Here is a 144,179-nt window from a genome sequence, read left to right as displayed (position 1 = left end):
CACTGCCCATAGACTCAGCACTGCACATAGACTCAACACTCCCTATAGACTCAACACTGCCCATAGACTCAAAACTGCCTATAGACTCAACACTGCCTATAGACTCAACAATGCCCATAGACTCAGCACTGCCCATAGACTCAACACTGCCCATAGACTCAGCACTGCCCATAGACTCAACACTGCCCATAGACTCAGCACTGCCCATAGGCTCAGCACTGCCCCATAGACTCAGCACTGCCCATAGACTCAACACTGCACATAGACTCAACACTGCCCCATAGACTCAACACTGCCCCATAGACTCAGCACTGCCCATAGACTCAGCACTGCCCATAGACTCAGCACTGCCATAGACTCAGCACTGCCCATGGACTCAATACTGACCATAGACTCAACACTGCCCATGGACTCAACACTGACCATAGACTCAACACTGCCAATAGACTCAGCACTGCCCATAGACTCAACACTGCCTATAGACTCAAAACTGCCCATAGACTCAACACTGCTTATAGACTCAACACTGCCCATAGACTCAGCACTGCCCATAGACTCAACACTGCCCATAAACTCAGCACTGCCCATAGACTCAACACTGCCCATAGTCTCAGCACTGCCCATAGACTCAACACTGCCCATAGACTCAGCACTGCCCATAGACTCAACACTGCCCATAGACTCAGCACTGCCCATGGACTCAATACTGACCATAGACTCAACACTGCCCATAGACTCAACACTGCCGATAGACTCAACACTGCACATAGACTCAACACTGCCCCATAGACTCAGCACTGCCCCATAGACTCAACACTGCCCCATAGACACAGCACTGCCCATAGACTCAACACTGCCCATAGACTCAGCACTGCCCATAGACTCAGCACTGCACATAGACTCAGCACGGCCCATAGACTCAACACTGCCTATAGACTCAAAACTGCCCATAGACTCAACACTGCTTATAGACTCAACACTGCCCATAGACTCAGCACTGCCCATAGACTCTACACTGCCCATAGACTCAGCACTGCCCATAGACTCAACACTGCCCATAGACTCAGCACTGCCCATAGACTCAACACTGCCCATAGACTCAGCACTGCCCATAGACTCAACACTGCCCATAGACTCAGCACTGCCCATGGATTCAATACTGAACATAGACTCAACACTACCCATAGACTCAGCACTGCCCATTGACTCAACACTGACCATAGAATCAACATTGCCCCATAGATTCAGCACTGCCCATAGACTCAACACTACCTATAGACTCAGCACTGCCCATAGACTCTGCACTGCCCATAGACTCAACACTGCCCATAGACTCAGCACTGCCCATAGACTCAACACTGCCGTTAGACTCAACACTGCACATAGACTCAACACTGCCCCATAGACTCAGCACTGCCCATAGACTCAACACTGCCCATAGACTCAGCACTGCCCATAGACTCAGCACTGCAAATAGACTCAGCACTGCCCATAGACTCAACACTGCCTACAGACTCAAAACTGTCCATAGACTCAACACTGCCTATAGACTCAACACTGCCCATAGACTCAGCACTGCCCATAGACTCAACACTGCCCATAGACTCAGCACTGCCCATAGACTCAACACTGCCGATAGACTCAGCACTGCCCATAGACTCAACACTGCCCATAGACTCAGCACTGCCCATAGACTCAACACTGCCCATAGACTCAATACTGCCCATAGACTCAACACTGCCCATAGACTCAACACTGCCGATAGACTCAACACTGCACATAGACTCAACACTGCCCATAGACTCAGCACTGCCCATAGACTCAGCACTGCCCACAGACTCAACACTGCCCATAGACTCAGCACTGCCCAAAGACCCAGCACTGCCCATAGACTCAACACTGCCTATAGACTCAGCACTGCCCATAGACTCAACACTGCCCATAGACTCAACACTGCCCATAGACTCAACACTGCCCATAGACTCAACACTGCCCATAGACTCAACACCGCCCATAGACTCAACACTGCCCCTGCAGCTCCCCTCCTTCACCTCCTTCCGTTCCTCTCTTCAAGCCTCACCGCCTCTTCGCCCATTCCCCTTCCCTTCCCTCGCCCCTCCACCCTTTCCCGTCCCTCCCCTGCTGCCCTTCCATGACCCCTTCGTTGCCCTCCGTCACGGCCACTCATTCCTCTGCAAGCCCTTGCCATCTAAATCACTCCGTTCTCGTTACCGCTGCCAAACTCCGTAAAGCTGCCTTGCTCCAAGGCTCTCTATGAACCATTGAAATGTGATTTCGTGGCCCGGCACAGAGCGTGCTGGGCTGAACGCGACGCGACCGCCCGCATCCGCCTCGACTCTCCGCACCTCGAATCTTCATCGTCGAGTTCCCGCGGAATAATTTATTTATTAATTAGCCATGGCCCGCTCACGTTGTGTATTTAATGTGGGGGTGGTGTGACGGGGTGGGGGTGTGTACAGGACGTCTACATAACGTTTTGTCCTCGCGTTGACTGCTGTTAGTTCTGTGCTGTCAAGCGACGGCGTTGCGTGTTAACAAAAATAACAATCGTGAAACTACGAGTTGGGAAACTCATTATGTGCCTTTTGCCGGAGAATCGCGGCTAACAGAATGAAAACAAAGTTGAAAAATAAACAAGCCAACAAATGTTTGGTTTGGTCAATTAATGCGATGGCAGCTATACAAAAATAACAAGAGATCCCACCAACAGCCTCGTCATACAAACCAACAAAATCATTTCTGATTCAACTGCATTAATTGATCAAACCAAACAGTTATCGTTGAAACCTTCTGCTGCCAGGCCACCAAAATTATACGGCTTACCAAAAATACATAAAGTAGATACACCCCTTCGTCCCATCGTCTCTACTATCAACTCCCCCACCTACAAACTGACTCGTTTTCTGCCTGAAATCCTGCGGACTTTCACTGGAAAAACCACCTCTGCGGTACAAAATTCTACTCACCTCGTATCGACAATCACGGGAATTTCCCTATCCCCAGACGACCTGTTTGTCAGTTTTGATGTAGTTTCCTTATTCACCAAAGTTCCTGTACCTGACACCATTGCAATCATTGAAGACTTGGTTCATCAAGGACTAAACACTGAGGTACCCCCCCCTGGTGAGACACTGCTTAACCAACACATACTTCACTTGGAATGGAACTTTCTACAAACAAACTGAGGGCACCCCAATGGGCACCCCCCTATCTCCGGTTGTAGCCAACATTTTCATGGAGAAATTTGAGACTGACGCCATCCAGACTGCCACTCTGCGCCCAACCTTATGGAAGAGGTACGTGGATGACACTTTTGTCATCTGGCCACATGGCCGGCCTGCTCTAGACCAATTCTTCGACCACATCAATTCCATACACCCAGCCATCAGATTTACTATGAAAGTCGAAAAAGATGGCAAGCTACCTTTTTTGGATGTCCTAATAAAAAAGATACCTGATGGTTCATTGAGCCACTCTGTCTACAGGAAAGCTACCCATACGGATGCTTACCTGAAACCGGATTCCCACCACCATCCATCCCAGAAGAATTCCCTCATCAAGACTCTGCACCATAGAGCCCAATGCATATCCGACCAGGAACACATAGCCAGTGAACTCAAGCACGTACACCAAGCTCTTAAGGCTAATGGTTACTCCAACTACACAATCCGCAAAGCTATCACTCCAACCATGAAGAAGGACCCTCTTGAGGAGCCTTTCAAAACCATCACTTTACCCTGTATTGCGGGGATCACAAAAAAGATCTCCAAAATCTTGAATAAACACAAATCCAGGTCCAATTCAACACATTACATAAAATCCGTGTTCTGGTTCCGTCTGTAAAATATGTGATTCCGGACATACAGTACCCTGGCGTCTACAAACTAAGTTGCGTCTGTGGTAGTAGTTACATTGGAGAAACCAAACGACATGTCTCGGACCGCATTCGTGAACACAAAGCAGACCTTAAACACGGTAGGACCAACACCTCGGCCGTGGCAGATCACTGTTATAATTCAGTAGGCTCACGTGACATTGACTTCTCCAAGTCAGAGGTTCTTTACAAGCCATCTGGCTACCATGAGAGATTCGTTCATGAGGCTATCCACAAATACAAACACAGAGACAATTTCAACCGAGAAGATGGATTCTGGCTTAGCAATCATTGGAAGGATTTGATAAACTATTTCGGGTCTTAATTGAATGTTCACGCTTACGGTGGCTTTCAGACCACATCCATTATTTTCGTCTTCCCCTTCCTCTTTTCCGAACATAGATGGACTCGTCCATCTGAATAACTGCCAAATCGCTCTCCGTGGTGCTAACGTTAAAAAAACCGCCACTTTTTTCAAATTTTGTTGCTGTGGTTTTCACACCTGATGATGATTGCTTGTGTTGCAGTCGAAAAATCGTGAGAATTTTATTGTTTTATATTGTTATTATTTTATTATTTTATTGTTTCCCTTCTACGTGATTTTACCGAAAGAACCAAGAATATGAATCCCTGCAGTCACGAAAGCTTTAAATCAAAATTAATGAATGGGTCGTTAAAACCTGCCACCACCCGACACAGCCAATCAGCAAGGGTTTATCACGTAAAACAACACGTGACAATCAGCAAGGGTTTATCACGTAAGACAACACGTGACAATCAGCAAGGGTTTGTCACGTAAAACAACACATGACATTCAGCAAGGGTTTGTCACGTGAGACAACACGTGACAATCAGCAAGGGTTGGCCACGTAAAACAACACGTGACATTCAGCAAGGGTTTGTCACGTGAGACAACACGTGACAATCAGCAAGGGTGTATCACGTAAAACAACACGTGACATTCAGCAAGGGTTTGTCACGTGAGACAACACGTGACAATCAGCAAGGGTTTGTCACGTGAGACAACACGTGACAATCAGAAAGGGTGTATCACGTGAAACAACACGTGACAATCAGCAAGGGTTTGTCACGTAAGACAACACGTGACATTCAGCAAGGGTTTATCACGTGAAACAACACGTGACAATCAGAAAGGGTCTGTCACGTGAAACAACACGTGACAATCAGCAAGGGTGTATCACGTGAAACAACACGTGACATTCAGCAAGGGTTTGTCACGTAAAACAACACGTGACAATCAGCAAGGGTTTGTCACGTGAGACAACACGTGACAATCAGCAAGGGTTTGTCACATAAATCAACACGTGACAATCAGCGAGGGTTTGTCACCTAAAACAACACGTGACAATCAGCAAGGGTCTGTCACGTGAGACAACACGTGACAATCAGCAAGGGTGAATCACGTAAGACAACACGTGACAATCAGCAAGGGTTTGTCACGTCAAACAACACGTGACAATCAACAAGGGTGTATCACGTGAGACAACACGTGACAATCAGCAAGGGTTTGTCACGCGAGACAACACGTGACAATCAGCAAGGGTCTGTCACGTGAGGCAACACGTGACAATCAGCAAGGGTTGGCCACGTAAAACAACACGTGACATTCAGCAAGGGTTTCTCACGTGACAATCAGCAAGGGCTTGTCACGTGAGACAACACGTGACAATCAGCAAGCGTTTGTCACGTGAGACAACACGTGACAATCAGCAAGGGTCTGTCACGTGAGACAACACGTGACAGGGGTCGTCGGTTCGTTCCCATCTCCCGGAGCGGCAGTTGTAGCAACGTGCACAAGTGGGGTCACGGCCACGAGTTCGAGTTGGTGGGGTAATGTGTGGGTACCCCCTCATCTTCCAAGGTGATGTATGGTGGCCGATGTGGAAGAGGAGGCCAAATACCGTCAATTAAACGATTTTTTTATCCCCGTACTATTTTGTTTTGTTATTTTAGCAGGTAACGCCTCGCTGAGCTGTACGGCTCCGTTTTTTTTTTCAGAAGCGACCTGGCTGTCACAGATAATAGCGCAACGAAAGTGGCTTGCCACGTGCAAATGTACAGCGGTCAAATATTCTCAAGCGCAGCGATTCTAAATGGGGAGGGAAAAAAAAAACCGGGCAACCCGATGGAAGAAAAAAAATCCACGGGGAGAGAGACACGCAGACTCCAAATATCGAGCAGGCGTCAACAGGGTCGGAACCCAATCCAACGACCCCCTGTAATACCAGGCGAGGTAGTTAACATCTCCTAGCCACCGTGATGATGATGATGTTGAGAGAGACACGCAAACTCCAAATATACAGCAGCAGCAGCAGGCGTCAGGGTCGGGATCGAACCCACGACCTCCTGTATACCAGGCGAGGTAGTTAACATCTCCTAGCCACCGTGATGATGATGTTGAGAGAGAGAGAGACACGCAAACTCCAAATATACAGCAGCAGCAGGCGTCAGGGTCGGGATCGAACCCACGACTTCCTGTATACCAGGCGAGGTAGTCAATATCTCCTAGCCACCGTGATGATGATGATGAGAGAGAGAGACACGCAAACTCCAAATATACAGCAGCAGCAGCAGGCGTCAGGGTCGGGATCGAACCCACGACCTCCTGTACACCAGGCGAGGTAGTTAACATCTCCTAGCCACCGTGATGATGATGTTGAGAGAGAGAGAGAGTCACGAAAACTCCAAATGTACAGCAGCAGCAGGCGTCAGGGTCGGAACCCAATCCAACGACCCCCTGTAATACGAGGCGAGGTAGTTAACATCTCCTAGCCACCGTGATGATGATGTTGAGAGAGAGAGACACGCAAACTCCAAATATACAGCAGCAGCAGGCGTCAGGGTCGGGATCGAACCCACGACCTCCTGTACACCAGGCGAGGTAGTTAACATCTCCTAGCCACCGTGATGATGATGTTGAGAGAGAGATACACGCAAACTCTAAACATACACCAGTCGTCAGGGTCGGGATCGAACCCACGACCTCCTGCATACCAGGCGAGGTAGTTAACATCTCATAGCCACCGTGGCGTCCATCTCTCCTCCTTCATCTCCACTGGCTACCTGCTCACGACGCTGATGTCTTCTTAAGGGTGGGGGAAGGAGGAGAGATGAGGGAGGGAGGGAGGGAGGGATGGGGGGGGGGTGTTTGAAATTGAGGGAGGCCTGGGAAAATTATTCCATGAGAAATGATTCCCAGTTTGTGTGCGTATTCAACAGTTTAGGGGTTTTCACTCGTGGCCTGCGAATCTTGCCTCGGAGTTGTCCGATGTCACGTGCTTAAAGCTGCGTTCGTTCGAGCAAGAACGATTGTGTTTTTTTTTATTTAAAGCTTTCGTGACTGCAGTGATTCATATTCTTGGTCCTTTCGGTAAAGTCACGTTGAAGGGAAACAATACAATAATAAAATATATTATTGTTTCCCTTCAACGTGACTTTACCGAAATGAAATAAAATAATAAAATATATTATTATTTTATTGTTTCCCTTCAACGTGACTTTACCGAAATAAAGTAAAATAATAAAATATATTTTATTATTTTATTGTTTCCCTTCAACGTGACTTCACCGAAATAAAGTAAAGTAATAAAATATATTTTATTATTTTATTGTTTCCCTTCAACGTGACTTTACCGAAATGAAAAAAATATATATTTTATTATTTTATTGTTTCCCTTCAACGTGACTTTACCGAAGTAAAATAAAATAATAAAATACATATTTTATTACTTTATTGTTTCTCTTCAACGCGATTTTACCGAAAGAACAAATAATATGATTGTTTTTTTAGTTTTTTCCCCCGCACACGCCCGAAACATTTGAAAGGACGCCTTCGGAAACGATCATGCGAGCGGGCCACGGCTAACATCAGTGGCGAGCGGTGCGAGTGTTTTCATTTCATTTAGCTTCAGTTTCATTTATTTTGGTATAGCCCTGTGAGCCATTCGTCTCTTGAATCGGCTGCAACCACAACAAACAAAAAACACAAAAACACGAACACGAAAAACATCTTCAAGTGACTATGTGACTGTGCAAACAGAAAATCCAGGAAAAAAAACAGCAAAATATTCCAGAAAAAAAGCACCGTACACCAACGCTGTGTGCAAAAAATCCCAGTGGGATGCAAGTCAAACAACAACAACAACAACCACAAGACAACTTAGATTAAGGCCGTACTACAACAAACAAACATGGCCAAACCAAAAAAGCGTTTTCGAAATCACCAAAATGAAGCCATCAAAAGCAATGTAACAGTGATCACAGGGACTGTGACCGAATTTTCACAATAAACAAACATAAACAACATGTACCACCAAACCCTGGAGCCACAGCTGGCTGCATGATTCACTCCACAACAGCAGGAGTGTCAGTCGGAGTATCAAATTTTGCAATGCACCTTTAAGATCAGCACGCTAAATCAGTGTGTGAGCGTGTTTGTTTAACGTCTGCTTTAAAACGTAGGTCAGAAAAGGCGCATGGGCTGATTAACCAAAACATATAAAATTGATATATATAATTACAGATATATTATGTTTTTGTATCGCAATGGAGAGATGTTAACTAAGTTGTCTGGTGTACAGGAGGTCGTGGGTTCTATCCTGACCCTGATGCCTGCTGTATATCTGGAGTCTGCGTGTCTCTCTCTCATCATCATCGCGGTGGCTATGAGATGTTGACTACCTCGCCTGGTATACAGGAGGTCGTGGGTTCCAATCTGACCCTGATGCCTGCTGTATATCTGGAGTTTGCGTGTCTCTCTCTCATCATCATCGCGGTGGCTATGAGATGTTAACAACCTCGCCTGGTATACAGGAGGTCGTGGGTTCTACCCTGACCCTGACGCCTGCTGCTGTACATCTGGAGTCTGCGTATCTCTGTCTCTCTCTCATCATCATCGCGGTGGCTATGAGATGTTAACTACCTCGCCTGGTATACAGGAGGTCGTGGGTTCGATCCCGACCCTGACGATGTCTACTGTATATTTGGAGTTTGTGTGTCTCTCTCTCTCATCATCACGGTGGCTAGGAGATGTTAACTACCTCGCCTGGTATACAGGAGGTCGTGGGTTCGATCCCGACCCTGACGATGCCTGCCGTATATTTGGAGTTTGTGTCTCTCTCTCTCATCATCATCGCGGTGGCTATGAGATGTTAACTACCTCCCCTGGTATGCTGGAGGTCGTGGGTTCGATCTCTACCCTGTTGACGCCTGCTGCTGTATATTTGAAGTTTGTGTGCCTCTCTCTCTCCGTGGTCGCGTGGATTTTTCTCTGGGGTGCTTCGGTTTTTCCCTCCAAGTTTAGAAACAACGTCTCTGCTATGAATTTCCACGTGATGATAATAAGCCACTTCGTTGGGCTATCTTTTTTTGGCCAGGTCGCTTCTGAAAAAGAGCTATATTGCTCAGAAGGCCTTGGTTTGGTGAAATAAAAAAAATTGTGAATGCAATTAGTTGGTTAATTTTTTTTATCTGGAAAGATTAGCCGGTGAAATTTATTTACGCATTTTACGCGTGCCAAAGCAGTCTCTCTTGAAGGTTATTTTGCAGACGTCAGGACTTTAAGATTAGCGTTTAGCCGACGCAAAGGCACAATCATTATTGCTGGTTAATGCTTCAGCCTAGGTCACATTGCTCATTAACTGTTTCTGGGGTTCAACATTCGCTGATGGGTACGCACAGGGCGATCCATTAATAGATGCCCGACTAATGCCTCATGCCCCTCTTAACGGGGTAATGAGAATAGTGTGCAGGCAATGGCCTCAATATCTTACGCAGTAGGCTTCCAGAAGATGCAGTGGAGTTCTACTTGAGATCGCCGGGGGAGATGTTTACAAGCTTCGAAATAAAATCTTTGTTTTCCGCTGTTATTTATCATCGCTGTGCTAGCGACGGAGCGAATGCGCAATGGCAGGCCAACGCGGGGCCTACGTTGGTCCAACGTTCCGTGTTTACTAGGGGTCACGTGTTTACTACTTGGGGTCACGTGTTTACTAGGGGTCACGAAGCAACCACGGTTCAACATGCGAGGTTCGGTCAACACCGCTGGACGTGGGGACAGTGTGTCCGCGTTTGCTGGGAATGTTCCCTATGAATTTGGATCGATCGGAATAAATCGAGCCTGGAATATGGATACTTTTTTTTTAGTGATCTGCGAAGGTGGATTTTGCCATTTGACGCTGATCCGAAACCCATGACGTCACAACGATTGGCAACACTTTAATGACGCAATTGCCGTGCCATCCACCCGTCAAAGGTGTTGTTGGCAACGTGGAATCTTGTGACATCACAATTGTTGACAGGAATGCGTGTTCAATTAGCAGGGGAAAAAAAGGAATTGTCCTTAACATTTCGAAAAGCTCAAATCCACGTTTATTTTTGTCAGTCATTTCGCCGTGACATTTTAGTGGTGGTATCTATAAATGGATCGCACCAGCACATTCAAAAACATCACACACACACACAGAGCGTTCTCAACACACACACACACACAAAAAACACATTTCGGCGAGGCATTGAATTGGAAAAAGAGGGAAAGCATTTATTGCTTTTAAATTGCTGGCTTTCCAAGTCAGAATTGATGTGTCTCCCAATTCTTTCTGACTGCAATGTCTTATTTGGAATTTTCCTGTCAAACGAGTTTTGACAAAGTGGTTTAAATGAAAATGCAATTCAAGGTAGAAACTAACCCCCACCCCCCAGAATACAGTCACTCTTGCAGCAGCACACCTCAGAGACCACGGCGAGTTCTGTTCTGTTTGAACACACGTGTGACAAGCCATCCCAAGATAAAGAAGCAACCCTGCAAATGGCTTTGCTTGAGCCACTGCTGGCAGAACAAGCCTCACATTGAGGGAGGTGTGGGTGGGTGGGGGCATTTTGTCCTCTGTTTACACAGTGGGCCGAACTGTTTTAACTAAGCAATTAGTATTTTTATTTTAACAGGTAAGGCCCGTCCCCCCCGCCCCCCCCACCCCCTCCTCCTTAGTTTTTGTTCTTCAGAAGCGACCTGGCTATCACAAACGATAGCTCAGCGGAAGTGGCTTATCAACATCATCGTGTGGACAAGTATAGCAGCCGGATATCCTAAACGCGTGGCGTTGATCTTAAATGTTGTGGTGGTGGTGGGGGAGGGGGGGGGGGGGCGACTGGAAGAATCAAAGAATAATCCACGCGACCACGGGGAGAAAATGCAAACTCCAAATATACAGCAGCAGCAGGCGTCAGGGTCGGGATCGAAACCACGACCTCCTGTATACCAGGCGAGGTAGTTAACATCTCCTAGCCACCGTGATGATGATGAGAGAGAGACACGCAAACTCCAAATATACAGCAGCAGCAGGCGTCAGGGTCGGGATCGAAACCACGACCTCCTGTATACCAGGCGAGGTAGTTAACATCTCCTAGCCACCTGTTGTTGTAAGAGGTGGAGAGGACCCACAACTTACTCCACCTATTTATACTCCTGGGTGGACCGAGTTTTGGACAGCATTTGAGAAACTTGCAGCATCGTTTAAACCGCATGACCTCTGGCTTGCAAGTCAATTGCGTTGATCCGTTACACCGCGGTGACATCCCAAGCATTAATTAATGATGAGAGAGAGAGAGAAAAAAACACACACACTTAACATTGTTCTTTGCAACATCAATAAAACACTCCGGCAATGTCGCTACATTAGAATATTTATTGATACCGGAGGAATCCGATGAGCTACAAAGCTCTTATTTTTTTTCCGCAGACGTCCAGCATGGGCAGGTCAGAACGGTACAGCAACAAACAACACAAAAATAAAACAGGAGCGCCAAGTGCAGTCAAGCTAAACAAATCACTTAAACAGTATACAACTAAATTTCGATTTAAAGCTTTCGTGACTGCAAGGATTCATCTTCTTTGGTTCTTTCGGTAAAGTCACCACCACGTAGAATGAGAATAAAATAATAAATTAATGAAATAAAAAAAACGCAATTAAATTCTCAGAAGGCCGCTTGTGTTGTGGCCGAAACGTCGTGAGAATTTTATTGTTATTGTTATTTTATTAATTCATTATTTTATTCTCATTCTACGTGACTTTGCCTAACCAGGTAAGGCCCGACTGAGCTGGGAGCTTCCGTTCCAGAAACGACCTGGCCGCAAGTGACGTCTCAGCGGAGCGGCTCGTCGTCATCGTCGTCGTCACGTGGACATTTACATCAGCAAGAGAAGACGTCTTGGCCCCGCGTGAACGAGTAGGCCGAGAATATCCTCGAAAGTGGCCTCTCTCTCTCTCGAGCTGCCTCCCGTGCGGCGGTTCTTCACCTGGGGGGGGCGAATCTCGCTACCCCCTGGGGGTTAGGAGATGCGCTTTCTGGTGGGGTCCGCGACACACGGCGAGGTTTGGTTTTTTTTCTTCAAGGTAAATCATCGAAAACACACAAATTAAGCACGGTGCACGTAGGCCGCTACTCGCTCTGCTTCAGACGAACCCCCCTATGTAGGTGTGGCGACGTGGAACGAGTCGCTGTAGCGCGACGCCGCTGCGGGATTGTTAGGCGATGGGATTGAGGGGGTGGCAGCGCGTTCTACCATTTGGACATGTGGGCAAGGCGCGGAGCCACCTGGGGGATCCAGAGCGGGTGGGTGGGGGGGGGGGGGGCCGAGGGCGGAGCCTGGCCACTGCTGGGCAGGCTCAACGGTCGAGCTCCGACTCACAGTCAGGGCCGCTGAGATCTGGAGTGGAACCCTCTTCAATCTGAGGGTCTGGCAGCGTGTTGGCTGTCCTGACCCGGTGCGCGGTTATCCCCTAAAGGCCGTGAAGGCCGCAATAAAAGAGAGAGAGAGAGTACCATCTACTACTGTCTGTGAATGAGCACACTACATATGTATTGATATTATAGGTTTTTTGTTTGTTTGTTATGATTGAGGACCAAATGGGTGCAAGGCTGCGGTAGAGATTGAGAACCACTGGTCTGGTGACAGGTCCTTACGCTGGCAGTTGGTGTGAGCAGGACTGGATGGAGGTTCATTGTAGACACTAGGCAGCGATAACTCGCGAGCAGTGCTGGAGTAAGCTAGTGCGGGGACTGTGGCAAATGTTATAAAGGGGCCCTAATTTTTTTTTAAAAACACGTAATTTTAGTTTGTTTTACTTGCATAGTTAATTGTATATTTTTTTAAATTTTCTATAGATCCAGATAGTACGACAAATCGCGAATCTTAAGCACCCGGTCGTTCATAAAAGTTTGAAGGCAGTATAGTACTACAGTAATAGAGCAAGTGCAGACTCACTGAACCGGAATTGAAAAGCTTGAAAGCGTTTAGCGTGGGGCCTTTGAAAGTGCGGGGCCCGTAGCTACGTAGCGGGGCCCGTAGCTACTTAGCTACATATGTAGCTACTACGTATGTTGTAGCTACATATGTAGTAGCTACTACATATGTAGCAGCTACTTTTGCTACTTAGGATAATCCGGCACTGCTCTATCATTGGCACTCCTGCTGCTGCTGTTGTTGCTTCGTGTTACTGCTACCGCCGCTGTCACTTGCTCAAGCTGTTAAAAAAAATAACCTGCCTCCGATCTACCATAGGAGAACAACGCCGCCTTGTCTTCCATTGCACTGCTCCCGATTTGAGAATGAGACTGTGCGAAAAACACCATTTGAAGATGTTTATTTTGCTAATTTTTGCGATGACAGAATATGTAGAAAAGATCGTCTGCAGTGGTAATTTCTATCAACTTATGAAAACAAAATCTATTGACATTAACATGACTGCATCTTTGTATATACAATGTGCCTATCCTTGCTATATATGCATCTACATATTTAAAAAGATATCTTGGTAAAATTGTTGTTATATGAAGAACAAAAAAACACGGTGAACATTTATTTGTCGGAGGCCATTTAGTTTTCGTTAGACCCTAGGCAGTGCCCACAGTGGCATATTTGATGATACGGCCCTGGTAGGGGAGCGAGTTAATGGGTGGCTGGGTGAGTGGGTGAGTGAATGAGTGGTTAGTGGGTGAGTGAGTGAGTGGGTGAGTGAATGAGTGGTGAGTGGGTGAGTGAGTGAGTGGGCGAGTGGGTGAGTGAGTGAGCTGGTGAGTGGGTGAGTGAGTGAGCTGGTGAGTGAGTGGGTGAGTGGGCGAGTGAGTGCGTGGTGAGTGGGTGAGTGAGTGGGTGAGTGAGTGAGCTGGTGAGTGGGTGAGTGAGTGAGTGGGTGAGTGAGTTAATGGGTGGCTGGGTGAGTGGGTGAGTGAATGAGTGGTGAGTGGGTGAGTGGGTGAGCTGGTGAGTAGGTGAGTGAGCTGGTGAGTAGGTGAGTGAGTGAGCTGGTGAGTGGGTGAGTGAGTGAGTGAGTGGGTGAGTGAGTGAGTGAGCTTGTGAGTGGTGAGTGAGTGAGCTGGTGAGTGAGTGAGCTGGTGAGTGGGTGAGTGAGTGGGTGAGTGAGTGTGCTGGTGAGTGGTGAGTGGGTCAGTGAGTGAGTGAGCTGGTGAGTGGGTGAGTGAGTGGGTGAGTGAGTGAGCTGGTGAGTGGGTGAGTGAGTGGGTGAGTGAGTGGGTGAGTGAGTGAGTGGGTGAGTGAGTGGGTGGTGAGTGGGTGAGTGGGTGAGTGAGTGAGTGGGTGAGTGAGTGGGCGAGTGAGTGGGTGAGTGAGTGAGTGAGCTGGTGAGTGGGTGAGTGAGTGAGTGAGTGGGTGAGTGAGTTAATGGGTGGCTGGGTGAGTGGGTGAATGAATGAGTGGTGAGTGGGTGAGTGAGTGAGTGGGTGAGTGAATGAGTGGTGAGTGGGTGAGTGAGTGAGTGAGTGGGTGAGCTGGTGAGTGGGTGAGTGAGCTGGTGAATGGGTGAGCGAGTGAGCTGGTGAGTGGGTGAGTGAGTGAGTGGGTGAGTGAGTGAGTGAGCTTGTGAGTGGTGAGTGGATGAGTGAGTGAGCTGGTGAGTGAGTGAGCTGGTGAGTGGGTGAGTGAGTGGGTGAGTGAGTGTGCTGGTGAGTGGGTGAGTGTGTGAGTGAGCTGGTGAGTGGGTGAGTGGGTGAGTGAGTGGGTGAGTGGGTGAGTGGGTGAGTGAGTGAGTGGGTGAGTGAGTGACTGAGTGGGTGAGTGAGTGGGTGGTGAGTGGGTGAGTGAGTGAATGAGTGAGTGGGTGGTGAGTGGGCCCTAGGGACAGTGCATACTGTGGCCTATTGGATAATACGGCCCTGTGTGAGCCAGCAGTTGCGCGGCGCTTTGACCTCTACCGCACTAAGATTGACGTACATAATGTGGGTTCATTCATTTAGTTTAGGGCCGCAAGGTGGTGCAGTGGTAAAGTGCGTGCCTCAGCAAGAAGAGCTTGGGTTGGATTGCAGAATGCGGCACATTTCTGAGTTTTAATGAATTCCCCTTGTTCTGCAGAGCGAGTGGAGTTTGTATGTTTTCCCCCCGGTTCTGTAGAGTGAGAGTGAGTGAATGGAGTTTGTGTGATCTCCCCCTGTCCAGCAGAGTGAGAGTGAGTGAGTGGAGTTTGTATGATCTCACCCTGTCCAGCAGAGTGAGTGGAGTTTGTATGATCTCCCCCTGTTCTGCAGAGTGAGTGGAGTTTGTATGATCCCCCCCTGTTCTGCAGTGAGAGTGAGAGGAGTTTGTATGATCTCCCCCTGTTCTGCAGAGTGAGAGTGAGTGGAGTTTGTATGATCTTCCCCTGTTCTGCAGAGTGAGAGTAAGTGGAGTTTGTATGATTTCCCCCTGTTCTGCAGGGTGAGAGTGAGTGAGTGGAGTTTGTATGATCTCCCCCTGTTCTGCAGAGTGAGTGAGTGGAGTTTGTATGATCTCCCCCTGTTCTGCAGAGTGAGAGTGAATCGAGTTTATATGATCTCCCCGTGTTCTGCAGAGTAAGAATGAGCGAGTGGAGTTTGTATGTTCTACCGCTGTTCTGTAGAGTGAGTGTGTGGAGGGTGTATGTACTTGCCCTGTTCTGCAGTGTGAGAGTGAGTATGAGTGAGTGGAGTTTGTATGTACTCCTGCATGGGTTTCATTTTCGCTCTCCTATACCCCCCCCCCCCCCCCATAGCTTAACATTTATAAATGAAATAAAAACCCGACAATGTAACTGGATATTGATCCAAACAAAAATTCCCATGCTGAAACATCGCACTGCGAATTACTCAATTGATTGTTTTACGCACGGCGGCAACATCGTGATAACCTCGGCAGGAATATCCTTAAAAGGATTCTCGAGCCTGCTCCTAGGCTAAGGACAGGGTGGACGGCCGCAGATAATTCTAAATCGCGGATTACCAAACAACGTCACCATTTTCCTCTGAATACAAACGATCAGCCGATCGACGATTCGCGTGCTCAGCGATAACACTTTCCTGCTCACACCCAGAAGACTCGGCCCACTGAGCGGATGATAGCGGAGCCACGCCAATCAACATCAATTAAACTCCGCCCCCCCCGCCGCCCCCTCCCGTTGTAAAGAGATGGCAACTACTGTACTGTAGTGGCGTTGGATTTCCGATAAGACGGAGCAACATATCTGTTCGGTTTGAGCACGTGACTTGTAATAAACATTTCCAAGAATAACGATGCATAACTGTTCTTTTAAGATGATGAATTTGGGCCTAAATGGCAAAATCCACGAGTTATTCATTCATGTCAAAATCTCAGGTGCGTGGTTAATCCGTAAAATCTGGTAAACTGCACGCGGATAATTGAGAGTCTCCCGTGCAGGCAATCCTCGATTTTACGCGGTCTTGTCGTACCCCATTTTGGAATGCCGCGCGCTTTGTATTTAGACCTTTTATTGACATACGCAAGGCCAGAAAACACTCCGGCAATGTCACTACATCGGAATCAGAATATTTATTCATACTGGAGGAATCCGATGAGGTACAAAGCTCTTTTTTCGCAGGTGTCCAGTCAGGGCTGGATTCAGGCGTGGGGGCTTTAGGGGCTGTGGCCCACCAGCTGGAAGGCCTCCAAGACATTTAAGTTACAAGTTATTTCATTTGTGAATGCTGAAATTGCATTTGTTGTTAGCCTTGTAAAAAAAAAATATTTTTCCTTAACTTTGTTTTCCTTTTTGAAAATATTACTGTGGACCTCGCAGTACGTGTAGCCCAGGGGCTTACAAAATCTTAATCCGGCTCTGTGTCCGTTATGCGCAGCTCTGAACGTTACAACTACAAACAATACAGAAACAGGAGCGCGAAGTATAGGAAATCTAAACAAATCGCTTAAAAATATACAAATGCAACTAACCAATTTTCTTTTTTGGTTGAACACGTAGGCTTTCTCGACCAATATCATCCATAATAAGAGGTTTTTTTTATTTTATTTTAATACACACAATGGACAGGAAGGACAAGATCAAAGGGCCCGCATAATGCGCATCCATAACGTGCGTTGAGCGAGAGCACAAACGTGTGGTCACCACATCTACGCCTCTATATAAGGAATGAAACAGAAAGACTTCTCTACAAATCTGGCTGTCGCCTGATGGAGCTAGTTGTGATTACTGGCGAAACGTCGTACTCAGATTGTAAATGTTGCGGTTTGGCTCTCCAACACACCGGTGTGCTGTACTATTATACTACACTACACACTACACTATACACTACACTATACACTACTATACACTACACTATACACTACACAACTATACACTCCACTACTATACACTACAGTACTATACACTACACTACTATACACTACACAACTATACACTCCACTACTATACACTACACTATACACTACTATACACTATACACTACACAACTATACACTCCACTACTATACACTATACATGACACTATATACTACACTATACACTACTATACACTACACCACTATACACTATACACTACATTATACACTACACTACTATACACTACACTATACACTACACTCTACACTACACTATACACTACACTATACACTACACGATACACTATTGCTGTACTAGTGACGAATTGGCCACGTTTTGTTTACGTGACAACCCTTACTAGTTGGCTGTGTCGGGTTGGTGGCGGGTTTAACGTCGCAACATTTATACATTTACGCGATCTAACCCCGAAAAAAAAACCCTCTACTCTTTGGTTCTATTGGGGTAAAGTCACGTAGGTGAAAATAAAATAACAAAAAATCACGACGTTTCGGCCACAACACAAGCGGCCTTCATCAGGTGAAGGGACGAGACTGTCTGGAGGACAGCGCTGGAGTGAAAAAGCCACGCTTAGATCGCGACCTTTAAGCTGTGTGAGAAGAAACAAAGCGCCTTGACAAAGGAATTAGCATATAATTTAGCATTGAAATGGCTCATTGAAATAGCTAAGTTAAAGTATACACATCCGCAGAGGCACCCCTTGACAAAGGAATTAGCATCGAATTTAGCATTGAAATAGCTGAGTGATTAGCTTGTAGCTGGTCACAGAAATAGCTATGTTAAAGTCAGAGCATATACATTGACTGAGGCACCTAGTACTAATCAAACAGGAGAATTTAGCGAAACACAACCACCAAGCGAAACACAACCACGCTCTATTATGTACTTAAAAACTAAATGCTGTGTATCTTACCGTGAAATGCCCCGCTGAGCTAAAAGAGATTCTCCTTCAGAAGCGTCATCCGCGACCAAGTGACGCTGCCGTCCCTCTGCCTCTTCTTCCTCCTCCTCTCATCGTCCTCATCCATCCTGTCCCCACGACGAAACTCCGGCGGAGTTACGGGTAAGACAAGTGAAGCGATGCTGTATTTTTTCGCGTTTTCATTTTTGTTTTCGTATTACGAGTTTACGTGATTTTCTTTTTTTTTCATTTAAAGTATTTATATATATTTTATGTGTATATATATATAAAAAAAACAATGTATATGGGCAAGGATAACATAGGCGATTATGTCTGCGAGATTGAAGTGAAATCCCCTAACCCCCCTCCTGCGCCATTATTTCCTATGAGGCCATCGCTTTCGATATACGCGATTTTGAGACAGGCGCGCGCTATTCCGGCAACTCCGTTCGCTACGTTCGCGAATTGCCTAATCTCCGAGCGGTTATTAACAGCCGTGACCGCTACGCGGTGTCTTCCTCGAAAGAAGTTTAAAAAAATAAAAAAAATTCTCCCCCGCCGATGTTATTTCTTACGTAAGCCGCCGAGAGCGCGTTTACACAAAGACACCACCAACCAGCACCAGCAGCACCACCAGCAGCACACAGAAACAGACAGACAGAGAGCCCAGAGGGCCCGGTGTTACCCACCGCTTGTGTAGCTCGAAGCTTAACTTTGTGGTCACGCGGCGAAGATGTCCTTCTGTACGTTCGACGGCGGGGAGAAGTACAAAGATCACTTTAAAGTTGGTGAGTCATTGTCACCAACAACAACAACCACCATCACCACCGCGCGCGATGCTTTTAAACGGCGAATGGCGACTTTATTACAAAACGCCGCACTTGGCGAACACACGCGCGCGCGCGCAGATACCTTATTTCTCGACGGGTTCATCGTTTCGTTTTAATTCTTAAGGAGGCGTGAGTTTAATAGCGGCGCTTTGTTTCGAACGCGTGAACGCTCGCGATCCGCGCCGTGCTGCGGAACGTTTAACAAACCGAACGCTCTTTAATCGCTGCGGGCTTTAGGCCTCGTGGCCTGTGGATTTACCCCGAAAGGCTTCCCGCAGGCGAGTCCAGGCGAGCTGCGTCGCAACGGCCTGACAAAGCACTGTAATAATTTAACAACAACAACAAAAACAACCCAAAACAAAACCCCGGTGTGTTATAATTATAATAATAATCGATGCGCGATATAAGATCGCGTTACGTGTATTGTTAAGCGGCGTTAGTCGCGCCGCTCTTTGTGTTGATGGGCTTCACCGTAGAGGCCTACGGCTGAGGCTTTATTGCAATAACTCGAAAGTCAACAACATCAAACAAACACCTTTAAAAAGGCCACAAACAAACATGTGTTTTAAGTTGTAACTAAAGCACTGGTACAACAGTGGTGCTAAATTTCGATTTAAAGCTTTCGTGACTGCAGGGATTAATATGCTTGGTTCTTTCGGTAAAGTCACCACGTAGAAGGGAAATTGTTTTATATTTTTATTATTTTATTGTTTCCCTTCTACGTGACTTTACCGAAAGAACCAAGATTATAACAGTGGTGTAAAGTCACGTAGAAGGGAAATTGTTTTATATTTTTATTATTTTATTGTTTCCCTTCTACGTGGTGACTTTACCGAAAGAACCAAGAATATAACAGTGGTGTAAAGTCACGTAGAAGGGAAATTGTTTTATATTTTTATTATTTTATTGTTTCCCTTCTACGTGGTGACTTTACCGAAAGAACCAAGAATATAACAGTGGTGTAAAGTCACATAGAAGGGAAATTGTTTTATATTTTTATTATTTTATTGTTTCCCTTCTACGTGGTGACTTTACCGAAAGAACCAAGAATATAACAGTGGTGTAAAGTCACGTAGAAGGGAAATTGTTTTATATTTTTATTATTTTATTGTTTCCCTTCTACGTGACTTTACCGAAAGAACCAAGAATATAACAGCGGTGTAAAGTCACGTGGAATGGAAATTGTTTTATATTTTTATTATTTTATTGTTTCCCTTCTACGTGGTGACTTTACCGAAAGAACCAAGAATATAACAGTGGTGTAAAGTCACGTAGAAGGGAAATTGTTTTATATTTTTTTTATTTTATTGTTTCCATTCTACCTGACTTTACCGAAAGAACCAAGAATATAACAGTGGTGTAAAGTCATGTAGAAGGAAATTGTTTTATATGTTTTATTATTTATTGTTTCCCTTCTACGTGACTTTACCGAAAGAACCAAGAATATAACAGTGGTGCTGTCTGTCTCTGTGTGAGTGATCGTACGAATGATCTGAAACCGTGTCCTGGGCCTCCCCTAGGTCGACTCAGCCGCAAGTGAGTACCTGGTGTAGCGGTGTGTAGTAGTTAAACATCGCTAAGCACTGGGGGAGACAAAGGCGGCCGGGCGTGGTGCTGGCCACCCACCACCCTCGTGTGCCGTGCACGGCCTTCATAGGCGCTGCTCGTTAACAGCACTTGCCCCCAGCAGTCTGTTGAGGCTACACGGGGGACTTTTGTCTTTGTAAGTGATGTAGAAATTGACGCAAAGCATCTGTAAATAATTTAGTTTCACGGCATACTGTATAGTAGTGTATCGTTGTAGTATTGTAGTGTATAGTGTGGTAGTGTAGTTTTTTTGTAGTAGTGTAAAGTAGTGCAGTATATATTAGTGTAGTAGGGTAGTGTATAGTGTAGTGTATAGTTTATTTTGTAGTAGTGTGTAGTGTAGTGTATAGTGTAGTGTATAGTGTAGTGTAAACTGTAGTAGGGTAGTGCGTAGTGTATTTTGTAGCAGTGTATAGTAATGTATATATTAGTGTATAGTGTAGTATATATTAGTGTATAGTGTAGTGTATAGTGTAGTAGGGTAGTGTATAGTGTAGTAGGGTAGTGTATAGTTTTTTTTGTAGTAGTGTATATTAGTGTAGTATATACTGCATTAGTGTATAGTAGTGTAGTATATATTAGTGTAGTAGGGTAATGTATAGTGTAGTGTAGTAGGGTAGTGTAGTGTAATAGGGTAGTGTATAGTGTAGTATATAGTTTGTATGCATGTGGAATTTCCTTCGTACCGTACGTAGCCAACCGTGCTAATCGGAGGTGCTGGGGGTGGGAACTAAACACAACAACAACAACCAGCAGTGCTAAATAAATTAGTTTTCATTCTAGATTATTTAAAAGGGCATAGCTCCAGTGACTTGCTAATACCGGTGTAGTGAATAGTAGTGTAGTATATATAGTAGTGTCTAGTATAGTAGTGTAATGTATAGTGGAGCGTATAGTGTATTGTGTAGGAGTGTAGTGTCTAGTGTATAGTAGTATGTATGTTTAATTTCTTTCGCACCGTACGTAGCCAACCGTGCTAATTGGAGGTGTGGGGGGGGGAAGGACAACAAACTAAACACAACAACAACACGCAGTGCTAAATAAATTAGTTTTCAAAATCTCGATGATTTAAAAGTGCATAGCTCCAGTGGCTTCCGAATATTGGAAGAGCGTTCCAGACGGCCGCAGAATTGCATCAATCAATTTAAGGTTTGAAACCTTCAAAGGAGTTTGCTTGTTCAAGCTAATCATATTTTTCCCGTGCAATACGATTTGCTCACATTGCCTGTGCAATGTAATCTGCCTGGCGCAACATGCTTGAGTACCTCCGATTAACACGGTTGGCTACGTACGGTGCGAACAAAGTCCAAACTAAAGTAAAACCTTGGATTGCGAGTAACTTGGTCTGCGAGTGTTTTGCTAGACGAGCAAACATTTGTAACTAAATATTAATTTGATAAACGAGCGAGGTCTTCTTGCGATACGAGTAGTAGTAGTACGTGTGCACGCTTTGTACTGCCGAGCGTGACGTGATCACAACTGATGCACGAGCACTTTGATATGCGAGTGCTTTGGATTACAAAACACGTTTCCGGAACGAATTACGCTCGCAATCCAAGGTCTTGCTGTACATCTGAAAGCTTTTGCGATGCGGTGACCGAATTTTTTTTTTCCCGATGGCTCGCCAAAAGCCGCCGCCGCCGCTGCTCCGAAGATGACCGGAAGTTCGTGTGATGATGTTCGCGTGATGATGTTCGCGTGATGATGTTCGCGTGATGACGTTCCCGTGATGATGTTCGAGTGATGATGTTCGCGTGATGACGTTCGAGTGATGACGTTCCCGTGATGATGCGTTTACGCTCCTTGAATCTTAAAATCTCCTGCGTGTCCCCCTTTTTTGCGGCCCACCCGCCCTCCCCGTCTCCTGTGTGTGTGTACGACGCAGGCGTCTACGTGTGCTCCCAGTGTGGCTACGAGCTGTTCTCCAGCAAGGCCAAATACGAGCACTCGTCACCCTGGCCGGCATTCACCGAGACCATGCACCCGGACAGCCTGAGCAAATGCGAGGAGCGGCCTCGGGCACTCAAGGTGGCCTTGCCGCGCTCTTTGGATGGCGCGCACACACGCGCACACAGCGATAACCGCACGTAATAGAGACGCGCACAGAGGTCCCCCGTATAGCCTGTTGTAACAGGCTGTTGGGGCATGCGCTGTGAGCGATCGGCAGCACTCTATGAAGGCCGGCAGGGCGCACGAAGTGGGTGGGTGGCCACCAACGCCCGGCCGTCTTGGCACCAGGTACTCATTCGAGGCTGAGTCGATCTACGGGAGGCCCGGGACTGGTTCAGGTAATCGCCACTGGCGTTGGCCGCGAGTGGGAATCGGAACCGGGTCGTCGGATTCCTTGGCGCAACCCCGATCACCGCTACGCTACCGACGCTGCCACTCTTGAAAGGACACCACCAACGACGGCAACAGCCGCTAAGTGGTCCAACACCAATGGAGACTAGGCTCTAAGAAAAGCTGTCTCGGGTGTGGACCAATCAAATTCAAGGACAGTGCCAATATTATTATCAGAGTTGTATTTTTTGTTTGCATTTTGACTGCTTGTGTTGTGGTTATTAACAAACATGATGCCTTGAATAAAGGTGTCAGTTTTTGTGCCAGTTAAAAGGCTAGGTTCACCTCGAGGCTGTCACGTGAAGTGTGGAAGTGTGGAAGGCTCTCTCTCGCTGCTGACAGGAGGAGGTCACAGGACATACACAGGTGCCATGGGTTGACTGACTGAGATGACTGGCATATGTACACCCCGTGCTTCCGACTGCGCCAATTTGCTGAGTTTTAGCCGCACGGCGCTCCGCTCGTTCCTGTGAGCGTCGCTCCTCCGCCCTCCGTTGTTGCAGGAGGGCGACTCCCTCCAACTGCCCAGTAGCGTCCTTCACGAGCCTCCTCTATAGAGGCCGACCTTGACACCGCTGGTACCATTCTTCGGCAAGTCCACTCAGCTCCACGTCCTCCTGTACCATCTCTTCTCCAGCCTGTGTTGTGCCAATTTAGCCCCCTCCATCCGGCCAAACAGAAGCTGTTTGGGCGGTTGGGCATGCAAGCTACATGGCCCCTTGCCAGCGCAGCGTTGCCCGCCCGGAGGTGCTCACTGACGGGAATGCGTCCAGATTTGAAAATGCATACTCGCACACGCAGGCATACTATCACAGACAGCACACACGTGCAATGAACCCCCGTGGAGCAAAGATAGACTCTTGATGGGCTCTTGCTGCAAGTGCTCGTAACGAGGGCCCACGAAAGCCGACACTGCACACCTTGGGGACGGTGTGATGTGCACCGTGCCTTGCCACCTTTGTCTCCCCAGTGCCGGGGCGCCACGGCGGCGAGATGTTGACTACCTCGCCTGGTATGCAGGAGGTCGTGGGTTCGATCACGACCCTGACGCCTGCTGCTGTATATTTCGAATTGATGGTGCAGTGTTGAGTATACATACAGTATTGAGTCTATGGTGCGGTGTTGAGTCTATGGGCAGTGTTGAGTCTATGGGCAGTGCTGAGTTTATGGTGCAGTGTTGAGTCTATGGGCAGTGTTGAGTCTATGGTGCAGTGTTGAGTCTATGGGCAGTGTTGAGTCTGTGGGCAGTGCTGAGTCTATGGGCAGTGTTGAGTCTGTGGGCAGTGCTGAGTCTATGGTGCAGTGTTGAGTCTATGGGTAGTGCTAAGTCTGTGGGCAGTGTTGAGTCTATGGGCAGTGTTGAGTCTATGGTGCAGTGCTGAGTCTATGGGCAGTGCTGAGTCTATGGGCAGTGCTGAGTCTATGGGGCAGTGCTGAGTCTGTGAGCAGTGCTGAGTCTATGGACAGTGTTGAGTCTATGGGCAGTGTTGAGTCTATGGTGCAGTGTTGAGTATATGGGCAGTGTTAAGTCTATGGGCAGTGCTGAGTCTATGGGCAGTGTTGAGTCTATGGGCAGTGTTGAGTCTATGGTGCAGTGTTGAGTCTATGGTGCGGTGTTGAGTCTATGGTGCAGTGTTGAGTCTATGGTGCGGTGTTGAGTCTATGGTGCGGTGTTGAGTCTATGGTGCGGTGTTGAGTCTATGGTGCGGTGTTGAGTCTATGGTGCGGTGTTGAGTCTATGGTGCAGTGTTGAGTCTATGGGCAGTGTTGAGTCTATGGGCAGTGCTGAGTCTATGTGCAGTGCTGCATCTATGGGCAGTGCTGAGTCTATGGGCAGTGTTGAGTCTATGGTGCAGTGTTGAGTATATGGGCAGTGTTAAGTCTATGGGCAGTGCTGAGTCTATGGGCAGTGTTGAGTCTATGGGCAGTGTTGAGTCTATGGTGCAGTGTTGAGTCTATGGTGCGGTGTTGAGTCTATGGTGCAGTGTTGAGTCTATGGTGCGGTGTTGAGTCTATGGTGCGGTGTTGAGTCTATGGTGCGGTGTTGAGTCTATGGTGCGGTGTTGAGTCTATGGTGCGGTGTTGAGTCTATGGTGCAGTGTTGAGTCTATGGGCAGTGTTGAGTCTATGGGCAGTGCTGAGTCTATGTGCAGTGCTGCATCTATGGGCAGTGCTGAGTCTATGGGCAGTGCTGAGTCTATGGGCATGTACTCCCCGTGATCGCATGAATTATTCCCTGGGGCCTACGATTCCCCCTCCCCCCCCCCCCCCCCGCACATTTAGTGTCAACGTTACGCGTTTTCAGTATATGGCTGCCAAAAATGTCCACGTGATGATCATGATGATATGATGATGATGACGAGCCACTTCGTTGAGCGATCCCTTTGCGATATCCAGGCGGTCGCTTCTAAAAACGAGCTCCGTAGCTCAGTGGGGCCCAACCACCCCCCCCCCCCGGGTAAAATATCGACGGCAGAGCACATTGCGCCCGGTGCTCGTTTCAAAAGTCCGAGCCGACCGAGACGTCTTAACACGCGCTCCTGCCCGAATGTCGTCTTAGCTGCAGGGTGCAGGCACTGCACCGCGCTCCACCGCCTCCCTACCGGCCTGTGCCGCTGGCACCCAACCCAGCCGGCCGCCCCCTCGCCACGACTCGTAAACGCCGTGCCCTTTAACAGCGTCTGTGAGACGCCTCGCCCCCCCCCCCCCACCATCGTAAAACCACCCCGAGGACACAAAGGCCCCCTTCAGACGGCGCTCGCGGGGTTCGCTTTCGCCGCCGCCACGTTTATTTATCGCGGCCGGAAGGAAGGGCCGCGGGTCAAGAAGTTTGGGGGGGCGTGCTGGGGGGTGGTGGTGGTGGATGTGTCGGCTATTGTGCCGTCTCTCTTAACGCCTCCCCGCCCCGGTGCCCGGAACTGCGCCAAAAGGGTTTCCCGTTGCGGTTTAGCGACAAGCGGAAAATAGATTTTCGCGCCTGCGCCTGGCTGTTGCCGTGATGCAGACATCGTTTTTGGGTTGGATCGCGTTTATTTAGAAATGTGTCGTAACCCTTCCACCACCCGACACGGCCAATCGGCAAAACAAAAAAAAGTGTCACGTTGACAAAAGGCAAATGATTCGCCACTTTAGCCCACCGCCGCGAAAGCCTACATGTTAAACTGAGTTTAGGCCCCCCGTTGATCTGTGTCGCTCTTTTTCAGCAGCGACCAACCCTCCCCCCCCCCGGCCGGCCGGCCAGATGGCCGGCCATCGCAAATGTTAGCCGGACGAGGTGGCTGCTGACTGTCGTCGTGTGGATATCCGTTGCGGCCGGATACTCCGAGCGCACGTCGATTCTGAAACGCGGAGGGAGGGGAACAACCGGAGGACCGCGGATTAAAAAAATCCACGCGGCCACAAGGAGGAGGGAGAACACGCGAACTCCAAATATACAGTACTAGCTGTACTAGCCGGCTTTGCACGGGACTTGGATTCACCACGCCCGGCCGCCTTTGTCTCCCCAGTGGCGATGTTCACACACAACATGCCAGTTACTCGTTTGAGGCTGAGTCGACCTAGGGGAGGCCCAGGAGCGGTTGAAATTAATCGTCACCGGTGGTGGCCGTGAGCGGGATTTGAACTCGGGTCGCCGGGTTCGTAGCGCGGCGAAGCGCTAACCGCTACACTACTATGCGTTCCGCTTCCACACACACACAGACACACACACAGACACACACACAGACACACACACAGACACACACACAGACACACACACAGACAGACACACATACACACACAGACACACACATACACACACAGACACACACACATACACACACAGACACACACACACACATACACACAGACACACACACAGACACACACACAGACAGACACACACACACACAGACACACACAGACACACACAGACACACACAGACAACGCTAACCGCTACACTACAATGCGTTACGCTTCCACGTGCGCGGGTCACGTGACAGATTTGACGTCAGCTCACTTGCCGTGCAAAAAATAAATGCATTATTGAGCTCCCTCCCTCCCCCACCCCCCCCCCCCCCCCCAAAAAAAAGTGTATTTTTATAATTTTTGCATGGTGTACAGTCTGGAAAGTACCCACGTGGCAAATTTCCCGTGTGTTGCATGTCGGGAAGTACGCTAAACATTTTGAACAGACACAACACGAATTCACAACTTTCCCTTTTATATATATGGAGATGAAAAATAAGAATAGGTTTTACGCTTTCTGGCAATGAAAAAGGAGTCGTGTTAAGACGTTCAAACGCCAAATGGCGTGAACCTTCTTGCAAGGAATCAAGTCGCTGTGCGTCGACCGCTCACGGCGCTCGTGGTGAACATGCAAACACAAACGCGTGGCTCTGATGATCCTGTATGGCGTTGCTTTTGTAACTGATTGGCCTACAGCAGAAGCAGCAGGGTTCTTCATGGCCTAGTCTCACGACCAGTGTCAGGCCAGAGAACAGCGCCAATAGACCAGCAGTCGCAACGCAATCTGTGATTTGAAGCTTTCGTGACTGCAGGAAATCCATGCTCTTTGGTTCAATTCGGTAAAGTCACCACGTAGAATGGAAAGAATAAAGTAATAAAAATATAAAACAATTTCCCTTCCACGTGACTTTACACCGCTGTTATATATTCTTTGGTTCTTTCGGTAAAGTCACGTAGAAGGGAAACAATACAATAATAAAAATAAAAAAAACAATTTCCCTTCTATGTGACTTTACACCACTGTAACCTTCTTTGGTTCCTTCAGTAAAGTCACGTAGAAGGAAAACAATAAAATAATAAAAATATGAAACAATTTCCCTTCTACGTGACTTTACATCACGGTTATATTCTTGGTTCTTTCGGTAAAGTCAAGTAGAAGGGAAACAATAAAATAAAAAATATATAAAACAATAAAATTCTCACGACCACAAGCAATCATCACTATTGTTTTATATATTTTTTATTATTTTATTGTTTCCCCTTCTACGTGGTGACTTTACCGAAAGAACCAAGAATATGAATCCCTGTAGTCACGAAAGCTTTAAATAAAAATAAAATCATAAAAAATAATAGTCACAGTGATGTATTATTTTGAGTTTTATTTTCATGTTTTTATAGCTCCGCGATTTTACCCAAAGAACCAAAGAGTATAGTACAAGCACAAACCACCTTACAGTAAAACCTTGGATTGCGAGCATAATTCGTTCCGGAAACGTGTTTTTAAACCAAAGCACTCGTATATCAAGGCACTAGTATATCATCATTAGACCTCCTTTGCCAGTACCAAAATATAATAATAGGTTTTTCGGCAACAAAACTGAAACCTTTTTACGAGGATTAATGTCTGCATTAACCACAATACTTGCAATCAAAATGCAAACAAAAAACATACTTTGATAATATGATGCATTGTCCTTGAAACTGATTGGTCCACACCAAGGGACGGCTTTCTTTTGAGCCTCGACCCAATTGGTGCTCGACCAGATGACGCCTTTTGGCGTCAGTTGTGATCACGTCACGCTCGGCAGTACAAAGCGTGTACACGTACACTACTCGTATTGCAAGAAGACCTCGCTCGTTTACAAATTAATATTTATTTAAAATGTTTGCTCGTCTTGCAAAACACTCGCAGACCAAGTTACTCGCAATCCAAGGTTTTACTTTAGTTTGGACTTCGTTCGCACCGTACGTAGCCAACCGTGTTAATCGGAGGTACTAAAGCATGTTGCGCCAGGCAGATTACATTGCACAAGCAATGTGAGCAAATCATATTGCACGATAAATATGATTTGCTTGAACAAGCAAACTCTTTTGAAGGTTTCAAACCTTAAATTGCTAGATGCAATTCTGCGGCCATCTGGAACGCTCTTCCAATATTCGGAAGCCACTGGAGCTATGCACTTTTAAATCATCGAGATTTTTTAAAACTAATTTATTTAGCACTGCGTGTTGTTGTTTACTGTATGATAGTTGGGTAGTAGCAGCCCTTTAGCGTCCATATACTAAATGCCTCTGTTGATATGTAAGCTTTGACTTTAACATAGCTATTTCCATGACCAGTCACATGCTAATCCCTCAGCTATTTCAATGCTACATTATCCTGTTTGATATGTAAACCCCTTTGTCAAGGCGCCTCACTTCTCTCAACCAGCTTAAAAGTCGCTGCGAATCTTAGCGGCGTTCATTGAAGCACTGTCGTCCCGACAGTTCTGTTCCTTCACCTGAAGAAGGCTACTTGTGTTGTGGCCGAAACGTCGTGAGAATTTTATTTTATTATGTTTTATTTGTATTACTTTGTTTCCATTCTACGTGACTTTACCGAAAGAACCAAGATGTTGTTGTTGTGTTTAGTTTGTTGTCCTTCCCCCCCCCCCCGCACCTCCAATTAACCCGTGGTGACCAGCCGTCTCATGTGATACCTTCTTGCCAAATGTACAGCAGGCCGTCAGGGTCTGGATCGAACCCACGGCCTCCTCTATACCATAGCTGAGCTCTGGTATCGATTTAAAGCTTTCGTGACTGCAAGGATTAATCTTCTTTGCTTCTTTCGGTAAAGTCACGTAGAATGAGAATAAAATAATAAAATAAGACAATAAAATTATCACGACGTTTCGGCCACAACACAAGTAGCCTTCATCAGGTGAAGGAACAGGACTGTCGGGACGACAGTGGAGCACCGTCGTCCCGACAGTTCTGTTCTTGAGAATTTTATTGTCTTATTTTATTTTATTATTTTATTCTCATTCTACGTGACTTTACCGAAAGAACCAAAGAAGATGAGCTCTGGTATACAGGACAAGCAAACTCCTTTGAAGGTTTCAATTTTAAATTAATAATTGCGCTTCTGCGGCCGTCTGGAACCGTCTCTTCCGATAATAGGAAGCACTGGAGCTATGCAATTTAAAATCATCTAGATTTGAAAAGTGATTTATTTAGAATTGCTTGTTGTTGTGTTTACTTTGTTGGCCTTTCCTCCGCACCTCCGACGAGCACGGTTGGCTACGTACGGTGTGAAAGAAGTTCAACATGCACACAATCTACCACACACTCCACTATTATACACTACACTACTACACAATACACTATTATACACTACACTACTACACAATACACTATTATACACTACACTACTACACAATACACTATTATACACTACACTACTACACTACACTATTATACACTACACTACTACACACTCCACTATTATACACTACACTACTACACACTCCACTATTATACACTACACTACTACACAATACACTATTATACACTACACTACTACACAATACACTACATTACAAGACTACAAAATGCGCTCCTACACTGTGGTGACAGCATTCCCGCTCAGATTTTGTTCCCGCATGCTCGCACGTGTGTGCGTGTGTGTGTGTGTGTGCGCGTGCGTGTGCGTGTGTGTGTGTGTGTGCCGGACGGGCAACTCTGTCGTGGACAGCGCTGTGGGGGGAGATCCAATTTTGATTGGCTCCTCCCCTCATGGCATATGTATCCACCACAGGGGCTAAACGGGGGCTCTGGACGGGTGCGAGGGGCTGGTAACCCCTCCACCTTCAATTAATTACCACGAAACTACGAATTAAACTTAAATATGTAACAACTAAGCTTGTGCCGGAGGCCCCGGGGGGCCAGGCGTCTATGACGTCTCCTGGCCAAACCCCAATTGGCGGAGCCAGGAGATTGAATACCTACCCTCGGGGCTACTCCAGAAACAACGAAAAGCCACTACGGTTGGCCACGTGGAATGTTCGAACGCTCACTGCAGAGGAGAGGCTGCCACTCCTCTGTCGGGAGCTGGACCGGTACCGCCTGGATCTATGCGGCATTCAGGAGGTCCGGTGGACCGGCTCTGGCTCCTGCCACCATGAGGGGTGGACAGTCCTCTACTCGGGGCAGCAGACTGCCAAACAACAGGGTGTGGGTCTTCTTTTGAACAAAAGAATGAAGGGGGCGTGGGAGCGTGGCGGTGAGGTGTGGGAAGCTGTAAGCCCCAGGCTACTTTGGGCTCGCCTTCCCATCAACAGGAGACGAGGAATGGTGGTCGTGGTTACTTATGCCCCCACCGAAGATGAACATCCGTGGAGGGATGCAGGCAAAGCCGATGAGTCAGATGCCTTCTATGACCTCCTGTCACAGGTGCTGGCTAAAGTGGCCCCTCGGGATAGAGTCATCATGTTGGGTGACTTCAATGCCCGAGTTGGTCATGATACTGGCACCTGGCCTGGAGTGATTGGAGGGCATGGGCCAGATCAGCTCAATAACAACGGTAGGAGGCTGCTAGATTTTTGTGCAGCCCATGGGCTTGTAATTACCAACACGCTGTTCCGGCATCGGCGCATCCACACAACATCATGGATGCATGCCGGGTCCAAGCAAGAACATCTGCTGGACTACATAGTGACGGACCAGCGAATGCGAGCCCATGTCCTTGACACCAGGACCTACCGTGGAGCTGATCTGCCCTCTGACCATCGACTAGTCATCTGTAAGATGCGCCTGCCATTCTTCCACTCCGGTGGTGGGTGTACACCCAGGACCCCATTCCAACCTAAAGTGGCCTGGTCTCAGTTATCTGATGAAAGTTGCAAGCGAGAATTTCATCATCGCTTGCGGCTGGGATTGGCATCGTCCCCGACTCCTCCTGATGTCGAGGGTAAATGGGCGAGGTTTAGGACTGTGACTCATGCAGCTGCAATGGCTGCTTTGGGTACGCGGTCCAGACCTCCCCAGACATCCTGGATGACAGAGGAGTTGTTCACGATGGTTGAGAAAAAGCGACAGGCCCACTGTCATCGGCTACAGAGTCCCACGTCAGAGAATGAGGAGGCTTACCGCAGCCTTCGCTCGGAGGTTCGGAGAGCCGTGAGGCGCTGCAAGGATGGGTGGTGGTCGCGGGTTGCTGAGGAGATGGAGTCTGCCTCAGTGGCCCGTGATCACAAATCTCTATTTAACTCCATCAAAAAAGTAACCTGCAGCGCCACACCTATTACCATCATTAGGGGAAAAAACGGCGATCCAATTTCCGACCCCCAGGAACAGGTTCGCAGATTTGCTGAGCATTTCTGTGAGGTCCTGGGGGAGGGAAAATCCCTCAGCCAGGAAAACATCGTGGCACAAAGTGAGGATGACCCTGCTGAGGCTGCGGTGCCTCAAATATTGGATGAAGTCACCCCCTGTGAGTGGCTGGCTGAGGTGCCATCTGCTGAGGAAGTATTGAAGGCGATTCGGAGTCTGAGACCAGGAAAGGCAGCGGGCAGAGATGATCTTCCAAGCGAAATGCTGAGGGAGGGTGGCGTTTGTGCACAGACTGCCCTATATGACATCATAACAACAGTCTGGACCACTGGACGGGTTCCGCAGGATTGGAAGGATGCCCTGGTGGTCCCCCTTTTTAAGAAGGGGGACCGCACAGACTGTAACAACTACAGGGGCATCTCACTCCTCAGTGTGCCGGGAAAGGTCCTGGCAAGGATTATTCAGCATCGCCTTGCCAGGCACGCTGAGGAGAGGCTTGCGGAGCCCCAATGCGGTTTCAGGAAAGGGCGGTCCTGCACAGATGCCATATTTTCTGTCCGTCTGCTACAGCAGAGGTGTAGGGAATTCCAACAAGACCTACATCTCTGCTTTATTGACCTGGTCAAGGCCTATGATACCATCAGTAGGCCTGGGCTCTGGGTCGTTCTTCGTGCTTTTGGAGTACCTGACCCTCTGCTCACGATCATTAAGGACCTTCATGATGGTGAGCGGGCCCGGGTAAAACTACGTGGCCGGGAGTCAGAGCCATTCCCTGTACACCTTGGGGTGCGACAGGGATGTCCTCTGGCTCCCACATTATTTAACATCTATTTTGACCACGTAGTTCGTGAAGCCTTCAATAGCTGTACCGGGGGAATCTCCATATGGTACAGATATAATGGGAGGCTAATCGATGCCCGGGTGCGGTCAAGGGATGGCTCCCTATTGCTCAACCACGTTATGTATGCTGATGACTTGGTAATAGCTGCTCAGTCAGAGGAGGAGTTGGAGACGCTGCTGCTGAGACTGGAGCGTGCCACTAAGAGGTGGGGCCTTACCATCAGCCCCACCAAAACCAAGCACCTGCCTGGGTATTTTGTACCATCGGACACTCCACCCCCACAACTCCCAATCGGTGATGGGGCAGTTGTGGAGAGAGTGGAGAGTTTCCCATACCTGGGCAGTGTGCTTATGACTGGCACCAGTTTAACAGCAGAGGTCTCACTCCGAATCAGTCGAGCGGCAATATCTTTTCATCGGTTGCGTAACGCTGTGTGGAAGCTACCTGGTCTGTCGCTCCGCACTAAGCTTCAGGTCTTCTCGGCCACGGTCATTCCCTCCCTTCTCTACGCTTGCGAAACGTGGACCCCCCTAATGGAACATCTTCGCCGGTTAGAAACATTTAGGCTGGCCTGCCTACGATCCATCCTGGGTTTAACCAGACTGGATTGTGTGAGGAGCTCACAAATCCTTGAAAGATCTGGGCAGGGTCCCATCGGTGAGCTCCTCCGGCAGGCAAGGCTGCGATGGCTGGGTCATGTAGCCCGCATGCCCAGCCACCGCATGCCGAAACAGCTTTTGTTTGGCCGGATTGAGGGGGCTAAGCGGGCGCGGCACGGGCTAGAGAAGAGATGGAGTGATGTGGTACAGGAGGACGTGGAGCTGAGTGGACTTGCCGATGACTGGTACCAGCGGTGTCAAGATCGGCCTCTGTGGAGGAGGCTCGTGAAGGATGCTACTGGGCAGTTGGAGGCAGTCGCCCTCCAACAACAACGGAGGGCGGAGGAGCGACGCTCACAACAGCGAGCGGAGCGCCGGGTGGCTAAAGCACAGCAGGTTGGCACAGTAGGGGGCACAGGTGGTGCATCAGCCAGTCATCTCAGTCAGTCGACCCGTGGCACCTGGGTCTGCCCCGTGACCTCCTGCCAGCGGGCGTTCGACACTTCACGTGGCCTCAGGGTGCACATAGCCTGGCACAAGCGTCGTGGTGACGTCACCGCCACTTAGTGGCGAATGGCGGTTGTTGTTGTTGTGTGTGGACGTGTGTGCGTGCTTGTACCTTCTTGTGTACATTATTGCTTGTATGTAAGTGTGTGTGCGTGTGTGCATGTGTGCGTGCGTACGTGTGTACGTGTGTGCGTGTGTACATGTGTGCGTGCCTGTGTGTGTGCGTGTGTGCGTGCGTGCGCGTGTGTGTGTGTACGTGTGTGCGTGCCTGTGTATGTGCCTCCTGCCCGCGGGCGTTCGACACTTCACGTGGCCTCAAGGTGCACATGGCCTGGCACAAGCGTCGTGGTGACGTCACCGCCACTTAGTGGCGAATGGCGGTTGTTGTGTATGTGCGTGCATGACTGTGTGCGTGTGTGTGTGTACGTGTGTGCGTGCATGACTGTGTGCGTGTGTACGTGTGTGCGCGTGCGTGTGTATGTGTATGCTTGTATGTACGTGTGTGTGCGCGTGTGTGCGTGCGTACGTGTGTGCGTACGTGTGTGCGTGCATGTGTGCGTGTGTGTGTGCGTGTGTACGTGTGTGTACGTGTGTGTGTACGTGTGTGCGCGTGTGTGTGTGTGTGGACGTGTGTGCGTGCGTGTGTGTGTGTACGTGTGTGTGTACGTGTGTGTGTGTGTGGACGTGTGTGCGTGCGTGTGTGTGTGTACGTGTGTGCGTGCGTATGTGTCTGCGTGCCTGTGTATGTGCGTGTATAACTGTGTGTGCGTGTGTGTACGTGCGTACGTACGTGCGTGTGTGCGTACCCACAGGTGTCGTGCGGCAAGTGTGGCAACGGCCTGGGCCACGAGTTCCTGAATGATGGTCCCAGCGCCAGGCAGAGCCGCTTCTGAATATTCAGCCACTCCCTCAAGTTCGTCGCCAACGGTAAATTGGGCTTTTGAAAAAGAAAAAAACACTCAAAAACGTTTTCTCTATCGGCGAGTAAAGACGGCGTCGCGAGCCGGTACGCTCTGACGAGGAAGACGTCGCGGGCATCTTTGAACGACCACTTGCCGAGCGGAGCGGGTTGGGTGTTAAGTCAATAATAAGTAATGTTTACATTAACTTTTTGAAAAAAAAAAAAACACCACGCGCTTTAATGAAATGTACGAGTGATGGAAGAACTCCACGACTCCAGGAAGTGGCCCCCCGAAGTTTCCCACAACGTAAGGGCGGACCGTGGGCCGATTACGGCCAACGTCAGTTTAGCGTGGACAGTTAGACCCAAGCCGAAACGTAACGTATAAAAAATAATGTTTACAAATATATATTTTTTTATTTTTTAACGATAGAGTATAGCATTGTCATCGGAATGACATAAGCATACCGAGTTTGCAGTCGATACCACATTGGGAAGTGAGTTTTCAAGATTTGAGGATACAGCAGCAACAATAACAACAACAGACGGGAGCGAGTTAAACGAAAGCGTGTAAAAAATACGGTTCGTTTTGCTCCACCGCAGTATTAACCGGGTCGGCCCGCTGGGATCGAACCGCGAGACCCCTATACCAACTGGCGCTGAGCTGCATAGTTCTTTCGGTGAAGTCTCCGTGGTGCTAACGTTTAAAAAAAAAAAAACCCGCCACTTTTTTAAAATTTTCTTTGCTGTGGTTTTCACACCTGACGATGATGATGATGATTGCCGCTCGTGCTGCGGTCGAAACGTCGTTAGAAATTTCATTTGTTTTAGATTTTTCATTATTTTGTTGTTTCCCCTTCTACGTGGCGGCGACTTTACCGAAAGAACCAAGACTGTGAATCGCTGGAGTCGCGAAAGCTTTACACCGAAACGTAAAGCTCTTGTTCAGAAGCGACCTGGCCATCGCAAAGAGACAGCTGTCCAACGACATGGGGGGGCCTGCTCATCACGCGGACGTTCATAGCGGCGGCCAAATAGCTCGGAATGCGCGGCGTCGATTCCAAACGCGGAGCGCAGGGCAAAAATCCGGAGGACCCGGAGAAGAATAATAATAATTAAAAAAAACCACTCGACCACGGGGAAAGAAGACACTCCAAATATACGGGCTGAATCAACCGCGGAGATGTTTGTCACCTTCTTTGGTTCTTTCGGTAAAGTCACGTGGAATGAGAATAAAATAATGAATTGATAAAATAAAATAACACAATAAAGTTCTCACGACGTTTCGGCCACAACACAAGCGGCCTTCATCTGGTGACTTTACCGAAAGAACCAAAGAAGATGAATCCTTGCAGTCACGAAAGCTTCACCTGATGAAGGCCGCTTGTGTTGTGGCCGAAACGTCGTGAGAATTTCATCGTGTTATTTTATTTTATCAATTTATTATTTTATTCTCATTCTACGTGGTGGTGACTTTACCGAAAGAACCAAAGAAGATGAATCCTTGCAGTCGCGAAAGCTTTAAATCGAAATGTTTGTCACCATTGTTGGCCGTGAGCGGGAATCGAACTTGGGCCGCACGCACAGCTCCGTCACTGATGCAGAGGGAGAACGCACACGGAAAAGGGCACCCGGGGTGGGGATCGAACCCAGGCCCCCGTTTTGCTGCGAGGCACGAGTGGTACCCACTACCCCCGCCGCTGCCGCCCCTGCCACCCACAACGACAGCACAAATTGGAATGCAATTGTGGGGATGGGTGCAAAGGTAACAAAAACATACATATATTCTTGGTTCTTTCGCTAAAGTCACGTCGAAGGGAAACAATAAAATAATAAAAGAACCAAGAATGTGAATCCCTGCAGTCACGAAAGCTTTAAATGAAAATATATAGTTAAAAGTAGACAGTTGAAACGTTTTCTCGGAGTTCCAGTTCTCCTCCCTCCGATGCAAAACTATTTCGGCAACCGCAAATGGTTGCTTTAGGAAGTGGGCTCTGAAAGAGAGAGAGAGAAAACGAAAAAAAAACCCTCCCCTTCTCTGTCATCACTGGCAATCACTGCAATAACCCCTCTTCACAGGAGAGAGAGAGAGAGAGATTGACAAAGTGGAAGCTTGTTACCTTCAAGCCACATCGCGAAATCAAGTTTCAAGCCGTGAGTCCCGAATGTGTTTCCAGCCGGAACACTCTTGGTGGTGGTGGTGGTGGGTTGGGGGGTGGCGGACCGTTGGGGCTCAACGGTTCATATCGGAAAATGCTAATTGGGCGGCGAGAGGCGGTGTCTGTGAACGGGGGACGTAGCTCGCTTGGAAGGGTGGCGCTGATGGTGGCGCAGTGGCCATGACTTCGCTTGCGTGCCTCGACCTCGTAAGCGAGAGAAGGGCCCTCGGTTCGATTCCCGGTTCGGGTGGTTTTCTGCGTTGTCGAGTTTTTTGTATGTTCTCCCATCCCGCGCCCCCCACCGTTCTGTAGAGTGAGTGGAGTTTGTGTGATCTCCCCCTGTTCTGTAGAGTGAGTGGAGTTTGTGTGATCTCCCCCTGTTCTGTAGAGTGAGAGTGAGTGAGTGGAGTTTGTGTGATCTCCCCCTGTTCTGTAGAGTGAGTGGAGTTTGTGTGATCTCCCCCTGTTCTGTAGAGTGAGTGGAGTTTGTGTGATCTCCCCCTGTTCTGCAGAGTGAGAGTGAGTGAGCGGAGTTTGTGTGATCTCCCCCTGTTCTGTAGAGTGAGTGGAGTTTGTGTGATCTCCCCCTGTTCTGTAGAGTGAGTGGAGTTTGTGTGATCTCCCCTTGTTCTGAAGAGTGTGAGTGAGTGGAGTTTGTGTGATCTCCCCATGTTCTGCAGAGTGAGAGTGAGTGAGTGGAGTTTGTGTGATCTCCCCCTGTTCTGTAGAGTGAGAGTGAGTGAGTGGAGCTTGTGTGATCTCCCCCTGTTCTGTAGAGTGAGAGTGAGTGAGTGGAGTTTGTGTGATCTCCCCCTGTTTTGTAGAGTGTGAGTGAGTGGAGTTTGTATGATCTCCCCCTGTTCTGTAGAGTGAGTGGAGTTTGTGTGATCTCCCCCTGTCCTACAGAGTGAGTGGAGTTTGTGTGATCTTCCCCTGTTCTGTAGAGTGAGAGTGGGTGGAGTTTGTGTGATCTCCCCCTGTTCTGCAGAGTGAGAGTGAGTGAGTGGAGTTTGTATGATCTCCCCATGTTCTGAAGAGTGTGAGAGAGTGGAGTTTGTGTGATCTCCCCATGTTCTGAAGAGTGTGAGTGAGTGGAGTTTGTGTGATCTCCCCTTGTTCTGAAGAGTGAGAGTGAGTGGAGTTTGTGTGATCTCCCCCTGTTCTGCAGAGTGAGAGTGAGTGGAGTTTGTGTGATCTCCCCCTGTTCTGAAGAGTGACAGTGAGTGGAGTTTGTGTGATCTCCCCCTGTTCTGTAGCGTGTGAGTGAGTGAGTGGAGTTTGTATGATCTCCCCCTGTTCTGTAGAGTGAGTGGAGTTTGTGTGATCTCCCCCTGTTCTGAAGAGTGAGAGTGAGTGAGTGGAGTTTGTGTGATCTCCCCCTTTTCTGTAGAGTGAGAGTGAGTGGAGTTTGTATGATCTCCCCTTGTTCTGTAGAGTTAGAGCGAGTGAGTGGAGTTTGTATGATCTCCCCATGTTCTGTAGAGTGAGTGGAGTTTGTGTGATCTCCCCTTGTTCTGAAGAGTGTGAGTGAGTGGAGTTTGTGTGATCTCCCCCTGTTCTGAAGAGTGTGAGTGAGTGGAGTTTCTATGATCTCCCCCTGTTCTGTAAGAGTGTGAGTGAGTGGAGTTTGTATGATATCCCCCTGTTCTGTAGAGTGACAGTGAGTGGAGTTTGTATGATCTCCCCCTGTTCTGCAGAGTGAGTGGAGTTTGTGTGATCTCCCCCTGTTCTGTAGCGTGTGAGTGAGTGGAGTTTGTGTGATCTCCCCCTGTTCTGTAGCATGTGAGTGAGTGGAGTTTGTGTGATCTCCCCCTGTTCTGTAGAGTGAGAGTGAGTGGAGTTTGTATGATCTCCCCCTGTTCTGTAGAGTGAGTGGAGTTTGTATGATCTCCCCCTGTTCTGCAGAGTGAGTGGAGTTTGTGTGATCTCCCCATGTTCTGAAGAGTGTGAGTGAGTGGAGTTTGTATGATCTCCCCCTGTTTTACAGAGTGAGTGAGTGAGTGGAGTTTGTATGATCTCCCCCTGTTCTGCAGAGTGAGTGGAGTTTGTATGATCTCCCCTTGTTCTGAAGAGTGTGAGTGAGTGAGTGGAGTTTGTATGATCTCCCCCTGTTTTACAGAGTGAGTGAGTGAGTGGAGTTTGTATGATCTCCCCCTGTTCTGCAGAGTGAGTGGAGTTTGTATGATCTTCCCCATGTTCTGAAGAGTGTGAGTGAGTGGAGTTTGTATGATCTCCCCCTGTTTTACAGAGTGAGAGTGAGTGAGTGGAGTTTGTGTGATCTCCCCCTGTTCTGCAGAGTGAGTGGAGTTTGTATGATCTCCCCATGTTCTGAAGAGTGTGAGTGAGTGGAGTTTGTATGATCTCCCCCTGTTTTACAGAGTGAGTGAGTGAGTGGAGTTTGTATGATCTCCCCCTGTTCTGCAGAGTGAGTGGAGTTTGTGTGATCTCCCCATGTTCTGAAGAGTGTGAGTGAGTGGAGTTTGTATGATCTCCCCATGTTCTGAAGAGTATGAGTGAGTAGAGTTTGTGTGATCTCCCCCTGTTCTGAAGAGTGTGAGTGAGTGAGTGGCGTTTGTATAATCTCCCCCTGTTTTGAAGAGTGAGTGGAGTTTGTGATCTCCCCCTGTTCTGCAGAGTGAGTGAGTGGAGTTTGTATGATCTCCCCCTGTTCTGTAGAGTGTGAGTGAGTGTAGTTTGTATGATCTCTCTCTGTTCTGCAGAGAGAGTGAGTGAGTGAGTGGAGTTTGTATGATCTCCCCCTGTTCTGTAGAGTGAGAGTGAGTGGAGTTTGTATGATCTCTCTCTGTTCTGCAGAGAGAGTGAGTGAGTGGAGTTTGTATGATCTCCCCCTGTTCTGCAGAGAGTGAGTGAGTGGCGTTTGTATGATCTCCCCCTGTTCTGTAGAGAGTGAGTGAGTGGAGTTTGTGTGATCTCCCCCACGTTCTAGACCAGCGTAACAGCATTCGTAATATTCAATCAGAGGATCGCGATAACGACCTTTTAAAAACCAATGTAGGACTTAACGTCGCACCGTATCTCGCGATTGCAGACAAAGCTGAAGGGACCCGTGGCAAGTAAGGCGGCGGCGACGGCGGCGACTGCGGCGGCGGTACACGATGGCCAGGGAGGTCACCTCGTTCCGCAAGCGCCACCGACGGACGGCTCGCAACAAAGAGGGTGGTGGTGCAACGAGTCTCAATCTTCTTAACCTCGGCGGCGGCAGCGGCAGCAGTAGCGGCAGCGGTAGCAGCAGCAAGAGCGGCAGCAGCAAGAGCGGCAGCAGCAGCGGCGGCAGCAGCGGCAGCAGTAGCAGCAGCGGCAGCAGCAAAAGAACGCCAAGGCTCCCAACGCGGCGAATCCCTGAGCGGCAGGCCCGGGCTGGGGGGTGGACTTCTACGGCACCGTGCGTAGTCGACCGTGATAATCGGACGTGCGTAGCGTGCTCCCCACCAGAGCATTAAACTGCTCCCCCCCCCCCCCTCATTTTTTTAATTCTCCCTCTTCCCTCCTTCTCTACAAAGCCGTCGCTAATTTAGATCGTGGGGGGGGGGGGGTTATCGGAGCCGCATGTGGCTCCTTCAGGACTCGCTTCACGGCTCTTGCGAAATGCAGGGCGCTTTCACCTTTTTTGCCGAATTCGGACACGGATTTGCTCCTCTTGTTATTTCGCTTTGCATAACCCCTGGCCACGGGGGTTCCAGTTCACCGTGGGAGTCCAGCTCACCATGGCGAGGAGTTGGCAGCCTCCGGCTCCTACGTCATCTATCAAGGGACCGGCAACGTGTCGTTGGCTTCCCGTTGCGTTGTTGCGGCTCTTGAAAATATTTGCGGTTTTTTTTTTTGTTTTACCGACGCCCTTGGGGTTCACGGCGAGACTTGCAGAGAACTGTTGGGAGGGGCGGGCGGAGGCGGAGTCGGGTCACTCTTCAATTGTGGCCTAGTCTCACCCCCCCCCCCCGTTGTTAAAAGGAGAGAAACGTGTGACCCCCCAGCCACCCCCCCCCCCACCTCCGTCTTTAGCACCTCTCCCGTGACTCCCCCCCTCCACCTCTCCACCTCTCTTCTACCTCGGGAGGTTGTGGGCCCGGTGCCAATGGAGGTGACGAGGGCTGGGTTCGATTCCCGACTCGGGGCACCTCTCTCTCTCTCCCTCTCGCTCTCTCTTCCGCGCCCACCCCCCCTTCCCCGTGCCACCTTCCATCCCCGTGGCGCGTGGGGTTTCCGCCTCGCACGGATGAAACCAGTTTAATTTAAAAAAAAACAAACAACAATCCCCATACATGCGACCGGTATTGATTGACTTATACGTAGCGTTGCTGACAAATGACGTGCTAATTCCTCGTGCTCAATTGGGATTACACGGAGCGACGTCGCCCCCGCCCCCGGGTAAACGAGCGAAACAACAAGGATACAAAAAAATATATAATTCCTAATCGGGGTTCTCGCAGCAGCCGCCGCAAGGTCCGCTTCGGGGAGCTTGGAAGGCTTCGTAACCGAAGGAGCGGTGGGTTGGGGGGGGGGGGCCCGCCGCCGCCCCCCCCGCCGCCGCCGCCGCTCTTCTTCCACGGCCGTGTGGTCACGGCGAGACGTCACTCCGTGATGCGCCCCTTGGGCAAACCCTGACGCCATCAGGGCCCCGCGGGCACGGAGGTCGTGTGACGCTCGCCCGTCGCCATCGCCGCCGTCTCTCCCGGCTGCCGTTGTCCGTCGTGAAGACGACGACGTGAGACCGCCCGCCCCCCCCCGCCCCCCCCCCCCCCCTCGAAAAAGGAAATGTTTTTTTTATTTTAAATGTATAAAATGGCTCAACGCTTTAGAAACGATGTAGGTCGCCTGTCTGGTGTTTCGGAGGGTCACGGCACGGGCCCTGGGCATTGCAGGCTTAGCAAAACGAACGCAACGCGCGGGGTCTGGTGCGCGCCAAAGTCGTTCCCGGTACGTGCCCGGGAGTGACCTGACGGGCAAACGGCGATCCGCGCGTAAGGACGCGGCCTTCCTTTTTTCAGTGACCTGACATTTCTGCCGGGCCGCACTTTGAGCGGCCTTTCCTCTGGGGAAAATAAAAAAAATAAAAAATATATATATATCCCGAGAAGAAACGACAAAGTTAGTGCTGGTTTCCCCTCGCGGTTTGTGCGATTTCGCGCTGCACGTGTGGGCCACCCAAGATTCGCTCTGCTTAAGCGGTTTGAATTCACTCGGCGTGCGGCCGGACGTGGGACGTCATGGTGTATTGCGTGTGCCGGTAGCACGCGCGGATACACACACACACGCAGATACACACACACGCAGATACGCACGCGCGGATACACACGCACGCAGATACACACGCACGCAGATACACACGCACGCAGATACACACGCACGCAGATACACACGCACGCAGATACACACGCAGATACACACACACACGCAGATACGCGTGTGTGTGTGTGTACTGCGCACGCTACTCTGCAAGCAGCGGTCTCACACCATGAATAGACGCCCAGTCACACACACAGGGATACACACACAGAGATACACACACAGAGATACACACAGAGAGATACACACACAGAGATACACACACACAGAGATACACACACAGAGATACACACACAGAGATACACACACAGAGATACACACACAGAGATACACACACAGAGATACACACACACAGATACACACACACAGATACACACACACAGATACACACAGATACAAAGACAAAGTTCCCCCATATAGCCTGTAACAGACTGTAGGGGCAAGTGCTGTTAGCGAGCACCTATGAAGGCCGGAACGGTACACGAGGGGGTGGGTGGCCAGCACCACGCCCGACCGCCTTTGTCTCCCTAGTGGCGATGTTTACACACCGCACCAGGTACTAATTTGAGGCTGAGTCGACCTAGGGGAGGTCCGGGACCGGTTCAGATAATCGTCACTGGTGTTGGCCGCGAGCGCGAATCGAACCCGGGTCGCCAGGTTCATAGCGCAGCGTAGCGCTAACCGCTGCACTATCGCTCCCCAGATAGACACAGATACACACAGATGCAGAGATAAGTGTGTGTACTGTGGACGCTACTCTGTAAACAGCGGTCTCACACCATGAATACATACCCAGTTACACACGCAGAGATACACACAGAGATACACACAGATACACAGATGCAGAGATACGTGTGTGTACTGTGCACGCGACTCAGCAGGCAGCTGTCTCACACCAGAGATCCAAACACAAGGTGACAACAACAACAACCGCCATTCGCCACTAAGTGGCGGTTGACGTCACGCTTGTGCCAGGCTAGGTGCACGTTGAGGCCACGTCAAGTGTCGAACGCCCGCTGGCAGGAGGTCACGGGGCAGACCCAGCAGGTGCCACAGGTCGACTGACTGAGACGACACAGACACACACACACGGGGATAGATACTGAGATACACACAGGTACACACAGATACACACAGATACACAGGTACACACAGATACATACAGATACACACACGGGGATAGATACTGAGATACACACACAGATACACACAGATACATACAGATACACACACGGGGATAGATACTGAGATACACACAGATACACACAGATACAGACAGATACACACAGATACACACAGATACAGACAGATACACACAGATACACACAGATACACACAGATACACACAGATACACACACAGATACACACAGGTACACACAGATACACACAGATACACAGATACACACAGATACACACAGATACACAGATACACACAGATACACACAGATACACACAGATACACACACAGATACACAGGTACACACAGATACACACAGATACACACAGATATACACAGATACACACAGATACACAGATATACACAGATACACACACGGGGATGCATACAGAGATGCACACAGATACAGCGGTGTCTTCTTGGTTCTTTCGGTAAAGTCACGTAGAAGGGAAATAATAAATAATAATAAAAACATAATAAAATAAAAATTCTCACGACGTTTCTGCCGCAACGCATGCAGCCGTCCTCAGGTGAAGAACAGAGCTGTCGAAAAGACAGCGTCCTATTATTATTTTATTATTATTTCCCTTCTACGTGACTTTATCGAAAGAACCAAGACTATGAATCCCTGCAGTCACGAAAGCTGTAAATCGAAATGTAGGTACAGCAGTGTGTATGTATGTATACTGCGTGCACGTACTGTGGGCTACTCGCTGTGCGGTCCATGATGCATTGCGGTTTTGCTTTTCGCACCACTACTACAACCGCGTAGGGCGAGGGAAAACTGTACCGTATTAACGCTGCCACGCTGAAATGCAATAACAGGTAGTTGGTAGTTATCAATTACCGGGGGTGACGGGAACACAGGTGCCTCCCGGTAAAATTAAAAAAAATGGGTACACAATTGTGATTTTTAGGAAATGGAAAATGTCGTCCGTCTACGAGGAATTTGCAAGGGCGAAGAATGTTCACGTTCGCTTCTTGACGTGACGGGGTCGACCCGCCGACGCGACTGCGGTCACCCGGACCGCCGACCCGTCGGCCTAGCTAATGATGACACCAGCACACATGGCGGGGGTGGGTGGGAGGAAGGACGTTGTGTCGTGAAGGTTTTACTTTCGTCGCAAGTGTTATGATTCGTAATTGTTATTCGACGTGCCGGCTGGTGAGCTGAACGATAGTACAGGGGCACCTCTGCTCACGAACATTCGGCTTGCGAACTTTCAGAGATAAGAACAAACCTGGGTCCGTGTGTCCAGTTGCCTGTTCGGACCGAGGGTCGTAAGTTCAACCGCCGCGCTACAGATGACGGTGGTGGCATCTGCATCTGCAGAACGTGAAGAACCAGTGGCATCCACATCTGTAGAACGTGAAGAACCAGTGGCATCCACATCTGTAGAACGTGAAGAACCAGTGGCATCAACAGTGAGGGAAAAAAGTATTTGATCCCCTGCTGATTTTGTACGTTTGCCCACTGACAAAGAAATGATCAGTCTATAATTTTAATGGTAGGTTTATTTGAACAGTGAGAGACAGAATAACAACAACGAAATCCAGAAAAACGCACGTCAAAAATGTTATAAATTGATTTGCATTTTAATGAGGGAAATAAGTATTTGACCCCTCTGCAAAACATGACTTAGTACTTGGTGGCAAAACCCTTGTTGGCAATCACAGAGGTCAGACGTTTCTTGTAGTTGGCCACCAGGTTTGCACACATCTGAGGAGGGATTTTGTCCCACTCCTCTTTGCAGATCTTCTCCAAGTCATTAAGGTTTCCAGGCTGACGTTTGGCAACTCGAACCTTCAGCTCCCTCCACAGATTTTCTATGGGATTAAGGTCTGGAGACTGGCTAGGCCACTCCAGGACCTTAATGTGCTTCTTCTTAAGCCACTACTTTGTTGCCTTGGCCGTGTGTTTTGGGTCATTGTCATGCTGGAATACCCATCCACGACCCATTTTCAATGCCCTGGCTGAGGGAAGGAGCTTCTCACTCAAGATTTGACGGTACATGCCCCCGTCCATCGTCCCTTTGATGCGGTGAAGTTGTCTTGTCCCCTTACCAGAAAAACACCCCCAAAGCATAATGTTTGCACCTCCACGTTTGACGGTGGGGATGGTGTTCTTGGAGTCATAGGCAGCATTCCTCCTCCAAACACGGCGAGTTGAGTTGATGCCAAAGAGCTCCATTTTGGTCTCATCTGACCACAACACTTTCACCCAGTTGTCCTCTGAATCATTCAGATGTTTATTAGCATACTTCTGACGGGTATGTATATGTGCTTTCTTGAGCAAGGGGACCTTGCGGGTGCTGCAGGATTTCAGTCCTTCACGGTGTAGTGTGTTACCAATTGTTTTCTTGGTGACTATGGCCCCAGCTGCCTTGAGATCATTGACAAGATCCTCCCGTGTAGTTCTGGGCTGATTCCTCACCGTTCTCATGATCATTGCAACTCCACGAGGTGAGATCTTGCATGGAGCCCCAGGCCGAGGGAAATTAACAGTTCTTTTGTGTTTCTTCCGTTGGCGAATAATCGCACCAACTGTTGTCACCTTCTCACCAAGGTGCTTGGCAATGGTCTTGTAGCCCATTCCAGCCTTGTGTAGGTCTACAATCTTGTATCTGACATCCTTGGAGAGCTCTTTGGTCTTGGCCATGGTGGAGAGTTTGGAATCTGATTGATTGCTTCTGTGGACAGGTGTCTTTTATACAGGTAACAAGCTGAGATTAGGAGCACTCCCTTTAAGAGTGTGCTCCTAATCTCAGCTCGTTACCTGTATAAAAGACACCTGGGAGCCAGAAATCTTTCTGATTGAGAGGGGGTCAAATACTTATTTCCCTCATTAAAATGCAAATCAATTTATAACATTTGTGACATGCGTTTTTCTGGATTTTTTTGTTATTCTGTCTCTCGCTGTTCAAATAAGTCTTCCATTAAAATGATAGACTGATCATTTGTCAGTGGGCAAACGTACAAAATCAGCAGGGGATCAAATACTTTTTTCCCTCGCTGTACATCTGCAGAACGTGAAGAACCAGTGGCATCTACATCTGCAGAACGTGAAGAACCAGTGGCATCTACATCTGCAGGAGATTATACAACTTTTAAAGCCATTCCCCGTGTTTAGTGTACACGCCGTACGACACCGTTTGGAATCGACAGGATTAAAGTTGAACAAATCGACTTACGAACAGACCTCTGGAACCTGACTCGTTCGTAAGTGGAGGAGTCCCTGTAATTATAATCGCGGTGTTTTGCCGCGTCATTGAAACGCCCCGTACACCACTTGACAATGCGATTTGTCTGGCTGCGTCGTGTGGTGGCGGTGGAGGGGGTTGTGTGTGATGACACAAATCTGGCCAGATCCGTACGTGGGCCGACCCCGAAAAATGAATTGCGAATCGTAAACATGTTTCTTTATTCGTATATTTTTTTTCGCAAGCACGGTTAACCGTGACAATCCAGCCACGCATTGTCGAGAATTCACCCTGTAGTAATAGTAATAATAATCTCAAAAAATCCTTCACCGAGTTATTGGGAACAGGTTGGGGCATTATTTATTATAACGTCGTGAACGTAAACGTAGAAATAGTTAATGTTAAACCCTAAACGGACTGTATGCGTGTTGGTTGTACACCATTGGCCTTAAACGTCCAATGCTCAGGTGGTTTAAACGTAATTGGCACGTACGGAATCTGCATATTTCAAAAAGCTGCCAGAGTTCTTGTAGAGGCGCAGCTAGAGCACACGGCAGATGTGGTAGCAGGCCCCTCCCAACCTTCTCGTCAGCCCCGCCCCATTCTTACACAGCCACGCCCACCAGCACCGCCCACCACTGAGATAGTTCAGTGGTGGGCGGTGCCACGGTGGCTAGGAGATGTTAACTACCTCGCCTGGTATACAGGATGGTCGTGGGTTCGATCCCGACCCTTGATGGCTGTATATTTGGAGTTTGCGTGTTGTCTCCGTGGCAGGTCGCTTCTGCAAAAAGAGAGCTACGTAGCTCAGTGGGCCTTACCTGGTAAGATAAAAAAAATAATAGGTTCGTATAGTTTAAACAAGCTCCACCCACCACTCTCGGGTAGCTCCGCCCACCAATGTAGCTCCGCCCACTACATAGGTCGCCCCGCACTGCCCGCACCATGAGTCAAGCGTGATGCAGGGAAGTTTCATATAGTTGAAACAAGCTCCACCCACCACTCGGGTAGCTCCGCCTACCAAGCAGGTAGCTCCGCCCCACCACCCAAGTAGCTCCGCCCACTTGTCAGGTAACTCTGCTCACCACCCAGGTAGCTCCGCCCACCACTCGGGTAGCTCCGCCCACTACATAGGTAGCCACACCCACTGCCCGCACCACGAGGCAGGTAATGGATGGATTTTTTTCTTCAATATTTTTTTTAGTTAAAAGCATTTAGCAACTTAATTTCCTCTTTATGTTGCCAGCAAAGACAACAAACACAAATATAACGCAATACTCTTTGATTATCTCGGTAAAGTCACAACTGTGATGACGATTGCTTGTGTTGCCATTGAAATGTCGTGACCTGTTATTTTTTCCTACCTACGTGACTTTACCGAAAGAACCAAAGATTATGGTTCCCTGCGGTCACGAAAGCTTCAAATCAAGACACAAATCAACGTTTGTCATTAAAGATTACAAACTGACTCAAGTAAAACGTAAATCGTGCAATGATTTATCCGTGGATTTACAGTAAAGCATCGAAATAAAATAACAAAAAAAACAATCCACCATACTTAAAATAATTCACGCAATTATACCGGGCCATCGATTCATAGACGCCCCATTAAAATTGTGAGAAATGATGGAGAAAGCAACGTCTCCGACCGTCTCGATACACTTGTTAGATGAATTTTTAACAATCTCCCTCGCCAAAATTGCGGAGCCATCGCTCGCACGAAATTCAATCGCCTGTCAATGAGTGAATTTTTTTTATGTAAGTGGCAACTTCAAATCCAGATCAATTATCAACACCGCGGCTATACAGGGGGAGGGGGGTCGATGATCGTGCGCGGCCAGGGGTTTCAAGTGTACGCACGCACGCGGAAGAGTAGGCCAAAACGCCCTCGAGAGAGAGAGAGGCTCTCCCTAAAGGAACTGGAGTTAGGAGGTCGTTCCGCCCAGCAGTCCCACGGCAGGGCAATCACGTGGCTTCTCCTTTATTGCCCGGCAGCATCACGCTTTCGCGCGGAGAGCGATGCCAGTTTTGACCTAGAAGCTTCCGTGACTGCGGGGAATTCACAATCCTTGGTTCTTTCGGTAAAGTCGCGTAAGATGGAAGGTGAAATGAAAAATAATAAAGTTAAATAAAATACACATTTTTTTTTAAAATAATAAAAAAAAATCTTTATTTTATTTGAATCTCTTTATTTTATTTTCCATCTACGTGACTTTACCGAAAGAACCAAGAACGATGTGAATGTTCACCAAATCGCAATCCCCCCCCCCCCGACGCTCGGAATTCAGTTTATTTTGTGTTTCTCCTGTGACGCGATAAAAAAAACCCCCCAAAGTAACCGTGACTTGTTTGGATATGTCTAAAAAGAAAAAAAATGTAACAAATTAAAATAAATTGTCGGGTGTGAGAGAGGAGAGGAAAAAAACGTAATCTGGAAGCTTCTGCGCGACACTTTTTCATCCTCGTGGATCCGGTGCTAAATTTAAATTAGACTCGTCATATTAAAGCGCGATATGGCACGCTTAGAGACGCGGGTAAGAAGCACATTCCTGCAAATTGGTTTAATGCGAGCCCTGTAGCAAGAGGCAGCTTATGAGAATAAATTACTCGGCGGCGGCGGCGGCGGTGGTGGGTGCACAAATTAGATTTCTTAAAAATATATATATCTGCGACGTGATGTATAGTTTCGCTAGCTGTGGCTCCGCTACAATTTCATCGTCGTGTCTAGCCGAGCCCCTGGCCGAGGGGAGAGCTGTTGCCGGATTCTTCTCGCCAATGCCGCTGCCAATGCAGCGGCGGGTTGTGGAGTGGTCGGCGACCGCGTTAACCGGACTCGCGGTCCCATTATGTCGCGGGTTCCATTACGCCTTCCCCCGGTCCGGCGGTTGAAACATTGCAAAGTTTCTGTAACAACACCCACCCCCCCACCACCACCACCACCAGTTGTCGGGAGAGACCCTAGTCGCAAAAAAGTAGCCGCGAATCTTGGATTTTGAAGCTATCGTGACTGCAGGAATCCATACTCTTTGGTTCTTTCGGTAAAGTCACGTGGGTTGAAAGATATTATATATATAAAAAAATAATACATCACGACACTTCCATCGCAACGCAAGCGGTCGTCCTCCGGCTGGAAGGGAATAATCCGGCGGTGGAACTGCTGAACCCGGAAATAGCACAGCGAGAGAGCCGTTACAACAACAAGAGGTTATTTATGTTGGCCAAGCAGGCGGGGTCCGAGCTGGCAAGGAAATTCCATCCCCGCACGCAGGCACGTCAGTTGTGTTAATGGGGTGAGATTAGGGAGAGAGAGAGAGAATATGGGGAGAGATTAGATTGAAATGAGCTTCCGTCGCCGCATAAGAGTATCGTCCCCGCATATGCGCCCAGCAGCAGCAGCAGCAGTGTTAATGGGAGATTAGCACTATGTTGATGGGAGAGATTAGCAAGTTAATGTCACGTGTGTGTGTGTGCAACACAAGCTGCGGCGCAAGAGAATCACCACAACGGTGGTCGCGCCAGTGTGAGACACACAGCCCCATCACACAGCCAGAACCATTGGCAGCTTCATTCGGAACTGCTCCCCGCCCCATTCCGCTGACCGCCTCTATCCACCCAGCTGTACGTTGAACTTCTTGCGCGCTGCACCTATTTTTCAGAAGCCACCTGGCCACAAATGATGGCTCGTGCACAATGTATCATTGTGTTTGTGTTAACCGATTGAGAACCAAAGTGGGGGTGGAGGGGGGGGGGTGTGCAAGGCAGCAGCAAAGGTTAACTACCGCTGTTATAGTTTGGGAGGCCTCTTCTGCCGACAGTGGCGGGGAGCGAGCAGTTGCAGGGGCTGGCGCGCTTTTAAATCTTCACCATGGGCGGTGAACGCGAACGGGCGTTTAAACGGAAAGTGCTGGGTAAGGTTTAATACAATTTTTTTTTTGCAAGTCGCCGTTCATTTGTTGCATCGCGACACTGCCCTTCTGGGACCCATCACATTTGTCACGGTGAACGAGAGAGAGAGAGAGAAAGAATGAAGGCAACGTGTGGTGAGAAGGGAAAGCTCCGGCATGCTGAGCATTTGTCACGTGAACACATTTAAACGTGGCAGGCAAGATTTCGTTTGGGGGGGGGGGAAAAAAAAAATGAAGTACTAAATTTTACACAAACCTTGGGGGAACCGGGGCGGCGTGGCGAGTGCCCCACACCCGGCCGCCTTTGTCTCCCCAGTTGTTTAGGTAGTCATTTGAGGCCGGCTCGATATCATCATCATCATCGTGCAGAGCGTCCCCAAGGGCGTCGAGCTCTCTTGCATCGCGAGTCGGTAACCCCTTCGCGTCACCGTACGTGGTTTTCGGCGTTTCGATTCCTGCCGAGTTTGAACGACACGCCTCGCCGCAGAGGTCGCACGCACACCGGGCCGAGGGCGATGCGCGGGTCGACGCTGTAACCCGCCGCTTCTATGACCGGCATCTCCAGTGTCGCTGTTTGCTTTCCTCCGTGTCTCCCAAGACGCCGACTCTCAAGCAACCGAGGCCAGTTCAGGGACATTTTTCCCCCCCCCAACGGTTTTATTTTAACTTCACTTGTGTGAAGTCCTGGTCAAATGTTGTAATGAAGAGTTTGGTCTGCTTGCTGTTTCAACACAGCAGGTTGGCATGACATTATTTTCTCCGATACCAAAGTACTACGGAAACCTCCCGGTTATTACCAAAGATTTGTCCATGAGGCCATCCGAGAGGGTGGTTTCAAATTGAGCAACTGTTGGAAAGATGTCATCAACCAAGTTAAACGTTAGCTGGGTTATAATTGTGCAGCCGTTTCCGTTCATACCAGGATGGTGCTTGTTCTCGTGCAGCACGCCATCGCCCTCCACCCGAACCCCCTACAACATAACAAAAGGCTGCTTAACTTAGCCCCCCCCCCCCCTTAACCTGTATATAATCTCGGGTATTCCAGATCTTTTCATTTGTGGATACAGCGAATTTTGCTGCGTCTGTTCCACCTGAAGACGGAAGCTTGCGTTGCCTCCGAAACGTCGTGATTTAATTTCGTTTTATTTTATTTTACCTACGTGACTTTACCGAATAAAAACAAAGAGTATCTACTTACTGTTGTCTGATCAATTCCAAAATTTGCACACCTACTCAGATCCGGTGACAATGCATGCCTGTATGAAAATCGGCATCAATGCATCATCAATTAATTGCCTCCTTTCAAGCAATTACAATTTTTGTACAGACGGCTTATTAATTCTCGATCTGAAGCTTTCGTGACTGCAGGAATCCACACTCGTTGGTTCTTTCGGTAAAGTCACGCAGGTAGAAAAATAAAACAAAATTAAAATGATTGCATATTCTTGTGTCGGTCAAAAACACCGCGGGGTCCCCTAAACCGCGGGATCGGTTCGCACAAAAAGCAGGCGCCGCGTGTCTCGGCCGCCAATGACGCGCGTCTAACGAAGCTGTTAATAAAACCCTTGTTTTTAAGAAACTTTTTTTTTGTTAAAGTACTTTATTTTACTTTCCGTGTTAAGTCTCGCAGAGAGGAGAGAGGTTCCAGAGAACCGCACCGGCATCCTTCTCCCCCCCCCCTACCATCTCGGGTGGGGAGATGTCGATCCCAAGTCGGACACCTTTCTGTAACATTAGGAGTGTGCTGTGTCCCCTCCGGTTTTCTTCACTCGAGTTTCAACTCGTGCGGGATCACCTGCACGGGAGTTACCGTGACTCCAGGGCAGTGCCGGATGAAGCTCGTGCGGGGCCTGTAGCCGATGTTATAAATGGGCCCTAAATAAAATAAAACACTTAAATATTAAAACGCGATTATTTTTTTTAAATTTGCATAATAAAGTAGTTGTATATTTTGTATTTGCCATACAGCCCAGATAATACGAAAAATCGCTAACCTTAAAGACCCAGTCATTTTTCGATTTAAAGCTATTGTGATTGCAAGGATTCATCTTCTTTGGTTCTTTCGGTAAAGTCACGTAGAATGAGAATAAAATAATAAATTAATAAAATAACACAATAAAATTCTGTCGTCCCGACAGGTCTGTTCCTCTCACCTGAAGAAGGCCACTTGTGTTGTGGCCGAAACGTCGTGAGAATTTTATTGTGTTATTTTATTTTATCAATTTATTATTTTATTCTCATTCTACGTGACTTTACCGAAAGGACCAAAGAAGATGGACCCAGTCGTTCATAAAAGTTGAAGGCGGTATAGTACTATAGTAATAGAGCAAGTGCAGAATCAATGAAGAATTAACGTCGTGATTGATTTATTTTAATGTAATTTCATGGTATTTCTACATACGTGAATTTACCGAAAAAGCCCAATGAGCAAATGCAGAATCACTGAACCGGAAAATGATGGCTTGAAAGCGTTTAGCGCGGGGGCCCTTGAAAGCGCCGTGGCCCGTAGCAAACGTGGCTACTTTTTCCTACAAGGATAATCCGGCACAGCTCCACGGTACGGAGCTAATGGGTCCGCGCTTTTTAAACTTGAGAGAGAGAAAAAAAGAAACACAAACGGTTAATAAAAAAAGAAAAAACATCGTCTTTTAATTTTCCTGCGTAAAACAGTTTGGGCCAGGTAGCCCCGTGCAAGACGCAAACATTTTCAAAGTCCGGCCAAACACGGCCCGAGGCAACGGCGACGTCGACGCCTTCATCCAGCAGTGGAATTGCGCCACGCGCTAGGGCCCGAAATTATTTCCGACCGCCGTCACCCGATCGCGGCGGGAGCTCTGCGAATCGCCGGCGGCTTAATCGTTTTAGACATCGCGGACGACCTTCATCTCGCGCCCGCCCGCGTTCTGCCGGGACCGATGTGTATTAAAAAAAAAAAAAAAAATTGTGGGTCGATACTTGCTATTTCCCAATTTATTGCCGGGCGGACTTTCGTGATAAATTACGTAGCCCTGGTGGCAGGGCGATGGCGCGCACGCGCGCGTTAACCCCAACTCCACCGCCTCCTCTCCCTTGCCGGGCTCGTTTTGCATGCACGGCAGGATCAATGCATCGAGCACCTCGAGGCAGGCGATGTCTTAGAACCTTCCCCGGTAACCACCCCCCGTTATCCGAGACGGCTCTCACCTTCGCACCCGATTGGCTCGCAAGCGACGACATCGCATTTATCCCAGGCCGCGTCGATTAAGACCGAAACAGCAGGAGGATTTTCTCCACAACTCCGTGGCTGTCCGGCTGATGATGATGATGATGCTGGTGGTTGTTGTTGTGGTTGTTGTCAATACCAGCGAAACGTAAATGTTGCAGTGGGTTTACTCTCCAACACACAATCGGTGTGTGCTATACTAGTATACTACAGTATACACTACACTATACACTACACTATACACTACAATATACACTATTATACACTACTCACACGGAGACCCCTAGACTCACACGGAGAACCTAGACTCACACGGAGACCCCTAGACACACATGGAGACCCCTAGACTCACATGGAGACCCCTAGACTCACACGGAGACCCCTAGACTCACATGGAGACCCCTAGACACACATGGAGACCCCTAGACTCACACGGAGACCCCTAGAAACACGGAGACCCCTAGACTCACACGGAGACCCCTAGACTCACACGGAGACCCCTAGACACACACGGAGGCCCCTAGACTCACACGGAGACCGCTAGACTCACACGGAGACCCCTAGACGCACATGGAGACTCCTAGACTCACACGGAGACCCCTAGACTCACATGGAGACCCCTAGACTCACACGGAGACCCCTAGACTCACATGGAGACCCCTAGACTCACACGGAGACCCTAGACTCACACGGAGACCCCTAGACTCACACGGAGACCCCTAGACTCACACGGAGACCCCTAGACTCACATGGAGACCCCTAGACTCACACGGAGACCCCTAGACTTACATGGAGACCCCTAGACTCACATGGAGACCCCTAGACTCACACGGAGACCCCTAGACTCACACGGAGACCCTAGACACACACGGAGACCCCTAGACTCACATGGAGACCCCTAGACTCACACGGAGACCCCTAGACTCACGGAGACCCCTAGACTCACACGCAGACCCCTAGACTCACACGGAGACCCCTAGACACACATGGAGACCCCTAGACACACGGAGACCCCTAGACTCACATGGAGACCCCTAGACACACACGGAGACCCCTAGACTCACATCGAGACCCCTAGACTCACACGGAGACCCCTAGACTCACATGGAGACCCCTAGACTCACACGGAGACCCCTAGACTCACACGGAGACCCCTAGACTCACATGGAGACCCCTAGACTCACACGGAGACCCCTAGACTCACATGGAGACCCCTAGACTCACACGGAGACCCCTAGACTCACACGGAGACCCCTAGACTCACACGGAGACCCCTAGACTCACACGGAGACCCCTAGACTCACACGGAGACCCCTAGACACACACGGAGACCCCTAGACTCACATGGAGACCCCTAGACTCACACGGAGACCCCTAGACTCACACGGACACCCCTAGACTCACACGCAGACCCCTAGACTCACACGGAGACCCCTAGACACACACGGAGACCCCTAGACACACGGAGACCCCTAGACTCACATGGAGACCCCTAGACACACACGGAGACCCTAGACTCACATGGAGACCCCTAGACTCACACGGAGACCCCTAGACTCACATGGAGACCCCTAGACTCACACGGAGACCCCTAGACTTACACGGAGACCCCTAGACTCACATGGAGACCCTAGACTCACACGGAGACCCCTAGACTCACATGGAGACCCCTAGACTCACACGGAGACCCCTAGACTCACACGGAGACCCCTAGACTCACACGGAGACCCCTAGACTCACACGGAGACCCCTAGACTCACATGGAGACCCCTAGACTCACATGGAGACCCCTAGACTCACACGGAGACCCCTAGACTCACACGGAGACCCCTAGACTCACACGGAGACCCCTAGACACACACGGAGACCCCTAGACACACGGAGACCCCTAGACTCACACGGAGACCCCTAGACACACACGGAGACCCCTAGACTCACATGGAGACCCCTAGACTCACACGGATACCCCTAGACTCACACGGAGACCCTAGACACACACGGAGACCCCTAGACACACACGGAGACCCCTAGACTCACATGGAGACCCTAGACACACATGGAGACCCCTAGACTCACACGGAGACCCCTAGACTCACACGGAGACCCCTAGACTCACATGGAGACCCCAAGACTCACACGGAGACCCTAGACTCACATGGAGACCCCTAGACTCACACGGAGACCCCTAGACTCACACGGAGACCCCTAGACACACACGGAGACCCCTAGACACACATGGAGACCCCTAGACTCACACGGAGACCCCTAGACACACATGGAGACCCCTAGACACACACGGAGACCCCTAGACTCACATGGAGACCCCTAGACACACATGGAGACCCCTAGACTCACACGGAGACCCCTAGACTCACACGGAGACCCCTAGACACACACGGAGACCCCTATACTCACATGGAGACCCCTAGACTCACACGGAGACCCCGAGACTCACACGGAGACCCCTAGACACACATGGAGACCCCTAGACACACATGGAGACCCCTAGACTATCTAAAGCTGCAGCTGGGGCTGGAGCTCAGACTGGCGCTGGCCCTGAAGCTGGGGCAGGACCTAGTGCTGGAGCCGCAGCTGGAGCCAGTGCTGAAGCTGAAGCTGGCGTTGGAGCCTGCGCTGGAGCCTGCGCTGGAGCCAGTGCTGAAGCCGGCATTGGAGTCTGCGCTGGAGTCGGTGCTGAAGCTGGAACCGCAGCTGGAGCTGGCTCTGGAGCTGGAGCTGGCTCTGGAACCGCAGCTGGAGCCGCAGCTGGAGCCGGCGCTGGAGGTCCCCTCTGCGGCTCGGCGAGCTGCGCCTCCGGGCGCTCGCTCCAGAGCGAGAAGCGCGTCCGTGCGGGGAAGCGCTTGGTGGCAGAGCAGCACAGGCAGCGCACGGAGACGCGGCGGTGCCGCCGGCCTGGAGGTCCGCACACGGACAAAGGTTCTCCCCTCTCCCCGTACAGCCTCAACGGACTTTTGCGGGGGGGGGGGGGGGGTGGGGCAAGTGCCGATAGCGAGCACGCACGCGGAGCGGCAGGGCGTTGAATTACACCGCGCCGCGTCTTACTGCGGCGCATTCAATTACAGGTTTCAAGCGGCGAGTGACTTTATCCCAACAACAACAACCGCCATTCGCCACCAAGTGGCGGTGACGTCACCGCGGCGCTTGTGCCAGGCCATGTGCACCCTGAGGCCACGTGAAGTGTCGAACGCCCGCTGGCAGGAGATCAAGGGGCATACCCAAGTGCCACGGGTCGACTGAGATGACTGAGATGACTGGCTGATGCACCACCTGTGCCCCCTACTGTGCCAACTTGCTGTGCTTTAGCCACCCGGCGCTCTGCTCGTTGTTGTGAGCGTCGCTCCTCCGCCCTCCGTTGTTGTTGGAGGGCGACTACCTCCAACTGCCCAGTAGCATCCTTCACGAGCCTCCTCCACAGAGGCCGATCTTGACACCGCTGGTACCAGTCATCAGCAAGTCCACTCAGCTCCACGTCCTCCTGTACCACATCACTCCATCTCTTCTCTAGGCCGTGCCGCGCCCGTTTAGCCCCCTCGATCCGGCCGAACAAAAGCTGTTTCGGCATGCGGTGGCTGGGCATGCGGGCTACATGACCCAGCCATCGCAGCCTTGCCCGCCGGAGGAGCTCACCGATGGGACCTTGCCCAGATCTTTCAAGGATTTGTGAGCTCCTCACACAATCCAGCCTGGTTAAACCCAGGATGGATCGTAGGCAGGCTAGCCTAAATGTTTCTAACCGGCGAAGATGTTCCATTAGGGGGGTTCACATTTCGCAAGCGTAGAGAAGGGAGGGAATGACCGTGGCCGAGAAGACCTGAAGCTAAGTGTGGAGCGACAGACCAGGTAGCTTCCACACAGCGTTACACAACCGATGAAAAGATATTGCCGCTCGACTGATTTGGAGTGAAACCTCTGCTGTTAAACTGGAGCCGGTCATAAGCATACTGCCCAGGTATGGCAAACTCTCCACTCTCTCCACAACTGCCCCATCACCGATTGGGAGTTGTGGGGGTGGAGTGTCCGATGGTACAAAATACCCAGGCAGGTGCTTAGTTTTGGTGGGGCTGATGGTAAGGCCCCAACTCTTAGTGGCACGCTCCAGTCTCAGCAGCAGCGTCTCCAACTCCTCCTCTGAATGAGCAGCTATTACCAAATCATCGGCATACATAACATGGTTGAGCAATTGGGAGCCATCCCATGACCGTACCCGGGCATCGATCAGCCTCCCATTATATCTGTACCATATGGAGATTCCCCCGGTACAGCTATTGAAGGCTTCACGAACTACGTGGTCAAAATAGATCTTAAATAATGTGGGAGCCAGAGGAAATCCCTGTCGCACCCCAAGGTATACAGGGAATGGCTCTGACTCCCGGCCACGTAGTTTTACCCGGGCCCGCTCACCATCATGAAGGTCCTTAATGATCGTGAGCAGAGGGTCAGGTACTCCAAAAGCACGAAGAACAACCCAGAGCCCAGGCCTACTGATGGTATCATAGGCCTTGACCAGGTTAATAAAGCAGAGATGTAGGTCTTGCTGGAATTCCCTACACCTCTGCTGTAGTAGACAGACAGAAAAATATGGCATCTGTGCAGGACCGCCCTTTCCTGAAACCGCATTGGGGCTCCGCAAGCCTCTCCTCAGCGTGCCTAGTAAGGCGATGTTGAATAATCCTTGCCAGGACCTTTCCCGGCACACTGAGGAGTGAGATGCCCTTGTAGTTGTTAGTCTGTGCGGTCGCCCTTCTTAAAGAGGGGGACCACCAGGGCATCCTTCCAATCCTGCGGAACCCGTCCAGTGGTCCAGACTTGTTATGATGTCATATAGGGCAGTCTGTGCACAAATGCCACCCTCCCTCAGCATTTCACTTGGGACATCATCTCTGCCCGCTGCCTTTCCTGATCTCAGACTCCGGATCGCCTTCAGTACAGACACACACACACAGACACACACACAGACAACAAAGACAAAGATCCCCCGTATAGCCTTAACAGACTGTAGGGGCAAGTGGTGTTAGCGAGCACCTATGAAGGCCGGATCGGTACACGAGGGGGTGGGTGGCCAGCACCACGCATGACTGCCTTTGTCTCCCTAGTGGCAATGTTTACACACCGCACCAGGTACTCATTTGAGGCTGAGTCGACCTAGGGGAGGCCCGGGACCGGTTCAGATAATCGCCACTGGTGTTGGCCGTGAGCGGGAATCGAACCCGGGTCGCCAGGTTCACACACACAGACACGCGCACAGACACATAGACAAACGCACAGACACACACAAACACACCTACAGACACAGACTAACACACACAAACACACACAGACACGCACACAGACACATAGACAAACGCACAGACACACACACACACCTACAGACACACAGACTAACACACACAGACTGACACACACAGACACGCACATAGACACATAGACACACGCACAGACACACACATGTAGTGATGGTAGCATCACTACTGTGTACACACGCACAAGTGTGACGTCACTATGCGGGGTAGCGTCATTACCACGCGGGTCTACACACACACACACATGACGTCATCCCGGCTGGAGGCGGGAATGACGTCAGTGCCGGTTCTGGGCTCCGGGAGGCCACGAGGGTGGTGTGAGGCCGTGGCACTCTCTGTGACCCCGGCTAGACACGTGACTGGATCCCAGTGGGGGCCGGGGGCCTAGGGGGCACCTCGGGGGACACGTGGACAGCAGGGGGGCTTCAAGAGGGTTCTCAAAGGGAGGCGTGGACTGGGCGGGGCCCGGGCACGCCGAGGCCCGTATAAGCAGCCTCCTCACGAGGTTCGAGGCTGCCCGTATCAAGAACGAAGATGCATCGTGAAGACGCCAAGAGGAGTCAAGCCTCCAGTCAGCGGACCTGGCAGTAGCCCACCTGGCTGGGTCACGCTAGAGTATCTGAGAAGTATGTGTTAGCTAGAGTAGGTCGGTGGTCACCACCTTATGCGCAGTGTTATATTACTTACCGTTCTAATAAATGTGTTGCCTCACAAGGAGTTGTGTGTGCACCTAATTCGAATCCACTACACACACACAGACTAACACGCACAGACACACAGACACACACACGCACAGACACACACACCCACAGACACACACAGACACACACAGACTAACACGCACAGACACACAGACACACACAGACACACACACGCACAGACACACACAGACACACAGACTAACACACAGACACACACAGACTAACACACACAGACACACACACCCACAGACACACACAGACACACACAGACTAACACACACAGACACACACACCCACAGACACACACAGACACACACAGACTAACACACACAGACACACGCACAGACACATAGACACACACACAGACACACAGACTAACACGCACAGACACACAGACACACACACCCACAGACACACACAGACACACAGACACACACAGACTAACACACACAGACACACACACGCACAGACTAACACACAGACACACACAGACTAACACACACAGACACACACACCCACAGACTAACACACCGACACACAGACACACACAGACACACAGACTAACACACACAGACACACACGCACCTCTCAGCCTGACGGTGGCCGTGACGCCAGGCACCAGCAGGGAGCTGCAGCGCTTGCACACGTTCCGCTTGATGGACGGATCGCTGTCACGAGCACAACACAAAGAGAAGCCAGCGTGGGTCCCTGTGACTCGTCCACCCCGTGTGGCTAGGAGATTTCGATTTAAAGCTTTCGTGACTGCAATGATTCATCTTCTTTGGTTCTTTTGGTAAAGTCACGTAGAATGAGAATAAAATAATAAATTGATAAAATAAAATAACACAATAATATTCTCACGACGTTTCGGCCACAACACAAGCGGCCTTCATCAGGTGAAGGGACGAGACTGTCTGGTAGGACAGCGCTGGAGTGAAAGAGCCACGTTCAGATCACGACCTTTAAGCTGTGTGAGAGGAAACAAAGCGCCTTGACAAAGGAATTAGCATATAATTTAGCATTCAAATGGCTGAGTGATTAGCTTGTGACTGGTCACAGAAATAGCTATGTTAAAAGTTAAAGCATACACATCCGCAGAGGCACCCCTTGATAAAGGAATTAGCATAGAATTTAGCATTGAAATAGCTAAGTTAAAGCATACACATCCGCAGAGGCACCCCTTGACAAAGGAATTAGCATAGAATTTAGCATTGAAATAGCTGAGTGATTAGCTTGTAACTGGTCACAAAAATAGCTACGTTAAAGTCAGAGCATACACATTCACCGAGGCACTTAGTACAAATCAAACAGGAGAATTTAGCATTGAAATAACTAGGCGAATTTAGCATTGAAATAACTAGGCGAATTTAGCATTGAAATAACTGAGTGATTAGCTAGCTAGCTAAATAACTGAGTGATTAGCTAGCTAGCTAATCACTCAGCTATTTCAATGCTAAATTCTATGCTAATTCCTTTGTCAAGGGGTGCCTCTGCGGATGTGTATGCTTTAACTTTTAACATAGCTATTTCTGTGACCAGTCACAAGCTAATCATTCAGCCATTTCAATGCTAAATTATATGCTAATTCCTTTGTCAAGCCACTTTGTTTCCTCTCATACAGCTTAAAGGTCGTGATCTGAACGTGGCTCTTTCACTCCAGCGCTGTCCTACCAGACAGTCTCGTCCCTTCACCTGATGAAGGCCGCTTGTGTTGTGGCCGAAACGTCGTGAGAATATTATTGTGTTATTTTATTTTATCAATTTATTATTTTATTCTCATTCTACGTGACTTTACCGAAAGAACCAAAGAAGATGGCTAGGAGATGTTAACTACCTCGCCTGGTATACAGGGGGTCGTGGGTTCGATCCCGACCCTGACGCCTGCTGCTGCTGTATATTTGGAGTTTGCGTGTCTCTCTCTCTGTCTCTCATCATCACGGTGGCTAGGAGATGTTGACTACCTCGCCTGGTCTACAGGAGGTCGTTTGTTTCCATCCCGACCCCGACGCCTGCTGCTGCACATCTGGAAATCCGCGCGTCTCTCTCGCCGTCTCTCTCTCTCTCTCTCTCCCGGTGGTCGCGTGTACTTCTCTCCTCGTCCTCCGGTTTGTCCCTCCCCGCGTGGAATCCACGCGGCTTAGCCAGAGCTTGGCCATCTGTGGGCAGGTCGCCTCGGACAAAAGAGCTCCACAGGGGGGCTCGGCGGGCCTCACGCGGTCAAGCGAATGCAGGTTTGATTTTCGAGCGTGGACCTACCTCTTTATCACCAGCCGGCGCCCGATGGTCCTCATGGTGTGGGTGTAGAACCGGACCAGCTCCTGGTTCTCCGGGTTCTGCGCCAGCACGCAGTGCGCCGCCTGCACACAAAAGGAGAAGGTCCCCCCCCCCAGCGTAGCCTTCAACAGACCGTTCGGGGCGAGCGCTGGCGAGCGGAGCAGCACGTTGAGGCCGGCACGGCACACGAGGGGGGTTGGCGGGACAACACCGCGCCCGGCCGACATCGGCTCCCTAGCGGCGACGTTCACGCACCGCACCAGGTACTACTCATTTGAGGCTGGGTGGAGCTGGTGGAGGCCCAGGACCGGTTCAAGAGAATCGTAAACCGGCGTCGGTGGCCGCGAGCGGGAATCGAAGTCGGGTCGCTGGGTTCACGGCGCTCGAGCGACTGCAAAAGGCAAAGATCCGCCCCGACCGCAGCCTTCACGGGCTGTTGGGGCAAGTGCTGTCGGCGAACACTGTGGGTCAGATGGAGCCAAACCAACGCTACCACAGTGGGGGGGTTAAAGTGTTAATGCAAGAGGCTCACAGAGCCAGACTCGAGGCTCCCGCAACGGAGTTCAGTCGTCGTGCAAACGACGCAACACGGTAACCATGGGGCCCGGGAACGGATTCTAAATTCCATCCGTGCGGAAGCCGAAGACTCTCGACCAAAGTCACACGCGTTGTTAGGTTTCCCCCGCTGCCCGGTAGCTCTCCGGTTCCCTTTCACACGAAGCAGCCCCCGTCCACCCCCCGGGCGAGCGCGAGAGGGAGAAACGCTCTATCCCCGTGCTGACTTGGAGCGGCTTTGGGATGTCACGTTTTTTTTTTCGCCGTTAACCGCTGACTGGGGGTGGGGGGTGGGGGGGGGTGGTATGTGCGGAGGTAATAAAACAATAAAAATACTAAAGTCGTGGAAAATAAACGGGACGTTCCCGTTAATTGACTTGGCTCCCAAGGCAATAAACGCAAACCAGACGAAGATTAATAATTATCGTTGTATCAGCGGCGGCGGCGGCGGCTCCGTCTCGACGTCGCTGAGCGAGAGAGCGCGCCCAGGGGTCTCAGTTACCCCGGGGGCAATAACGCGGCGAGTCGATGGCGGACGCGATAAATAAAACCAACTCGACTGGGGAGGGAATGTAAATGCGTGAAAACGCAATGAAAGTGGGGGCTGCAATAACCTTCAGCTTCCGTCTTGAGCATTTCTAAGAGCAGGCGATGAGAGGGGCGTGCGTCCGTGCGTGCTGGTGTGCGTGCGTGCATGTGCGTGTGTGCGTGTGTGTGTGTGCGTGTGTGTGCGTGTGTGTGTCCGTGGCCTGTCAGCTAGTCCTCCAGCGAACGTTTGTCCCCAGAGGTGGGTTTGAGTAAAACCACCGCCGGGGGAGTGGAATGAACGCGAGCGCTGAAAGTGTTCGTTCGCAGTAGCAGCAGTGGTCGCAGTTGCAGCTGTAGTAGCAGCAGTAGCGGCAGCGTTGGTGGTAGCAGAAGCAGTGGGAGTAGCTGCAGGAGTAGCAGCAGCAGTAGCACGCAGCAGTAGCAGCAGCAGTAGCAGCAGTAGTAGCAGCAGTAGCGGCAGCGTTGGTGGTACCAGAAGCAGTGGGAGTAGCAGCAGGAGTAGCAGCAGTAGCAGCAGTAGTAGCAGAAGTAGCGGCAGCAGTAGTAGCAAACAGCAGTAGCAGCAGCAGCAGTAGTAGCAGCAGTAGCACACAGCAGTAGCAGCAGCACACAGCAGTAGCAGCAGCAGTAGTAGCAGCAGTGGTAGTGGAAGCAGCAGTAGCAGCAGGAGCAGTAGCAGCAGTAGAATCTGAATCTTTATCCTGGAGAAATCCGATGAGCTGTGAAGCTCTTTTTTCTGCAGATGTGGCTTTGCTCTCTGTTGACCAAACTGGTGAGGTATGGTCAAATAATGAGCGGTGGTGCAGCGGTTAGCGCGCTGCGCTCCAAACTCGGCGACCCGAGTTCGATTCCCGCTCTTGGCCAACACCAGCGACGATTGATTATCTGAACCGGTTCTGGGCCTTCCCCCTAGGTCGACTCAGCCTCAAATGAGTACCTGGTGCGGTGTTGCAATAAACATCGTCGCCACTGGGGGAGACAAAGGCGGCCGTCCGTGGTGTTTGGCCACCCAACTCCCTCGTGTGCCGCGCCGGCCTTCATAGGTGCTACTCGCTAACAGCACTTGCCCCTACAGTCCGTTTAAGGCTATACGGGGGATCTTTGTCTGCGTGTGAAATGATAGCTGCTCACCTGGTAAAGGTAATTCATCCTCTGAAAAGACTCCTTGTCCCTTGTCTGCGGTTGCTTTTTTGACATTCTGGCTTTTAAATTCAATTAATTTCCACCACCACCATCTGCTGCTGTCGCCACCCGAGAATCTCGTCACCCAGATCCGCAAAGATCGCCGCCGCCGCCGCTGCTGCTGTAGACCAGAGTAGAAAAAAAAAACACGGACGAATAATAAACACCTCGTCATTCGAGACCCGAACATCGGGAATCCAGAAGATCGCCGTTACCGCTGCTGCCGTAAATCAGGGTGGCAACAGCACGGAAAGGTGGGAACCCCACCTCGTCATTCGAGACGCAGACATCGGGATTCACAAGATCGCTGCTGCCGTAGATCAGGGTAGAATCAACACGGAACGGTGGGAACCCCACCTCGTCATTCGAGACGCAGACATCGGGATTCACAAGATCGCTGCTGCCGTAGATCAGGGTAGAATCAACACGGAACGTTGGGAACCCCACCTCGTCATTCGAGACGCAGACATCGGGATTCACAAGATCGCTGCTGCCGTAGATCAGGGTAGAATCAACACGGAACGTTGGGAACCCCACCTCGTCATTCGAGACGCAGACATCGGGATTCACAAGATCGCTGCTGCCGTAGATCAGGGTAGAATCAACACGGAACGGTGGGAACCCCACCTCGTCATTCGAGACGCAGACATCGGGATTCACAAGATCGCTGCTGCCGTAGATCAGGGTAGAATCAACACGGAACGGTGGGAACCCCACCTCGTCATTCGAGACGCAGACATCGGGATTCACAAGATCGCTGCTGCCGTAGATCAGGGTAGAATCAACACGGAACGTTGGGAACCCCACCTCGTCATTCGAGACGCAGACATCGGGATTCACAAGATCGCTGCTGCCGTAGATCAGGGTAGAATCAACACGGAACGTTGGGAACCCCACCTCGTCATTCGAGACGCAGACATCGGGATTCACAAGATCGCTGCTGCCGTAGATCAGGGTAGAATCAACACGGAACGTTGGGAACCCCACCTCGTCATTCGAGACCCAAACCTCATCGCACCTCCTCCTGGGCTTTGACGTTCCACCTTCTCCTCGAAGGCAATGGTGGTGGTGGTGGAACCATCAACCACATCATCAGAACATCATCATCAGGAGGCCAACGCGACATCTCCGCCATCGAATGGAATATTCAAAGCCGCAGGCACTAGCAGTGCGAGAGTGGCCATGCAACCCAAACTATGAGCCGTACTGTAAACCCATAGAGGTACATAAGAGACGCACACAGAGATACACATTCGTCGAGATACACAGACACAGAGATGCGTAGAGATTCATAGAAACCCATCGAGATGCAGAGATACGCATAACGATACGTGGATACACAGGGAGACTCATAGACACACAAGGATGCATAGAGATACATATCCATATATGTAAAAGGTAAAGTTGTGATTATGTGTTGTCTGTTCAAAATGTTTAGCGTACTTCCCGACATGCAACAAACTTGAAATTTGCCATGTGGGTACTATCCAGACTGTACACCATGCAAACATTATAAAAATACACTTTTTTTGGGGGGCGGGCGGGAGCTCAATAATGCATTTATTTTTTGCACGGCAAGTGAGCTGTAACGTCAAATCTGTCACGTGACCCTCGCATGTGGAAGCGTAACGCATTGTAGTGTAGCGGTTAGCGTTGTCTGTGTGTGTGTGTGTATCTGTGTGTGTCTATGTGTGTGTCTGTGTGTGTGTGGAAGCGAAACGCATTGTAGTGTAGCGGTTAACGCTACGCCGCGCTACGAACCCGGCGACCCGAGTTCGATTCCCGCTCACGGCCACCACCAGTGACGATTATTTTAACCGCTCCTGGGCCTCCCCTAGGTCGACTCAGCCTCAAAACGAGTAACTGGTGTGGTGTGTGAACATCGCCACTGGGGAGACAAAGGCGGCTGGGCGTGGTGGATCAAAGTTCCGGGCGAAGCCGGACAGTACAGCTAGTAGATGCACACAGACACACAAGGACGCATAGAGATGCACAGATACCAATAGACACACAGAGATACACAGAGAACCATGCTCATATAAATACACAGAGATGCATTGAAGACAAGTCACAGAAGTGCTATGTGACCGTGCAATCCAAACTGTGGACCGCACAGTAAATCATCCACTGTGGTCTTGGCTCCAATTACGGTGGAAGAGCGACATGGGTTCAGTGTGAGTCTATGGGTCCAGTGTTAGTCTATGGGTCCAGTGTTAGTCTATGGGTCCAGTGTTAGTCTATGGGTCCAGTGTTAGTCTATGGGTCCAGAGTTAGTCTATGGGTCCAGTGTGAGTCTATGGGTCCGGTGTTAGTCTATGGGTCCAGTGTGAGCCTATGGGTCCAGTGTTAGTCTATGGGTCCAGTGTGAGCCTATGGGTCCAGTGTGAGCCTATTGGTCCAGTAATAGTTTATGGGTCCAGTGCGAGTCTATGGGTCCAGTGTGAGTCTATGGGTCAGTGTTAGTCTATGGGTCCAGTGTGAGTCTATGGGTCCAGTGTTAGTCTATGGGTCCAGTGTTAGTTTGGTCTATGGGTCCAGTGTGAGTCTATGGGTCCAGTGGTAGTCTATGGGTCCAGTGGTAGTCTATGGGTCCAGTGTGAGTCTATGGGTCTGGTGTTAGTCTATGGGTCCGGTGTTAGTCTATGGGTCCAGTGTTAGTCTATGGGTCCAGTGTTGGTCTATGGGTCCAGTGTGAGCCTATGGGTCCAGTGGTAGTCTATGGGTCCAGTGGTAGTCTATGGGTCCAGTGTGAGTCTATGGGTCCAGTGTGAGTCTATGGGTCCAGTGTGAGTCTATGGGTCCGGTGTTAGTCTATGGGTCCGGTGTTAGTCTATGGGTCCGGTGTTAGTCTATGGGTCCAGTGTTAGTCTATTCGTCCAGTGGTAGTCTATGGGTACAGTGTTAGTCTGTGGGTTCAGTGTGTTAGTCTGAGTGTTAGTCTGAGTCAGTCTGAGTCAGTGTTAGTCTGAGTGTTAGTCTGAGTCAGTGTTAGCCTGAGTGTTAGTTAGAGTGTTAGTCTGAGTCAGTTAGTCTGAGTGTTAGTCTGAGTCAGTGTTAGTCTGAGTCAGTGTTAGTCTGAGTGTTAGTCTGAGTCAGTGTTAGTCTGAGTCAGTGTTAGTCTGAGTGAGTGTTAGTCTGAGTGTTAGTCTGAGTGTTAGTCTGAATGTTAGTCTGAGTCAGTGTTAGTCTGAGTGTTAGTCTGAGTGTTAGTCTGAGTGAGTGTGAATCTGGGTGTTAGTCTGAGTCAGTGTGAGTCTGAGTGGTAGTCTGAGTCAGTATTAGTCTGACTGTTAGTCTGAGTCAGTGTTAGTCTGAGTCAGTGTTAGTCTGAGTGTTAGTCTGAGTGTCAGTCTGAGTCAGTGTGAGTCTGGGTGTTAGTCTGAGTCAGTGTTAGTCTGAGTGTTAGTTTGAGTGTTAGTCTGAGTGTTAGTCTGAGTAAGTGTGAGTCTGGGTGTTAGTCTGAGTCAGTGTTAGTCTGAGTGTTAGTCTGAGTCAGTGTTAGTCTGAGTGTTAGTCTGAGTGAGTGTGAATCTGGGTGTTAGTCTGAGTCAGTGTGAGTCTGAGTGTTAGTCTGAGTCAGTGTTAGTCTGAGTGTTAGTCTGAGTGAGTGTTAGTCTGAGTCAGTGTTAGTCTGAGTCAGTGTTAGTCTGAGTCAGTGTTAGTCTGAGTGTTATTCTGAGTCAGTGTTAGTCTGAGTGTTAGTCTGAGTGTTAGTCTGAGTCAGTGTGAGTCTGAGTGTTAGTTTGAGTCAGTGTTAGTCTGAGTGTTAGTCTGAGTGTTAGTCTGAGTCAGTGTGAGTCTGAGTGTTAGTTTGAGTCAGTGTTAGTCTGAGTGTTAGTCTGAGTGTTAGTCTGAGTGTTAGTCTGAGTCAGTGTTAGTCTGAGTGTGAGTCTGGGTGTTAGTCTGAGTGTTAGTCTGAGTGTTAGTCTGAGTGTTAGTCTGAGTGTTAGTCTGAGTCAGTGTTAGTCTGAGTGTTAGTCTGAGTGTTAGTCTGAGTCAGTGTGAGTCTGGGTGTTAGTCTGAGTGTAAGTCTGAGTCAGTGTTAGTCTGAGTGTTAGTCTGAGTGTTAGTCTGAGTCAGTGTGCGTCTGGGTGTTAGTCTGAGTCAGTGTTAGTCTGAGTGTTAGTCTGAGTCAGTGTTAGTCTGAGTGTTAGTCTGAGTGAGTGCGAGTCTGGGTGTTAGTCTGAGTCAGTGTGAGTCTGAGTGTTAGTCTGAGTCAGTGTTAGTCTGAGTCAGTGTTAGTCTGAGTGTTAGTTTGAGTCAGTGTTAGTCTGAGTGTTAGTCTGAGTGTTAGTCTGAGTCAGTGTGAGTCTGAGTGTTAGTTTGAGTCAGTGTTAGTCTGAGTGTTAGTCTGAGTGTTAGTCTGAGTCAGTGTGAGTCTGAGTGTTAGTTTGAGTCAGTGTTAGTCTGAGTGTTAGTCTGAGTGTTAGTCTGAGTGTTAGTCTGAGTGTTCGTCTGAGTCAGTGTGAATCTAGACTAAACCGATTGAGGTCTGCGCTCCGTCAACGGCGGAGGAGTCGGACCAGGAGTGGGGAACGTCCGTCCCGCGGGCCGTATAAGTTCTGTGAAATCATTTGTTGTGGCCCTGCCAAGGCAACTGCAGGCGGGACTCAAAATTAAAATCTAGGAGCAAACCTGTAAAAGCAGTTGCGAGTAGTAACATCATCAAAACCGGCTAAATTCACACGCCTGCCCAAAGAGAAGCAGTTCCAGCCAGCACATTAGGGGTGAGTTAATTAAATGTTTTGATCAAATATAGCGGGCTAATTTTTAAGTTGAGAATTTTGTATGGCCCGCGAATGATGTTATATAAATATCCAAATGGCCCTTGCAGAAAAACGGCGTGGTCCCTAAACTGTGTAGTCGCAGGCGCCACGTGTTGCTACCCAAGTAGTAGCTACTACATATATAGCTACTATATATGTACTATATATGTAGTAGCTACTGCTACATACGTAGTAGCTACGGGCACCGCACTTTCAAGGGCCCAGCGCTAAACGCTTTCAAGCGATCAATTCCGGTTCGGTGATTCTGCACTTGCTCTATTACTATAGTACTATACCGCCCTTCGACTTTCAAGAACGACCGGGTGTTTAAGGTTTAGCGATTTGTCGTATTACCTGGCTTTGTAGCAAGTGAAAAAAGTACAATTACTTTACTATGCAAGTCAACAATTCGTGTTTTAATATTTACGTTTTTTTAATTATTATTATTTAAGGCCCCCTTTGTAGCATCATCATGCTACAGGCACCGGCACTTAGCTTCATCCGGCACTGTTCGCTGGCCATCATCATCAACAACAGCGAGCTTCAAGACGCCACTTTCTGTACAACAACAACACAATTCATCTTCTTTGGTTCTTTCAGTAAAGTCACGTAGAATGAGAATAAAATAATAAATTGATAAAATAAAATAACACAATAATATTCTCACGACGTTTCGGCCACAACACAAGCGGCCTTCATCAGGTGAAGGGGGCGAGACTGTCTGGTAGGACAGCGCTGTCCTACTAGACAGTCTCAGCACTGTCCTACCAGACAGTCTCGCCCCCTTCACCTGATGAAGGCCGCTTGTGTTGTGGCCGAAACGTCGTGAGAATATTATTGTGTTATTTTATTTTATCAATTTATTATTTTATTCTCATTCTACGTGACTTTACCGAAAGAACCAAAGAAGATGAATCATTGCAGTCACGAAAGCTTTAAATCGAAACACAACAATTGCTGCACAAACTGCCTTGTCTCGTCGAGATGGGAATGGATCGGTGTTTCATAGTTGTATTTATTTTGGTACAGCCCTGTGAGCCATTCGGCTCTTGAATCGGGTGCAACCGCAACAAACAAACAAAAACATGAACAAGAAAAACATCTTAAAGTGACTTTGCGCATGTGCAAACAGAAAATCCAACTTTAATCCTACTTCCGATGTAAAGCTATCTGCAAAGTCAGACTAACACTCAGACTCACACTGACTCAGACTAACACTCAGACTAACACTGACTCAGACTAACACTCAGACTAACACTGACTCAGACTAACACTCAGGCTAACACTCAGAATCACACTGACTCAGACTAACACTCAGACTAACACTCAGACTAACACTTAGACTAACACTCAGAATCACACTGACTCAGACTCACACTGACTCAGACTAACACTGACTCAGATTAACACTCAGACTAACACTGACTCAGACTAACACCCAGACTCACACTGACTCAGACTAACACTCAGATTAACACTCAGACTAACACTCAGACTAACACTCAGACTAACACTCAGACTAACACTCAGAATCACACTGACTCAGACTGGTTTTCACACCTGATGACGATTGCTTTGTTGTTGCAATCGAAACGTCGTGTTTTATTTTATTTTTTATTACTTGTATTATTTCCCTTCTACGTTACTTTACCGAAAGAACCAAGACTATGTACTCCTACCGTGCCCCCCTATCGTGTTGATGTTTGTTGTTGTTACTTTATTACCCGCCTCGACCACACGTCTGTGGATAAAAAGAGCTTTACAGCTCATCGGATTCCTCCAGAATAAATCATGATTCTTATTACCCTTTTGGTTATGTCGGTAAAGTCACGTAGTAGGTATAAAAAATAAAAATATATAATCACGTTTCGGGCGCAACACAAGCAAGCTACATCAGGTGCTTTCCCACCCACGTGACTTTACCGGAATAACAAAAGAGTAAAGATTCCTGCAGTCAAGAAAGCTTCAAATAAAAAAACATGATTCTTATTCTGTTCATCTTAATTATAATTTCCACTCCTATCGTGTCTTTATGGTGTTGTTGTTGTAACGCTCTTACCCGCTGTGGATAAAAAAAAATAAAGAGCTTTACAGCTTATCGGATTCCTCCTCCAGTGTATTAAAAAAACACAAAGATTATCATTCGTTTGAGTATTTCTCTTCCCTTAAAGCTTCCGCGGAATTCCACAACGCACTTCCCATCCCTCCGTCTCTCCCCACGTGTTTAGCCACACACGGGGAGGGGTGGGTGGGGGAAATAACAGACAGCAAGATCGCTCGTGTTGCGAGCGGAAACGTCGTGGGGGGTGGGTTTTTTTTTGCTGCCTTTATTATTTTCAATTAATTTGTAATTGTATTTTATTACGTATTTAATATCTACGCGACTTTACCGAAATAACGAAAAATTAACGCCACACACACACACACAAAAAAAACCACACACCAACAACCCGGAAGTAATCACTACCCGGAAGTGATCCTTACCCGGAAGTGGATGCACACCCGGAAGTAACCGCCTCTTCCGCCACGTGAGTCGGCGTCCCGTTGGGAGGTCCTTGCAGATTACGAAGGTTGCGTCCGAGTTGCGTGCAAGTTGCGTCCGAGTTGCGTGCCAGTTGCTCGGACCGACTGCGACCGTTGCCGCCGTCTCTTGTACAAATGACGGCGGCCGTGTGAGTCGAGGCTTGTGGGGTGGAGGGAGGGGGGAGGAGGAGGAGGCAGAGGGGGGTTACGGCTTGTACCGCCACCACCACCCACCACCCACCACGAGAATCTCTCCAAACATCGCGACCTGGCGCCGTTCGCGATGTGGTGCCGGGTCGTCGCTGGTGAGTGGAGGTGGAGTGTGTGTGGAGGTGAGTGTGTGTGGAGTGTGTGGAGTGTGTGGAGAAGTGTGTGTGTGGAGTGTGTGTGGAGGTGTGTGTGTGGAGGTGTGACTAAAGCACAGCAGGTTGGCACAGTAGGGGGCACAGCCAGTCATCTCAGTCATTCGACCCGTGGCACCTGGGTCTGCCCCGTGACCTCCTGCCAGCGGGCGTTCGACACTCCACGTGGCCTCAAGGTGCACATGTCCTGGCACAAGCGTCGTGGTGACGTCACCGCCACTTAGTGGCGAATGGCGGTTGTTGTGTGGAGGAGTGTGTGTGTGTGGACGAGTGTGAGTGTGTGTGTGGAGGAGTGAATGAGTGCGGTGACCGGGGTAACCTTGAGGCTGTAGGACACCACGTGGTTGTTGGCTGTGCTGTGGGAGGGCGGCTGTGGAGGGAGGCTCTGTGAAGGACGCTGCTACCGGGAAGTTTGGAGGCAGTCGCCCTCCAGCAACAACGGAGCGCAAAGAGGAGCGCCACTCACAACAACGAGCGGAGCGCCGGGCGGATAAAACGCAGCAAGTTGGCACAGTAGCGGGGGGCACAGGTGGTGGTGCATCTACCAGTGGTCATCTCAGTCAGTCGACCCATGGTACCTGCTGGGTCTGTCCCGTGACCTCCTGCACCTAGCCTGGCACAGTAGGGGGTACAGCTGGTGGTGCATCGGCCAGTCATCTCAGTTAGTCGACCCATGGTACCTGCAGGGTCTGTCCCGTGACCTCTTCCTGCACCTAGCCTGGCACAGTAGGGGGTACTGCTGGTGGTGCATCTACCACTCATCTCAGTCAGTCGACCCATGGCACCTGTAGGGTCTGTCCCGTGACCTGCACCTAGCCTGGCACAGGGGGGTACAGCTGGTGGTGCATCTACCGGTGGTCATCTCAGTCAGCCGACCCATGGCACCTAATGGGTCTGTCCCGTGACCTCCTCCTGCACCTAGCCTGGCACAGTAGGGGGTACAGCTGGTGGTGTATCTACCAGTGGTCATCTCAGTCAGTCGACCCAATGGCACCTGCAGGGTCTATCCCGTGAACTCATGCACCTAGCCTGGCACAGTAGGGGGTACAGCTGGTGGTGCATCGGCCAGTCATCTCAGTCAGTCGACCCAATGGCACCTGCAGGGTCTATCCCGTGAACTCATGCACCTAGCCTGGCACAGTAGGGGGTACAGCTGGTGGTGCATCGACCAGTGGTCATCTCAGTCAGTCGACCCATGGCACCTGCAGGGTCTATCCCGTGAACTCATGCACCTAGCCTGGCACAGTAGGGGGGTACAGCTGGTGGTGCATCTACCAGTGGTCATCTCAGTCATGGCACCTGCTGGGTCTGTCCCGTGACCTCCTGCCAGCGAACCTCATGGCGGGACCCCGGGGTCCCGTTAGCCCCCGGCTCTCGCATGAACTGCGTGGCGACGTCATTTTATGTCCGTCGAAGGCGAACGACACGGCGATCTATTCCTCTCGACGAGCTCTGCGCGACGCGCTAATCAACGTTTCAAAGTTTCGTTCGTGACCACGGCATTTGTCCTCACCGCTGCGCTCGGGCGCGACGCGGCACCGGAGCGATCCGCGCCGGGAGGGTCGCGGCGTTCACGTGCGCGGTGGGACGGAGTCGCCAACAATCAATGGGTTACCATTGTTGACTTCCGTTTACTCGGGACCCCGGGGGTGCTGACATGAGGTTAACTTCACGTGATAGCCTCAAAGTGCACCTGGCCTGGCACAGGAGCCGTGGTGATGTCACCGTCACTTAGTGGCGAATGCCCCGGTATTGGAATTGATGGGTGTGGGTGTGTGTAGAGTTGTGTGGGGGTATGTGTGGTGTGTTTGTGTGGTGTATGTGGAGTTGTGGGGGTGTAAGGGTGTGTGGGTGTATGTGGTGTGTGTGTGGGGGTGTGAGGGTGTGTGGGTGTATGTGGTGTGTGTGGGGGGGGGGGGGTGTGGTGTTTGTGGTGTTTGTGTGTGTGGTGTGTGTGGAGTTGTGTGTGTGGGGGTGTGGGGGTGTGTGGGTGTATGTGGGGGTGTGTGTGGGGGGGTGTGTGTGGTGTGTGTGGGGATGTATGTGGTGTGTGTGGGTGTGGTGTGTGTGGAGTTGTGTGTGTGGTGTGAGGGTGGGGTGGGGGTCAGTGGGGGACCGAGTGCGCTGCTGCTACCCACCCGGCGATCTGAGTTCGATTCCCGCTCACGGCCACCAACACCCATTGACGATTATCTGAACTGGCCGTGGGCCTCCGCTAGCAGCACTTGCCCCAACAGTCTGTTGAAGGCTGCACTGGGGTGGGGGGGTCTTTATCTTTGTTATGGGTCTCGATTGGCAAGAGTGGCACGGGCCTGTGTGTGTGTGAGAGAGCGTTATGGTGTGTGTGTGTGAGATTTGTGATTATAGCTTTGCACCTTGCACAAATGTCGATTAGCGCATTCACCGCTCCACCTTGCCTCCTCCGTCGGTCAGTTGTCTCACACTGTCCAGTCGAAGCCCGCGATCTTGGAATACAAGTTCGAAATCCTGACCGGGGTCCAGTTGGGCGCAGGGCCGGTTAGCGGGTGTACCCATGCCGGTGAAGGGGTTCCGCTCGCGCGCACACCGTGCGGAGTCGCGCTCCGGGTGATCCAGCTGTGCTTTCCGGCGCTGTGCATTCTGGGCCGCTGCAGGCTGCGGGGGAGGTGCCGTGCGCCAGGCGCCGCCGTGGCCTCCCGGCCGCGCCGCTCGCCTCGTCCACCTCGCTGGCGCGGCGACGAGAACCGTCCTGCTAAGGCCGCCGCCACCGCACGCCCGGGTAATGCCTCCCGTCGCTCGCCGGGGCGCTTTTGTTTTGTTGTTTCCATCAGGTAAAGGAAGCTCCCCCTGTCCCCCCCGTCCCCCCCCCCCCCAAGCTGAGGTGTGTACCTCTTCTTTCAGAAGTCGCAAACGATTGGCTCGACGAGGTGAGGTGGCTCGGCGGCGTCGTGTGGAAATCGATGGCAGCGGCCGAAATAGCTCTCACGGACGCGCAGAGATGTTCATTCCCCCCCCACCCCCCCCCCCCCCCCCGAAACGTAGAGGGGGAAAAACAACCTCGCGACCCTGGAGAAAAATCCACGCAACCACGGGGAGAACGACACAAAAATTCCATCCATGCAGGCATCAGGGTCGGGATGTAACCCCACGAGCTGCTGCGTCACCGGGCCAGGGAGAGAACACCTCGCCACTGGGCACCCCTCCGCATCAAATGAGTACCAGGTGTAGCGGTGTGTCGTTAACATCGCCCCTGCGTAGACAACGGAGGCCGGGCGTGGTACCGGCCCCACCCGCCCCCTCGTGGATGATGCTCGCTAACAGCACTTGCCCCTACAGTCTGTTAAGGCTATATGGGGGATCTTTGTCTTTGGGTCGGGTTCCGTAAGATTCAGAGACCGGTTTGGATGTTGAGTGTCTCGCCAGCAGCCAGGCTTGCTTGAACCAATACTCGTGAACTCCTGCATCTCCTCTTCTCCACCCCACCAATCTCCCTCTCTCTCTCTCTCATCCATCCTCCACTCTCTGAACTCCATCTCTCCCTATCTCTCCCTCTTTCTCAACTCTCCACTGTGCCATTTCTCCCCCCCGCCCCCCTCTCTCCCTCTTCTCAAGTCTGAGCTCTCCTCAACACCATCCACTATCCCTCTCCCTGTCTCATCTCTCATAACTCTACTCTCCACTGCACCATCTCTCCCCCCCTCTCTTCCCCCTCTCTGCTCTCTCTCCTCATCTCTCCCCGCTCTCCCCCTATCTCTCCCCATCTCTTCCCATCTCTCCCCCCTCTCTGCTCTCTCTCCTCATCTCTCCCCCTATCTCTCCCCCACCTCTTCCCGATCCCTCCCCGCTCTCTCACCCCATCGTTCCCCCCATCTCTCCCCGCGCTCCCCCCGGCCTCGCTCCCCCCCTTCTCTGCCTCTCTCTCCCCTTCTCTCCTCTCTCCTCTCCCCCACGCTCCCACCCCCCTTCCCCCCCCCCCCCACCGCACGCTCTCTCTCTCTCTACCACAGCACCTGAGTCTCGGCGGCTCCCTGGCCTGGCAGCGAGCGAAGCCCCGGGCCCCGTCGGCTCTGCGAGAAGACGCCGCCGGATCCCCCACCGCGACCCCCCCTCCCCGCCCTCCGCCCTCGCGACCTCCCCGCGACCCCCGACGAGGGACGATGACGACTGCACCGGAGCGACCGCGGCGGCGGCCGGGGATGGGGACGCCGACGGCCGGAGGTCCCGCCCGCAGCGGTGGCACGAGGTGCGGGTGGAGATGTCCGAGCTGCCCGGCATCTACGCGCGGCTGTCCAAGATCCGGCTGACCAGTGAGTGTGGACGGGGAGGCGGGGGTCAGCTGGGTCGGGGCGGAGTCGGGGCGGAATAATTCTTCGCAGTTCCGGCGAAATCGCCCCGACGGAGCTGGCGGCCGTGACCGTCCGGCGAAACGTCACGTTTATTTTTATTATTTTATTATTATTATTTTTTTTTTTGCACTCTGGCGCGGAAGTGGTTCACGAGGTTCGCGCGCTTTGTTTAGGCGCCAAAACCTTCGCGGAAGTGGCTGCGTCGGGCGGTGGCGGTGCCGGGATTGGTCCTCGTAGCAAAAGCCGCGGCAAATGCTACGGCGGCCCGCACGTTCGAGGGCCCCGCGCCAAACGCTTTGAAGCTATCGATTCCGGTTCGGTGATCCTGCACTTGCTCTCTTGCTGTAGTGCTATACCGCCCTTTTATGAACGGCCGGGGTGTTTAAAGGTTTAGCGATTTGTCGTATTGTCCCGGCTGTATGGCAAAATGAAAAAATACAATTACTCGTCAAAAAAATAATCGTTTAAATATTTATTAAGGGCCCCTTTATACCATTTGCTACAGGCCCCGCACTAGCTTCATCCGGCACTGGAAGGTGGTGGCGGGTTCAGTGACACATTCACGGGGGGGTTGGATGGGCCAGATTGTGGGGGAGCTGGTGCCGGGCTTGCTCACTCGGCACGGACCCCCGCTAGCACCGGCAGATGTCACGTGCGTAGGCGCGACGTCACGCTGGTCGCTGTCCGCTGCGATCTCGGCCCCCCGCCTGCCCCCGTGCGTGGTTTTGACGACGCGGGTGAGGAGGCGGGGAGAGGGGGGGGGGGGAGGGAGGGGAGGGGGGGGGGGGGGGGGGGAGAGGGGGGGGGGGGGGGGGGGGGGGGGGAGAGGGGGCGTCTCGCCTCCGTCGGCGTTGACGCGTCCGCTAACCGCGGGCCCGTCCTGTTTCCGCCGCTGATCGCTCGCTGGGCCACACCCCCCCCCCCCGCCCCGCCCCAGCCCTCGTGGTCATCACCGCCGCGGCCGGCTACGCGATGGCGCCGGTGACCTTCGACCCCGCCGTCCTGCTGTTGGCGTCGCTCGGCACCGGGCTGACGTCGTGCGCCGCCAACACCATCAACCAGGTGGGAGCGGCCCGTCGGCACGGGAGATGGCACGCTGGGAGGTTCCGTGGGGTTCCATCGCGGACCCTGACGATGCCTGCTGCTGTCAATTTTGTGTTTGTGCGTCTCCCTCTTTCTCTCTCTCACTCTCTCCCTCACTCTCTCCCCTGTGGTCACGTGGATTTTGGTGGTGGGCGGTGCCACGGTGGCTAGGAGATGTTAACTACCTCGCCTGGTTTACGGGAGGGCGGTGGGTTCGATCCCGACCCTGATGGCTGTATATTTGGAGATTGCGTGTTCTCCCCGTGGCCGCGTGGATTGTTTTTTTACCTCCGGGTCCTCCAGTTTTCCCCTCCGCATTTCTGGTGAACATGCGTTGAGACGATTTATTTCCACTTCGTTGAGCTATCATTTGTGATTGCCAGGTCGCTTCTGAAAGAAGGTTCTACGTAGCTCAGTGGGACCTTACCTGCCAATTTTTTTTTTATATATATACAGTAAAACCTTGGATTGCGAGCATAATTCCTTCCGGAAACGTGTTTGTAATCCAAAGCACTCGTATATCAAGGCGCTCGTACATCAGTTGTGATCACGTCACGCTCGGCAGTACCAAGCGTGTACACGTACTACTACTCGTATTGCAAGACCCTCGCTCGTTTATCAAATTAATGTTTACTTAACAAATGTTTGCTCGTCTTGCAAAACACTCGCAGACCAAGTTACTCGCAATCCAAGGTTTTACTTTGTATATAGTTCAGATAGGAGGGAGAGGAGGAGGTGGGAGGAGGTGGGAGGAGGTGGATGGAGGGAGGGGGAAATGACCAGGCCTTGGATGTCTGGGATGATGATGATGAGAGGGGAGAGGAGGAGAGAGCCATGCCTGCAGCTACAGATGCAGCTTCCTCCTCCTCCTCCTGCTGCTGCTACCCCTTCTGTATACAATCCACCTGCTACATCCATCCTCCCCCTGCCTCGCCCCGACACAATGTGCCGTGTCATTGTGACACACGCAGCTCGCCTGATCCCTCGCACCGCGCCAGGGAGGAGTAGAGCTGGTCGGGGCACTTCTGTGTGTATGCATGTTGAACTTATTTTGCACCGTACGTAGCCAACTGCTGATCGGAGGTGCAGGGTAGGGGTAGTAGACACAGACAGCGGTAGGGCATGTAGGGGATGCCATTGTATGATTAATAAATTGGCATCACAGATTTCTGAGATTGATGCAATCCTTGGAATTCACTCTGGGTGAGTTGTGGATAAAAGAAAAGCATATCAAGGTCGTTTTGTGGTATAATTAGAGGCAGCGTATGGAGTGTTATCTTGCTGAAATGTCTTCTTTGGTTCTTTCGGTAAAGTCACGTAGAATGAGAATAAAAGAATAAAAGAATAAAATAAGACGATAAAATTCTCACGACGTTTCGGCCACAACACAAGCGGCCTTCCTCAGGTGAACAAACAGAGTCTACCCAGGAGACAGAGCCCGAGTGGACCCCGTCATGCCAGGACTGAGTCTAGTAAGGCTGTGGTGGGCGGAGTTGGATTAGCATGTTACCAGTCCCCACCCGGGGCGGAGGAGGGAGGGGAGCTGGTGGAAACAAACACTAATTATTCCAAATTGGCGTCTCCAGTGGTAGTTGGCTACCACTGGAGATAGGGGGAGCCCATTTGGGGGTGCCATCAGTCTGTTTGTAGAAAGTTCCATTCCAGGTGAAGTATGTGTTGGTTAAGCAATGTCTCACAAGGGGGGGGGGGGGGGGGGTACCTCCGTATGTAGTCGTTGATGAACCAGGTCTTCAATGATAGCGATGGTGTCAGGTACCGGAACCCAATGGGCTCCCCCCTATCTCCAGTGGTAGCCAACTTGTTCATGGAAAAATTTGAAACTGACGCCATCCAGACTGCCACTCTACGCCCGACCTTATGGAAGAGGTACGTGGATGACACTTTTGTTATCTGGCCACATGGCTTACCTGCTCTAGACCAATTCCTCGACCACATCAACTCCATACACCCAGCCATCAGATTTACCATGGAGGTCGAAAAAGAAGGCAAACTACCCTTTTTGGATGTCTTAATTAAAAGGAGACCTGATGGTTCAATGAGCCACTCGGTCTACAGGAAAGTGACCCATACGGATGCTTTACTTGAAACCGGATTCCCACCACCATCCATCCCAGAAGAACTCCCTCATCAAGACTCTATACCACAGAGCGCAATGCATTTCCGACCAGGATCACATTGCCAGTGAACTCAAACACGTACACCAAGCTCTCAAGGCTAATGGTTACTCCGACTACACAATCTGCAAAGCCATCACTCCAGTTATGAAGAAGGACCCCCTTGAAGAGCCATTCAAAACCATCACCTTACCCTACATTGCGGGGGTCACAAAAAAGATCTCCAAAATCCTGAACAAACACAAGATCCAGGTCCGATTCAACACAGTACATAAAATCCGTGATCTGGTTCCATCTGTAAAGATGCTGTTCCAGACATACAGTACCCGGGTGTTTACAAACTAAAGTGCCTCTGTGGCAGCAGCTACATTGGAGAAACCAAACGACATAGCTCAGACCGCATCCGCGAACATAAAGCATACTTGAAACACGGTAGAACGAACTCCTTTGCCGTGGCAGATCACTGTTATAATTCAGTGGGCTCACATGACATTAGCTTCTCCAAGACGGAGGTCCTTTGCAAGCCAACCGGCTACCATGAGAGATGTATTCATGAGGCCATCCACATATACAAGCACAGAGACAATTTCAACCGAGAAGATGGATTCTGGCTTAGTAACCATTGGAAAGATGTTTTAAACCATTTCGGTTCTTAAATTAATTGTATTTCACGGTGACCTTCAGACCGCAGCCCTTTTTCGCTGGCATTGCCTCTTAATACCTTTCACACCATGGTTATTGTTATGGTTTGTAACATGGAGCATAACAATTAATAGAATAACATTGTAATGTGTAACTTTACTCATAAGGCAAGATATAGCATCGTAATTGCATAGTGAATATACATTGGTGTGGTATATAGTTGGCTTCATAGAATAAGACGTAGTATAATGTTACAATGTCTAATATATTTTTTATAGTCTAAAGTATAGGGTAGTACATAAAGTAACGCATTGTCTAATTCAAAGGTGAATTTGTCTACGTTGTAACATGCAGTCATGTCATGGTGCAGCTCGGTACACGGCGGTGCACCTTGGCTGCGGCAGTTGGTTTGGAACAATTCGTGTTTGTTCCCACCAGCCCTTGGCTGCGGCAGTTGGTTTGGAACGATTAGTGTTTGTTCCCACCAGCCCTTGGCTGCGGCAGTTGGTTTGGAACAATTAGTGTTTGTTCCCAGCAGCCCTTGGCTGCGGCAGCTGGTTTGGAGCAATTAGTGTTTGTTCCCAGCAGCCCTTGGCTGCGGCAGTTGGTTTGGAACAATTCGTGTTTGTTCCCACCAGCCCTTGGCTGTGGCAGTTGGTTTGGAACAATTAGTGTTTGTTCCCAGCAGCCCTTGGCTGCGGCAGTTGGTTTGGAGTAATTAGTGTTTGTTCCCAGCAGCCCTTGGCTGCGGCAGTTGGTTTGGAACAATTAGTGTTTGTTCCCAGCAGCCCTTGGCTGCGGCAGTTTGTTTGGAACGATTCGTGTTTGTTCCCAGCAGCCCTTGGCTGCGGCAGTTGGTTTGGAACAATTAGTGTTTGTTTCCACCAGTCCCCCTCCTCCTCCCGCCCCGGGTGGGGGATGGTAACATGCTAATCCAACTCCGCCCACCACAGCCTTACTAAGACTCAGTCCTGGCATGACGGGGTCCACTCGGGCTCTGTCTCCTGGATAGACTCTGTTTGTTCACCTGAGGAAGGCCGCTTGTGTTGTGGCCGAAACGTCGCGAGAATTTTATTGTCTTATTTTATTGTTGTATTCTCATTCTACGTGACTTTACCGAAAGGACCGAAGAAGGTGAATCCTTGCAGTCACGAAAGCTTTAAATCGAAATTGTTGAAATGTGTTATATTAATGAATGTGTAAGTATGTTTCATTGCTTATGGACTGCGGTGAATAATTGAATAATTTAACATATTTGACTATTCTTTTGCCCGTCCAAGGACGGGTGTATTTCAGTAAATCTGAAACTTGCAAGCGAAAAGCACAGAGACCGCGACGTGAATGTATTCGTTGCATCAATGCGTGTGCAGTTTGCAAGGGCGCGGTGACACCGACCTATTTCATTTTAAAGTTATAATCCCTTGTTCATCACGACGTCCTTTTTACTTTGATGCCTCAACAGCGTTACGGAGATCACGTGATGACGTGAGGGTTCTGCCTTTGGTAGTGAGGGTTGTGAGTTGACGCCGAGGAGGGGGGGAGGAGGCGCCTCGCCCCCCACCCATGTGGAGTGACGTCACCTGCTCATGATTATTAATGAGGGGGGCTGGCCGACGTGGAGTGACGTCATGCGTGGGACACACAGACATTTTTGGCTCATTATAGTCGCAAATTGCTGATTTTATTAATAAAAACAATAATTGCTTCTGAGTTGGGATATTTACGGACAAGGCCGGAGAGAAAGAGAGAGAGAGAGTGAGAGAGAGGATTGCAGGCCAGGAGAGGGAGAGACACACACACACAGAGCCAACAATTCTACATTTGAAGCTTTCGTGACTGCAAGGATCCATACTCTTTGGTTCTATTCGGTAAAGCCACGTAGCTAAAAAAGAGAGAGAGCCAACAGCTGGATAGCACCACCTCACTGCCATCTGCAAGTCGTCAAAGCAACAGAATATTGGGCGAATGCCCCACCGGGGGGGGGAGGTGTGGTGGTGGTGGTGGTGGGGGGGGGGGTGGAGCGGGGGGTGGAGCGGGGGGGAGCAGGGGGAGGGGATGAGGGGGGGGGGGCGATCGTATGGAAGCCGGGAAGAGAGTGACACTGGGCGTGATGTTGCCCGTGCCGCGATTGTGAGGTCGCAGTGCGTGACCCCGTGCGTAACCGCGGTGACGAGCGGGGGGGGGGGGTGGGGGGGTCAGGGGGTACGACGCTGTGATGGCGGGGGGGGGGGGGAGGCGCAGGGCAATGCGGGGAGCGGTGCGCAGCGGTGAGGGCGCTGCGCTGTAACCTGGCGGCCCGGGCGTTTGATTCCCGCTCGCCGGGACCTGGGAGAGATTTATTTAAAAAAAAAAAGGGAGGGAGGGAGGGCAGGGAGGGGAGGACGTTATAAAGTAACCGCGGTGTTAATTGACGCACGCACGTACGTACACACACACTTACGTACGCGCGCACACACATGCATGTACACACACACACATGCATGTACGCACGCACACGCATGTACACGCGTACATGTACACTCGCTCATACACGCGCGCGCGCACGCACGCGTGAAATAAATAAATGAAACAGAATTGGTGAAGAGAAATGTGGACCCCCCGCCCGCCCCCCGCCCCCCACCCCCGCCCTGCCCCTCCCAAAGAAAATAAAAAAATAAACCCTCAGCCCAATTTCGTCTCATCCGCCTGGCAAGAAAGACGTCGTGAAGAATGGGGTCATCCTGATGGGTGGCCCCCCCCCCCACTGCCCTTATTCCCCACCCCCCTGATCTGTGTTCCCCCTAATCTCACCCCCCCCCCCCCACCACCACCACTGCTCCCATACCCCCCCCAACCACCACCACCACCACAACCCCCACGCTCCATCCGTAACAAACGCAGCGATGCTAAGAGCACCCCCCCCCACGCCCCCTCCCCCCCCGCCCCCCTCCCCCACAATCCACCCAGTAGGCTCCGTCCGCCCCAACTCACAGCCCCCACCTCCCCCGAGCAGCACCTTGGTAATGGGGACGTGGGGACAAGGGGGGGGGGTGTGTGTGGGGAGGCAGCGGTGGGGCTGGCTGGCCGTGCGTTGCGAGCGATTCCTCTTAAGCGGCGCTCGGCTCCGCTCTTCGCTTGTTAGGCGCCCCCCGATTAAAACGCACGGCCGGGCACATGGCGCGTAAGATCCATTCGGACGAGCGGCGGCGGCGGCAGGCAGCGCCGGTGGTAGGAGAAGCCGCAGCAGTCGCAGCAGCAGCAGCAGCAGCAGTCGTAGGAGCAGTAGCAGCAGTAGCAGCAGCAGTAGTGGTAGGAGCAGTAGCAGCAGTAGTGGTAGTGGCAGCGGTAGGTGCAGTAGCAGAAGCAGCAGCAGTAGTGGTAGGAGCAGTAGCAGCAGTAGTGGTAGTGGCAGCGGTAGGTGCAGTAGCAGAAGCAGCAGCAGTAGTGGTAGGAGCAGTAGCAGCAGTAGTGGTAGTGGCAGCGGTAGGTGCAGTAGCAGAAGCAGCAGCAGTAGTGGTAGGAGCAGTAGCAGCAGTAGTGGTAGTGGCAGCGGTAGGTGCAGTAGCAGAAGCAGCAGCAGTAGTGGTAGGAGCAGTAGCAGCAGTAGTGGTAGTGGCAGCGGTAGGTGCAGTAGCAGCAGCAGTAGTGGTAGGAGCAGTAGCAGCAGTAGTGGTAGTGGCAGCGGTAGGTGCAGTAGCAGAAGCAGCAGCAGTAGTGGTAGGAGCAGTAGCAGCAGTAGTGGTAGTGGCAGCGGTAGGTGCAGTAGCAGAAGCAGCAGCAGTAGTGGTAGGAGCAGTAGCAGCAGTAGTGGTAGTGGCAGCGGTAGGTGCAGTAGCAGAAGCAGCAGCAGTAGTGGTAGGAGCAGTAGCAGCAGTAGTGGTAGTGGCAGCGGTAGGTGCAGTAGCAGAAGCAGCAGCAGTAGTGGTAGGAGCAGTAGCAGCAGTAGTGGTAGTGGCAGCGGTAGGTGCAGTAGCAGAAGCAGCAGCAGTAGTGGTCGGAGCAGTAGCAGCAGTAGTGGTAGTGGCAGCGGTAGGTGCAGTAGCAGAAGCAGCAGCAGTAGTGGTAGGAGCAGTAGCAGCAGTAGTGGTAGTGGCAGCGGTAGGTGCAGTAGCAGAAGCAGCAGCAGTAGTGGTAGGAGCAGTAGCAGCAGTAGTGGTAGTGGCAGCGGTAGGTGCAGTAGCAGAAGCAGCAGCAGTAGTGGTAGGAGCAGTAGCAGCAGTAGTGGTAGTGGCAGCGGTAGGTGCAGTAGCAGAAGCAGCAGCAGTAGTGGTAGGAGCAGTAGCAGCAGTAGTGGTAGTGGCAGCGGTAGGTGCAGTAGCAGAAGCAGCAGCAGTAGTGGTAGGAGCAGTAGCAGCAGTAGTGGTAGTGGCAGCGGTAGGTGCAGTAGCAGCAGTAGCAGCAGCAGTAGTGGTAGGAGCAGTAGCAGCAGTAGTGGTAGTGGCAGCGGTAGGTGCAGTAGCAGAAGCAGCAGCAGTAGTGGTAGGAGCAGTAGCAGCAGTAGTGGTAGTGGCAGCGGTAGGTGCAGTAGCAGAAGCAGCAGCAGTAGTGGTAGGAGCAGTAGCAGCAGTAGTGGTAGTGGCAGCGGTAGGTGCAGTAGCAGAAGCAGCAGCAGTAGTGGTAGGAGCAGTAGCAGCAGTAGTGGTAGTGGCAGCGGTAGGTGCAGTAGCAGAAGCAGCAGCAGTAGTGGTAGGAGCAGTAGCAGCAGTAGCAGCAGCAGTAGTGGTCGGAGCAGTTGCAGCAGTAGCAGCAGCAGTGGTAGGAGCAGTAGCAGCAGTAGCGCTAGTGGTAGCAAGGAGTAGCATCGGCAGGTAGTGGTCGCAATCGTAGTAGCAGTAGCAGCAGGACCAGTAGTAGTGGTAGTAGCAGTAGTCGCAGCAGTAGCGGAAGCAGTAGCGGCAGCGGCGGCAGCAGCAGCAGTAGAATCAAGAATCTTTATTTAGACTGCGGGAGGAATCCGATGAGCCGTGAAGCTCTTTGTCGCAGACGTGCAGTCGGGGGCGCGTCGGCAAGTTACGGCGGCGAACGACACAAAAATGACGGTCGGAGTGCAAGGATTGAGAAAGGGTGGATGAGGAAGCCTCCGATGAAAAGTACGAATCCTAAAAGCGCGGACAGTCCGGCCCGTTCTTTCAACGCCAAATGCCAGCTAGGGCAGGGCAACGCGAGCAATATCCAAAATCCCCGACGCGCTTCCGCGGCCGTCTGGAACGCTCCTCCTTCCGATGTTCAAGAAAGCCAGCTACTGGGAGCTATGCAACTGTTAAATCGCCGTCTAGATTGACAAACTCATTACCAAGCTCCTGCCACGACTGCTGCTACTGCTGTGACTTCCTACCAATACTGCTGCTGCTACTGCTCCTACCACTACTGCTATCACTTCTGCTGTTACTGCTACTACTGCTTCCTACCAATACTGCTACTGCTCCTACCAATACTGCTATCACTTCTGCTGTTACTGCTACTACTGCTTCCTACCAATACTGCTGCTGCTACTGCTCCTACCAATACTGCTATCACTACTGCTGCTACTGCTATGACTGTTCCTATCAATACTGTTGCTCCTACTACTGCTTCTTACCAATACTGCTACCACTACTGCTGCTACTGCTGTGACTGTTCCTACCAATACTGCTGCTGCTACTGCTTCCTACCAATACTGCTACCACTACTGCTGCTACTGCTGTGACTGTTCCTACCAATACTGCTGCTGCTACTGCTTCCTACCAATACTGCTACCACTACTGCTGCTACTGCTGTGACTGTTCCTACCAATACTGCTGCTGCTACTGTTCCTACCACTACTGCTACTACTGCTTCCTACCAATACTGCTGCTGCTCCTACCAATACTGCTATCACTACTGCTGCTACTGCTATGACTGTTCCTACCAATACTGCTGCTGCTACTGTTCCTACCAATACTGCTGCTGCTACTACTGCTTCCTACCAATACTGCTGCTGCTACTGCTCCTACCACTACTGCTATCACTACTGCTGCTACTGCTATGACTGTTCCTATCAATACTGTTGCTCCTACTACTGCTTCTTACCAATACTGCTACCACTCCTGCTGCTACTGCTATGACTTCCTACCAATACTGCTGCTGCTACTGCTCCTACCACTTCTGCTACCACTACTGCTGCTACTGCTATGACTGTTCCTACCAATACTGCTGCTGCTTCCTACCACTACTGCTACCACTACTGCTGCTACCAATACTGCTGCAACTACCGCTACTGCTGTGACTGCTCCTACCACTACTGCTGCTACTGCTCCTACCAATACTGCTGCTGCTACTGCTCCTACCACTAATGCTACCACTACTGTTGCTACTGTTCCTCCCACTACCACTACTGCTGCTACTGCTTCCGACCACTACTGCTGCCACTACTGCTGTGACTGCTCCTACCACTACTGCTGCTACTACCACTACTGCTGCTACTGCTCCTACCAATACTGCTGCTACTGCTTCCGACCACTACTGCTGCCACTACTGCTGTGACTGCTCCTACAACAACGTATGTTGTCCTTAGGCAGCACGTCTTCTTGGCGCGGATGGCTACGCACGGTGCAAAATGAGTTCAACATGCACACAGACGAATAATGGCGAGTGTGTGTGTGTGTTCACAAAGGCTGCACGCTTGTGTGTGCATATAAATCCATAATTGTGCCCCACAAAGACAAAGATCCCCCGTGTAGCCTTAACAGACTGTTGGGGCAAGTGCCGGTAGCGAGTTGCGCCTGTGAAGGCCGGCACGGCACACGAGGGGGTGGGTGGCCAGCACCACTCCCGGCCGCCTTTGTCTCCACAGTGGCGATGTTTACTACACACCGCACCAGGTACTCATTTGAGGCTGAGTCAACCTAGGGGAGGACGAAAACCGGTTCAGACAATCTTCACCGGTGTTTGCCGTGAGCGGGAATCGAACCCGGGTCGCCGGGTTCGTAGCGCAGCGCGCTAACCGCTACACGCACGCACAACAACAACAACCGCCATTCGCCACTAAGTGGCGGTGACGTCACCACGACGCTTGTGCCAGGCTATGTGCACGTTGAGGCCACGTGAAGTTTTTGATTTAAAGCTTTCGTGACTGCAGTAATTCATATTCTTAGTTTTTTCGGTAAAGTCACGTTGAAGAGAAACAACAAAATAACAAAATATATATAAAACAATAAAAAATTCTCACGACGTTTCGACCATAACTCAAACGGTCATCATCAGGTGTGTCGGTTTGCATAAATTTATTTTGAAAACGGCATATTTATTTATATATATAAAAATAACGTTTGCGTCACGCGCAACGATGGCAGTTTGCCAGGACTAGTCCATCTATTTTTTGAAAAGAGGAGGGGGGAGACGAAATTTGTTTTTATGTATGCTGTCTGAAAGGCACTGTAAGCGTGAACAATCAATCAAGAACTGAAATGATTTATCAAATCTTTCCAATGATTGCTAAGATAGAATCCATCTTCTCGGTTGAAATTGTCTCTGTGTTTGTATATGTGGATAGCCTCATGAACGAATCTCTCATGGAAGCCAGATGGCTTACAAAGAACCTCCGTCTTGGAAAAGTCAATGGCATGTGAGCCTACTGAATTAGAACAATGATCTGCTACGGCCGAGGTGTTGGTCCTACCGTGTTTAAGGTCTGCTTTATGTTCACGAATGCGGTCCGAGATATGGCGTTTGGTTTCTCCAATGTAACTACTACCACAGAGGCAACTTAGTTTGTAGACACCAGGGTATTGTATGTCCGGAATCACATCTTTTACAGACGGAACCAGATCACGGATTTTATGTAATGTGTTGAAACGGACCTGGATCTTGTGTTTATTCAAGATTTTGGAGATCTTTTTTGTGATCCCAGCAATGTAGGGTAAAGTGATGGTTTTGAAAGGCTCCTCAAGAGGGTTCTTCTTCATGGTTTGAGTGATAGCTTTGCGGATTGTATAGTCGGAGTAACCATTAGCCCTAAGAGCTTGGTGTACGTGCTTGAGTTCACTGCTTATGTGTTCCTGGTCGGATATGCATTGGGCTCTATGATACAGAGTCTTGATGAGAGAATTCTTCTGTGATGGATGGTGGTGGGAATCCGGTTTCAGATAAGCATCCGTATGGGTAGCTTTCCTGTAGACAGAGTGGCTCATTGAACCATCAGGTCTCTTTTTAATTAGGACATCCAAAAAAGGTATCTTGCCATCTATTTCGACTTCCATGGTAAATCTGATGGCTGGGTGTATGGAATTGATGTGGTCGAAGAATTTGTCTAGAGCAGGCCGGCCATGTGGCCAGATGACAAAAGTGTCATCCACGTACCTCTTCCATAAGGTTGGGCGCAGAGTGGCAGTCTGGATGGCGTCAGTCTCAAATTTCTCCATGAAAATGTTAGCTATAACTGGAGAAAGGGGGGAGCCCATTGGGGTGCCCTCAGTTTGTTTGTAGAAAGTTCCATTCCAAGTGAAGTATGTATTGGTTAAACAGTGTCTCACCAGGGGGGGTACCTCAGTGTTTAGTCCTTGATGAACCAAGTCTTCAATGATTGCAATGGTGTCAGGTACAGGAACCTTGGTGAATAAGGAAACTACATCAAAACTGACAAGCAGGTCGTCTGGGGACAGGGAAATACCCTTGATTGTTGATACCAGGTGAGTAGAATTTTGTACCGTAGAGGTGGTCTTTCCAGTGAAAGGACGCAGGATTTCAGACAAAAAACGAGCTAGTTTGTAGGTGGGGGAGCTGATAGTAGAGACTATGGGACGAAGAGGTGTATCAACTTTATGTATTTTTGGTAAGCCGTATAATCTTGGTGGCCTGGCAGCAGAAGGTTTCAACGAAAACTGTTTAGATTGATCAATTAATGCGGTTGAATCAGAAATTATTTTGTTGGTTTGTGTGACGAGGCTGTTGGTGGGATCTCTTTTTATTTTTGTATAACTACCATCGTCGAGTAATTCTTTAATTTTGTTGTTGTATTCTATTTTATCCATGATAACAGTAGCATTGCCTTTGTCAGCTGAGAGAACTACAATATCATTCCTCTTTTTTAATTTATATAATTCAAAACGCTCATCTTTGCTGAGGTTGCTAGCTGGCATCTTAGCGTTTTTGAGGGTTGCAGCGATTTCAGATCTTGCTACATCTGCAGCGATGTGACCCAGGCCCCTGAGAGCAACGTCTACTTGGGCAATTATATCATTAACTGGTATGTGTTTAGGTGTGACTGCAAAGTTTAGACCTTTAGCTAAAACGGATTTCAGACCATCGGAAATAGAACTGTTACTGCGATTAATTACGACTTTATTAACGTCTAACTTTTTGATGTGTGGGTCCGGTCTTTTGTTTAAGAGGAGGTTAAATTTGGAAATCAGGTTTTCCTTACATTTGGTCGACATAGTAGCAGCTGAAGAGGCAGTCATATTGTCTACATGTTCCCAATCCGATGTGGACATTATTGCCGTCAATGATAAGTGTGATTTGTAGAGTGTCTTGTCTAACTGATCTAGTTCTGTGCGTATAAGTCTGATTTTTTCTGAGATAAGAGCTAAGCTAGTTTTGAAAAGAATTCGTTTCGCATTTGAAGAAGTTACAGTAGCAGAGGTGAGTGTAAATGCGATTGGTATTACCCCAGAGTCGCGGCATCTCTTCAGGAAGGTGAGAGACTCGATCAGCTGAGCTTTCTTATCCCGGAGTTTGTTGAAAGATCTTAAAGTTATGTGAAAACCCTCCCCGTAGAGGCGATTAAATTTTGATTTAAAGCTTTCGTGACTGCAGTAATTCATATTCTTAGTTTTTTCGGTAAAGTCACGTTGAAGAGAAACAACAAAATAACAAAATATATATAAAACAATAAAAAATTCTCACGACGTTTCGACCATAACTCAAACGGTCATCATCAGGTGTGTCGGTTTGCATAAATTTATTTTGAAAACGGCATATTTATTTATATATATAAAAATAACGTTTGCGTCACGCGCAACGATGGCAGTTTGCCAGGACTAGTCCATCTATTTTTTGAAAAGAGGAGGGGGGAGACGAAATTTGTTTTTATGTATGCTGTCTGAAAGGCACTGTAAGCGTGAACAATCAATCAAGAACTGAAATGATTTATCAAATCTTTCCAATGATTGCTAAGATAGAATCCATCTTCTCGGTTGAAATTGTCTCTGTGTTTGTATATGTGGATAGCCTCATGAACGAATCTCTCATGGAAGCCAGATGGCTTACAAAGAACCTCCGTCTTGGAAAAGTCAATGGCATGTGAGCCTACTGAATTAGAACAATGATCTGCTACGGCCGAGGTGTTGGTCCTACCGTGTTTAAGGTCTGCTTTATGTTCACGAATGCGGTCCGAGATATGGCGTTTGGTTTCTCCAATGTAACTACTACCACAGAGGCAACTTAGTTTGTAGACACCAGGGTATTGTATGTCCGGAATCACATCTTTTACAGACGGAACCAGATCACGGATTTTATGTAATGTGTTGAAACGGACCTGGATCTTGTGTTTATTCAAGATTTTGGAGATCTTTTTTGTGATCCCAGCAATGTAGGGTAAAGTGATGGTTTTGAAAGGCTCCTCAAGAGGGTTCTTCTTCATGGTTTGAGTGATAGCTTTGCGGATTGTATAGTCGGAGTAACCATTAGCCCTAAGAGCTTGGTGTACGTGCTTGAGTTCACTGCTTATGTGTTCCTGGTCGGATATGCATTGGGCTCTATGATACAGAGTCTTGATGAGAGAATTCTTCTGTGATGGATGGTGGTGGGAATCCGGTTTCAGATAAGCATCCGTATGGGTAGCTTTCCTGTAGACAGAGTGGCTCATTGAACCATCAGGTCTCTTTTTAATTAGGACATCCAAAAAAGGTATCTTGCCATCTATTTCGACTTCCATGGTAAATCTGATGGCTGGGTGTATGGAATTGATGTGGTCGAAGAATTTGTCTAGAGCAGGCCGGCCATGTGGCCAGATGACAAAAGTGTCATCCACGTACCTCTTCCATAAGGTTGGGCGCAGAGTGGCAGTCTGGATGGCGTCAGTCTCAAATTTCTCCATGAAAATGTTAGCTATAACTGGAGAAAGGGGGGAGCCCATTGGGGTGCCCTCAGTTTGTTTGTAGAAAGTTCCATTCCAAGTGAAGTATGTATTGGTTAAACAGTGTCTCACCAGGGGGGGTACCTCAGTGTTTAGTCCTTGATGAACCAAGTCTTCAATGATTGCAATGGTGTCAGGTACAGGAACCTTGGTGAATAAGGAAACTACATCAAAACTGACAAGCAGGTCGTCTGGGGACAGGGAAATACCCTTGATTGTTGATACCAGGTGAGTAGAATTTTGTACCGTAGAGGTGGTCTTTCCAGTGAAAGGACGCAGGATTTCAGACAAAAAACGAGCTAGTTTGTAGGTGGGGGAGCTGATAGTAGAGACTATGGGACGAAGAGGTGTATCAACTTTATGTATTTTTGGTAAGCCGTATAATCTTGGTGGCCTGGCAGCAGAAGGTTTCAACGAAAACTGTTTAGATTGATCAATTAATGCGGTTGAATCAGAAATTATTTTGTTGGTTTGTGTGACGAGGCTGTTGGTGGGATCTCTTTTTATTTTTGTATAACTACCATCGTCGAGTAATTCTTTAATTTTGTTGTTGTATTCTATTTTATCCATGATAACAGTAGCATTGCCTTTGTCAGCTGAGAGAACTACAATATCATTCCTCTTTTTTAATTTATATAATTCAAAACGCTCATCTTTGCTGAGGTTGCTAGCTGGCATCTTAGCGTTTTTGAGGGTTGCAGCGATTTCAGATCTTGCTACGTCTGGAGCGATGTGACCCAGGCCCCTGAGAGCAACGTCTACTTGGGCAATTATATCATTAACTGGTATGTGTTTAGGTGTGACTGCAAAGTTTAGACCTTTAGCTAAAACGGATTTCAGACCATCGGAAATAGAACTGTTACTGCGATTAATTACGACTTTATTAACGTCTAACTTTTTGATGTGTGGGTCCGGTCTTTTGTTTAAGAGGAGGTTAAATTTGGAAATCAGGTTTTCCTTACATTTGGTCGACATAGTAGCAGCTGAAGAGGCAGTCATATTGTCTACATGTTCCCAATCCGATGTGGACATTATTGCCGTCAATGATAAGTGTGATTTGTAGAGTGTCTTGTCTAACTGATCTAGTTCTGTGCGTATAAGTCTGATTTTTTCTGAGATAAGAGCTAAGCTAGTTTTGAAAAGAATTCGTTTCGCATTTGAAGAAGTTACAGTAGCAGAGGTGAGTGTAAATGCGATTGGTATTACCCCAGAGTCGCGGCATCTCTTCAGGAAGGTGAGAGACTCGATCAGCTGAGCTTTCTTATCCCGGAGTTTGTTGAAAGATCTTAAAGTTATGTGAAAACCCTCCCCGTAGAGGCGATTAAATTTTGATTTAAAGCTTTCGTGACTGCAGTAATTCATATTCTTAGTTTTTTCGGTAAAGTCACGTTGAAGAGAAACAACAAAATAACAAAATATATATAAAACAATAAAAAATTCTCACGACGTTTCGACCATAACTCAAACGGTCATCATCAGGTGTGTCGGTTTGCATAAATTTATTTTGAAAACGGCATATTTATTTATATATATAAAAATAACGTTTGCGTCACGCGCAACGATGGCAGTTTGCCAGGACTAGTCCATCTATTTTTTGAAAAGAGGAGGGGGGAGACGAAATTTGTTTTTATGTATGCTGTCTGAAAGGCACTGTAAGCGTGAACAATCAATCAAGAACTGAAATGATTTATCAAATCTTTCCAATGATTGCTAAGATAGAATCCATCTTCTCGGTTGAAATTGTCTCTGTGTTTGTATATGTGGATAGCCTCATGAACGAATCTCTCATGGAAGCCAGATGGCTTACAAAGAACCTCCGTCTTGGAAAAGTCAATGGCATGTGAGCCTACTGAATTAGAACAATGATCTGCTACGGCCGAGGTGTTGGTCCTACCGTGTTTAAGGTCTGCTTTATGTTCACGAATGCGGTCCGAGATATGGCGTTTGGTTTCTCCAATGTAACTACTACCACAGAGGCAACTTAGTTTGTAGACACCAGGGTATTGTATGTCCGGAATCACATCTTTTACAGACGGAACCAGATCACGGATTTTATGTAATGTGTTGAAACGGACCTGGATCTTGTGTTTATTCAAGATTTTGGAGATCTTTTTTGTGATCCCAGCAATGTAGGGTAAAGTGATGGTTTTGAAAGGCTCCTCAAGAGGGTTCTTCTTCATGGTTTGAGTGATAGCTTTGCGGATTGTATAGTCGGAGTAACCATTAGCCCTAAGAGCTTGGTGTACGTGCTTGAGTTCACTGCTTATGTGTTCCTGGTCGGATATGCATTGGGCTCTATGATACAGAGTCTTGATGAGAGAATTCTTCTGTGATGGATGGTGGTGGGAATCCGGTTTCAGATAAGCATCCGTATGGGTAGCTTTCCTGTAGACAGAGTGGCTCATTGAACCATCAGGTCTCTTTTTAATTAGGACATCCAAAAAAGGTATCTTGCCATCTATTTCGACTTCCATGGTAAATCTGATGGCTGGGTGTATGGAATTGATGTGGTCGAAGAATTTGTCTAGAGCAGGCCGGCCATGTGGCCAGATGACAAAAGTGTCATCCACGTACCTCTTCCATAAGGTTGGGCGCAGAGTGGCAGTCTGGATGGCGTCAGTCTCAAATTTCTCCATGAAAATGTTAGCTATAACTGGAGAAAGGGGGGAGCCCATTGGGGTGCCCTCAGTTTGTTTGTAGAAAGTTCCATTCCAAGTGAAGTATGTATTGGTTAAACAGTGTCTCACCAGGGGGGGTACCTCAGTGTTTAGTCCTTGATGAACCAAGTCTTCAATGATTGCAATGGTGTCAGGTACAGGAACCTTGGTGAATAAGGAAACTACATCAAAACTGACAAGCAGGTCGTCTGGGGACAGGGAAATACCCTTGATTGTTGATACCAGGTGAGTAGAATTTTGTACCGTAGAGGTGGTCTTTCCAGTGAAAGGACGCAGGATTTCAGACAAAAAACGAGCTAGTTTGTAGGTGGGGGAGCTGATAGTAGAGACTATGGGACGAAGAGGTGTATCAACTTTATGTATTTTTGGTAAGCCGTATAATCTTGGTGGCCTGGCAGCAGAAGGTTTCAACGAAAACTGTTTAGATTGATCAATTAATGCGGTTGAATCAGAAATTATTTTGTTGGTTTGTGTGACGAGGCTGTTGGTGGGATCTCTTTTTATTTTTGTATAACTACCATCGTCGAGTAATTCTTTAATTTTGTTGTTGTATTCTATTTTATCCATGATAACAGTAGCATTGCCTTTGTCAGCTGAGAGAACTACAATATCATTCCTCTTTTTTAATTTATATAATTCAAAACGCTCATCTTTGCTGAGGTTGCTAGCTGGCATCTTAGCGTTTTTGAGGGTTGCAGCGATTTCAGATCTTGCTACGTCTGCAGCGATGTGACCCAGGCCCCTGAGAGCAACGTCTACTTGGGCAATTATATCATTAACTGGTATGTGTTTAGGTGTGACTGCAAAGTTTAGACCTTTAGCTAAAACGGATTTCAGACCATCGGAAATAGAACTGTTACTGCGATTAATTACGACTTTATTAACGTCTAACTTTTTGATGTGTGGGTCCGGTCTTTTGTTTAAGAGGAGGTTAAATTTGGAAATCAGGTTTTCCTTACATTTGGTCGACATAGTAGCAGCTGAAGAGGCAGTCATATTGTCTACATGTTCCCAATCCGATGTGGACATTATTGCCGTCAATGATAAGTGTGATTTGTAGAGTGTCTTGTCTAACTGATCTAGTTTTGTGCGTATAAGTCTGATTTTTTCTGAGATAAGAGCTAAGCTAGTTTTGAAAAGAATTCGTTTCGCATTTGAAGAAGTTACAGTAGCAGAGGTGAGTGTAAATGCGATTGGTATTACCCCAGAGTCGCGGCATCTCTTCAGGAAGGTGAGAGACTCGATCAGCTGAGCTTTCTTATCCCGGAGTTTGTTGAAAGATCTTAAAGTTATGTGAAAACCCTCCCCGTAGAGGCGATTAAATTTTGATTTAAAGCTTTCGTGACTGCAGTAATTCATATTCTTAGTTTTTTCGGTAAAGTCACGTTGAAGAGAAACAACAAAATAACAAAATATATATAAAACAATAAAAAATTCTCACGACGTTTCGACCATAACTCAAACGGTCATCATCAGGTGTGTCGGTTTGCATAAATTTATTTTGAAAACGGCATATTTATTTATATATATAAAAATAACGTTTGCGTCACGCGCAACGATGGCAGTTTGCCAGGACTAGTCCATCTATTTTTTGAAAAGAGGAGGGGGGAGACGAAATTTGTTTTTATGTATGCTGTCTGAAAGGCACTGTAAGCGTGAACAATCAATCAAGAACTGAAATGATTTATCAAATCTTTCCAATGATTGCTAAGATAGAATCCATCTTCTCGGTTGAAATTGTCTCTGTGTTTGTATATGTGGATAGCCTCATGAACGAATCTCTCATGGAAGCCAGATGGCTTACAAAGAACCTCCGTCTTGGAAAAGTCAATGGCATGTGAGCCTACTGAATTAGAACAATGATCTGCTACGGCCGAGGTGTTGGTCCTACCGTGTTTAAGGTCTGCTTTATGTTCACGAATGCGGTCCGAGATATGGCGTTTGGTTTCTCCAATGTAACTACTACCACAGAGGCAACTTAGTTTGTAGACACCAGGGTATTGTATGTCCGGAATCACATCTTTTACAGACGGAACCAGATCACGGATTTTATGTAATGTGTTGAAACGGACCTGGATCTTGTGTTTATTCAAGATTTTGGAGATCTTTTTTGTGATCCCAGCAATGTAGGGTAAAGTGATGGTTTTGAAAGGCTCCTCAAGAGGGTTCTTCTTCATGGTTTGAGTGATAGCTTTGCGGATTGTATAGTCGGAGTAACCATTAGCCCTAAGAGCTTGGTGTACGTGCTTGAGTTCACTGCTTATGTGTTCCTGGTCGGATATGCATTGGGCTCTATGATACAGAGTCTTGATGAGAGAATTCTTCTGTGATGGATGGTGGTGGGAATCCGGTTTCAGATAAGCATCCGTATGGGTAGCTTTCCTGTAGACAGAGTGGCTCATTGAACCATCAGGTCTCTTTTTAATTAGGACATCCAAAAAAGGTATCTTGCCATCTATTTCGACTTCCATGGTAAATCTGATGGCTGGGTGTATGGAATTGATGTGGTCGAAGAATTTGTCTAGAGCAGGCCGGCCATGTGGCCAGATGACAAAAGTGTCATCCACGTACCTCTTCCATAAGGTTGGGCGCAGAGTGGCAGTCTGGATGGCGTCAGTCTCAAATTTCTCCATGAAAATGTTAGCTATAACTGGAGAAAGGGGGGAGCCCATTGGGGTGCCCTCAGTTTGTTTGTAGAAAGTTCCATTCCAAGTGAAGTATGTATTGGTTAAACAGTGTCTCACCAGGGGGGGTACCTCAGTGTTTAGTCCTTGATGAACCAAGTCTTCAATGATTGCAATGGTGTCAGGTACAGGAACCTTGGTGAATAAGGAAACTACATCAAAACTGACAAGCAGGTCGTCTGGGGACAGGGAAATACCCTTGATTGTTGATACCAGGTGAGTAGAATTTTGTACCGTAGAGGTGGTCTTTCCAGTGAAAGGACGCAGGATTTCAGACAAAAAACGAGCTAGTTTGTAGGTGGGGGAGCTGATAGTAGAGACTATGGGACGAAGAGGTGTATCAACTTTATGTATTTTTGGTAAGCCGTATAATCTTGGTGGCCTGGCAGCAGAAGGTTTCAACGAAAACTGTTTAGATTGATCAATTAATGCGGTTGAATCAGAAATTATTTTGTTGGTTTGTGTGACGAGGCTGTTGGTGGGATCTCTTTTTATTTTTGTATAACTACCATCGTCGAGTAATTCTTTAATTTTGTTGTTGTATTCTATTTTATCCATGATAACAGTAGCATTGCCTTTGTCAGCTGAGAGAACTACAATATCATTCCTCTTTTTTAATTTATATAATTCAAAACGCTCATCTTTGCTGAGGTTGCTAGCTGGCATCTTAGCGTTTTTGAGGGTTGCAGCGATTTCAGATCTTGCTACGTCTGCAGCGATGTGACCCAGGCCCCTGAGAGCAACGTCTACTTGGGCAATTATATCATTAACTGGTATGTGTTTAGGTGTGACTGCAAAGTTTAGACCTTTAGCTAAAACGGATTTCAGACCATCGGAAATAGAACTGTTACTGCGATTAATTACGACTTTATTAACGTCTAACTTTTTGATGTGTGGGTCCGGTCTTTTGTTTAAGAGGAGGTTAAATTTGGAAATCAGGTTTTCCTTACATTTGGTCGACATAGTAGCAGCTGAAGAGGCAGTCATATTGTCTACATGTTCCCAATCCGATGTGGACATTATTGCCGTCAATGATAAGTGTGATTTGTAGAGTGTCTTGTCTAACTGATCTAGTTCTGTGCGTATAAGTCTGATTTTTTCTGAGATAAGAGCTAAGCTAGTTTTGAAAAGAATTCGTTTCGCATTTGAAGAAGTTACAGTAGCAGAGGTGAGTGTAAATGCGATTGGTATTACCCCAGAGTCGCGGCATCTCTTCAGGAAGGTGAGAGACTCGATCAGCTGAGCTTTCTTATCCCGGAGTTTGTTGAAAGATCTTAAAGTTATGTGAAAACCCTCCCCGTAGAGGCGATTAAATTTTGATTTAAAGCTTTCGTGACTGCAGTAATTCATATTCTTAGTTTTTTCGGTAAAGTCACGTTGAAGAGAAACAACAAAATAACAAAATATATATAAAACAATAAAAAATTCTCACGACGTTTCGACCATAACTCAAACGGTCATCATCAGGTGTGTCGGTTTGCATAAATTTATTTTGAAAACGGCATATTTATTTATATATATAAAAATAACGTTTGCGTCACGCGCAACGATGGCAGTTTGCCAGGACTAGTCCATCTATTTTTTGAAAAGAGGAGGGGGGAGACGAAATTTGTTTTTATGTATGCTGTCTGAAAGGCACTGTAAGCGTGAACAATCAATCAAGAACTGAAATGATTTATCAAATCTTTCCAATGATTGCTAAGATAGAATCCATCTTCTCGGTTGAAATTGTCTCTGTGTTTGTATATGTGGATAGCCTCATGAACGAATCTCTCATGGAAGCCAGATGGCTTACAAAGAACCTCCGTCTTGGAAAAGTCAATGGCATGTGAGCCTACTGAATTAGAACAATGATCTGCTACGGCCGAGGTGTTGGTCCTACCGTGTTTAAGGTCTGCTTTATGTTCACGAATGCGGTCCGAGATATGGCGTTTGGTTTCTCCAATGTAACTACTACCACAGAGGCAACTTAGTTTGTAGACACCAGGGTATTGTATGTCCGGAATCACATCTTTTACAGACGGAACCAGATCACGGATTTTATGTAATGTGTTGAAACGGACCTGGATCTTGTGTTTATTCAAGATTTTGGAGATCTTTTTTGTGATCCCAGCAATGTAGGGTAAAGTGATGGTTTTGAAAGGCTCCTCAAGAGGGTTCTTCTTCATGGTTTGAGTGATAGCTTTGCGGATTGTATAGTCGGAGTAACCATTAGCCCTAAGAGCTTGGTGTACGTGCTTGAGTTCACTGCTTATGTGTTCCTGGTCGGATATGCATTGGGCTCTATGATACAGAGTCTTGATGAGAGAATTCTTCTGTGATGGATGGTGGTGGGAATCCGGTTTCAGATAAGCATCCGTATGGGTAGCTTTCCTGTAGACAGAGTGGCTCATTGAACCATCAGGTCTCTTTTTAATTAGGACATCCAAAAAAGGTATCTTGCCATCTATTTCGACTTCCATGGTAAATCTGATGGCTGGGTGTATGGAATTGATGTGGTCGAAGAATTTGTCTAGAGCAGGCCGGCCATGTGGCCAGATGACAAAAGTGTCATCCACGTACCTCTTCCATAAGGTTGGGCGCAGAGTGGCAGTCTGGATGGCGTCAGTCTCAAATTTCTCCATGAAAATGTTAGCTATAACTGGAGAAAGGGGGGAGCCCATTGGGGTGCCCTCAGTTTGTTTGTAGAAAGTTCCATTCCAAGTGAAGTATGTATTGGTTAAACAGTGTCTCACCAGGGGGGGTACCTCAGTGTTTAGTCCTTGATGAACCAAGTCTTCAATGATTGCAATGGTGTCAGGTACAGGAACCTTGGTGAATAAGGAAACTACATCAAAACTGACAAGCAGGTCGTCTGGGGACAGGGAAATACCCTTGATTGTTGATACCAGGTGAGTAGAATTTTGTACCGTAGAGGTGGTCTTTCCAGTGAAAGGACGCAGGATTTCAGACAAAAAACGAGCTAGTTTGTAGGTGGGGGAGCTGATAGTAGAGACTATGGGACGAAGAGGTGTATCAACTTTATGTATTTTTGGTAAGCCGTATAATCTTGGTGGCCTGGCAGCAGAAGGTTTCAACGAAAACTGTTTAGATTGATCAATTAATGCGGTTGAATCAGAAATTATTTTGTTGGTTTGTGTGACGAGGCTGTTGGTGGGATCTCTTTTTATTTTTGTATAACTACCATCGTCGAGTAATTCTTTAATTTTGTTGTTGTATTCTATTTTATCCATGATAACAGTAGCATTGCCTTTGTCAGCTGAGAGAACTACAATATCATTCCTCTTTTTTAATTTATATAATTCAAAACGCTCATCTTTGCTGAGGTTGCTAGCTGGCATCTTAGCGTTTTTGAGGGTTGCAGCGATTTCAGATCTTGCTACGTCTGCAGCGATGTGACCCAGGCCCCTGAGAGCAACGTCTACTTGGGCAATTATATCATTAACTGGTATGTGTTTAGGTGTGACTGCAAAGTTTAGACCTTTAGCTAAAACGGATTTCAGACCATCGGAAATAGAACTGTTACTGCGATTAATTACGACTTTATTAACGTCTAACTTTTTGATGTGTGGGTCCGGTCTTTTGTTTAAGAGGAGGTTAAATTTGGAAATCAGGTTTTCCTTACATTTGGTCGACATAGTAGCAGCTGAAGAGGCAGTCATATTGTCTACATGTTCCCAATCCGATGTGGACATTATTGCCGTCAATGATAAGTGTGATTTGTAGAGTGTCTTGTCTAACTGATCTAGTTCTGTGCGTATAAGTCTGATTTTTTCTGAGATAAGAGCTAAGCTAGTTTTGAAAAGAATTCGTTTCGCATTTGAAGAAGTTACAGTAGCAGAGGTGAGTGTAAATGCGATTGGTATTACCCCAGAGTCGCGGCATCTCTTCAGGAAGGTGAGAGACTCGATCAGCTGAGCTTTCTTATCCCGGAGTTTGTTGAAAGATCTTAAAGTTATGTGAAAACCCTCCCCGTAGAGGCGATTAAATTTTGATTTAAAGCTTTCGTGACTGCAGTAATTCATATTCTTAGTTTTTTCGGTAAAGTCACGTTGAAGAGAAACAACAAAATAACAAAATATATATAAAACAATAAAAAATTCTCACGACGTTTCGACCATAACTCAAACGGTCATCATCAGGTGTGTCGGTTTGCATAAATTTATTTTGAAAACGGCATATTTATTTATATATATAAAAATAACGTTTGCGTCACGCGCAACGATGGCAGTTTGCCAGGACTAGTCCATCTATTTTTTGAAAAGAGGAGGGGGGAGACGAAATTTGTTTTTATGTATGCTGTCTGAAAGGCACTGTAAGCGTGAACAATCAATCAAGAACTGAAATGATTTATCAAATCTTTCCAATGATTGCTAAGATAGAATCCATCTTCTCGGTTGAAATTGTCTCTGTGTTTGTATATGTGGATAGCCTCATGAACGAATCTCTCATGGAAGCCAGATGGCTTACAAAGAACCTCCGTCTTGGAAAAGTCAATGGCATGTGAGCCTACTGAATTAGAACAATGATCTGCTACGGCCGAGGTGTTGGTCCTACCGTGTTTAAGGTCTGCTTTATGTTCACGAATGCGGTCCGAGATATGGCGTTTGGTTTCTCCAATGTAACTACTACCACAGAGGCAACTTAGTTTGTAGACACCAGGGTATTGTATGTCCGGAATCACATCTTTTACAGACGGAACCAGATCACGGATTTTATGTAATGTGTTGAAACGGACCTGGATCTTGTGTTTATTCAAGATTTTGGAGATCTTTTTTGTGATCCCAGCAATGTAGGGTAAAGTGATGGTTTTGAAAGGCTCCTCAAGAGGGTTCTTCTTCATGGTTTGAGTGATAGCTTTGCGGATTGTATAGTCGGAGTAACCATTAGCCCTAAGAGCTTGGTGTACGTGCTTGAGTTCACTGCTTATGTGTTCCTGGTCGGATATGCATTGGGCTCTATGATACAGAGTCTTGATGAGAGAATTCTTCTGTGATGGATGGTGGTGGGAATCCGGTTTCAGATAAGCATCCGTATGGGTAGCTTTCCTGTAGACAGAGTGGCTCATTGAACCATCAGGTCTCTTTTTAATTAGGACATCCAAAAAAGGTATCTTGCCATCTATTTCGACTTCCATGGTAAATCTGATGGCTGGGTGTATGGAATTGATGTGGTCGAAGAATTTGTCTAGAGCAGGCCGGCCATGTGGCCAGATGACAAAAGTGTCATCCACGTACCTCTTCCATAAGGTTGGGCGCAGAGTGGCAGTCTGGATGGCGTCAGTCTCAAATTTCTCCATGAAAATGTTAGCTATAACTGGAGAAAGGGGGGAGCCCATTGGGGTGCCCTCAGTTTGTTTGTAGAAAGTTCCATTCCAAGTGAAGTATGTATTGGTTAAACAGTGTCTCACCAGGGGGGGTACCTCAGTGTTTAGTCCTTGATGAACCAAGTCTTCAATGATTGCAATGGTGTCAGGTACAGGAACCTTGGTGAATAAGGAAACTACATCAAAACTGACAAGCAGGTCGTCTGGGGACAGGGAAATACCCTTGATTGTTGATACCAGGTGAGTAGAATTTTGTACCACGTGAAGTGTCGAACGCCCGCTGGCAGGAGGTCACGGGGCAGACCCAGGTGCCACGGGTCGACTGACTGAGATGACTGGCTGATGCACCACCTGTGCCCCCTACTGTGCCAACCTGCTGTGCTTTAGCCGCCCGGCGCTCCGCTCGGTGTTGTGAGCGTCGCTCCTCCGCCCTCCGTTGTTGTTGGAGGGCGACTGCCTCCAACTGCCCAGTAGCGTTCTTCACGAGCCTCCTCACAGAGGCCGATCTTGACACCGCTGGTATCAGTCATCAGAAAATCCACTCGGCTCCACGTCCTCCTGTACCACATCACTCCATCTCTTCTCTAGCCCGTGCCGCGCCCGTTTAGCCCCCTCGATCCGACCGAACAAAAGCTGTTTCGGCATGCGGTGGCTGGGCATGCGGGCTACATGACCCAGCCAACGCAGCCTTTCCTGCCGGAGGAGCTCACCGATGGGACCTTGCCCAGATCTTTCAAGGATTTGTGAGCTCCTCACACAATCCAGTCTGGTTAAACCCAGGATGGATCGTAGGCAGGCTAGCCTAAATGTTTCTAACCGGCGAAGATGTTCAATTAGGGGGTCCACGTTTCGCAAGCGTAGAGAAGGGAGGGAATGACCGTGGCCGAGAGGACCTGAAGCTTATTGCGGAGCGACAGACCAGGTAGCTTCCGCACAGCGTTACGCAACCGATGAAAAGATATTACCGCTCGACTGATTCGGAGTGAGACCTCTGCTGTTAAACTGGACCCGGTCATGAGCACACTGCCCAGGTATGGGAAACTCTCCACTCTCTCCACAACTGACCCATCACCGATTGGGAGTAGTGGCGGGTGGAGTTTGCGATGGTACAAAATACCCAGGCAGGTGCTTAGTTTTGGTGGGGCTGATGGTAAGGCCCCATCTCGCGCACATACGCACACACGCACACACGCACGCACACACACACACACACGCTTGCTCGCGCACACGTGTGCTGTAATGAAGTGGCAGCGCCGCTCGCTTGTTGCGATGCGCTGAGCGTGCTGTCTGACACCGCGAGGGGCGTGCTGTCTAACATCGCGAGGGGCATGCTGTCTGACACCGCGAGGAGCGTGCTGTCTGACACCGCGAGGAGCGTGCTGTTTGAAATCGCGAGGAGCGTGCTGTTTGACACCGCGAGGAGCGTGCTGTCTGACACCGCCAGGAGCGTGCTGTCTAACATCGCGAGGAGCGTGCTGTTTGACACAAGCATGCGGGCGGTAATTTTGAGACCGGTTGAAAATTACCCTGCAATGAGCGGCTTGGGGGGGCTGGGGGGCTGGGGGGCCGGGGGGAGGGGGCAGAGGGGGACACGTGCGCTCCTGGTTGCGCCGACGGTTATCTGAACCGGTCCTGGGCCTCCGCTAGGTCGACTCGGCCTCATATGAGTACCTGGTGCGGTGCGTTAACATCGCCACTGGGGAGACAAAGGCGGCCGGGCGTGGTTGCTGGCCACCCTCGTGTGCCGTGCCGGCCTTCACAGGGTGCCGCTCGCCAACAGCTCCTGCCACAACAGCCTCTTAAGGCCACACGGGGGGACGGGGGGGGGGGCGCTGGGGTGATGTCTGTAGAGCCTGAACCGACTGTTGGGGCAAGCGGTGTTTGCGAGCCCCTACGAAGGCCGGCACGGCACACGACGGGGTCGGGTGGCCACAGCGCTCTTACGTGCGTGCTCGTTCGTGTGCGCGCGTGTGTGTGTGCATACCCGCTCACCGTGTGTGCACGTGTGTGTGCGCGTGTGTTGCGGTGTGTGTGTGTGTGTGCGTGTTGCGGTGTCTGTGCGTGTGTGTGTGTTGCGGTGTGTGTGCGTGTGTGCGTGTGTTGCGGTGTGTGTGTGTGTGCGTGTGTTGCGGTGTGTGTGTGCGTGTGTTGCGGTGTGCGCGTGTACGTGTGTGTGCGTGCGTGTGCGTGCGTGCATGCGTCTCTCTCAGTACTTCGAGGTGCCTTTCGACTCCAACATGAACCGCACCAAGAACCGACCACTCGTCAGGGGTCAGATCAGGTGACGCACCATGCCAGCGTGCGTGTGTCTGTGTGTGTGTGTCTGTGTGTGTCTGTGTGTGTGTGTCTGTGTGTGTCTGTGTGTGTGAGGAGCGGTGGTGTAGCGGTTAGCGCTACGCTGCGCTATGAACCCGGCGACCCGGGTTCGATTCTAGCTCACGGCCAACACCACCAGTGACGATTATCTGAAGCGGTCCCGGGACTCCCCTAGGTCGACTCAGCCTCAAATTAGTACCTGGTGCGGTGTGTAAACATCGCCACTAGGGAGACAAAGGCGGTCGGGCGTGGTGCTGGCCACCCACCCCCTCGTGTGCCGTTCCGGCCTTCATAGGTGCTCGCTAACAGCACTTGCCCCTACAGTCTGTTAAGGCTACACGGGGGATCTTTGTGTGTGTGTGCGTACGTGCTTGGCACAAGCGTCGTGGTGACGTCACCGCCACTTAGTGGCGAGTGGTGGTTGTTGTGTGTTGTGCGTATGTGCGTGTGTGCGTGTACCAGTTCCTGTGCGTGTGTGCCTGTGAATGTGTTCCTGTGTGTGCCTATCTGTGTGTGTGCGTGTAGCTATGTGTGTAGCTGTGTGTGTGCGTGCGTGTAGCTCTGTGTGTGCGTGTAGCTGTGCGTGCAGCTGTGTGTGTGCGTGCGTGTAGCTCTGTGTGTGCGTGTAGCTGTGTGTGTGTGCGCGTAGCTATGTGTGTGTGTGTGCGCGTAGCTATGTGTGTGTGTGTGCGTGTAGCTGTGTGTGTGTGCGTGCGTGCAGCTGTGTGTGCGTGTAGCTGTGTGTGTGCGTGTAGCTGTGTGTGTAGCTGTGTGGGCGTGTATCTGTGTGTGTGTAACTGTGTGTGTAGCTGTGTGTGTGTGTAGGTGTGTGTAGCTGTGTGTGTGTGCGTGTAGCTGTGTGTCTGTGTGTGTAGCTGTGTGTGTAGCTGTGTGTGTAGCTGTGGCCTCAAGGTGCACATGGCCTGGCACAAGCGTCGTGGTGACGTCACCGCCACTTGGTGGCGAATGGCGGTTGTTGTGTGTAGCTGTGTGTAACTGTGTGCGTGTAGCTGTGCGTGTAGCTGTGTGTGTGTGCGTGTAGCTGTGTGTGTGTGCGTGTAGCTGTGTGTGTGTGCGTGTAGCTGTGTGTGTGTAACTGTGTGTGTAGCTGTGCGTGTGTGTGTAGCTGTGTGTGTGTAGCTGTGTGTGTGTAACTGTGTGTGTGCGTGTAGCTGTGTGTGTGTGTAGCTGTGTGTAACTGTGTGTGTGTGTACATTCGCGCGTGTTCATGATGTTTATTTATTTATTGTCTTTTGTCTTTGCCGCTCGCATCATCTCTGCTACCACCATCATCATCACCATCATCACCACCACTATCTCCACCACCACCACGATCAATCACCACCACCACTATCACCACAATCACTATCACCACCATCCCTACCACTATCTCCACCACCATCACTACCACCATCACCACCACCACCACTATCTCCACCACCACTACTATCAATCACCACCACCCCTATCACCACAATGACTACCACCACCATCACTACCACCATCACCACCACCACCACTATCTCCACCACGACCATCACCACCACCACTATCTCCACTACCACCACTATCACTCCCATCATTACCACTATCACCATCACCACCACAATCTCCGCTATCACCACCACCACTATCACTCCCATCTCTACCACTATCACCACCACCACCACAATCTCCGCTATCACCACCACCACTATCACTCCCATCACTACCACTATCACCACCACAATCTCCACTATCACCATCACCACTATCACTACCACTATCACCACCACCACAATCTCCGCTATCACCACCACCACTATCACTCCCATCTCTACCACTATCACCACCACCACCACAATCTCCGCTATCACCACCACTATCACTCCCATCACTACCACTATCACCACCACCACAATCTCCACTATCACCATCACCACTATCACTCCCATCACTGCCACTATCACCACCACCACCACTATCTCCACTATCACCACCACCTCTATCACTCCTACCACTATCACCACCACCACCACTATCTCCACCATCACCACCACCACTATCACTCCCATCACAACCACTATCACCACCACCACCACTATCTCCACCATCACCACCACCACTATCACCACCACCACTATCACTCTTACCACTATCACCACCACCACTATCTCCACCATCACCACCACCACTATCACTTCCATCACAAGCACTATCACCACCACTCTCTCCACCATCACCGCCACCACTATCACTCCCACCACTACCACTATCACCACCACCACCACCACTATCATCTCCACCATCACCACCACCAGCACTATCACTCCCATCACAACCACTATCACCACCACCACCACTATCTCCACCATCACCACCACCACTATCACCACCACTATCTCCACCATCACCACCACCACTATCACCATCACCACTATCACCACCACTATCACCATCGCCACCACCACTATCACCACCACCACCACCACCACTATCACCATCACCACCACCACTATCACCACCACCACTATCTCCACCATCACCACCACCACTATCACTCCCATCACAACCACTATCACCACCACCACTATCTCCACCATCACCGCCACCACTATCACTCCCACCACTACCACTATCACCACCACCACTATCATCTCCACCATCACCACCACCACTATCACTCCCATCACAACCACTATCACCACCACCACCACTATCTCCACTATCACCACCACCACTATCACTCCTACCACTACCACCACCACCACCACTATGACTCCAATCACAACCACTATCACCACCACCACCCCCACTATCTCCACCATCACCACCACCACTATCACTCCCATCACAACCACTATTACCACCACAACCACCACTATCACTCCCACCACTATCACCACCACTATCACTCCCATCACAACCACTATCACCACCACTATCTCCACTATCACCACCACCACAATCTCCACTATCACCATCACCACTATCACTCCTACCACTATCACCACCACTATCTCCACCATCACCACCACCACCACTATCTCCACCATCACCACCACTATCACCACCACCACCACTATCACCACCACCACCACTATCACCACCACCACCACTATCACCACCACCACCACCACCACTATCACCACCACCACTATCACCACCACCACCACTATCACCACCACCACCACTATCACCATCACCACCACCACTATCACCACCACCACCACTATCACCACCACCACCACCATCACCACCACCACTATCTCCACCACCACTATCACCACCATCACCACCACCACCACTATCTCCACCACCACCACCACTATCACCACCATCACTACCACCACCACCACCACTATCACCACCACCACTATCACCACCACCACCACCACCACTATCACCATCACCACCACCACTATCACCACCACCACTATCACCACCACCACTATCACCACCACCACTATCACCACCACTATCACCATCACCACCACCACTATCACCACCACCACCACCACCACTATCACCACCACCACTATCACCACCACCACCACTATCACCACCACCACCACTATCACCACCACCACTATCACCACCACTATCACCATCACCACCACCACTATCACCACCACCACTATCACCACCACCACCACCGCTATCACCACCACCACCACTATCACCACCACTATCACCATCACCACCACCACTATCACCACCACCACTATCACCACCACCACCACCGCTATCACCACCACCACCACCATCACCACCACCACTATCACCACCACCATCACCACTATCACCATCACCACCACCACCATCACCACCACCACCATCACCACCACCACCATACCACCACCACCATCACCACCATCACCACCACCACCACCATCTCCACCACCACCATCACCACCACCATCACCACCACCACCATCACCACCACCATCACCACCACCACCATCACCACCACCACCATCACCACCACCACTATCACCACCACCACCACCGCTATCACCACCACCACCACCATCACCACCACCACTATCACCACCACCATCACCACTATCACCATCACCACCACCACCATCACCACCACCACCATCACCACCACCACCATACCACCACCACCATCACCACCATCACCACCACCACCACCATCTCCACCACCACCATCACCACCACCATCACCACCACCACCATCACCACCACCATCACCACCACCACCATCACCACCACCACCATCACCACCACCACTATCACCACCACCACCACCGCTATCACCACCACCACCACCATCACCACCACCACTATCACCACCACCATCACCACTATCACCATCACCACCACCACCATCACCACCACCACCATCACCACCACCACCATACCACCACCACCATCACCACCATCACCACCACCACCACCATCTCCACCACCACCATCACCACCACCATCACCACCACCACCATCACCACCACCATCACCACCACCACCATCACCACCACCACCATCACCACCACCACTATCACCACCACCACCACCGCTATCACCACCACCACCACCATCACCACCACCACTATCACCACCACCATCACCACTATCACCATCACCACCACCACCATCACCACCACCACCATCACCACCACCACCATACCACCACCACCATCACCACCATCACCACCACCACCACCATCTCCACCACCACCATCACCACCACCATCACCACCACCACCATCACCACCACCATCACCACCACCACCATCACCACCACCACCATCACCACCACCACTATCACCACCACCACCACTATCACCACCACCACCACCACTATCTCCACTATCACCACCACCACTATCACCACCACCACCATCACCACCACCACCATACCACCACCACCATCACCACCACCACCACCATCTCCACCACCACCATCACCACCACCATCACCACCACCACCATCACCACCACCATCACCACCATCACCACCACCACCATCACCACCATCACCACCACCACCATCACCACCACCACTATCACCACCACCACCACTATCACCACCACCACCACCACTATCTCCACTATCACCACCACCACTATCACCACCACCACTATCACCACCACCACTATCACCACCACCACCACCACCATCACCACCATCTCCACCACCACCACCACCACCGCCTCCCGCAGCGCCCTCCACGCCGTGACGTTTGCGTCGGTGTGCGGGGTGAGTGGCCTGTCGCTGCTCGCCGTGCTCGTGAGCCCGCTCACCGCCGCCCTCGGCGCTTTCAACCTGGCGCTGTACACGTGCGCCTACACCCCGCTCAAGCGGCTCAGCATCCTCAACACGTGGCTGGGGTCGGTCGTGGGCGCCATCCCGCCCGTCATGGGGTGGGCGGCAGCCACCGGATCCATCGACACGGGTGAGCGGGGGAGAGGGGAGAGAGGTGGGGGGGGTGGGGGGGGTGTGTGGGTGGGTGGGTGAGTGAGAGAGAGGGGGAGAGTGGGTGGGTGGGTGAGAGAGAGGGGGAGAAAGTGGGTGGGTGGGTGGGTGAGTGAGAGAGAGTGGGTGGGTGGGTGGGTGAGTGAGAGAGTGGGTGGGTGGGTGAGTGAGAGAGAGTGGGTGGGTGGGTGAGTGAGAGAGAGAGAGTGGGTGGGTGGGTGAGTGAGAGAGTGTGTGGGTGGGTGAGTGAGAGAGAGTGGGTGGGTGGGTGAGAGAGAGGGGGAGAAAGTGGGTGGGTGGGTGAGTGAGAGAGAGTGGGTGGGTGGGTGAGTGAGAGAGTGTGTGGGTGGGTGAGTGAGAGAGAGTGGGTGGGTGGGTGAGAGAGAGGGGGAGAAAGTGGGTGGGTGGGTGAGTGAGAGAGAGTGGGTGGGTGGGTGAGTGAGAGAGAGTCGGTGGGTAGGTGGGTGAGTGAGAGAGAGTGAGTGGGTGGGTGGGTGAGTGAGAGAGAGTGGGTGGGTGAGTGAGAGAGAGTGTGTGGGTGGGTGAGTGAGAGAGAGTGGGTGGGTGGGTGAGAGAGAGGGGGAGAAAGTGGGTGAGTGAGAGAGAGTGTGTAGGTGGGTGGGTGAAAGGGGGTGAGTGTGGGTGTGCGTGGGTGCGCGGGTGGGTAAGTGACCTCTACACTCCCCGCTCCCCACGCACACACACAAAGATCCCCCGTGTAGCCTTAACAGGCTGTAGGGGCAAGTGCTGTTAGCCAGCACCTATGAAGGCCGGAACGGTACACGAGGGGGTGGGTGGCCAGCACCACGCCCGACCGCGTTTGTCTCCCTAGTGGCGATGTTTACACACCGCACCAGGTACTCATTTGAGGCTGAGTCGTCCTAGGGGAGGCCCGGGACCGGTTCGGATAATCGTCACTGGTGTTGACCGTGAGCGGGAATCGAACCCGGGTGGCCAGGTTCATAGCGCAGCGCGCTAACCGCTACACTATCGCACACGCGCACACGTACACACACACACTCACACACTCACTCACACACACTTACACACACACTCACTACACACACTCACACACACACTCACACACATACTACACACACACACACGCACACACACACTCACACACACACACGCACGCACACTCACACACACACTCACACGCACACACGCACACTCACACACACTACACACACACACACGCACACACTCACACACACCACACTCACACACTCACACACTCACACACTCACACACGCACACACACACACTACACACACTCACACACTACACACACACTACACACACACACACACTCACACACTACACACACACTACACACACACTACACACGCACGCAGGCGCGCTGCTGCTAGCCGCGCTGCTCTACAGCTGGCAGTTCCCGCACTTCAATGCGCTGAGCTGGAGCCTGCGCGAGGACTACTCGCGGGGCGGCTACCGCATGATGTCCGTGGTGGACCCGGCGCTGTGCCGCCGGGTCGCCCTGCGCCACACGGCCGCCCTCCTGCTGCTGCCCCTGCTGTGCCCGCCGGCGGGCCTCACCACGTGGCTCTTCCCGCTCACGTGCCTGGCGCCCAACGCCTACATCGGCGTGCTGGCGCTGCGCTTCTACACGCGCGCCGACCGGCCCAGCGCCCGCCGCCTCTTCTTCTGCAGCCTCTGGTACCTGCCCACCATCGTGCTGCTGATGATCCTGCACAAGGCGAGGCGGGGCGGGGGCGGCGCCGGCGACGCCGCCGCCGCTGCCGCCCTCCCGGTCGCTACTCCAAACGGACGGACATCAGGCGACGATCTTCGGCCGGAGGCCGCGCCGGGCTTCTGAGCGGTCGCCACCCCCCCCGCCCCCCACCCCCTTCCTTGCCCCCCCCCCCACCCCCGCCGCTCGGCCCCACACCATCACGCGCGCTCGCTCGTGCGTCCGCGTCGTCGTTGACGAGGGTACGGACGCCGTGCACGCGAAGACTCCTCCGTCCCAATCCGTTGTGAATAAGTACGGGGACTCCTCTCCTTATGGGACGAGTTGGGTTGCGGAGGTCCGCTCGCGAGTCCGAGTTGTACAACCTCCTGCAGATGTAGATACCACTGCTTATTCACGTTCTTCAGATGTAGATGTAGATGCCACTGATTCTGCACGTTCTGCAGATGTAGATGCCACTGGTTCTTCACGTTCTGCAGATGTAGATGCCACTGGTTCTTCACGTTCTGTAGATGTAGATGTAGATGCCACTGATTCTGCACGTTCTGCAGATGTAGATGCCACTGGTTCTTCACGTTCTGCAGATGTAGATGCCACTGGTTCTTCACGTTCTGCAGATGTAGATGCCACTGGTTATTCACGTTCTGTAGATGTAGATGTAGATGCCACTGGTTCTTCACGTTCTGCAGATGTAGATGCCACTGGTTCTGCACGTTCTGCAGATGTAGATGCCACTGGTTCTGCACGTTCTGCAGATGTAGATGCCACTGGTTCTTCACGTTCTGCAGATGTAGATGCCACTCGTTCTTCACGTTCTTCAGATGTAGATGCCACTGGTTCTTCACGTTCTGCAGATGTAGATGCCACTGGTTCTTCACGTTCTGCAGATGTAGATGCCACTGGTTCTTCACGTTCTGCAGATGTAGATGCCACTCGTTATTCACGTTCTGCAGATGTAGATGCCACTGGTTCTGCACGTTCTGCAGATGTAGATGCCACTGGTTCTTCACGTTCTGCAGATGTAGATGCCACTGGTTCTTCACGTTCTGCAGATGTAGATGCCACTGGTTCTTCACGTTCTGCAGATGTAGATGCCACTGGTTATTCACGTTCTGTAGATGTAGATGTAGATGCCACTGGTTCTTCACGTTCTGTAGATGTAGATGCCACTGGTTCTTCACGTTCTGCAGATGTAGATGCCACTGGTTCTGCACGTTCTGCAGATGTAGATGTCACTGGTTCTTCACGTTCTGTAGATGTAGATGCCACTGGTTCTTCACGTTCTGCAGACGTAGATGCCACTCGTTCTTCACGTTCTTCAGATGTAGATGCCACTGGTTCTTCACGTTCTGCAGATGTAGATGCCACTGGTTCTTCACGTTCTGCAGATGTAGATGCCACTGGTTCTTCACGTTCTGCAGATGTAGATGCCACTCGTTATTCACGTTCTGCAGATGTAGATGCCACTGGTTCTGCACGTTCTGCAGATGTAGATGCCACTGGTTCTTCACGTTCTGCAGATGTAGATGCCACTGGTTATTCACGTTCTGCAGATGTAGATGCCACTGGTTCTTCACGTTCTGCAGATGTAGATGCCACTGGTTCTTCACGTTCTGCAGATGTAAATGCCACTGGTTCTTCACGTTCTGCAGATGTAGATGCCACTGGTTCTTCACGTTCTGCAGATGTAGATGCCACTGGTTCTGCAGATGTAGATGCCACTGGTTCTTCACGTTCTGTAGATGTAGATGCCACTGGTTCTTCACGTTCTGCAGATGTAGATGCCACTGGTTCTGCACGTTCTGCAGATGTAGATGTCACTGGTTCTTCACGTTCTGTAGATGTAGATGCCACTGGTTCTTCACGTTCTGCAGACGTAGATGCCACTCGTTCTTCACGTTCTTCAGATGTAGATGCCACTGGTTCTTCACGTTCTGCAGATGTAGATGCCACTGGTTCTTCACGTTCTGCAGATGTAGATGCCACTGGTTCTTCACGTTCTGCAGATGTAGATGCCACTCGTTATTCACGTTCTGCAGATGTAGATGCCACTGGTTCTGCACGTTCTGCAGATGTAGATGCCACTGGTTCTTCACGTTCTGCAGATGTAGATGCCACTCGTTCTTCACGTTCTTCAGATGTAGATGCCACTGGTTCTTCACGTTCTGCAGATGTAGATGCCACTGGTTCTTCACGTTCTGCAGATGTAGATGCCACTGGTTCTTCACGTTCTGCAGATGTAGATGCCACTCGTTATTCACGTTCTGCAGATGTAGATGCCACTGGTTCTGCACGTTCTGCAGATGTAGATGCCACTGGTTCTTCACGTTCTGCAGATGTAGATGCCACTGGTTATTCACGTTCTGCAGATGTAGATGCCACTGGTTCTTCACGTTCTGCAGATGTAGATGCCACTGGTTCTTCACGTTCTGCAGATGTAAATGCCACTGGTTCTTCACGTTCTGCAGATGTAGATGCCACTGGTTCTTCACGTTCTGCAGATGTAGATGCCACTGGTTCTGCAGATGTAGATGCCACTGGTTCTTCACGTTCTGCAGATGTAGATGCCACTGGTTCTTCACGTTCTGCAGATGTAGATGCTACTGGTTCTTCACGTTCTGCAGATGTAGATGCCACTGGTTCTTCACGTTCTGCAGATGTAGATGCCACTGGTTCTTCACGTTCTGCAGGAGTAGATGCCACTGGTTCTGCACATGTAGATGCCACTGGTTCTTCACGTTCTGCAGATGTAGATGCCACTGGTTCTTCACGTTCTGCAGATGTAGATGCCACTGGTTCTTCACGTTCTGCAGATGTAGATGCCACTGGTTCTTCACGTTCTGCAGATGTAGATGCCACTGGTTATTCACGTTCTGTAGATGTAGATGTAGATGCCACTGGTTCTTCACGTTCTGTAGATGTAGATGCCACTGGTTCTTCACGTTCTGCAGATGTAGATGCCACTGGTTCTGCACGTTCTGCAGATGTAGATGTCACTGGTTCTTCACGTTCTGTAGATGTAGATGCCACTGGTTCTTCACGTTCTGCAGACGTAGATGCCACTCGTTCTTCACGTTCTTCAGATGTAGATGCCACTGGTTCTTCACGTTCTGCAGATGTAGATGCCACTGGTTCTTCACGTTCTGCAGATGTAGATGCCACTGGTTCTTCACGTTCTGCAGATGTAGATGCCACTCGTTATTCACGTTCTGCAGATGTAGATGCCACTGGTTCTGCACGTTCTGCAGATGTAGATGCCACTGGTTCTTCACGTTCTGCAGATGTAGATGCCACTGGTTATTCACGTTCTGCAGATGTAGATGCCACTGGTTCTTCACGTTCTGCAGATGTAGATGCCACTGGTTCTTCACGTTCTGCAGATGTAAATGCCACTGGTTCTTCACGTTCTGCAGATGTAGATGCCACTGGTTCTTCACGTTCTGCAGATGTAGATGCCACTGGTTCTGCAGATGTAGATGCCACTGGTTCTTCACGTTCTGTAGATGTAGATGCCACTGGTTCTTCACGTTCTGCAGATGTAGATGCCACTGGTTCTGCACGTTCTGCAGATGTAGATGTCACTGGTTCTTCACGTTCTGTAGATGTAGATGCCACTGGTTCTTCACGTTCTGCAGACGTAGATGCCACTCGTTCTTCACGTTCTGCAGATGTAGATGCCACTGGTTCTTCACGTTATGTAGATGTAGATGCCACTGGTTCTTTACGTTCTGCAGATGTAGATTCCACTGGTTCTTCACGTTATGTAGATGCCACTGGTTCTTCACGTTCTGCAGATGTAGATGCCACTGGTTCTTCACGTTCTGCAGATGTAGATGCCACTGGTTCTTCATGTTCTGCAGATGTAGATGCCACTGGTTCATCACGTTCTGCAGATGTAGATGCTTCTGGTTCTTCACGTTCTGCAGATGTAGATACCACTGGTTCTTCACGTTCTGCAGATGTAGATGCCACCATCGCCATTCGTAAACCGAACGTTTATAAGTAGTCCCTGTACGTAATGATATTACTAATATCAAAGCTGCAGGACCAGTGGGTAAAGGCACAGCCCTGCAAGTGCTTCGCTCGGAAATGGAACCGCCCACCACCGCCACCACCACCCTCCTCCGGTGTTTGGCCTACTCTTCCTCGACGCCGGCCCATACGTCTTGGGAAGGTCTGGGAGCACTACCCATACTTTACCCACCCTCCCACGCGGCGGGGCGCACGCGACCGGCAAGTGGATCGACTCTGGTAGCATGCACGTTGATACCACTGGGTGGGCAGAGGTGTGGTGGTGGTGGTGGTGGAGGGTGTGGCGTGGAGGGGTGTGGGTGGACGGGGGACGGATTTAAGAGACTTTCACCGCCGTTGCGACTTCCGCGCCCGTACGGAGTTCGATTCGAGAACGGCCACGTCGCATCATGTGGTTGGAACATTTTTATTTCATCAGGAAAGGCCAACTGAGCTACGTAGATATTTATTTTTTTAAGAAGCGACATGGCCATCGTACATCATAGCTCTAAACGAAAGTTGGTGGCCTAGCATCACGTGGAACATATTTACAGCAGACAAATAACCCTTTGAATCTGAATGTGGAGGGGGGGAAAACGGAGGACTCGGCTAAAAATCCACGCGACCACGGGGAGAGACAGAGCCACGCCAACGCCAAATATGCAGCGGCAGACGTCGCCAGTGTCCGGATCGAACCCACGACCCTCCTGCATACCGGGCGAGGTAGTTAACATCTCCTAGCCACCGCGGTTGTTCATAGTTTTCATTTATTTTGGTATAGCCATGTGAGCCATTCGGCTCTTGAATCGGGTGCAACCGCAACAAACAAACAAACAAGAAAAAACACGAACAAGAAAAACATCTTCAAGTGACTTTGTGCATGCGCAAACAGAAAATCCAGGGGAAAAAAAAAAAACATCAAAATATTCCTGAAATAGCACCGACACACCAACGCTGTGTGCAAAAAAATCCCAGTGGGATTTGAACGCCAGGGTCTCTGCGCGAGGCAGAAGAAGAGGGTTGGTTGGAGAGATGACGGAGAGTTGAAAGCCGGGCAAAACGAAACGGAAATAGCAGGGAGTCGATGGTTTATCAGCAGACTCTGCTGCTGCTACTGCTGATCTAAGAGCAATGGTAGCTTCAAGGAGCCATTTACTGCAGCGGTAAGCGGAACAACGGGTGAAGGGTCCCCGGTGGGGGGGGGGATGGGGGTGGGGGGGGCCAAGGGCCTTCCCCAATTCCCAAGACGGCTCAGAAATCGCCGCCTGGCATCGTCACGGTAACCACGCGGTCGCCTTCTTCCTCACCGCCCGCTCCGCTGAGTACGGCCGCCGACGCCTTTGCCTCGGCCCGGCTGTCTCTACGGTGGACACAAGCCGGGCCGGCGACTGCCGGGCCTACGGTGGGCTCCCGCAACGATTGATTTTTGTGGTCCTTTTTTTTGTTTGTTTTTGCCTGATCAACCGTCAAACTTATTTTATTTATTATTTTGCCGGGTTGCAAGGCACCGCTGGGCCATGTAGCGCTTTTTTTTTTTAAGAAGCGGCCTCGCCATCGCCAGGGACAGCCGGACGAAGTGGCTCATCGTCATTGTGGTGTGGAAATTCATAGCGGCCACGATAATCTGAGCGCGTGGCGCCGGCTCTTCATTTTTCTACCGAATTCGAGAGAAATGGCTTCGTCTTTGTTATTGTGGGTTTGCCGGGCCCACCGTGATAGCTCAACGAATTGGGCCGATCGTCATCATCATCATCGCCACGTGGAAAATGTATAGCAGCAGCCAAACGCTCTAAACGAGTTGACGTGTGGATGGAAAAAATCGGAGGGCCCCGGAGAAAAATCCACGCGACCACGGTGAGAGAGAGAGAGAGAGATGCGCAAACTCAAAATATACAGCAGCAGCAGGCGTTGTTTGGGTCGAACCCACGACCTCCTGCATACCAGGCGAGGTAGTTAGCATCTCCTAGCCACTGATGATGATGAGAGAGAGAGAGACACGCAAACTCCAAATATACAGCAGCAGGCGTCAGGGTCGGAATCGAACCCACGACCTCCTGCATACCAGGCGAGGTAGTCAACATCTCTTGGCCACTGTGGCGCCCCTTTTTTTTAGCAACGTGTCGTGAAGTGTCCCACGGTTAATGCACCACCGTGGCCAAGGAGGCGTCAACTCCCTCGCCTCGTATGCAGGAGGGCCGTGGTTTCGATCCCGAATCTGACGATGCCTGCCGTATTACTTTTGAGTCTTCGCTTGCCGTGGTTTCTCACCTTGGCCGCGTGGATTTTTCCTCGATGGCCCTGCCGTTGTGTTGCGTCTTTTTTCTTCTTCTTCTTCTTCTTCCTCTTCCTCTTCTTCTTCTTCTTCGTGTCCTTCCGCGTTTGGAGAACGTGCGCTCCGCGCTCCGGAGTTTGTTTGTTTTCCCCCCGCCGCCCCAAACACAAGTCGGCACGACGATCACGGCGACGATGATGAGACACTTCCGTCGATCTGTCATTCGCGATCGCCTCGCCGCTCCTCAAGTTGGGGGGGGGGGGCGGAGGGGGTGGGGGTGGTGGGGGCCTTACACGTGGGTTTAAAATATATATTTTTTTGTTAATAAAAAGATGATTCGCCCCGCGGTATTCAACCGGGGGGGGCGGCCGCTTCGGCACTGAAACCGCGAGCTCGCCCCCCCCCCACCCCCCACCCCCCACCCCCGCCCCCCCCCCCGCCCCCCCCCCCCCACGTTGGCAAAGTGCGCGGCGAAAACTTCCGCCGATCGGAATTCGCGAGTCGATTTTAATAAATACCAAAACAACCTTCAACGCCTCTCTCAATGTCCGGATCGCATTGAGCCACCCTGTTGCGGTCGTGAGTCCGCACCCGAGTGCGAGCGGTCGAGCGATTCGGTTGCGGGCAGCTGAATCGCTTACACGTGGACGTCTCTGCAATTGGTTGCGTGCAACTGAATCGCTTACACGTGGACGTCTCTGCAAACCGTTGCGTGCACACTTGAATCGCTTACACGTGGACGTCTCTGCAATTGGTTGCGTGCAACTGAATCGCTTACACGTGGACGTCTCTGCAAACCGTTGCGTGCACACTTGAATCGCTTACACGTGGACGTCTCTGCAATTGGTTGCGTGCAACTGAATCGCTTACACGTGGACGACTCTGCAAACCGTTGCGTGCAACTGAATCGCTCACACGGTGAACATCTCTTCAACCAGTTGTGTGCAACTGAATCGCGTACATGTGGACGTCTCTGTTATCAGTGGCATGAAACTTAAATCGCTTACACGTGCACGTCTCTGCAACCAGTTGGGTGTGACTAGTATCGCTGCTGCTGCTGCTCACCACCACCGCTATCACCGTTCACGTGAGCCTCACTCGCTGGTTCGTTCACCCGTGTTGACTGCCACCGTCAATCACCCACAAAGATCCCCCCCAATCACGCACTCACCCACACACTCACCCACACACTCACCCACACACTCACCCACGCACTCACCCACGCACTCACCCACACACTCACCCACACACGCACTCACCCACGCACTCACCCACACACTCACCCACACACTCACCCCACACTTACCCACGCGCTCACCCACGCGCTCAACCGCGCGCTTAACCGCGCACTCACCCACGTACTCACCCACACACCCACGCACTCGCCCACGCACTCACCCACACACTCACCCACGCACTCACCCACACACTCACCCACTCACCCACGCACTCACCCACACACTCACCCATGCGCTCAACTGCGCACTCACCCACGCACTCACCCACGCACTCACCCACGCACTCACCCACGCACTCACCCACGCACTCACCCACGCACTCACCCACACACTCACCCACACACTCACCCCACACTCACCCACGCGCTCAACTGCGCACTCACCCACGCACTCACCCACGCACTCACCCACGCACTCACCCACGCACTCACCCACGCACTCACCCACGCACTCACCCACACACTCACCCACACACTCACCCCACACTTACCCACACACTCACCCACGCACTCAACCGCGCGCTCAACCGCGCACTCACCCAGTCACTCACCCACGCGCTCACCCACGCGCTCACCCACTCACCCAGTCACTCACCCACGCACTCACCCACGCACTCACCCACACACTCACCCACGCGCTCAACCGCGCACTCACCCACGCACTCGCCCACGCGCTCACCCACTCACCCAGTCACTCACCCACACACTCACCCACGCGCTCAACCGCGCATTCACCCACGCACTCACCCACGCACTCACCCACACACAAAGATCTCGTATAGCCTTAACATGATGTTGGTGTGGATGTTGATGTGTGGATGTTGGTGTTGGTGTTGATTTTGGGTTGGATGTTGGTGTTGGTGTTGGTGTGGATGTTGAAGTTGGTGTGAATGTTGGTGTGTGGATGTTGAAGTTGGTGTGGATGTTGGTGTGGATGTTGGTGTGGATGTTGATGTGGATGTTGGTGTTGATGTTGGTGTTGACGTTGGTGTTGGTGTGGGTGTTGATGTTGGTGCGGATGTTGGTGTGGATGTTGAAGTTGGTGTTGATGTTGGTGTGGATGTTGGTGTTGATGTTGGTGTGGATGTTGATGTTGGTGTTGGTGTGGGTGTTGGTGTCGATGATGTTGGTGTGGATATTGGTGTGGATGTTGGTGTGGATGTTGCTTGACAAGAGGATGTCGCATCCTCGCCTTAACTTACAGAGAGAGCGAGGTCCTTGGCAATGGACATCTGGGCAGTTCACCAGCATTGGGATTCAAGCGAGCCTGACTGCTGCTGCCGCTGATGAAACACCGAATGTCGAAACCGATGCAGAGTTTTTTTCTTGTGCGTGTGTGTAGCACGTCTTTGTGTATTTGTCTAAGTGTGGAGCGGTGATGATACACTGAATGTCGAAACCGATGCGGTGTTTGTTGTCTTGTGCGTGTGGGTGTGTAGCACGTCTTTGTGTATTTGTCTAAGTGTGGAGCGGTGATGATACACTGAATGTCGAAACCGATGCGGTGTTTGTTGTCTTGTGTGCGTGTGTATTCATCTAAGTGTGGCACCGGTGACGATTAATCTCAACCGGTCCTGAGCACGCCCCTAGGTTTTGCTCAGCCTCAAATGAGTCCCAGGTGCTGAGCAAGTAATCATCGTCACTGGGGAGACAAAGGCGGTCGGGCGTGGTGCTGCCACCCCCCCCAACCAATCACCCCCCCCCCGTGTACCGTTCCGTGCCGACCTTCACCGGTGTTGGTCGCTAACAGCACTTGCCCCAAAAGCTTGTTGAGGGGGGAGTTGGGGAGGCTTTGTTTTTGCTGGGAGCTTCAGCATGGAGGCTGACCGCTGTGGTTGCTCGTGTTCAACGGACGCTGTTGATTTAACAACAAAAAATAAACATATCATAATGCAACTCCTTGTGTTGTCGCTCTGTTATTTCCTGCAGTCACGAAAGCTTCAAATCTCTCATTGACCTGCTAATTGCTCTACCCCCCCCCCCCCCACCTCTCTCTCTCTGACACCCTCTCTCTCTTTATTTAATGCCTCGACACACAAACGTTGTCGTCATTGTGTATTTGTCTAAGTGTGGAGCGGTGATGATACACTGAATGTCGAAACCGATGCAGAGTTTACACCATTGGAAACCTCATTGCCAGTAACAAAATATGATAATTGTTTTTTTTTACTCTTTTATCTGGCAACAAAACTGACACCTTTTTTTACAAGGCGTTATGTTTACATTGACCACAATACCTGCGGTCGGAACGCAAACAAAAAATAAAAACTCTGATAATGTATGTGGCACTGTCCTTGAAATTGATTGGTCCACACCCGAAACAGCTTTCTTTAGAGCCTAGTCTCACATGGTGTTGGACCAGAAGACGCCAAAAGGCGCACAACTCAAAGACAATGCACCATCAGAGTCTGAGAGCTCAGGGTAAGCATTTACACCATTGGAAACCTCATTTGCCAGTAACAAAATATGATTATTGGTTTGTTACCCTTTTATCTGGCAACAAAACTGACACCTTTTTTTGTTACTGGCAAATGAGGTTTCCAATGATGGTGTAAATGCCTACCCCGAGCTCTCATACTCTGATGGTGCATTGTCTTTGAGTTGTGCGCCTTTTGGCGTCTTCTGGTCCAACATCATGTGAGACGAGGGCTCTAAGGAAAGCTGTCTCGGGTGTGGACCAATCAATTTCAAGGACAGTGCCACATACATTATCAGAGTTGTTATTTTTTTGTTTGCGTTCCGAACGCAGGTATTGTGGTCAATGTAAACAAGACTCCTTGTAAAAAAAAGGTGTCAGTTTTGTTGCCAGATAAAAGGGTAAAAAAACAATTATCGATGCAGAGTTGTTGTCGTGTGTGTGTGTGTGGGTGTAACACGTCTTTGTGTATTTGTCTAAATGTGGAGCGGTGATGATACACTGAATGTCGAAACCAATGCAGAGTTGTTGTCTTGTGTGTGTGTGTAGCACGTCTTTGTGTATTGGTCTAAGTGTGGAGCGGTAGTGTCGCGCTGAGCGGTACGCCGAGCTAAGCGCGATCCGTATGGACAGTCGGAGGGCTACGTAAAGCCGACACGTGTAGATACTACTAATATACTACTAATACACTAGATACTACTAATATACTAGATACTACTAATATACTAGATATTACTAATATACTAGATACTACCAATATACTAGATACTACTAATATACTAGATACTACTAATATACTAGATACTACCAATATACTACTAATATACTAGATACTACTAATATACTAGATACTACTAATATACTACTAATATACTAGAAACTACTAACATACTACTAATACACTAGATACTACTAATATACTAGATACTACTAATATACTACTAATATACTAGATACTACTAATATACTACTAATATACTAGATACTACTAATATACTAGATACTACTAATATACTACTAATATACTAGATACTACTAATATACTAGATACAACTAATATACTACTAATACACTAGATACTACTAATATACTAGATACTACTAATATACTAGATATTACTAATATACTAGATACTACCAATATACTAGATACTACTAATATACTAGATACTACTAATATACTACTAATATACTAGATACTGCTAATATACTACTAATATACTAGATATTACTAATATACTAGATACTACCAATATACTAGATACTACTAATATACTAGATACTACTCATATACAACTAATATACTAGATACTACTAATATACTACTAATATACTAGAAACTACTAATATACTAGATACTACTAATATACTACTAATATACTAGATACTACTAATATACTAGATACTACTAATATACTACTAATATACTAGAGACTACTAATATACTAGATACTACTAATATACTACTAATATACTATATACTACTAATATACTAGATACTACTAATATACTACTAATATACTAGATACAACTAATATACTACTAATATACTAGAAACTACTAATATACTACTAATATACTAGACACTACTAATATACTAGATACTACTAATATACTAGAAACTACTAATATACTAGATACTACTAATATACTACTAATACACTATATACTACTAATATACTAGATACTACTAATATACTACTAATATACTAGACACTACTAATATACTAGATACTACTAATATACTACTAATATACTAGATACTACTAATATACTAGATACAACTAATATCATACAAATATACTAGAAACTACTAATATACTAGATACTACTAATATACTACTAATATACTACTAATATAATAGATACTACTAATATACTACTAATATACTAGATACTACTAATATACTACTAATATACTAGATACTACTAATATACTAGATACAACTAATATACTACTAATATACTAGAAACTACTAATATACTAGATACTACTAATATACTACTAATATACTAGACACTACTAATATACTAGATACTACTAATATACTACTAATATACTAGATACTACTAATATACTACTAATATACTAGATACTACTAATATACTAGATACAACTAATATACTACTAATATACTAGAAACTACTAATATACTAGATACTACTAATATACTACTAATATACTAGACACTACTAATATACTAGATACTACTAATATACTACTAATATACTAGAAACTAGTAATATACTAGATACTACTAATATACTACTAATACACTAGATTCTACTAATATACTAGATACTACTAATATACTACTAATATACTAGACACTACTAATATACTAGATACTACTAATATACTACTAATATACTAGATACTACTAATATACTAGATACAACTAATATACTACTAAAATACTAGAAACTACTAATATACTAGATACTTCTAATATACTACTAATATACTAGACACTACTAATATACTAGATACTACTAATATACTACTAATATACTAGATACTACTAATATACTAGATACTACTAATATACTACTAATATACTAGATACTACTAATATACTAGATACTACTAATATACTACTAATATACTAGATACTACTAATATACTAGATACAACTAATATACTACTAATATACTAGAAACTACTAATATACTAGATACTACTAATATACTACTAATATACTAGACACTACTAATATACTAGATACTACTAATATACTACTAATATAATAGAAACTACTAATATACTACTAATACACTAGATACTACTAATATACTAGATACTACTAATATACTACTAATATACTAGACACTACTAATATACTAGATACTACTAATATACTAGATATTACTAATATACTAGATACTACTAATATACTAGATACTACTAATATACTAGATACTACTAATATACTACTAATATACTAGATATTACTAATAAACTAGATACTACTAATATACTACTAATATACTAGATACTACTAATATACTAGATACTACTAATTTACTACTAATATACTAGATACTACTAATATACTAGATATTACTAATACACTACTAATATACTAGGTACTACTAATATACTACTAATATACTAGATACTACTAATATACTAGATACTACTAGTATACTACTAATATACTAGATACTACTAATATACTAGATACTGCTAATATACTACTAATATACTAGATACTACTAATATACTAGATATTACTAATATACTAGATACTACTAATATACAACTAATATATTAGATACATCTAATATACTAGATACTACTGACTCAGTAGATTCTACTAATATACTAGATACTACTAATATACTAGATACTACTGACGCAGTAGATAATACTAATATACCAGATACTACTAATATACTAGATACTACTAATATACTAGATACTACTACTATACTACTAATATACAAGATACTACTAATATACTAGATACTACTAATATAGTAGATACTACTAATATACTACTAATATAGTAGATACTACTAATATACTACTAATATAGTAGATACTACTAATATACTACTAATATAGTAGATACTACTAATATACTACTAATATACTAGATACTACTAATATACTAGATACTACTAATTTACTACTATTATACTAGATACTACTAGTATACTAGATACTACTAATTTACTACTAATATACTAGATACTACTAATATACTACTAATATACTAGATACTACTAATATACTACTAATATACTAGATACTGCTAATATACTACTAATATACTAGATACTACTAATTTCCTACTAATATACTAGATACTACTAATATACTAGATACTACTAATATACTACTACTATACTAGATACTACTAATATACTACTAATATATTAGATACTACTAATATACTAGATACTACTGACTCAGTAGATACTACTAATATACTAGATACTACTAATATACTAGATACTACTGACGCAGTAGATAATACTAATATACCAGATACTACTAATATACTAGATACTACTAATATACTAGATACTACTACTATACTACTAATATACTAGATACTACTAATATACTAGATACTACTAATATACTAGATACTACTAATATACTAGATACTACTAATATACTACTAATATAGTAGATACTACTAATATACTACTAATATACTAGATACTACTAATATACTACTAATATACTAGATACTACTAATATACTAGATACTACTAATTTACTACTATTATACTAGATACTACTAGTATACTAGATACTACTAATTTACTACTAATATACTAGATACTGCTAATATACTACTAATATACTAGATACTACTAATTTACTACTAATATACTAGATACTACTAATATACTAGATACTACTAATATACTAGATACTACTAATATACTAGATACTACTAATATACTAATATACTAGATACTACTAATATACTAATATACTAGATACTGCTAATATACTACTAATATACTAGATACTACTAATTTACTACTAATATACTAGATACTACTAATATACTAGATACTACTAGTATACTAGATTCTACTAATATACTACTAATATACTAGATACTACTAATATACTACTAATATACTAGATACTACTAGTATACTAGATTCTACTAATATACTACTAATATACTAGATACTACTACTATATTAGTAGTACTGTAGCGGGTAGTTTGTGATAAACAACCTCAGGGCGTGACGACCCCCCTGCCTCACGCGAGTCCCAGGCACAGCTGGCCCGGCTGCCAGTACCTGGTCAGGGCCCCTCCCAGGGCTACGCGGTTCTCTCACTGCCTTGTGAGTGTCTCGGGAGAGTCAACGGCTAAGGGAGTGAACCCCGACAGACACTCAGGAGTGGGGTCCCTTAAGCGGTTTTGTGATGAACAGCGGCACATTCTCGGCAGCCCCTGCAGCCAAACTGGTACCAAACGTCGTGCGTGGCACTCCTTTGGACATCACCGGCAAGGCCGAGGGGGGGATCCTGACGCATGGGCGACCCAGGATTTCCAGAGTAACCTGCCCGGGCTTTGCGCCAACACGAGGTGCAAGAATGGGGAGTGGACACTCCTCCTCGGCCACCTAATCGTGGCCAATAAACACGGGTGGCAGCAGTCACGGGTTCTAAGCTCATTTTAGATTGGCGTAAAAAAATGGGCGCCACGGGTTGCCATCGTTGGTGGGAGGGGACATTGCACCCCAATGGATAGCTACCGCCACCCGCCTCAAGCTGAGCAGCCCCCGGCCAATAAGATGCTTTCCCGCCACGGCTCGTCTGCTCCAATGGGTGCCTGGAGCTTATGGTTCATCACCAGACAAGTGGGCTGCAAAACCTGCACCAGACAAAAGCAAAACAAAACGAAAGAAGGTTCCAGCCCTTCATTTTGCAAGCTGGAATGTACGCACAATGTGTTCTGGACTCTCCGAAGATCTTTTGCAGATTGAGGACATCCGCAAGACTGCAGTTATCGATAGACAGGGAGTTGGCGAGACTCTATGTGGATATTGCAGCACTGCAGGAGACCCGGCTTGCTGGCAGTGGCTCACTACGAGAGAGTGACTGCACTTTCTACTGGCAAGGAAAACAGCAGAACGAACCAAGGCAACGCGGTGTTGGCCATGCAAACATCCTGAGTGTCTACGCCCCAACACTCTACTCACCTCCGGAGATTCATGACCAGTTCTATGAAGAGCTTCACAATATTATTCGCAAAATCCCCAGCTCTGAGCGCATGTTTCTGTTGGGAGACTTCAATGCAGGGGTTGGGGCTGACCACGACGCGTGGCCCGCATGCCTTGGCTATCACGGCATTGGATAGATGAATGCCGGTGGCCAAAGACTACTGGAGCTTTGTTCATACCACAATCTCTGTATCACAAACTCATTCTTTCTCACAAAACCATGCCATAAAGTATCATGGAGACATCCAAGGTCTCTTGGCACCAACTGGACCTCGTCATCACCCGACGAGCCCTCCTCAACTCGATACTCATCACACGCAGCTACCACAGTGCAGTCTGTGACACCGATCACTCGCTGGTATCCAGCAACGTCAGACTACGCCCCCGAAAGATACACGGACTCAAACAAAAGCGCTACCTACGCATCAACTCTGCCAAGACATCCCTCCCAGAGCTCACTCAATCATTCCAACACAGCCTTGAGCAGTCCCTACACGACACACCAGATGGAAGCGTGGAGACAAAGTGGGCATACATCAGAGACGCCATCTTCAATGCAGCCATCAATAGCTTCGGCAAGCAGACAAGGCGGAACACAGCCTGGTTTGAGGAACACCTGGCTATATTGGAACCCATCCTCCAAGCCAAACGCATGGCGCTCCTGAAGTACAAGCAAGTCCCAAGTACAGGATCGTCAAGGGCTCTGAAAGCTGCTCGCAGTGCAGCTCAAACGACCGCCAGACGCTGCGCCAACAACTACTGGGTGAACTTCAGTAGTAGGATCCAACTCGCCTCTGACACTGGCAATATCCGTGCCATGTATGAAGGCATCAAGACAGCCTTTGGTCCAAACATCAGGAGGACTGCCCCCCTTAAATCCAGCACAGGGGCAATCATCACTGATAAACAAGAGCAAACGGCCAGGTGGGTAGAACACTACTCAGAGCTCTACTCACGAGACAACGGTGTGTCAGAAGCTGCCCTTGCTGCTGTAAAGCCCATACCAACGACACACGAACTGGACAATGTTCCAACCTTGGAGGAACTTGACAACGCCATCAACTCACTAGCCAGCGGTAAGTCCCCAGGGGGACAGGACGGCATCACACCTCCTGAGGTACTGAAATGTGCGAAACCCGCCGTCCTCACAAAACTCCATGAACTTCTCTGCCAGTGCTGGGAAGAAGGAGCAGTGCCTCAAGACAATGAGAGACTCCAACATCATCACCCTATATAAAAACAAGGGTGACCGTGGGGACTGCAAAAACTACCGCGGCATCTCCCTGCTGAGCATCGTGGGGAAAACCTTTGCCCGTGTGGCCCTCAGCAGGTTACAGATACTAGCTGAGAGGACGCATCCTGAGGCTCAGTGTGGCTTCAGAGCAGGAAGGTCTACAATTGACATGCTCTTCTCCTTGCGTCAGCGACAGGAGAAATGTCGAAAGCAGAGAATGTCCCCTTGTACTTGGCATTCATTGATCTTACAAAAGCCTTTGACCTCATCAGTAGGGGATGCCTCTTCAAACTCCTCAAAGTGATCGGCTGTCCACCGAAGCTGCTGGCAATCATCTCTTCTTTCCATGACAACACGAAAGGAACGACACAGCACAGCGGCACCACCTCAGAGGAATTTCCCATACTCAGCGGTGTAAAGCAGGCGGGGTGCGTGCTTGCCCCAACACTATTTGGCATCTTTTTCTCACTTATGCTCACACACGTGCCTTTGGGACGACAGAAGAGGGAGAGTCTTTCTTCACACAAGATCTGATGGCAAACTCTTCAACCTTGGCCGCATCAGATCCAAAACCCAAAGTCCGCAAAACTCCTCATCAGAGAACTCCTATTCGCTGATGATGCTGCGCCGACAGCTCACACAGAACAAGGTCTGCAGACACTCATCGACCACCTTGCCAATGCCTGCAACAACTTTGGCCTGACAATCAGTCTGCAAAAGACCAATGTCATTGGCCAGGATGTCAGAGACACCCCTTCCATAAGCATTGGCAGCTACACCCTGGAAGTCGTTCAGGACTTCACCTACTTGGGTTCGACCATCGCCAACAATTTTGTCCCTTGTCACAGAGATCGACAAGCGCATTGGGAAGGCGTCTACAGCTATGTTCAGGAAAGAGTGTGGGAGAACAAATCCCTAACGCTCAACACCAAAGTACAAGTGTACCGGGCCTGCAGTCCTTAGCACCCTCCTCTATGGGTCTGAGTCCTGGACAACATACGCCCATCAAGAACATCGACTAAACGCATCCCACCTCCGATGTCTCAGGCGCGTCCTCGGTATCAGATGGCAAGATTACATTCCCAACACCTCAGTTCTCAACTTGGCCAACATTCCCAGCACGTGCTCTCTCTACTCAGTCATCGGCGCCTGAGATGGCTTGGACACGTGCGTCGCACGCAGGATGGCAGGATACCCAGGGGTGTCTTGTACGGCGAGCTGGCATCAGGCACACGGGCCACTGGTCGCCCGTGTCCTGCGCTTCAAAGATGTCTGCAAACGGGAGGGCCCTTGCAATGACGAGCGGTGCAAAGGAAAGCGATGGGAAGTGAACAACTATCTGCCTCTGTTACCCCGACGTTTACAACGCAGAGAAGCTGACAACGTCCTCGTGTTCCGTAGACAATCTCTCCAACGAACACAAGTAAACGCCAAAAGAAATGTTTTTATTTGCTTTACACATCCCATCAGAACCCCACCACCACCACGGCCTTCTGGGAGTGCCGCGGTTTCATTATTTTCATCGAGCGTCGGTTCAAGACGAGCGAACGCTCTGGGGCGGTTTCGACACGCGGTGTCTCATCAGCAGCAGAATCACGCTCTGCGTGAATCAATTCCGGTGGAACTGGCCGATGTGCATGGTACCGGCTTCGACACGCGGTGTCTCATCAGCATCAGCAGTAGAGGCACGCTCTCAGTGAATCAATTCCGATGGAACTGGCCGATGTGCATGGTACCGGCTTCGACACGCGGTGTCTCATCAGCAGCAGAATCACGCTCTGCGTGAATCAATTCCGGTGAAACTGGCCGATGCGCATGGTACCGGCTTCCACATTCGGTGTCTGAGCATCATCAGCAGCAGCCAGGCTCCGCGTGAATCAATGCCGGCGAACTGGCCGTAAGCGAATTGGCCCTCTTTCTGTCTGAGCACAACGGGGGTGGCTGTTGGTGACGTCCCTCCGTCGACGCAACAATTGCGTGCAATCATACAGCGATGAACGACGAATAATTAGTTTCCTTGCGAGGGAATATAAATAGCCACAATTTAAAATAAAATAAAAAAAGATAAATATGTTGATGACGCGCCTCCAGAAGCCCCGTAATTTTTCCCCCTCCACGTAATTTCTGTATTCAATCTCGTCCCATCAGCCGCCCAACCTTCCGGGAGTTACCCTTCGGTTATTTCGGTAAAGTCACAGTAGAAAGAAAAAGTGAATTAAATAATAGCATACGACGTTTCGATTGTAACACAAAGCAATAATAATCATCATCATGTACAAATGAAAGACAAAACAAACCTAGGAAACTTAAAAATATAATGCAATACAGCACGGATAGTCGGCGAACATAACAATCAACACCCCGCCTGGTTGATTACGTTTTTCCAAAAGATTGCTAAATTTGAGAGCGAGACAAAACACAGACACGGAGATACACAGACAGAGACACACGCAGAGAGAGACTCACACAGAGACACACAGAGAGAGAGACGCAACATAGACACACAGACAGACAGACACACAAGCAGAGAGAGACACACACAGAGACACAGAGAGACACACAGAGACACGCAGAGAAAGACAACACAGAGACACACAGAGAGGCACACAACATAGACACACACAGAGAGACACACAACATAGACACACACAGAGAGACAACACAGAGACACACAGAGAGAGATACACACAGATACACAGAGAGAGACATACACAGAGACACACAGAGAGAGATACACACAGAGACACAGAGAGAGAGAGAGACAAACACAGAGACACAAAGAGGGAGACAACACAGAAACACACAGAGAGACACACAACATAGACACACACAGAGAGACACACAACATAGACACACACAGAAAGACACACAACATAGACACACACAGAGACAACACAGAGACACACAGAGAGAGATACATACAAATACACAGAGAGAAACACACAGAGACACACAGGAGACAACACAGAGACATACAGAGAGACACACAACATAGACACACAGAAAGATAACACAGAGACACAGAGAGAGAGAGAGAGACACAACATAGACACACAGACACACAAGCAGAGAGAGACACACACAGAGACACAGAGAGACACACACAGAGACATACACAGAGAGAGATACACACAGAGACACACACAGAGAGACACACAACATAGACACACACAGAGACACACAGAGAGAGATACACACAGAGACACAGAGAGAGACACACAGAAGAGACAACACAGAGGCACACAGAGAGACACACAACATAGACACACAGAGAGACACACAACATAGACACACACACAGAGACACACAACATAGACACACACAGAGACACACACAGAGAGACACACAACATAGACACACACAGAGAGACAACACAGAGACACACAGAGAGAGATACATACAGATACACAGCGAGAGACACACACAGAGACACACAGGAGACAACACAGAGACACACAGAGAGACACACAACATAGACACACAGAGAGATAACACAGAGACACACAGAGAGAGACACACACAGAGACACACAGAGAGACACACAACATAGACACACACAGAGAGACATACAACATAGACACACAGAGAGATAACACAGAGACACACAGAGAGAAAGACACAACATAGACACACAGACACACAAGCAGAGAGAGACACACACAGAGACACAGAGAGACACACACAGAGACACACACACAGAGACACACAACATAGACACACACAGAGAGACAACACAGAGACACACAGAGAGAGATACACACAGAGACACAGAGAGAGACACACAGAAGAGACAACACAGAGACACACACAGAGACACAGAGAGACACACACAGAGAGAGATACACACAGAGACACAGAGAGAGACACACACAGAGACACACAGAAGAGACAACACAGAGGCACACAGAGAGACACACAACATAGACACACACAGAGAGATAACACAGAGACACACAGAGAGAGACATACACAGAGACACACAGAGAAAGATACACACAGAGACACACACAGAGAGACACACAACATAGACACACAGACAGACACACAAGCAGAGAGAGACACACACAGAGACACACAGAGAGACACAACACAGAGACACACAGACACAGAGAGAGACACAACATAGACACACAGACAGACACACACAGAGGCACACAGAGAGAGACACACACAGAGACACACAGAGAGACACACACAGAGACACACACAGAGACACACAGAGAGAGACACAACATAGACACACAGACACACACAGAGACACATAGAGAGAGACACACACAGAGACACACACATAGACACAGAGAAACAACGCCTCTGTGTCGAGGCATTAAATAAAGAGAGAGAGGGGGGCAGAGAGAGAGAGGTGGGGGGGGGGTAGAGCAATTAGCAGGTCAATGAGAGATTTGAAGCTTTCGTGACTGCAGGAAATAACAGAGCGACAACACAAGGAGTTGCATTATGATATGTTTATTTGTTGTTGTTAAATCAACAGCGTCCGTTGAACACGAGCAACCACAGCGGTCAGCCTCCATGCTGAAGCTCCCAGCAAAAACAAAGCCTCCCCAACTCCCCCCTCAACAGGCTTTTGGGGCAAGTGCTGTTAGCGACCAACACCGGTGAAGGTCGGCACGGAACGGTACACGGGGGGGGGGGATGGGTTGGGGGGGGGCAGCACCACGCCCGACCGCCTTTGTCTCCCCAGTGACGATGATTACTTGCTCAGCACCTGGGACTCATTTGAGGCTGAGCAAAACCTAGGGGCGTGCTCAGGACCGGTTGAGATTAATCGTCACCGGTGCCACTCTTAGATGAATATACACACACAAGACAACAAACACCGCATCGGTTTCGACATTCAGTGTATCATCACCGCTCCACACTTAGACAAATACACAAAGACGTGCTACACACCCACACACGCACAAGACAACAAACACCGCATCGGTTTCGACATTCAGTGTATCATCACCGCTCCACACTTAGACAAATACACAAAGACGTGCTACACACCCACACGCGCACAAGACAACAAACACCGCATCGGTTTCGACATTCAGTGTATCATCACCGCTCCACACTTAGACAAATACACAAAGACGTGCTACACACCCACACACGCACAAGACAACAAACACCGCATCGGTTTCGACATTCGGCGCCTCATCAGCGGCAGCAGCAGTCAGGCTCGCTTGAATCCCAATGCTGGTGAACTGCCCAGATGTCTATTGCCAAGGACCTCGCTCTCTCTCTCTCTATTTCTGTCAGAGTTCCTGAAGGTTCGCAACCCCACCCACACCCCAGCACGTGCAGCGAAACGTCGGACGTCGTACCGGCATCGGAGGTTGGGTGGGTGGGGGGCGGCTGATATTCACGTTGTTTTTGAGTCGTTGTTTTGTGTCATAACGGAGCTCTTGACCCTTGGCTGACCCCTCTGCCTTAGCGCCAGATCAACATTGGCTTTTGGCTCCCTGCCCCGATCTCTCTCCCCCCTCCATCTGTCTCCATCTGTACGGCTCAGTGAAGCCGCTTGAATCCGCGTGCCTCGACCAGACGCCGCTGGGACTGTCTCCCCCTCTCTCTCTCTCTGTGTGATGATAATCCGTGGGTTCTTTGTTAGACTATGGGTCTCTATGTTAGTCTATGGGTTTTATATTAGTCTATGAGTCCTATGTTAGTCTATGAGTCCTATGCTAGTCTATGGGTCCTATGTTAGTCTATGGGTCCTCTGCTAGTCCGTTGGTTCTTTGTTAGACTATGGATCCTATGTTAGACTATGAGTTATCTGCTAGTCTATGGGTTATCTGCGAGTCTATGAGTCCTATGTTAGTCTATGGGTCCTATGTTAGTCTATGGGTCCTATGCTAGTTTATGGGTTCTCTGCTAGTCTATGGGTTCTCTGCTAGTCTATGGGATCTATGCTATTCTGTGGGTTCTATACCATTATGTGTGTTCTACGCTAACCAATGGGTCCTACATATCCTCTGGAGAGAGATAACTCTTTCGAGCTCACTCTCGTGGGTTGTGAGGGGGTGTGGGTGGGTGGACATCTTCCACCAGCAGTGTCCTCGGCGAGCAGTTGCAGGGGTTGCTCCTTCACCCACCACAGTACCTACACCCCAGTGAGCGTGCCTGCTGTTGCTGCCACTGCTGCAGCTACTGCCGTGCATCATTGCGACCCGGATGAATTGATCGGGGCACAATTTATTATAATTATCTGTCCGCAGTCACCGTCGCATGCTCTGCCACGGCGACAGGGCTGCTGAGTCAGGGAAGGCGCTGTCCAAATACCCTGACAGTCTGGTCCCTGTTGCCGCTGCTGCCTGCTCTCTGTTGCCGCTGCTGATGCTGCTGCTGCAATCAATTGTAAACAAATCCCCCTCCGCGATAATGATGCGTTTCGTCGAAAGCACTCGTCCGTAGCTGTAATAGCCGCCACCGCCCGAGTTAAAGGCACTGCCCTGCAAGCGCTTGCTCAAATCCCCCCCCCGCGTAGCCTCAGCGGACTTGTTACGGGGCGAGTGCCTATGAAGGCCGGAGCGGCACGCAAGGAGGGATAGACAGGCAAACTCGAAATATACAGCAGACGTGGTCAGGGTCGGGATCGAACCCACGACCTCCTGTATACCAGGCGAGGTAGTTAACATCACCTAGCCACCACGTCCTACATACAACAGTCAGAATCTCAGCGTCGCCGACACGTCCTACATACAACAGTCAAAATCTCAGTGTCGCCTACACGTCCTACATACAACAGTCAGAATCCCACTGTCGCCTACACGTCCTACATACAACAGTCAGAATCCCACTGTCGCCTACACGTCCTACATACAACAGTCAGAATCTCGCTGTCGCCTACACGTCTTACATACAACAGTCAGAATCCCACTGTCGCCTACACGTCCTATATACAACAGGCAGAATCTCACTGTCACCTACACGTCTTATATACAACAGTCAGAATCTCGCTGTCGCCTACACGTCCTACATACAACAGTCAGAATCTCACTGTCACCTACACGTCCTATATACAACAGTCAGAATCTCACTGTCACCTACACGTCCTACATACAACAGTCAGAATCTCGCTGTCGCCTACACATCCTACATACAACAGTCAGAATCTCAGTGTCTCCTACACGTCCTACATACAACAGTCAGAATCTCAGTGTCTCCTACACGTCCTATTTACAACAGTCAGAATCTCACTGTCGCCTACACGTCCTATTTACAACAGTCAGAATCTCACTGTCGCCTACACGTCCTACATTCTACAGTCAGAATCTCACTGTCGCCTACATGTCATACATACAACAGTCAGAATCTCACTGTCGCCTACACGTCCTACACACAACAGTCCGAATCTCACTGTCGCCTACACGTCCTACACACAACAGTCCGAATCTCAGTGTCTTCTACACGTCCTTCATACAACAGTCAGAATCTCACTGTCGTCTACACGTCCTACATACAACAGTCAGAAATCTAGCTGTCGCCTACACGTCACACATACAATAGAATCAGTAGATACTAGGTGTTAGGTACTACTGACTGCTGTAAGGTGTGTAGGCATGTATTTATGAGTAGTATCTAGTATCTACTGACTCAGTAGTATCTAGTATCTACTGACTCAGTAGTATCTAGTATCTACTGACTCAGTAGTATCTAGTATCTACTGACAATATTGTACGTAGGGTGAGTAGGCATGTAATACCTTCACACCCTACATACAATAGAGTCGAGAGGATCTGTGCACATCGGTGGGGTGGGACTGGGTGGAAGAAGAGGACATCTCGACTTCAGCCTTTCGTGACCCCAGGGGTTAATTTTCTTGGGGGTCTTTCGGTAAAGTCACGTAGAAAGGTTCAAATTAATACAAATTAAATGAACAAAATATACCCACGACGTTTCGATCGCAATACAAACGACCGCTTGTGTTGCAGTTGAAACGTGGTGGGGTTTTTTTTGCAATCATTATTTTCAATTTATTTTTATATACATTTTTGTTAGTGTATTTTACTATTTTCATAGCGGTTTTTTTTAGCTTTTATTATTTCCAACGCATTATGTCACTTTGTATTATTTAATTTTAATTGTATTCTCATTTTTTATTTTATTTTCATCGTTGAGATTTTTTTTGTTTGTTTTCTACTCACGTGACTTTGCCGACAGAACCAGGAATGTGAATTCCCGCAGTCTCGAAAGTTTCATGTCAAAATCTATCTCCGTGACTTTAAACCGGAGGGACCCCGAAGAATAAGAGGACATAAGGAGCCGAAGGCCCGAGAAGCCCTTCGCCTCACGATCCTAGAACAAGGCGCACTGGCGCAATACCGAGGACAAATTCTCGTCCTGTGAAATGTGTTTTTGTTTTTTGCGTTGGGGGTGGGAGCGGGGAAAGAGAGGCACGCGAACGAAAATCAATGGGAATAATTAAGAGAAAGCGCGCGGGTTTTAGATTCCCCCTGGACGCGTTTGACGAGCGAGCAAAGAGGCTCGTTAATGTCGCGATGTTTTAATCTGGGGGGCTGGAGAGGGGGGGGGGGGGTGCAGTTCGTTGGAGGCGCTGCAAGAAGCCAAGAGCAACTCGAGTTGGTCAAAGTGACGTCTTGAGATGCTGCGACAGGGAGCAGGAATCCGATGCAGAGTGGTTGACTAAAACATCACGGGCAGAGCCGAACGAATAGAAGGTCATTCCAGACGACTTATATTGAGAAATAATGCGAGATATATATAGACTAACATTGTCCATAGACTAACATTGCCCATAGACTGACATTGCCCATAGACTCACATTGCCCATAGACTAACATTGCCCATAGACTCACATTGCCCATAGACTAACATTGCCCATAGACTAACATTGCCCATAGACTCACATTGCCCATAGACTAACATTGCCCATAGACTAACATTGCCCATAGACTTACATTGCCCATAGACTTACATTGCCCATAGACTAACATTACCCATAGACTCACATTGCCCATAAACTAACATTGCCCATAGACTAACATTGCCCATAGACTAACATTGCCCATATACTAACATTGCCCATAGACTAACATTGCCCATATACTAACATTGCCCATAGACTAACATTGCCCATAGACTAACATTGCCCATAGACTAACATTACCCATAGTCTAACATTGCCCATAGACTAACATTGCCCATAGACTCACATTGCCCATAGACTAACATTGCCCATAGACTAACATTACCCATAGACTCACATTGCCCATAGACTAACATTGCCAATAAACTAACATTGCCCATAGACTAACATTGCCCATAGACTAACATTGCCCATATACTAACATTGCCCATAGACTAACATTGCCCATATACTAACATTGCCCATAGACTAACATTGCCCATAGACTAACATTGCCCATAGACTAACATTGACCATATACTAACATTGCCCATAGACTAACATTACCCATAGACTAACATTGCCCATAGACTAACATTGCCCATAGACTCACATTGCCCATAGACTAACATTGCCCATAGACTAACATTACCCATAGACTAACATTGCCCATAGACTCACATTGCCCATAGACTAACATTGCCCATAGACTAACATTGCCCATAGACTTACATTGCCCATAGACTTACATTGCCCATAGACTAACATTACCCATAGACTCACATTGCCCATAAACTAACATTGCCCATAGACTAACATTGCCCATAGACTAACATTGCCCATATACTAACATTGCCCATAGACTAACATTGCCCATATACTAACATTGCCCATAGACTAACATTGCCCATAGACTAACATTGCCCATAGACTAACATTACCCATAGACTAACATTGCCCATAGACTAACATTGCCCATAGACTCACATTGCCCATAGACTAACATTGCCCATAGACTAACATTACCCATAGACTCACATTGCCCATAGACTAACATTGCCAATAAACTAACATTGCCCATAGACTAACATTGCCCATAGACTAACATTGCCCATATACTAACATTGCCCATAGACTAACATTGCCCATATACTAACATTGCCCATAGACTAACATTGCCCATAGACTAACATTGCCCATAGACTAACATTGCCCATATACTAACATTGCCCATAGACTAACATTGCCCATATACTAACATTGCCCATAGACTAACATTGCCCATAGACTAACATTGCCCATAGACTAACATTGACCATATACTAACATTGCCCATAGACTAACATTACCCATAGACTAACATTGCCCATAGACTAACATTGCCCATAGACTCACATTGCCCATAGACTAACATTGCCCATAGACTAACATTACCCATAGACTAACATTGCCCATAGACTCACATTGCCCATAGACTAACATTGCCCATAGACTAACATTGCCCATAGACTTACATTGCCCATAGACTTACATTGCCCATAGACTAACATTACCCATAGACTCACATTGCCCATAAACTAACATTGCCCATAGACTAACATTGCCCATAGACTAACATTGCCCATATACTAACATTGCCCATAGACTAACATTGCCCATATACTAACATTGCCCATAGACTAACATTGCCCATAGACTAACATTGCCCATAGACTAACATTACCCATAGTCTAACATTGCCCATAGACTAACATTGCCCATAGACTCACATTGCCCATAGACTAACATTGCCCATAGACTAACATTACCCATAGACTCACATTGCCCATAGACTAACATTGCCAATAAACTAACATTGCCCATAGACTAACATTGCCCATAGACTAACATTGCCCATATACTAACATTGCCCATAGACTAACATTGCCCATATACTAACATTGCCCATAGACTAACATTGCCCATAGACTAACATTGCCCATAGACTAACATTGCCCATAGACTCATATTGCCCATAGACTAACATTGCCCATAGACTAACATAACCCATAGACTCACATTGCCCATAGACTAACATTGCCAATAAACTAACATTGCCCATAGACTAACATTGCCCATATACTAACATTGCCCATAGACTAACATTACCCATAGACTAACATTGCCCATAGACTCACAAGTTCTTCAGTAAATATCACGGACAGAGCTGGGAGGAAGCCCCGTGAGTGTGTCTCTCACACACACACACAGATTCCCAATTAAGCCTTCCCGGTTAATAAAATGAATTATTAACAAGGCGAACACCGCTGTGTGTCCCCACCACGTAAACAAAAAGAGCTGCCTGTTCAATAACGCATCAATCTTTCTCGGGTTCTCGACGTGCGCGTGTGCGCGTGTGCGCGCGTGCGCGTGTGCGCGTGTGTTTAAATTCGTCGTTATTTTAATGTCTTTCGCGTGTGTGAAAAGTGTCTTGCGGATGTTTGATTACCCACGGATGTTGTGCGCTGGCAGTGTTTATGTGTGCGCGTGTCCGTGCGTGTGCGTGTGTGTGCGCGTGTCCGTGCGTGTGCGTGTGTGTGCGTGTGTGTGCGTGTGTGTGCGCGTGTCCGTGCGCGTGTGCGCGTGTCCGTGCGTGCGTGTGTGCGTGTGCGCGTGTCCGTGTGCGTGTGTGCGCGTGTCCGTGCGTGCGTGCGCGTGTCCGTGCGTGTGTGCGCGTGTCCTTGCGTCCGTGCGTGTGTGCGCGTGTGCGTGTGTGTGTGTGCGCGTGTCCGTGTGCGTGTGTGTGCGTGTCTGCGTGTCTGTATCGGGAGCGGTGGCGCAGCGGTTAGCGCGCTGCGCTGCAACGCCGGCTACCGCCAGCTCGGTTCCAGCTCACGGCCACCAACACCGGTGACGATTTTCTGAACCGGGTCGTTGGCCTCCCCCTAGGTCGACTCAGCCTCAAGTGAATACCCGGTGCGGTGTGTAGTGAAACGTCGCCACTAGGGGAGACAAAGGCGGCCCGGGCGTGGGGCTGGTCACCCCACTCCCCCGTGTGCCGTGCCGGCCTTCACAGGTGCTTGCTACTCGCTAACAGCACTTGCCCCAACAGTCTGTTAAGGCTACACGGGGGATCTTTGTCTCTGTGTGTCGGGAGCGGTGGCGGAGCGGTTGGCGCACTGCGCCGCAAACCCCTCGACCCGAGTTCGATTCCCGCTCACGGCCACCAACACCGGCGACGATTTTCTGAACCGGTCCTGGGCATCTCCTAGGTCTACTCGGCCTCAAACGGGTCACGTGGTGTTGCGTACAACAACAAAAAACAGCGACTCGCTAGCAGCAACTTGCCCCCGCCGGCCTGCCAAGGCTGCACGGGGGACCTTTGTCTTTGTGGGACGACGTTCCGTGATGGGCACCGCGACCTCTCCCTGCGTGCTGCGCACCACGCGCGAGCTCGAGACGTCGGTCACTGCCACGGTCACTGTGCCAAGCACAAAGATAACCCCTCCCCTCCCCCCCATACACACGGTGGCTAGGAGATGTTAACTACCTCGCCTGGTATGCAGGAAGTCCGGAGATCGATCCCGACCCTGACGATGCCTCGATATTTGGAGTTTGCGTGTCTCTCTCTCTCTCTCATCATCATCATCATCACGGTGGCAAGGAGATGTTAACTTCCTCGCCTGGTATGCAGGAGGTCGTGGGTTCGATCCCGACCCTGACGCTTGCTGCTGTATATTTGAAGTTTGCGTGTCTCTCTATCTCTCTCTCATCATCATCCTCATCACGGTGGCTAGGAGATGTTAACTACCTCGCCGGTATGCAGGAAGTCCGGAGATCGATCCCGACCCTGACGATGCCTCGATATTTGGAGTTTGCGTGTCTCTCTCTCTCATCATCATCATCATCACGGTGGCAAGGAGATGTTAACTACCTCGCCTGGTATGCAGGAGGTCGTGGGTTCGATCCCGACCCTGACGATGCCTCGATATTTCCGTGTCTCTCTCTCTCTCATCATCATCATCACGATGGCAAGGAGATGTTAACTACCTCGCCTGGTATGCAGAAGGTCGTGGGTTCGATCCCGACCCTGACGCCTGCTGCTGTATATTTGGAGTTTGCGTGTCTTTCTCTCTCTCTCATCATCATCACGGTGTCTAGGAGATGTTAACTACCTCGCCTGGTATGCAGAAGGTCGTGGGTTCGATCCCGACCCTGACGCCTGCTGCTGCTGTATATTTGGAGTTTACGGTGTCTCTCTCTCATCATCATCATCATCACGATAGCTATGAGATGTTAACTACCTCGCTTGGTATGCAGGAAGTCCGGAGATCGATCCCGACCCTGACGATGCCTCGATATTTGGAGTTTGCATGTCTCTCTCTCTCATCATCATCATCACGGTGGCTATGAGATGTTAACTATCTCGCCTGGTATGCAGAAGGTCGTGGGTTCGATCCCGACCCTGACGCCTGCTGCTGTATATTTGGACTTTGCGTGTCTCTCTCTCATCATCATCATCACGGTAGCTATGAGATGTTAACTACCTCGCCGGTATGCAGGAAGTCCGGAGATCGATCCCGACCCTGACGATGCCTAGATATTTGGAGTTTCCGTGTCTCTCTCTCATCATCATCATCACGGTGGCTAGGAGATGTTAACTACCTCGCCTGGTATGCAGGAGGGCGTGGGTTCGATCCTGACCCTGACGCCTGCTGCTGCTGTATATTTCGAGTTTGCTGTGTCTCTCTCCCCGTGGTCGCGTGGATGTATTTCTCCGGTAAAGTCACGTAGAAGGGAAACAATAAAATAATAAAAAATATAAAACAATTTCCCTTCTACGTGACTTTACACCACTGTTATATTCTTGGTTCTTTCGGTAAAGTCACGTAGAAGGGAAACAATAAAATAATAAAAATATAAAACAATTCCCCTTCTACGTGACTTTACACCACTGTTATATTCTTGGTTCTTTCGGCAAAGGCACGTAGAAGGGAAACAATAAAATAATAAAAATATAAAACAATAAAAAAATGTTTATTTTTATTATTTTATTGTTTCCCTTCTACGTGACTATCGAAAGAACCAAGAAGTCACGTAGAAGGGAAACAATAAAATAATAAAAATATAAAACAATAAAATGTTTTTGTTTATTTTTATTATTTTATTGTTTCCCTTTACGTGACTTTATCGAAAGAACCAAGAATATAATAGTGGTGTAAAGTCACGTAGAAGGGAAATTGTTTCATATTTTTATTATTTTATTGTTTCCCTTCTACGTGACTTTATCGAAAGAACCAAGAATTTAACAGTGGTGTAAAGTCACGTAGAAGGGAAATTGTTTTATATTTTTATTATTTTGTTGTTTCCCTTCTACGTGACTTTATCGAAAGAACTAAAAATATGAATCCCTGCAGTCACGAAAGCTTTAAATCAAAATGTAACCATACTTAATTGGCTATGTCGGGTGGCGGCGGGTTTAACGACACAACACCACACACACACCGAAGGAGAAAGAAAAAAACAAACTTCCTTGTCGATTATATTGGTGGCGTACAAACTGCTATTGCTACGTGTTAAATTGTAACAGGAGTGGATTGGCCAGCACCACGCATTTATCTCACGTAGAGAACATGCGACGTTTCGGGCCATGACTCTTCATCATCACAGCATGTTCTTCATGCGACGGAGAAGGCTCGGTGCCCGAAACGTCGCCTGTTGTGTATGTTCTCCCATTTTAAGGCCTCACACACACACACACACGGGCACGCACAGTGTTGGCCGTCGTATGAGTGTTGTTGTCGACAAATGTGTTAAGTTTATTTATAACAATCGTTATTGTTGTTGTTTGTGCTTGTGCAAAATTGCCAAATGCGACAATATTATTGGCCGTATATAAGCATAGCTTCTGGCCTGTGGGTAACCAAAGAACGGAATTGTCGCAGGCAGACAATACAACTCTGCTCCCATCATGTATCCGTCTCCCCACAAAGTACAGGGACTCCTCTACTTACGCACATTCGACTTACGAACTTTGAGAGATACGAACAAACCTGGTCCGTGTGAACGGTTGCCTGTTCGGAACCGATAGCCATAAGTACAATCGCCGCGCAATAGATGGCGGTGGTGGCATCTAAATCTGCAGAACGTGAAGAACCAGCGGCATCTACATCTGCATAACGTGAAGAACCAGTGGCATCTAAATCTGCAGAACGTGAAGAACCAGTGGCATCTACATCTGCAGAACGTGAAGAACCAGCGGCATCAACATCTGCAGAACGTGAAGAACCAGTGGCAACTACATCTGCAGAATGTGAAGAACCAGTGGCATCTACCTCTGCAGAATGTGAAGAACCAGTGGCATCTACATCTACCGAACATTAAGAATCAGTGGCATCTACATCTGCAGAGCGTGAAGAACCAGCAGTATCTACATCTACAGAACGTTAAGAACCAGTGGCATCTACATTTGCAGAACGTTAAGAATCAGTGGCATCTACATCTGCAGAACATTAAGAACCAGTGGTATCTACATCTGCAGAACGTTAAGAATCAGTGGCATCTACATCTGCAGAACGTTAAGAACCAGTGGCATCTACATCTGCAGAACGTGAAGAACCAGTGGCATCTACATTTGCAGAACGTGAAGAACCAGTGGCATCTACATCTGCAGAGCGTGAAGAACCAGTTGCATCTACATCTGCAGTACGTGAAGAATCAGTGGCATCTACATCTGCAGAACGTGAAGAACCAGTGGCATCTACATCTGCAGAACGTGAAGAGCCAGTGGCATCTACATCTGCA

General features: G+C 49.0%; 3 protein-coding genes across 5 annotated transcripts; 2 read left to right on the top strand and 1 right to left on the bottom strand.

The window, feature by feature from the left end:
• Positions 1-19,017: 19,017 nt before the first annotated feature.
• MSRB1 (methionine sulfoxide reductase B1) lies at positions 19,018-42,344 on the top strand. The gene is made up of 4 exons (XM_032976152.2): positions 19,018-19,221; positions 22,736-22,878; positions 34,987-35,101; positions 40,284-42,344. Exons 1-4 carry the CDS (start codon positions 19,167-19,169, stop codon positions 40,310-40,312), a joined length of 342 nt encoding a protein of 113 aa, XP_032832043.1. The 5' UTR covers positions 19,018-19,166; the 3' UTR covers positions 40,313-42,344.
• An 11,107-nt stretch (positions 42,345-53,451) lies between these two features.
• On the bottom strand, positions 53,452-72,145 carry LOC116955128 (ribonuclease P protein subunit p21-like). Of its 3 annotated transcripts, XR_012929761.1 has the most exons (6): positions 71,431-72,145; positions 64,555-64,726; positions 62,302-62,402; positions 60,631-60,713; positions 55,653-56,936; positions 53,452-55,534 (listed from the first exon to the last, which is right to left on the bottom strand). XR_012929761.1 is itself a non-coding variant. In XM_032976134.2 (5 exons), the coding sequence occupies exons 2-5, from the start codon at positions 64,618-64,620 to the stop codon at positions 56,563-56,565; spliced, it is 624 nt and encodes a 207-aa protein (XP_032832025.2). In that variant the 5' UTR covers positions 64,621-64,726; positions 71,431-72,145; the 3' UTR covers positions 53,452-56,562. The 3 variants fall into 3 exon arrangements, 2 of the variants coding, with proteins under 2 accessions (XP_032832025.2, XP_075908997.1); XM_032976134.2 differs by having other exon boundaries at positions 53,452-56,936; XM_076052882.1 differs by having other exon boundaries at positions 53,452-56,936; positions 64,555-64,723.
• COX10 (cytochrome c oxidase assembly factor heme A:farnesyltransferase COX10) lies at positions 71,187-111,820 on the top strand. The gene is made up of 8 exons (XM_032976073.2): positions 71,187-71,192; positions 72,054-72,199; positions 74,890-75,014; positions 76,243-76,542; positions 77,519-77,643; positions 104,411-104,481; positions 109,686-109,918; positions 111,297-111,820. Exons 1-8 carry the CDS (start codon positions 71,187-71,189, stop codon positions 111,776-111,778), a joined length of 1,488 nt encoding a protein of 495 aa, XP_032831964.2. The 3' UTR covers positions 111,779-111,820.
• The last annotated feature ends 32,359 nt before the right edge of the window (positions 111,821-144,179 follow it).

This window comes from Petromyzon marinus, chromosome 58, assembly GCF_048934315.1.
Source record: "Petromyzon marinus isolate PM22_M1 ecotype Great Lakes invasive population chromosome 58, UKy_Petmar_22M1.pri1.0, whole genome shotgun sequence".
Lineage (NCBI taxonomy): Eukaryota > Metazoa > Chordata > Hyperoartia > Petromyzontiformes > Petromyzontidae > Petromyzon > Petromyzon marinus.
Note: the sequence above shows the minus strand (reverse complement) of the source record. Positions and strands in the feature narration are given on the sequence as shown.

Coding starts and splice junctions, on each gene's coding strand:
- LOC116955128 (XM_032976134.2), bottom strand. CDS start 64,620: ATGTCAAAAAAGCAACCGCAGACAAGGGACAAGGAGTCTTTTCAGAGG. Junction 62,403..64,554: donor GGATGAATTACCTTTACCAG/GTGAGCAGCTAT, acceptor TTTTGTGTGCAG/GCGGCGCACTGCGTGCTGGC. Junction 56,937..60,630: donor GGCCACCGTCAGGCTGAGAG/GTGCGTGTGTGT, acceptor GCGGACCTCCAG/GCCGGCGGCACCGCCGCGTC.
- COX10 (XM_032976073.2), top strand. Junction 77,644..104,410: donor CCGCCAACACCATCAACCAG/GTGGGAGCGGCC, acceptor CGTCTCTCTCAG/TACTTCGAGGTGCCTTTCGA. Junction 109,919..111,296: donor CACCGGATCCATCGACACGG/GTGAGCGGGGGA, acceptor ACACGCACGCAG/GCGCGCTGCTGCTAGCCGCG.